Raw genomic sequence first — 144179 nt, 5'->3', positions numbered from 1 at the left:
CGACAGCGAGTACAGAAGTGCATTCTGCTATCCTAATACCAAGCCAAGATTGCAAAGGCTCATGGGTGTCAGAAAGATAGATACCCACGCAAAAGACCCCATTTAAAAAACTACACCCTTAATATATTCACTGAGGGTGGGTCATGAGTATTTTGACCCCACAGTTTTCTTTCAAGAATTAATGCAATTTAGAGGAGAAAAATACAATTTCATATTTTTGCAAATATGCCATATTAAAGACAGACTTTTTTTCTATAGTGCACATAAAAATGAGAATTTACACCGCAAATGTTTGTCCTGTGTTTAGAAACATACTTGTTGTGGCCCTTATCTTATATCTATATGCACAATAGGGGCCAAACCGAAAGGAGCAGCCGGTGGCTTTTAGAACAGACATTTTGCTTGAAGGTGTTTCAGGCCTCGTAGCACACTTGCAGAGCCCTTGAGCGGCCAAAACAATGGAGAACTCCCACAAATGACTCGATTTTGAATACTTTATGATCGCCATTATCCATCGGATTATGGCGTTCATGTGATTGGGAACTCCTCATTGCGACCCTCAGTCACTGCTCCAGGCCTCGGCTACCTTTAGTAGCAAGTTGCAAGGAGAGTTTAAATTTCCCGGAACCTCCTCAGCTTCTGCTCTTACATCCGGCATTTTGCCGACGGACCCATGTGCCGAAGTTGGAGAAAGCTCCCATCAGGGAACATTGCCGTACGCCTTAGGTAAGTAATTTTACCACCCTTCACGGATCGGATCCATGATGATAGGTGAAGGGTAAATTTTAACATTTTCTTACTTTTACATAATTGCCGTTATCAATTGGATAGCGGTAAACACGTGACCAGGGACCGCAAATTGTAGTCCGCTGTGAAATCTCCAGGCTCTCGGCTATGTTTGGTAGCAGTAAGCAGGCAGATTTTAAATTATTCTGGCAATCTGCAGCTTTTGCACACGCATCCGCCATTTTAGCGATGGGCGAGTGTGCAGAAACTGGGGTAAGTTCCAGGGATAAATCCGGGGCCTTAGGGCCATAATTTCCTCTTCCGTCATGAATATGATTCATGAGGGGTGAGGAGAATTAATCTTTTTTCTTCTTTTTTTACACTTTTTTTTTACGTGATCACTGTTATATGGATAACAGAGATTATGTGACCAGGAACCGCATACAGCGGTCCCCGGTGATATCTCTCTATTCCTGGCTACAAATGCTAGCTGGGAGCAGAGGGATTGTAAATCTCCTGGGGCGCAAGCCCTTCTGAGCACGCGCCCGATAACGTCTGGCGTGCATGCGCAGAGAACAACGTCAAGTCCTGGAAGACCAGAACATCACAGGACAACGCAGAAGTATGGTGGTTAGTATTTTCACCTCTCCTCATGGATCCAATTTAACTTTATTTAACTTTTTTGTGATCGCTGTCATCCATTGGATAGCGGCAATCACGGGCCTGGGGACCAGTCAGCACAGTCCCCGGTGACATCTCCTGCCTCCCGGCTACTGAAGGAGATTTCAAATCCCCCGCGTCAATCTAGTCTTCTGTGTATGTGTCGCCATTTTTCCTCTGAGACTGTTACCGGAACACTCTCGTCCGTGGTCGCATTTATCGGTAGATTTTATCACCGATCTACTGAAATCTCAGAAGTTCACCACTATCTTAGTGGTTGTCGACCGGTTCTCAAAGATGGCACATTTTTTTGGAAATTAAAGAAGCTACCTTCGGCAATAGATTTTGCCAAGATTTTTGTAAAAGAAATCATTTGCCTAAAAGGGGTTCCTGAAAACATTGTATCTGATTGCGGGGTTCAGCTTGTTGCGCAGTTTTGGCGAGCCTTCTGCAGGAACCTAGGAATGTTGCTTTCCTTCTCATCAGCATTCCACCTGCAAACTAATGGTCAGATTGAGCGGAAGAACCAAGATTTAGTGCAATATTTACGGTTGTTTGTTAGCGAAAAGGCTCATCAGTGGGCAGAGTTCCTGCCGTTGGCAGAGTTTGCGCTAATCAACCGCACTTGTTCTTCCACTGGGGTATCTCCATTCTTTTGCGTATATGGGCAGCATCCTGGCTTCCTTACAGCGATTCCTACTCTATCTGTCTGTCCTGCAGCTGACGTCACTACAGATACGCTGCAGGGAGTATGGAAAGAGGTACAGAATAACTTGGAAGCAACAGGGGCTCGTATGCAGTTGCGTAGTGGGAGGAGTCTGTCAGTATCTGAACCTTACAGGGTGGGACAGAAGGTATACCTTTCTTCTAAAAATCGCAAATTAAAGGTTCCGACCTTGAAGCTGGTGCCATGTTACATGGGGCCCTTTGTCATCACACGTGTAGTGAATCCTCTCGCCTATGAATTGGGTTTGCCAGCTACATAGAGGGTTCACAGGGTTTTCCATGAGTCTTTATTGAAACCTTTTGTCTCTTTGGTGGAGAGCAGGGACCGCCACCCAGTTGCCTGCCTGGGCTTAACCAGGAGTGGAGGCAAGTAGGCAGGGACAGGGGTTGCGGGTAAGTTCTAGGGCAACCCAGGCTGGCGTATCATCAGGTAGGATACCGTAACAGTGACCATGTATTAGTGTCATACTTCATAGAATGGTGTGTGGCAAAAAATCAACACTTTTAGGAGCAGAAGTTAAGGTACCTCCTACGGACTACCCCTGATGGAGGCCGCATGCACACAGGACGATTATTGCCCAAATTGTCTGTTTCCAGCAATAATTCATGCGATAATCGTCTAAATAAAGGTACCTTTTGGGACTTAAATATAAATTGATGTACTTGTTATAGTAATGAGAGATGTGTTAGTAACATATGGGAGAGTTTAATTATCCAGATATAATATGGGAAGATGAAACCTGCAGCTGTCACAAGGCCGATAAGTTCTTGAGAACAATTAAAGATAACTACCTTACCCAACTTGTAAGGAAGCCAGCTAGAGGGAGGGCAATCCTGGACTTAATCATTAACTAACAAACTGGGCAGTATCACATGGGGTGCATGTTGAGGGGCACTTGGGAAATAGTGACCACAATATAAATCATTTCCAGTTGTCATTCAATAGGAAGCCTTATCAGGGAGTGACAAAATAACAGATTTTTAGTAAAGCAAAATTTGATCAGCTTAGAACTACTATCGGTAACATTAATTTGGACAACGTCCTCAAAAATAACAGTACAGGCAACAAATAGGAGAAGTTTAAAAACATCCTAATGACCTCATGTAAGCAGTTCATACCCTTTAAAAATAAAATAACTACAAGCAGAAGGAAACCAATGTGACTCGACATGACTGTAAGGGGGGCAATAAGTGATAAGAAGAAAGTGTTTAAATTATTAAAACAAGAAGGCAGCGAAGAAGCGCTAAAAACATACAGGGGAAAAAAACAAATTATGTAAGGAAAAGATCAAAACTGCCAAGGAGGAGGCAAAGAGACTGACTGCCAAAGAGAGCAAAAATAACCCTAAACTGTTTTTCAATTATATAAACGGTAAAAGGATTTGCACTGAAAGCAGTGGCCTGCTAACAAATAATGCCAGAGAAATTATAGAAGACGATAGGGGAAAGGAGAAAGGGGAAAGGGGAAAGAGGGAAGGGAGGCAAATCTATTAAATAATATTTTTTTTCAAGTGTATTAACGAAGGAAAAAGAAAGGTCACGCAAGATGCAGGGGGGTAAAATGAACCTCCCGCTAAAAATCACCTGCAGGATGGAGTGAAGTGCTGGTAAAAAAAGGTTAAAATCGACAAATCGCCGGGTCCAGATGGAATACACCCGAGGGTTCTAAGGGAGTGACGTGATTGACGACTATTTTTTTTATATTTAGTGACTCTATTGAAACTGGGGTTGTATCACTGGATTGGCATATTGCCAGTGTGGTTTCAATACACAAAAATGGGTCAAGAAGAGAGCCTGGTAACTACAGGCCTGTAAGTCTCATTTCAATAATTGGAAAAATATTCAAGGGGTTTCAGAGTCATGCCATTCTGGAATACCTCAAGGAAAGCAACAATTTGATCAGCTTTTACAATTAAGTAAGTTCTAGGCTGGACATGGGAGAGTCTATTGATCTTGTGTAACATCAAACTGGGACATGAAACACAGGGATATGAACAAAGGGCAAACGGACAAGAACAAATATCTCCTTATCCATGTACATGTATATTCCGTAACATCAAACTGAGACATGAACACATAGTAGAGTCTTACCGGTATGTGGACTGAAGAACTGCAAACTGGACTTGGGAACAGTGGACATAACTGAACAGACATAAAACAGTGACTGGCAAACACTCAAAACACTCACCAGCACATCTGCACGAATAAACAGATGCAATTGCTGTAATAAATTCATGAATTGGCCAAGTCACTTAAGCTGCAGGCCCACTTCAAGGGTCCTTGTTGTCTTGAGGTCTCTACTCTAACGGGACAACTAACCCAGGATACCTGCCTGCAAGCAGAGCGATCGCCCCGATAGGGATGGTCCCGCACTGGAACCCAAGGACCTAACTAGCCCTAGATGGTAAATGATCCACAGCAAGACAGTTAACACCATATGCAGAGAGAGCCAAACAAACACGCAGGAGCATGACACTGTTGACACTGAAGATAGTGAACACTGCACAGGCACCTCATGTCCAGCCAGCTGTGCTTTCATTTTTTGTTGTAGATAGTTATTAATTGGCACATGTTTAGTTAGTGACTCACAAGACAACGAGGACCCTTGAGTTTGATTGCGAGCTTAACCTAATTTGACAAACTTGGAAGGATTGTAAGCTTGATGGCTATTATGGAGCAAAGCACCATGGGATCTGAGTGTTTAATGGTAAGTATACTATATATACCCTCAGCAATGATGGTTAGGTATCTCACTTTGTGCTTGAGTTCATTTTAGGGTCAGATAAGATCATCCTTAGAAGATTCCTGATTATCTGCCCCAGTAACAGCTGACCTATAAGAGTATCCGATTGTCTAGCACCGAAATGGAGGGAAGAAGTGGACCAGAATTGGTGGACTAGTGACTAGGACTGTTTGGCTGGCTGTAAAACAGTAGGAAGGAGCTGTTCTATATGTCAATAAGAACCCTGGAGATCAGCAGTTAAAAAAACAAGTTAAAGCTCCTGCTCCTGTCATGGTTCCTGTCCCAACTTCAGATATCCTGTGAAGATTGAAGACCTTCTGCAGCGGCTGATCATCAGAGTGGAAGAAGTGGGTGGTGTGGAATGGCTTTGCAGATGTTTGGATTTCCCTGCGCTTCAGCTTCAGCACCTGTCAATCAACCAGCATATGACATCAATCAAGCTTGCGTATCAGAGAAGGATTTGTCTGGTAGAAGATCTTTAGCAAAGTGAATGCAGAGAGAGCTACTTTTTCACTTTCATGGGATTGGAGGTGACTGAGACATGTCAGTAGGAACAGTGCCCAACAGATTACAACACCTTTACCAAGTCCTGTGCTGCTGCTGGTGCACAGGTGAAGCGCTACAAGATGATAAGATCTCCAGAAACCAGCGGTTACCCTTGATTATTGGCACCTGTGCTTCTAAGAATTTCTCTGGTGTACCAGTTGAGGTACATTTGTAAATTTTAAATGAGTCAGTGTTAACCTTTGCTAGTCTTCTTCAAGAAAAGGCTAGCTTGGGGGTTGACGGTGATAAAATTTCTGAGGTAACTCTGAGCGCTGCTTGGGAGTCTGTGGTGGAGCAGTCTGTGGTTGAGAAGGCTGCTGGCATTGAACAAATTTGTTTTAACTTACTTGTGAAATTTCACCATTGGATTTTCTTCTTGCCATTAACATTAAAGAAAGGATTTGGTGAGGTGAATTTATTGATATCACTTTTACCTCCATTTATAGAATCTAATAAAAAGAATGATGATGACTGTAGAAAACCAAGTTCTTTTAATATTTTGGTTACAGGCTTCCTGCATTGTCTGAGTTATCCTCCACTTCTATGTCAGTTTTGTTTCAGCATACTGACATAGTTTTGGCAGCTTACCGCAATTTTGGTGGGATTGTCTGATTTACATTGGTTGCACCCAATCAGTGATGGCCTTAACCTTGTCTGAGTCCATCCGGATGGCCGGCTGAGTCCATCCGGATGGCCGGCTTGACAAAGGCCATAGTGATCTTGGCCGAAACGTCGCTGTAGAATGCCAGTCTTTTAACAATAAAGATTGGGAGGTTATTTTAACCCGACTCTGTATGCTTTCTGGATGAAGGATCCCATTTACTTGCTGCCTCTCCTGGTGGATGGCCGGTGGAGAAATGACATATCCTAGAAAGGCAATTTCCTGTACACCAAATTGGCATTTCTCCAACTTAGCATACAGTTGATGGGCTCGAAGACAAGACAGCACAGTCCTTAAATGTCTGACATGGCTCTCCCAATCAGGAGAGAATACCAGAATGTCATTCAAATAAACTACCATAAACATGCCCAGAATGTCATGGAAAATGGTATTCATAAAACCTTGAAAAATAGCTGGCACGTTACATAACCCGAATGCAATGACTAGACATTCAAAATGCCCCAACGGAGTATTAAACGCTGTCTTCCATTCATCCCACTCTCTGATACGGATAAAATTATAGGCTCCCCGGACGTCTAATTTGGAGAACCAACAGGCCCCTGCAACCTGGTTGAGGAGATCAGGGATCAGAGGCAAGGAGTACTGGTTTTCAATAATTATCCTGTTTAAGGCTCTATAATCAACACAGGGCCGGGGCCCACCATCCTTCTTTAGTAAAAAAAATAACCCTGCCCCTGCAGGCGATTCAGAAGGACGTATATGTCCCTTGGCGAAGCTTTCAGTGATATACTCTTTCATAGCCTCGTGTTCAGGGACAGTTACGTTATATATTCCCCCTTTAGGTTTCTTGCACCCGGGAATAAGATCGATCTTACAATCCCATTCTCAGTGTGGGGGTAATGTCTCAGAAAGTTGGAGTTGACATCAGAAACATCCTCAATATACGGAGGTAACCCCTTTACTATACACTCTGTGGAGCGCACCTAGACGGAGACCAAATGCTCACCACAACCTTGCCCCCACTGTACTTTTTCTGAGGTGGACCAATCAAACTGGGAGTTGTGCTGCCGGAGCCAGGGTAACCCAAGGACCAAATCCACGGAAAGGCTCCCCATCACCAGGAATGAGCACACATCAGAATGTAGCGCCCCTACAGAAAAAACTAGTGCAGGGGTGCTCTTACTGATTAACCCCGCTGATAAGGGGGTGGAATCGATATCCGAGACCCGGATGGGAGGGTTCACTGGTAACAGGCAGGCAGACATAGACTTAACAAACTCAAAATTAACAAAGTTCGGTGGCCCCTTAATCTATGTAAGCCAGACCATTGAGGATATGCGTGTTATATGTAACAGAGAACAGCACTAACAATTTAGAACATTCCGGAAGTACTTGTTCTAAGGTCTCGGGTTCCGGGTGCGAAACAACAGATCTTTAATTGACTCTGACAACCCAGTCAGAAACAAATCTTTCAGGCGCGGTCATTCCATCTAGACCCCACACTGCCATAACTGAGAGCAGAACTCTTCCGCAGGATGACTACCCTGCCGAAGATCTAACAACTTGCCTCCCCCCGGCGGCGCGCTCTGACCAGAGGGCCGCGCGGCTGACTAGTAGACAGGTGTGCCAGCACACGATGTGGGGTGCACTGCCGGCCGCCGTGACCACCCACCAGAGTGGGGGAACCCCGGACAGAGATGCTAGCCTGGACCCCTGCACCCCTAGTGGTAACCCCATTTCTAACATACATATAACTAAATGTTTCGTCAAAAATTGTCGATTTATCCCAATATTAAATGAGGTGTAAAATATGGTTGAATCTGAGGCTACTTCAGTGTAACCAGCCAAATGGGCACAATTTTTGGGCACCCCAGTACCCAGCATGCAAAAATGTGTGTGCTTTGCATTTAATTAGGATCTATGTAAATGGTCTCAGAATTGTAAGTACCAACATGAGTGTTTTTATTGTGCTGGGTCTCATCCATCTATTCTATTCTATTTTATTAGAGATCAGTACAAAATTCCTTGTATCCAGGAAATAGCAAATTTCCTGCAAAAAATTAGGCCCAGCTCATTAAAGAAGGCTTTCTCAATGGCTTCTTGGTGCCTGAGTTCAAGGGACTCGGCTCTAAATGGGTTAATAATTTTATTTCAGTTAATTCTTATCCTAATATAGTTCTAAAGAAAATTGCAAAGGAAATTGAGGAAGGCTGAGTTGCAGGTTCTTTTGATACCCCTTCTTTGTCAATTTTAGGTTAGTTACCCCTTTAGGGGTGATACCAAAGAAGGCGCTTAATGTTTTTCAAACGATTCATCATTTATCCTACCCATAGCAATTTTCTCTGAATGACAAGATTGACCCTGAATTGACATGAATAAAATATGCAACATTTGACTCTGCACTGGTTCTATTATGGCACTTCGGTCAAGATGCCTTATTAACCAGGGTTTTTCTCTGTTATGTTTTTACTTTGAGACTTTTGCTTCCTTCTTGGAGTGGGTAGTTAGAAGAGACTTTCCAAAAGGGGCTTGAGGATGAGGGGGAGGCAATGCACTACTAGGTTGACCCCTTTTTTGTTGGTCCTCCTGTTGAAGCAAATTGTAAAGAAGTTTTAAAAGGTTTTTGTTCAACAATGGAATTTTTTGGTTTCCCTCCGGCTCATGAGAAAACAGTGTTTGGGTATTATAATTGATAATTGTACTATGGAGTTTGGTTTATCTCAAGAAAAATAAAAAAAATCTGTAGATATTGATCAGCTGCAGTCTATACAAAAAGAAGGTGATGTTAAAAGAATTACAGGCTTTTTAGGGCCACTTGGTGTTTGCTTCCCATATGATCTTGATTGGTAGAATTTTTTTCAAAAGACTTTTTGGAGCCACAAACTGTCTTATCTTTCCCACTGCACATGTTAGACTGTACCCAATTCAAAGGATGATCTGCTCATATGGATGCAGCAGCTTTTGCTAGAGTTTAATGGTAGTTCCACGTGGTAAGCAGATTTTGTTTTAGCATCCGAATTCAAATTATTTACGGATCATGGGTTGGCTGAGCCATGGTGTAATCTCTGGGTTAGAGCTGGTTTGACTAAGAATAAAGTTTTACTTGAAATATTCCCAGTCATGGTTGCCCTATTTCTGTGGGGTGAGCAACTAAAAAATTAGTGGATCTGATTTTACACGCCTTACATAGGAGTCATGTTTGCTGTTAACTGCTTGTAGCCAAAATCTGAGTAGTGATAAGACGGTTTCAGCATTTGGTGCTAATGTGCTTACACCATAATACATGGATTAGTGCAAAGTATGTACACTATATGGACAAACGTATTTGGACACTGCATGATTATCAGAAAAAGTGCTTTATTATTTTATTTAGTAAGGTGTCGGCCCTCCTTTAACTTGTATTACAGCGGCAACACGTCGAGGCATACTTTCCACAAGTTCTCTGTAAGTCTGGCTCACCATTCCTCATGCAAGGCTGTGAGAAGAAATTGTGAAGATGGGCGTGGGGGGCAGTGTCGTATCCGTCGCTCCAGTTTGTTCCACAACTGCTCGATCGGATGAATGATTAGTTTTTTACAAAACGAGCAGTTTTTTATTTTACCCATGCCCGTCCCAGCATACCGTTCGGTAAACTCAGTATTTGCATATTTGCTGATTTTTTGCAGTGTCCAAATACTTTTGTCCATATAGTATACATGGTTAGGTTATGATAATTCAATTGCTATTGGATTGTCACATTTCCAGATGCAGAATTTTTGTCAAGCAGCTCCGGAAGCACATTTAAGGGGATTGCAGTACCCCGAGGATCTGAGGGAGGTAATTTAGGCTTGATTTCAAAATTATTTGCTCAGTCTATGGCACCTAAAGCCCTGCAAGGCTATAAAGCAGCATGGGAGTATTGGTCAGTTTTCTTGCACTAGTTTAGGGGTTGACTGTTTTTCAAAAGATATTGACCTGTCTTTATCCTTCTTGTGTGGCTTACTACAAGAAGGGAAATCTTATAATTATGTGTTGCGAATATTAACAAGAATTTCATTGTTTCAGAGATGCTATAATATTAAATCCATTAATTCAATCTTTCAAATCAAACAATTGATGAAAGGTGATAAGAATAAAGCATGTAAGCTGGATAATAGGTTAGTTATATCAATCATGTTTCAACAAAAATTATTGGTAGTATTACCAAAAGTTTGCAAAACATGAAAGATGCCACAATTCAGGTGTGCTTTCGCTATGGTGTTTTTTGGTGCTTTAAAGATCAGTGAATTAGTGGCTCAGTCTAAGTGCGTAGAACCCCCTTAAATGGGGTCAGGCATCACTATAGAGAACGGTTTTGTGATTATCTGGTTGCATCGGTCTAAAACAGATAGGATTGGTCGGGGTTCTTCAATAAAAATTAATAGTCTGAAAGGTTTTAAATTTTGGATAGTTAGACTTATATCTTTCTTACATTGCCTTAAGGAATAAAAATTTGGGTTCCTTTTTAGCGAAGGGGATAGATTGTGTGCAAATCCAAGGTTTACAGAATGTTAGAATAATGTCCCATTCTTTCCGTATAGTTGGCAGCAACTGAGGCCTTATCATTGGGCTTTAAGGATATCCAGCTACAAAAACTGGGTAGATGGGCATCGGCTTGTTTTAAATGATATGTTAGACCAAAATGGTTGTCAACTGAATTCTTTCTCTTTTTAAGTGGAATGAGAAGAATAGTTTGGATTGTTGGACACTCTCTTTTTCTGGGCTCAATCAACCTTACTTTAGAGGAGTCCAAATTTTGTATTTATTGGGAGGGTTGCTGTGGGCTAAGTTGGTTAAAATTAATAGAGGAACTTAATAACAAGAATTAAATATGGCCTTCTCCGGATATCTTAACATTACATGTAGGAGGAAATGATATGGGAAAAGTAAATACACTGTAGTTATTATGGAAAGTCAAAAAAGATGTATTGGACATTAGATCTATATTTCCTATGGTAATATGTTTTTCTGAGATAATTCCCAAATTTCTCTGGTCACTTCATGATTTTAGTTTTATTAATAAAAAAACGTAAAAGAGTGAACAGAGTGTTGCAAAAATTCCTCCCCCTTTGCAGAAGATTTAGTTTTAGCCACACTGTGTTGGAAGCTTTCATAGAAAGTTTGTTCAGATATGATTGAATGCACACTATTATTTTAAGGCATTCAGGGTAAAAACATGGCTTTACGGTGTCTGCAAGCAATGCAATAGCCGCCATTAACCATGTTTTTGTTTTACAAAGGTTGGCCCAATACCTCCCTCGGTGTTTCACAGAATTTTTAGGTTTACTTAAGGCTTTTAGATTTTTTTTTTTTTCAAACAAGGCCTACTATGTACACATCCACCTGATTACCCTGTAAGATGAACAAAGTATTGCAACACAACTTGAGGATTCACAATTTATTGTACATTCATGTCATGTAGAGATAATAAAAAACTTAGAAAACTCTGCTAATATAAAAACAAATTAACTGACAAAAAACACTGGTCATAAAAATAACATTTTTCTGGGGAGGGAGGATCAAAGGTCTCAGGGCGTTGGCCTCGGCTAATCCTGCTGGGGCCAGGCAGATGGCCGACTTGGAGGCTGGGTGGCCATAATATGCCTTATTGCTCTGAAATTGGCCATGGGTGTGTTGTGGGGAAACCTGCGACCCATACCCAGTTTGATAGGGCCTATACATTGTGAGGTGTTGGTACAGCCCTCAAGATGCATGTTGGTGCGGGGATAAAAGGGCATAATGATGCCGGGCTAAAGATGAACACTGGTGCAGGGCTGAAGGCGCATGTTGGTGCACTCCTAAAGGCACAGGCTAGTGCGCTCCCGAAAGTGGAGGTTTGTGTGCTTCTGAAGGTACAGGCTGGTAGGCATCTGGAGCCGAGTGCCACCTGGTTCTAGTGAGCCTCCAGTGGTCAAGTAATAAAAAAACACAAGTCAGTTTTGTATGGAGGCAAGGCTGCCTCAAACAAACATGTGATAGCGATCTTCATAGGCTGCACCTTCTGCCTTGGAAGCAACCTGAAGTCTTGGGCAAAACTACGACATTACAGATTTTTCCAATCCTTGAACCTCCTGTTTGCAGGGAGCTAAGAACATTCAGATCTACCAGCCAACCAGTAAACTGATTGGGCAAATGAATGTGCTCTGTGAGTGCTGCCTGTTGATTGGTGCACCCCGAAGTGGACGGCTGCCCCAGATCGACAGGGAACTGTGGTGCCTGTTGGACGGCTTTCTGTAGAGATGGCCCACCAGCCAGTGACGACTCCCCTTCATCCTCTTCCTTTTCTTGTAACTTATCAGATGACCTCATATTTGCAAGGGCAAGACAGAATTAAAACAATGGTCTGCAAACATGGTGAATATTAAGTGGATAGTCTTTCTACAATGTTAAATGTGCCAGGACATTTACCGCATTTTTTCAGTGGTAATTTATAGGACACATAATGGTCCAGAATGTGCCAGACTAGTGACAGTAGCTGCACCTAATGTTCATCCAGTTTTAGCCACAAAAGGCACTGCAAATCAGAGGGCCATTGAAGTTAATGTTTACAGCCATCTTTTGAGAAAATGGCGCATTTGCAAGGAAAACACATTTTGCTACATACTGTTTTGCACTGGCAGGACAGTGTACTAAGGAATAACTTTCCACCAAACCACCCACAAAACTTGGAAAATATACTTATAGGGGCATGTCAACCTCCCTTTGTAGAAAGCTGAGTATTCGTGTATGTGTGTATGGCTTTTTGGAGCCACTTCGCCCTTGGGAGCCATACTCCCGCCGATATTGGTTCCTGGCTGACAGCCAGCTTGTCTTCACGTCTAATACTGTTTTGTGGTGGTTAACATAAAAAAATAGAAAATTAAAAAGGACTGCAGGCAAGATGAACCATGAAAGCAATGCTATGAAATACCTGCTTCTTTGGATTACAATGTACCAAAATAAACAGCATTTAGGTGCAAAGTACATATAAACTGGATACAGGTGCTCGTTACTGTGAAAAATGCATAGAAACACTCCAAGTTAGTTACCACAGAGTCCAGCGCCAAAGTGTCCACATGCAAGGCCAGAATAGGCATATAGCACAATGTTTGCCTGCCACATGTGCTTGCTGGGGGGCAGAACTTGCTACAGATGATTCAGAGACATTTCATGGCAACAGAAATATAACAAACAATCCTCACATAACTGCTTGCTGCAGGGTTGTGGCAATATCCTCCCTCTCTGTAAACACCCCCTGAGCCACCTCCTGCCAGTGAGACTCCTTCACCTGCAGCTCCTTGTGGTCACTTCAGGAAGTGTCCCACAATGCCGAAGAGCTTCTACCATAGAAATAAAGAGCTTCATCTCTGCTCCGAAAGTTATAAATGTGGACCTCTTCAGAATATGGAATAAATGTCTGCCGTGGCAGTGAGGCAATTAGCTGCCAATTTTATAGTGTCTAGCCAGGTGGGTACAGGTGGGTGTTTAATTACGCCATTTGACTTGCAAATTCGTGCATTTCACGCAGGCAATCTTGAATATCCAAATATTACCAAAGGTGGCCTTTGCTGCGTGACATGTAGAAATAAAGAGCAGGACCCATCTTTTCTCACACGTATAAAAAATATGCGTGAGAAAGATAGGATAGCTCCTATCTTTTCAAACTTAGAAATTGAGCACGAGAAACACACTCGTGAGAAAGAACATTAAAAACACCAAAATTGGGAAAATTAAAATAAAATTGTCATTTTTCACATTTTCAATTGCAATATCTCAAATATGTGCAAACATACTGTACAAATTTCTGATAAGATAAACATTTTCATCGGTTTACTTTATTCTGAATGCATATTAGAAAAACTTTACCGTATATACCGGCGTATAAGACGACTTTTGAACCCCGAAAAATCTGCTCTGCAGTCGGGGGTCGTCTTATGCGCTGGTAATACAAAAAAAAAAAAAGTGTAAAAAAAAAAAATTTATTACTCACCTCCCACGGCGTTCTGTCGCGCTCCGGCAGGATGTCGCTCGCTCCGGCAGGCTGTCGCTCGCTCCTCGTCCCCGGCGCAGCATAGCTTTCTGAATGCGGGGCTTGAAATCCCCGCTTCCAGAAAGCTAATACACACGCCGGCAGCCATGACAGCATTGAATGGCTGTGATTGGCTAAAGCACACGTGGCTTCAGCCAATCACACTATTCAATGACATCATTGAATGGCTGTGATTGGCTGAAGGCGCACGTGTTAGCAATCACACCCATTCAATGATGTCATTGAATAGTGTGATTGGCTGAAGCCACGTGTGCTTTAGCCAATCACAGCCATTCAATGATGTCATGGCTGCCGGCGTGTGTATTAGCTTTCTGGAAGCGGGGATTTCAAGCCCCGCATTCAGAAAGCTATGCTGCGCCGGGGCCGAGGAGCGAGCGACAGCCTGCCGGAGCGAGCGACATCCTGCCGGAGCGCGACAGAACGCCGTGGGAGGTGAGTAATGAATTTATTTTTTTTTCTCCACTGTATACCGGCGTATAAGGTGACAGTTGGGGGGTCGTCTTATACGCCCCGTCGCCTTATACGCCGGTATATACGGTAGTTTTTTTTAACCATTTAGGAGACGTACAAATTTAACATTGATCAACATTTTGTGGAACACTTTGTTTTCCTACACCAAGCCAAGATTGCAAAGGCTCATAGGTATCAGAATGATAGATACCCCCACAAATGACCCAATTTTAAAAGCTACACCCCTTAATATATTCACTGAGGGGGGTCAGGAGTATTTTGACCCCACAGCTTTTTTCGGGAGTTAATGCTATTTAGAGGAGAAAAAATACCAGTAAGTAATCCGTATCTTTCCAGGTCATCATCCCGACGGCCCCATTACAATGGAGTAATACCAAATTATAGGCGACTTTTAGGGATGGACTACTGCCTGGAGGACTTTATTGTCCATATCCCAGGTCTTTGTCCGACTGGACGTTAACCCTGTAGTGTTTGATAAAGGTGTGTAGACTAGACCAGGTGACTGCTTTGCAGATTTGCTCGGCAGATGCCTGGCCCTTCTCTGCACATGAGAAGGAGAGGGAGCATGTGGAGTGGGCTCTGATTCTCCCCGGGGGATCGAGACCCCTAGCTTTGTACTCCTCCTGGATGGCAGTCTTGATCCACCTCGCAATAGTGCTTTTAGATGCCGTCTTTCCTTTGCCCAGCCCCTGAAACTGGACAAAGAGGTTGTTAGAGTGGGTATCCTCTAAATACGTTAGAACGTCCCTTCTGACATCTAAGCTGTGAAACTCTCGTTCTCTGTCATTACGGGGGTTTTGGCAAAAGAGGGCAGAGTAATTGTCTGCTGTCTATGAAATTTGGACACCACCTTCGGTAAACGTCTGGGTCTAAATTAAACGTAATTCTGTCGTCCTGTACTAGCATATGTGGTTCGACAAAGCATAAGGCTTATAGTTCTCCTACTCTCCGGGCAGAAGTTATGGCGACTAAAAGAGCAACTTTCAGCGTAAGTAGTCTTAGGGGGAGTTGGGAGAGGGGTTCAAAAGGTGGTTGGCAGAAACTATTTAGGACTAGATTTAGGTCCCAAGTAGGGAAGCTTTCCCTAATAAAGGGCCAAAGCCTGTCTGCCCCTTTAAGAAACCTACGAACCCAGTGGTGGTCTGCCAAGGGGTAATCTAGGTATGATCCTAATTCCGCTGCCTGAACCCTAAGAGTTCTTGGGCTAAGGCCTTTCTCTAGGCCCGCCAGCAGGAATTCCAGGATTGTGGGTATATTGATCTCTGGAATTCTGCTCGGATCTAGTTTACAGAATTCTGAGAACTTTCTCCATATCCTGTCGTAGATGGCTGTAGTTACGGGCTTACGACTTTTGGTCAAGGTAGTAATTACTTTGTGGGAAAGTCCCTTCCCTCGAAGTATCATGCCTTCAGCATCCAGGCCGCTAGTTTCAATCTTTCGACCCCCGAGTATGTTAGAGGGCCCTGGAGAAGGAGATCTTCCACGGCCTGTAGTCGAGTCCTAGCTTTGAGATAGGGCATCTACTCCGCACGGGTTGTGTCTTGGGTTTAGCGAATAGAAGTCCCGGCATTTTGTATTTCCCCTCGTGGCAAACAGATCTATCTGTGGTTCTCCCCACTGGCATGTTAGTTGGTCGAAGACTCGCTGGTTCAGACCCCATTCTCCCGGAAGGACACTCTGTTTGCTCAGGAAGTCGGCAATGACGTTTGTGGACCCGTTTAGATGAATAGCTGAAAGGGACAGCATGGTGGATTCCACCCAGTGAAGTATCTTTGCCGTCAGTTGTTGGAGGGGTTGGTGTCGTGTTCTACCCTGGTGACGAACAAATGACAGGGCTGTCATATTATCAGTTAAGATTTTTACATGCCTTCCTCTTAAGTGGGGTTCTGCCACACGAAGGGTCTCCCATATTGCTCTTAGTTCTCTATAATTGGACGAGCGTGTTGCTACTTGGGAATCCCAAGTTCCCTGTAGGGTTAAAGGGGTTGTCCCGCGCCGAAACGGCTTTTTTTTTTTTTCAATAGGCGCGAGACAAACACAAAGGATGGGTTAAAAGGAAAAAAAAAGTTTAGTACTTACCCGAATCCCCGCTCTGCGGCGACTTCTTACTTACCTTACCAAGATGGCTGCCGGGATCTTCACCCACGATGCACCGCGGGTCTTCTCCTATGGTGCACCGTGGGCTCTGTGCGGTCCATTGCCGATTCCAGCCTCCTGATTGGCTGGAATCGGCACACGTGACGGGGCGGAGCTACGCGATGACGCGTAGAAGGGGGCAGAGCCAGAACGCCGCTCGTGCCGAGACCCAAGAGAAGGGAGAAGACCCTTCTGCGCAAGCGCGTCTAATCGGGAGATTAGACGCTGAAATTAGATGGCACCATGGAGACGGGGACGCCAGCAACGGAGCAGGTAAGTGAATAACTTCTGTATGGCTCATATTTATTGCACGATGTATATTACAAAGTGCGTTAATATGGCCATACAGAAGTGCTTACCCCCACTTGCTTTCTCGGGACAACCCCTTTAAGTCGGCTACTTGCGCTCCCCATCCTGTTTTGCTAGCATCTGTGGTGACAGATATGGCGGGTTCCCGTGACCAGGAGGTACCCTTACTCAGGTTCCTCTGCAGGGTCCACCAGCGTAGGGATTCTTTAACTTGGACAGACAGGCTCAGCTTTTTGTCTAGGGAGGTCTACCATTTGTCTCACCTGGCAAGGACGAACCTTTGTAGTTGTCGGGTATGGGCTTGTGCCCATGGAATTAATTGTATGCAGGCTGTCAGAAGGCCCAGCACTTTCATTGATTCTCTGATGGACACCGTAGTAGCCCGGCACAGGGAGGTTACGACTTGAATAATGTCTTCCCTTCTGGATAGTGGAAGCCGAGATTCCTGGATGTGGGAGTCTAGTAGTATGCCCAAGTATACCTTCTGTGTACCTGGGGTAAAATCGGATTTTTGTTTGTTTATTATCCACCCTAAATCAATCAGGGTAGATAAGACTATGGACAGGTCTGCGCGTATGGCTTCTGTTGTTCTTGACACCAACAAAAAGTCATCCAAATATGGAAAAATAAGAATCTGGGTTCGCCTGAAATAAGCTACCATCTCTATCACTATCTTTGTGAAGACTCGAGGGGCAGTCGAGATCCCGAAGGGTAGAGCCGTAAACTGATAGTGATAGATTGCGTCACCGTCCCGCAGGGCGAACCTCAGGTATTTGTGGTGAACTGCGGCTATTGGGACATGATAGTATGCGTCTTTGAGATCTATAGTGCACATGACGCTATCGGGAACTATTAGTGATATGATAGACCTCACAGTTTTCATCTTAAATTTCTTGTAGTAAATGAATTTATTTAAGGCTTTGAGATTGAAGGTGGTTCTGATAGAGCCGTTTGTTTTTTTTTAATCAAAAAAAGGGGGTAATAAAATCCCTCACCCCTCTCGTGATCGGGAACCTGCATAATGACCCCTAGGTCCTTAAGCTCTTGGATGCCCTTTAGCAGGTTTCCCTGTTCTTGCGGGGACCCGGGGGAAGTTAGGAGGAATCTCCTAGGAGGTAGAGAGTGAAATTCAATTTGGTACCCGGCTTCAATTATCTGAAGTACCCAGGGGTTAGATGTTATCCCCTGCCACTGGCTCAGGTAACGTGCTAGTCTACCCCCTGTTGGATCAGAAGTGGGTTGAGCTTCCTTACCCCGACCTGCCTTGGGGTACGACCATCTTCCCGTCTTCCCTTTTTCTTTGATTTCAGGAGGTGGCTGCCGGGTCCTCCTTGGAAAAGATGGTTTCCTGTAGGGCTTTCTGTCTGGAAGGGTATTTTGTCCAAGACGGGCCCGAACATGTATTCCCCTTGGAACGGAAAGGCGCAGAGTTTGTTCTTGGATGATACATCTGCTGCCCGTGTTTTTAGCCATAACGCCCTTCTTGCGGTGTTACTGAGGACTCCGGTTTTTGCGCCGTATCTAACGGTCTCTGCCGATGCGTCAGCTAAAAAGGCGGTGGCCATTTTTAGAAGGGGGAGACAGCTGGCTAACTCTTCCCTAGGAGCCCGGTCTTTGATAGATGTTTCCAGCCTGTTCAGCCATAAGACCATGGACTTGGCTACGGATGTTGCTGCCACATTAGCTTCGATGTGTAAAGGACGTCGCTTCCCAGGCCTTCCTCATCAGACCGTCGATTTTCTTATCCATTGGGTCCAAGAGTTGCGATGCGACCTCAAAAGGTAAAAGGGTTTTTTTGGCCACCATTGCAATCTGTATATCAACCTTTGTGGCCTCTCTATACAGGCGGATGTCTTTGGGAGCAAAGGCGAGACCGATAGCCTCTTCTCAGGTTCCTGCCACTCGTCTGCAATAACTTGTTGCAGGGTCTGATTAACTGGAAACATGGTCTTCCGTCTTGACCGGAGGCCCCCAAATATCTCATCCTGGACTGTCCTAGGCGGGTGATCCTCTTCAATTTGCATGGTTTCCCTCACCGCTTTGATGAGGTGCCCAATGTCGTCCGAGGAAAAATAATATTTTTTCTCATCCTCAACCAAAGATGGCGGATCTTCTAGTTCTCCCTCAGACAGGAGTTCCAGATATTCACCAGAAATTGAGCTCGCCGACTCCGCTTGTCTTGGCCTTTTAGGGGCCCGTGAAGGACCAGGTTGAGGATGAGAGAGGGATGCCATAGAGGCCTGCAATTCCTCCTTAATCATACAGCAGATGTCGGTTTTAAATGCTGCTCTTTCCTCCGCTAGTATCTTCCCCGTGTACTCCTCACATAGGGGTTATTTGTAGTTTTCCTCAAGCCTCTTACTACAGAGGACACATTTTTTGGATTTTTTTCTGGGGTCCGCTTTAGCCTTCGGACCTTCTTTATCCATCTAACCCATACAAAAAAATGGGGGAGAGGGTGGAAAAAAAGGGAACATCCAATTCGGCATAAATGACAAATTTGCATGTTCCATTTTTTGGCATATAGTCTACTCACGGTTTATAGGGTCTCTGTTTCTCCCTCTCGTGCTGAGCTGTTGCGTGTAGACATGCTTTTGGCACTTTTGGCAGTCAGCAGGATAACTTCTGTTGAGTACTTTTCAAATTTGTGTCGGCAGCCACGCCCCCTACGTCGAACGCGTGACATCACCGTATGCGCCCCGAGGAACCCGGAAGCCCAGGGCCTGAAGATGCAGACCCGCACAGGAAGACCAGCGCTGCTGCGGCAGCTTACGGCTCCCAGGCGGCGCAGGTCGGGGATGCAGGGACTGCTAGGGTGTGCGGTCCCGACCCCTACCCTCCAGGAGATCTTCGCACAGCGTGCCAATGAGTACTCTGCTGTTCTCCCTGGAGCTTGCTTCATCTGGCCACCGTAGGGACAGGAAGACACTGAAGCATGGTGGAAAGGGAGGTGCTTTTAAGGACTCTTCCTGTCCCTACCGAGGTCAGAGGGCAACCTCCATTGTAATGGGGCTGTCGGGATGACGACCTGGAAAATGAGAATTTACACCCCAAAATGGATACCTCTGTTTGTCCTGTATTCAGAAACATACTCATTGTGGCACTAATCTTATGTCCATATGCACAACAGGGCCCAAAATGAAAGGAGCAGCCGGTGGCTTTCAGAACAGACATTTTGTAGCACACTTGTAGAACTCTTGAGTGGCCAAAACCATGGCGAACCCCCCCAAAAATCTTATAAAAAAAAGAGACACCATTTTGAGAACTAGACCCCTTAATGAATTTATCTTGGGTTGTGCTGCGTATTTTGGCCCTACAGTTTTTGAATGAATCTAAGCACAGAAGAATTAAAAAATTACGATTTACATTTTTTTGGCAATTGTGTCATTTTAAAAACTGTTTTTTTTGTACAGCACACATACGAATGAAGACTTGCACCCCAAAATGGATACCCGTTTGTCCTGTCTTCTGAAAAATACCCTATTGTGGCCCTAAAATACATACGGGACACAAGGCTAGGCCTATAATGGAGGGCACACCCGGTGGATTTCAGGGCGCAACTGAATAAATTCCAGGCCCCATTGCACACTTGTGCCGAAAAAAAATGGACTCCCTAAAAATTCCCCCCCGCCCTTTTTGGCAATCCTTAAATCTTAGATAAAAGTACTAATGTAAACTGTGTGGTATGTCTGAAAAAAGGGGTAATTATGGAAGTCTAGTTGGGATAGGCACATGGGACAATAAAACCGGGTATCCCTCCTCCTTTCATGCTTTTTTGGGGGGTATTTCTTGACCTCTGTGACAGGGATAGGGTGTAAAAAGTGGCACTCTGTGAGGCTTCGTAAACTTGCTGAGGTGTAGCGGTCTCACGCAGAAGGCACTCAACAAGGTGCTCCTGGAACTGCAGGAAGGCAAGCGTTTCCAGGGGCTTCTTGTGTAGTGTCCCAGAAAAACATCCTGGTCCCCTCCATAATTGCCATACATGTTTTATCTCATGTGGATGCACTGTGCAAAACTGTCCTGTCAATTTTCTGTATGTGTGTTGTACAGCTGCGGCGTCTGAAGGGTTAACTCCCTTAAAATCATTGCCTGTCAGCTCTGCCGCTGAATGTATCTTTCCTACTGTATTATGTGGTACAAGTGAGGTGATAAAAGTGAGTGTCTGAGAGCGGGAGTGATTGTTGATGATCATCCATCTCAACATGCTGTTGGAGGACCCACAGTGATGCAGGGAAGCACCTTCAGCTTCTCTGCATTTAAAATGGAGAAGCTCCCTATAGAGGAGCAGAGGATCTTCCCTCTTCCCCGATCAGCTGGAGAAACCATAAGGGCACATTTATGGTTTCCTTGTGTCTAATATGGAGGAGACATATTAACAGCCTTACCATATGTGAAACGCATGAGAGAACGAGTGAGTCACTAAAAATCCCCCAGAGTGAGAGCATCCCCCAAGTAATTCTGTATGAAGCGACCCACTATAACAGGTACGCATTCACACCACAAGCATTAATTTTTACTGTGTGGCCGTCTGCCATTAGGATCACCACACAGAGGTACGCGATTGTGACACCCACGCGGAGAATGTGCGGGGTGCATTTAGGCTAAGCCTTTTTCTTAGTAATTTTCATGCCAGAGAGTATGTGGAGTGATTCCTGTCTTTTAACTCCTCCGGAGTATACTTAAAGGGGTTGTCCCGTGAAAGCAAGTGGGGTTCAGCACTTCTGTATGGTCATATTAATGCACTTTGTAATGCACATTGTGCATTAATTATGAGCCATACAGAAGTTATTCACTTACCTGTTCCGTTGCTAGCGTCCTCGTCTCCATGGAGCCGTCTAATTTCAGCGTCTAATCGCCCGATTAGACGCGCTTGCGCAGTCTGGTCTTCTCCCTTCTGAATGGGGCCGCTCGCGCCGGAGAGCTGCTCCTCGTAGCTCCGCCCCGTCACGTGTGCCGATTCCAGCCAATCAGGAGGCTGGAATCGGCAATGGAACGCACAGAGCCCACGGTGCACCATGGGAGAAGACCTGCGGTCCACCGTGGGTGAAGATCCCGGCGGCCATCTTCGCAAGGTAAGTAAGAAGTCACCGGAGCGCGGGGATTCGGGTAAGTACTATCCGGTTTGTTTTTTAAACCCCTGCATCGGGTTTGTCTCGCGCCGAACGGGGGGGGCTATTGAAAAAAAAAACCCGTTTCGGCGCGGGACAACCCCTTTAATGTCCAGGACCGGTGACATATGGATAAAATAGGCTATAGGGCCGTATTGTAACTGTGTATCTTGCCTCCCAACCTCTGAGCTTTTGCCTGTAAATGCTGCCATGAATGATACCTGTAACTAACTGTTTATTCACGTTTTGTAAAGTTTACAGGGTCTCAACCGTTCCTGTGGACCCGAGGTGCGACACACAAGTCTCTGTGCTTATTACTCCGCCGTATAGAATAACGGTGTGGAAATGGTGGCGTCACAACGTTATATATATATATATATATATATATATGTACCCACTTCCACAAACATTCCCTCTTGTGTTACAATTCGACTACATTGTGACAAGGACTAGGCCTCCGGCCATACACAAGTTGCAGTGTTCATTTTCTCCATGACATTACAACCTTTGGCGTCCCACATATTTATACCATATCCACTGCATCATCCCCCTCTCCCTGTCCATTGAACTTATTATATATGACATATTACAGATAGCGATCTGAATAATGCTGGGCTCACACGGCTGTATGTGGAATCTGCTTGCAGAGGCCCGCAGCGGATCCCAGGTATTAGCCAGCCGTGGCCCTGCATACTGCCGCGTAATGTATTGCATATAACTGCGTAACCACACAGACGGTCATGTGCAGTACACCATTTTTTGTTTGCATTTCCTGTGCTGTCAATAGCGATGATACGGGTACCCGCAGCCCGTACAGAATGCAGTTGTCAATGGGCTGTGGGTATATAGAACACAATGGGCTCTATGTTGCAGATATCAACGGTATAATAGAACATGTTGCGTTCTGTTTTCTGCTAGTGGATTACGTAATTCCGATGCGCTTATGTGAGCAAAATTGTGTAATTCAATGTGTTTGATTGTTCCGCGTATTACTGCAGACCAAACGCATGCGGAATCCGCAATTTCTATCTGGTCATGTGAGACCGGCCTAAGGTAGATTGCTACCTTTTTATCATGTGGACTCCCCGACTCCTGCGGATGTGTCTGGCATTTTGCTGGCGGGCGCATGCGCAGAAGCCAGGGAAGGTCCATAAAGGAGCATTGCATAAGGATTAAAATGCGGAGACCTCTGGTAAGAAGTTTCATCTCCTATCAGTGATCACGGTGATCATGTGACAGGGAACTGCATACATCTCCCTGCACTTGGCTATCTCTGACAGCTGGGTACAGGGAGATTTTAAATTTGCCGGGCTCTCTGGCCTTCTCCGCATGCATAATCTGGCCTTATGCGCATCCACATCATGGAGGACGGGGGCAAGTATTTTCAGCTCCCCTCATGGGTCCGATCCATGAGGGCAGCTGAAACTTTAACTTTATTTCACTTTTTTTTCACTTTTTTGTGATAATGGATAACGGCGATCACAGGCCCAGAGACTGGTCACCACAGTCCCATGTGACAAACGGCTACTAAAGGTGCTTCCCAGGGCTCCCAGTCTTCTGTGCATGCGGTTGACATAAAGATGCCTGGTGCACATGCGCAGAAGATCAGCTACAGTCCTGGAGGACCAGACATCGGGACACGGGACATCGCGGAGGATGGGGTGAATATGCTCAGCTACCCTCATGGATCTGATCCATAAAACTCTTTTACACTTTAATGTGATTGGCAATATCCATTAGATAGCGCCGATCACATGACCAGGGGAGGGCTTCAAGCGGCCCCTCCATGACAGCTCCAGGTTGTCGGCTACCCCCGGGAATCAACAGCATGGACCATGTGGCTTTAATCCCGAGAGGAAGCATGTTTTTACGTCCCTAGGGATTAAAACCCACTCAGGGTGACTACCCACTACAGTTTTTTTTCACTGCGAAATTCGCAGCATTTTTCCTTCTGCAGGTGTCAATGGGACTTGTAATGTTAAAATCGCGATCGCGCAAAATCGCGATTTCACGGTAAATTGCGATTTTGCGCGGTCGCGATTTTAACATTACAAGTCCCATAGACCCCTGCAGAAAAAAAACTGCTGCGAGTTTTGCAGTAAAAAAAAACTGTAGTGGGTAGTCACCCTCAGGCAGGACGTAAAAAGGCAATGGGGTGGTCACTAAGGGGTTAAGCCCTAAGGCTGGTTTCACGCTAGTGTATTTGTACGCAAAATTTGATTTCAATGGGTTCATTTATAAGTGCGTATTTTGCGTATATAGTTCCGTTACGCAAAAAAATATGCAGCATATGTGCAGGGAAATAGAACATATGGAACTAATTATATTAATTGGCCATTTCAATGACTAGGACCACGGTTGTTTGTTTTTTTTTGTGCAAAAAAATACACTATGAAAATGCAGACGCGCGTACAAAAGTGCAACACTCAATGTGCAAATATGCGGCACAATTGCATGCATAAATGCACATATGCACATGTGAATCCGGCATAAAGGCTCCTTCAGATGCGCGTTAGCACAAAAACGTATGCGGTAGTGCAATGTTTATGCACTGTAGAAGTCTTTTTTATGCGCATATCTGCTCAAATACTGTGCATATTTGCACAGGCATCACTACTTCACGTGGGTGGGGAAGGGTTAATTTAAATGGCTATTAAGCCAAATGAGGTATCGGTGTTTGCGGGTCTTCACAGTGTCTTTCGCATACTCACGCGTACACATGTGCACATTTGCGAACCCCTATAGACTCCTATGCATATTTTTGGTGTGCAAAAAATGTGAGAGAACACATTGAACTCAATGGGTTCTATTTTCTGCATTTTGTGCTTGCGAAGACTCTCGTGTGAATAAGCCCTAAGGCCGCTTTCACATGGGCACCAAAATCATGTGATAAATCATGAGAAAGCCCATGCTTTCCTTCACATTAGCAATGTTTTTTCTGATGCTATCTTGCGAAGTAAAAAATCGCGGCGTGCTCCATATTGCGGTTTCCGTGCGATGTGACTTTAACATTCAGAAATAAGCCCTAGCTGCACTCAAAAAAAGGAATGCTTACCTAACAGGCTCAGATTGGGTCCTCCCGCTGCTCTCTGGAGCTCAGCCAGACATCCTGCAGTCCTTGTTCGCCCACAGAAGATCACTTCCTGGTTGCTGGATTCGGAAGCAATGGCTCTGATTGGTTCATCCAGCATTGCATTGATTGGCTGATCAGTGCTCGATGAACCAATCAAAGCCATCGCTTCCTGAAGGTGGGATTTACAAATCCAGCAACCAGGAAGTGGTTTTCTGTGGGCGAACGAGGACTGCAGGACGTCCAGCAGAGCTCCGGAGCGCAGCGGGAGGACCCGGCCTGAGCCTGCTAGGTAAGTATTCCTTTTTTTAATGGAATTCAGCAAGGGCTTAGTTTTGCAGTAGGGGTCAACCTTCTTGTGATAAATTCGCACGCGTTTATCGCACGATTTTATCGCGGACAGCAATGATGTGGTGCATAATTTTTTACAAAAAAATGCATTGCTGACACCGCAAAATTCGGGGACAAAGCTTCGATATCGCTGCTTTCACACGGGCTATAAAGGTTACCGACGATGTGACAGCGCTACAAAACACATTTATGAAATCCATGATTTTCAATGGTTACCTTCCCATCTGCGATGTTTTCACTGATGCAATGTTGTGAGCTAAAAAAATCGTAGCGTGCTCTATCTATCTGTGATGTGCGATTTTTAAATTTTTTTATTTATTTCGTATTTTTCCCTGTGGAGGCTCCTTGTTTATCGCATCGCACAAACTTGTGATTTTTGTGCAGTGTGATTTTAACATTAGAAACTCCTATAGACTTTCACAGTAAAACATCATGCAATTGTGTTGTGTGATTTTATCGCAGGCAGCAGTGATGTGAGATTATTCTCAAGTGAAAGCATCGCTGGCGATACAAAATCGCCAGAAAAAAGCTGCAATATCACCACGATTTTGTAGCGGCGATATCGTGTCGCTCGTGTTAAAGAGACCTAAGGCTGACTTCACATGAACTTATCTATGCAGTGTATTATGCAGTAATCAGAACGAATTGATTTCAGTGGGTTCATTCACAGCTGCGTATTTTTTACGCGACCTTTGTTCATGTGAAATAAAATACGGTATGTCCTATCTTGGTGCGTAATATTCACTGTAATTGCCCACTGAAACCAATGGTGAGTGTAAATATGCAGGAAACCTGCGCATTTGCTGCATATTTAGGCTGAAAACACACTGCGTATGCACAACTGCGGTCGGCAGTTTGGAGCTTAGTTGCGTTTGAGCGAGGAAGATTTCTTCTTCTCGACGGCAGTTCAAACTCCACGCCAGACTTTGAGAAAAGAGGCGGGAATATATCGGCTTCCACACACGATGTATTCACTATGTCGGGGGGGGGGGGGGGGGCAGGTCTTACAAGAAATCCCCGCAGTGAAAGTGAAACCACTAAACTCCTATTGAGATCAGTGGTTTCATGTTGTCCTGTTATACGGCCATGATTATCACTGCTGAAATTCACGCTCATGGGTTCAAGCCCTTAAGCATAAAATCAATAGGATTTTGTGCGTTTTTTTGAATGCACGCAAAAATGCTGCATATTTCCACTTGTGAAAAAAATGCCAATAGGCAGAAACATGCCCGGTATCAGTATACTTCAACCCGTGAATATGCGGCAGCTAAGGCGGTTGCACGAGTGCAAAAATGTTCGCCTCCGCACAACGCATTTGCTCCGTGGCTGAGCATATTTGTGCAGGCACCACACGTTCACATGGGTGTAGAAATCACCTCCGCCCTCATTTAAAAGACTAAGCTATCGAGGTTCAGTGGTATGTGCAGTGTTTTGCGCATACCCACGAGTACATATATGCACATTTCCGCACCATTCCTGTGGGGACCTTTGTTGCACAAATGCGCACAAAAATAGAGCATGTTGCGTTTTGTTTCGTGCGCAAAAAAAACTGTGAGAATGAACCCATTCCAATCAGGAACACGCACAAATACGCCTGTGTGCGGCTGCCCTTCTTCACACATTGAAATATGTCCGTGTTAATAAGAGCTCCGTCACATGAGCGTATTTACGTATGCCAAATTTGCACATGCACTACGCAGAGAATAGATCCTATTGATTTCAATGGGTTCATTCTCATTTCTTGATTTTGCACAGGCATTTCTCGTGCACGCAAAAGAATAGGATATGCTCTGCGAGAAATGCGCAAATACGCAATTCTGTTAAAAAAGAGCACACTGGGAATTCATTAAGCTAAATAGACATTTAAAACAGGGCGTGTTCGTCTGGCGTGCGCAAATGAACATGCCCTGCGTGCGCAAAAAGTAAATTATAATGCATGCAAATCAACCTTGTTCATAGTGCAAATACATTGCGCTGAAGCGTGAGCATCTGCACATACGCTCATGTGATGGAGCCCTAACTGTCAGTATACTCCTAGGAGTGATACTGGTGATCCATGACTCCCATGATGTGCAGCACAGTGACTCTCCCGGGGACAAGCGGCGCCTCCCAGACACATCACGCCGCGTCTCCCTCTGTGCACATGCCAAGTGCTCTGTCTTCCCGTGGAACCTGGAATGCATGGGAAGTTTATTTGTGAAATGTATCAATATCTCTCCGAGCACCTACAGATGACACATCTCCCAGCCTTGTACAAATCCCAGGCAGTCTCTCATGTAGAAGCAGCAAGAGGAGGAGGAGACAGGAGAGGAGGAGCAACGGCTGCATCTTATTTATTTATTTCTCTCTGTCTCGCTCCCTTCTCTCTAAATGCTTAAGGTGAAGAGTGCAGAGCAAGCCGATCCCAACACATGGTGTAATCCTGCTCTGTCCCAGGAGGCGAAAGACCCGGAGAGCAAGGGAGCAAGACAGAGAAGAGAGGAACGTCTTTCCTACCAGCACTGGCAAGCAGGTGTGAACCCCCCCTTTCACACCCATCCTGCTACTATTCCTCTTCTACCAGTCAGGGATCCCCTGCAACCCCCCTGCATTTTCTGTGGACTCTTATCTCAAGAATTGGGGAGATATACTCCATTAATTCCTCACTGGCTATCTCTACAATGACAATGTGTCTTTCAGCGCCTTTTTCCAAAACCGCAGCATGTCCCCACGTGTGGCTCCGGATTGTAGTAGGGGGGCACAAGTCAGCCTTTTGAGAGGGGGGCTGTGCATTACTAGCTGACTAGTGCAAGTAATACTCAATATTACAAAGGTATCATCTGGAACCACCCCGGAATCAAGAATTGTGGCGAGGAGGGGAGCGGAGCAATGATATTCTTATTAAAGGGTGACTTGTAAATTAAAAAGGGGAGACTTTTCCCCCTCTAGCCAGCCTCCACCCATCAAATTTTGGGGTTGGAAGAATTGATCGCTTTGAATTTTAATAGGATTTTCCTTTTTTTCTCTCTTCATCTATAGAACATCTGTTGCTGCAAAAGACACCTCTTTGGACAGATTTCAAACACACCTCCCTGTCTTTTAAATGCACAGAAATCTCGTTATAGATCATATCTGGAATTTACATTTTTGGCAAAATTGCTGTGCTGTATTTAACCCCGAATCCCCACACTTGGGAACGATCTGCTCATGATAGAAGAAATCACATTAATGCACAATAGAGCAGAATGTTGTAACCTGCTGACATCTAAAATATGCATTTTTCTCAAGTTCACCTTAATTTGTATAGCTGTGTATCAGAGAAATCCTGTTAGCGGTTTGCTACCTGCTCCTGTAGACTGCCATTCTACTGAAATTAGTTTTCTGCAATTATTACAATTTGGTGGGCATTTGGAAGACAATATCTGTTCTGACTTTCAAGTTCTTACTGATGTCTGAGCCCTTGTTGAAAACACTTGACTGAATTTTTGTGCAACTATTCTTTGTTAGATCATTTTTATGACTTCAATTCTGAGATCTCATTCTCCTATAAATCATAAATCTATCATTCCAAATAATTCCAATTTCTGCCATTGATTGGAAACATTCTTAAGAGAATAGCCCTTTCTTTTATATGAGCATTTCTTTTGGTTTTTGCCTGGTTAAGGCTGATTTTCAAATCTACATGCAGATTTCATTTTTAATTATTCAGTGCTTGTCTGCAGGTGATCTAAGAAACCCTTTCCCATAGTGATATAGTTCCCCCTAAACTTACATATTTTTGGCTTAATAATTAATGTCCCTTTGTCCTCAAGACTTTTTGCTGGATGACAATTTTCAAATGCGGATTTAAGTACTAATTTTGTTGCAGACAGAAGGGTATTTTTGACAGCCAGTGATGGAGAAATTGGAAGCTGAATCAGATGTGGAGCCTCAGGGTCGCCCTCGATCTTGCACCTGGCCACCGCTTCCCGAATCCTCCTCGGATTTGCCCTTGCCTCCCCCTGGTCTGGACCCAGGGCAGATGCGAAAAGCCAAGAGTTCACGCAGGAATGCCTGGGGTAACTTGTCTTATGCTGACCTCATCACCAAGGCCATAGAAAGCTCACCAGAGAGACGTCTGACCCTTTCTCAAATCTATGACTGGATGGTGCGATTTGTACCTTACTTTAAAGATAAGGGCGACAGCAACAGCTCTGCAGGTTGGAAGGTGAGAATTTTCCATTGGGTTTGTAAGGGTGGTGGGCAATGCTTGGATATATTAAAGGGGTTTTCTGGGACTTTTGATCTTTTTTCTATTGATGACCTGTCCTCATTAGAAAAACTGAATTAAATGGAAGCTGCATCTGCAATAGCATCTCGGGCTGCTGTGCAATGGTCAGAGCAATGTGCTTCCTGCACTTTCCATAGCGACAGCATTGCCGGTAATCAGCTGATTGACAGCGATCTGAGTGGTAGACCCTGGCCGATCATCTACTGATGACCTATCCTGAGGACAGGTCATCAAAAGAAAAGAATCAAAAACGTTCTGAGCAACCCCGTTAATAATTATAGGTATTAATTCATAGTTTGATCCAGTATGAATATAGATAAGGTTAATGTACTTGACTGAATTATGTCAGGTCCTGTTGTGTGAAGAATATGAAAAGGGCAACAAGTACTAGGCTTGAGTGCCAAGGATGACTATAGGGTTGAGCTGTTCTTAATGTTACTATTGAACCTGTGAGTATATGGAGAAAAATATATTTGTCAACAGATAAGGGGGTAAAGGTACACATTTTGAAGCTATGTGGTGTGGCTATCAGCCATATAAGCAAGATATTTGATGGATGAGTTTTTGCATTCTTTATACATTATGTTCTATATTTACTATATATTAAAGTGTGGATTGACATGGATGTATGAGTAATTTAAGGTCGGTAACTATCTAGGTAAGTGAGTAGTCCTGAACCACCTATGAAAGGCATATTCTAATTTAATACCCCAAAGGGCCAGGTGATTGACCTTTCAATTTATGGAAGTTATAGGATGCTGATATGTAGCTGAGAATGCAATACAATGAATTAAAATATATTGGCACTGCCAGTAGCCTAATATAGAGTCAAGTGTATACAGTCTCCATCATGTGGTGAAATACTTTCTTTTCTGCTAGGATATCTTCTGGTACAAGGATTGTAGATCTTTTGGAAATTCATCAAGTGATATCACAATAGAGTCACTCTTTATTGAGTAGAATGAGAGGAGATATGTATTCTGGTTGGACTAAACGCCATATGACATAAATTAGAAAGCTTTGGCCACTGACTGACACCCCTACTTTAGGGTGACATGGGGCAACTATTAGGTATAAAACTTTTTTCTCTGTTGCTATCGCAGGAAACAAAGGAACATACAAGAGCATTGATGCTTTTACTCTAGAATCATTTGGTCTACAACCATGGAAGACAATTGTGGTCAAGGTGACCACAGGTGACCTAGGAATGCTGTGGTACCTTTGAGGTGTGCAACACCATGGATATTGACATACTGTTACCAACCTTTTGAAATGGTACTACTACACTTTGAGTGGCCTCCCTATCAGGCAGATTATGGTACTGCGCAATTACTGCCAGTTGAGTTGAAGAGCAGTAGATGAATGTTTTTAGAGGACTGTCAAATTTTCTTAATCCTAATATTTCTTGAAAACATATCAAAACGGTTGAAAATAAGAGTTATGACCCTATGTTTACGTATTTCCCATGGGGAAGCATACATAGAATGAACGTCTTTCACTTACACTGTACTGAAAGCAGTTGTAGTCTATTAGTAGTATCCAGCAGTTGAAGCTCCCAATTGGCCTCCCAGCACAGTGTTCATGGAATCACTAAAGATTACAGCTCCATATAAGAGTGAGTAATGCAGGAAATTATCAGATTAGTTGCTCTTTTCTGAAACCATAGACTTTTTTTCCCAAATAACTTATTTTTAATGCAATTAGCAGAGGATATGGCTTCTAAATGTAATTCACATTTGAATATGGAAAGTAGTAGATTAGAGCATCATAGATTACAGTACATAAGATCAAAACCTAGAATCACTGGGCTTAGATGGAATCAAATGTTTATGAATATTTGACTCAAATATGGATACTGAGAAACTTTCTGTTCGACAGTTAAAGTGATCTTCTTGTCCTGGAAAAAAATGGCCATTGCTGCCCATGTGAGCATAACTGGCCAGTCAGAGCAGCATGTGGTGTCTTACACACTGTGTATTAGCATGCATCAGTAGTCTATCAGGCAGTCTGAGAAGTGATGCGGCCATCTCTGTCCAACAACTTACAATGCACTTGAGATTTGATGGAGTAGGAAACCTCAAAAGTCCACATTGTTTTTTTGTGAGACATTCCTAATTTTGGCATTAGGAAACTGTGCCATTTTCGAGAATGCAAATGATGAACGAAATTATCCCTCGGTAGGTCACAAAAAACAAATTCCAAGTGCTCACTGCTCCTGTGACTACAGCCCTCAGCCCTGTCCACAGCCATGCTCCCCAAACTAATTGTCAAACTGATGCTTCGTTTAGCTACAGCTGCCCCTCAAGCATCATCTTCTGAATTTGGGTCTATGAAGACCTGTCAGTGTCCACTCTGTATTTGCAGACTGTTGTGGGAGGCAGCAGACACATGGCAGGTTGGGGCAGTTTGTGCATAGTGCAGTTAACATCTATCATGTACTACCAGTGGCCCATACTGTTTCCAGGAAGCAGCAGACACAGAGGATGGGGATAGTCAGGCAGAATCAGGGTTGCTGTGTATCTTGGGGGCTTGTTACTTGTATCTGTTGCCTCCCCCTCTTGTCTCTTTCTCCAGCACTCAGTTGCTAGTTGTTCCTGGAGCAGCACACAATATACTTGCCCTGGCTACTAGGAATGTCACATATACTGGAGAGTCTTGAAAGAGGGACTTGGAAGTGGGGAATCCTGGGAGACGTAGTTTCACTACTTCCACTCAATGTAGCCACTGCAAACATTCAAAACACAGGAAAGAGGAAATAAAAAGAAACAAGTACACAGGAGGCATTTGTAAGGCATATTAAGGTGCATACTGGTTTTAATTTTGTATTTTTTACAAGATGGATAACTCCTTTAAGATATCTTGAACATAAGCAACCAAATATACTATATTACGATGACCCAATAAACCATTGGCAGCTGGCACCATCATTAATTGTATATTTCTGTATTTTACACTTTGTGGAGTTCTTGACTTCACAGATCTTTGCTACATCCCTGGTGTTTTACCGACATCATCCTGAGCATTCCCTTGTGTATGGCAGGTTCTTGGATTTACATGCTGGACTATTCCTGGATTTATATTTATATCCCAAGTCCACAGTTGTATTATTCATATCTTTAGGGTATTTTACACTCATGAATGCTGATTATTAATCCCTATTATTGTTTCATTGCTTTTATTTTATGTTTATTGATAATAAATAGTGCTGTGCGTCCAAAGGAAGCTTGACTCACCGCAAGTTTTGTTATTACTCCAATGTTGCGGGGTCATGATATATGTATATAATATCGCTCCACACATTTTGCTACATGTAATCAAATTTATTCAGAAATGAAAGCAGATTTTTAAGGTTCACCACATGAAAGAAGACTGGCATTTGAGAGAGGTGGTGGTGGACATGGGCATTTATTATAAAGTAATAATTGAATAGTTCTTCCTATGCACTGAATGTCAAACACACGTTTCAATTGTGAAAGTTTGGGTCATCACTTTTAGAAAAGATATGTAATGCACTAATGTAATGCCAGTATGCCAGGTAGCAAACTACAACTACAGTAGTTTGACTGAAGTGCCCACCGACTTGTATATTCACATTGTAGACTTCATCATAACCACTTGTATTAGGGTGTTGAAGGAGATGACTTATTTATTCATGGTGATTGTCTTTTATCTCCGTAGGGTGACAGAGTGCACAGGAGTTTGTCACTCCTAAGTAGATCAGTCTTGTAAGGATTTAGTGTTGCTTAATATTCTTTAACCAGCTTATTAGAGGCAGATCCTAGGCAGAGAGAATTAGTGACAATCATTCCTTTAAATGACAGATGGATATATAGAAATACCGATCATCCCGAAGTGCCTACATGATAAAGATACCCTAATTATACAAAAAGTGAAAAGTGCAGTAGTAAATGTTCAGTGGACATAATGTATTACCAAGATGAAAAAGCGGTATTCAGCTCCAGGTCACTATAGTATAGATTTTAACTATACTCCTTGTTAAAAAAACTATGCAAAATTTGGCATGCAATTACATCTCAGCAGGTATGCAGGTTGTGTGATTAGATGAACAGTCTTGCCACCTACTGCCCTAAAATTGCCTCCACTCTTGGCCTATAAAAAGGTTACTTGTGTGTAGTAGACCTGTTTGTCCATTTGTGTAGAGCTTGTTGACCACTAGATGCCTCTACGTGTAATCAAAGAGATTTCACTCAATTAACAGAGTTTTAGAGGAGGCACATTTTGGAATTCAAGAAGCTGGATGGGACAATGACAGCTCAGCGATATGTACAGGACATCCTACAACCAAATGTGTTCCTCTCATGGTGGCTTCCGAGAGCATTTCCCAGCAGCTCAGCCGCAGACCGCTGAGGTGTCACAGGAATGCCTCCACAGCATTGCCATACCTCCATTTCCTGATTTATTGCTAATAGATCATGTATGGGACCATCTGGGATGCCAACTTTGACAGCCCGCGAGTTTGCCCAATCTAGAGGCTCAGTTATAACAAATGTGGACTGGTATGCAACAATATATCATATGGATGTTTATGATTCCATGCCGCCATCTCACATCCTATAAGTTCAAGCTAGAGGCGGTACAACAGGGTACTAGAGCCTCCCTTCAAGGGTTCAGTTTTCCATAATAAATGATCTTTTGCTCCGATATTATAATCACTTCCTTATATCAATGTTACAGTCACACATTAAAAATTTCATTCCATTTCGACAACTCCTTCTAGGTGCTTGATTTTTTAGACAATGAGTGTATTTATAGAAGACAATGTAATGGTATGAATAGACAGTCATATAACCTGCACCTCAAGAACATTTCTAGAATCCACCATATTTTATTGTGGAAATGACAAAAACTCTTAGTGTTGTCAGGGTCCATTCTTGTTTTGCTTACTGTAACTCACTACTAATTGGCCTTTCCTTCAATAAAAACTCCCGTCTCCAATCTATCTGGAATTCAGCAGCCAAGCTCGTCTTTGTGTTCACTGGCTACACCACTACCTTTACAGTGTGCCAATCATTGCACTGGTTGCCAATCCAATATAGAATACATTTTAACCCCTTGCAATCCAATTTTGGATTCAGGGTTTCCTAGGGGGTTTTCTCTTTCTGCCATTATGCAATGGCGCCATCTGTTGGCTAGAGCCAGTACTGCGGTATGGGACATGCTGAAGAGGCCCCTGGCAACAGAGCGGCCAGTAATATAAAGTAGGAATACCCTGCCGGACATCTTCCGACATCGAAGATGTACAGACATCAATCAGAAAGTCTTAAGACGTCAGATAGTGGATTGGAAAGGGTTAAACATATCACTGTTGTCCATAAAGCTCTTCACAGTGCTGCACCTCCTCATATCTCCTCCCTCATCTCTGTCTTCCACCCTACACCTGCTCTCCATTCCACTAGTGATCTTAGACTGCACTCTGCAGATATTTTGCTCGCACTCTCGGTCCTGTAAATAATCTAAGATTGAAATCCTCCATAATGCAAAGTTCTCACTCCCGTCTCCAAAACTTTTCTTGTGCTGCACCAGTTCTCTGGAATGTGCTACCCTAGACAATCAGGTTTATTACCAATATCCATAGTTTTAAGTGTTCCCTAAAAGCACGTCTTTACAGAGGCCTGTGACATTTCTTAATCTAACTCTACTTCATTTACCCCTGTTGTATATTATTCCTCAGAACCTGACCCCTCTAACAGTGACCCCCACAGTTTGTGCAGTCAAAGGTATTTCAATAAACTACTTCAAATCTGTATATACACAGATACCAGAAATTGACTTGGTCATGCAGCTTATGTATGCTACCCTGTTTAGTAAAAGATAGCTGGAGTATTGTACAAAACAAGTGTTTTTACCTCATGTCACCCCTATTTCCTCATAGATTGTATGTTCTTGCGAGTGGTGCCCTCACCCCCATGTTTATTAGTTTACTGTTGTATGGAATGTCTAACTTTGCATGTACATGTACCCTCTGATTTGTAAAGTGGGAAGAATATGTTGGCTCTATATAAGTAAAGATTGTTATTAGAGATGAGCGAACGTACTCGTCCGAGCTTGATACTCGTTCGAGTATTAGCGTGTTCGAGATGCTCGTTACTCGAGACGAGTACCACGCGATGTTCGAGTTACTTTCACTTTCATCTCTGAGACGTTAGCGCGCTTTTCTGGCCAATAGAAAGACAGGGAAGGCATTACAACTTCCCCCTGCGATGTTCAAGCCTTATACCACCCCCCTGCAGTGAGTGGCTGGCGAGATCAGGTGTCACCCGAGTATAAAAATCGGCCCCTCCCGCGGCTCGCCACACATGCATTCTGACATAGTTCAGGGAAAGTGCTGTCTTGCTGGAGTTGCTATAGGGAGAGTATTAGGAGTATTTTTAGGCTTCAAAAACCCCAACGGTCCTTCTTAGGGCCACATCTAACCATGTGCAGTAGTGTGGAGGCTGCTTTTTGCAGTGTTGCACATTTTTTTTTTTTTCGTATATCGGCCGTGCAGAGCATTGCGTCCTGCAGTAATTTTACATTGTCCAGGGCCAGTAGTGGTGAGGCAGGGACGGAAGACATATTTAGTGTATATAGGCAGTGGGCCTTTCCAAAAACATTTGGGAAAAAAAATCTATTTGGGCTGCCTGTGACTGTCCTCAGTGTACTGGGTCTCTGCTGGGGGTAGTTGTCCTAATTCATACGCAGCCAGCTAAGTGTTACAGCAGGCTTGCGCAAAATTCTTTCCTGGCTCTGCTGTGCGTTCCGTAAGCGAAGTCAGCCTCCAACCACAGGCCAATAAGCGGCACATTTAATTACAGCGTTCTGTTTCTGCACTACTGGTAATACACCATGCTGAGGGGTAGGGGTAGGCCTAGAGGACGTGGACGCGGCCGAGGACGCAGAGGCCCAAGTCTGGGTGTGGGCACAGGCCGAGCTCCTGATCCAGATGTATCGCAGCCGACTGCTGCGGGATTAGGAGAGAGGCACGTTTCTGGCGTCCCCACATTCATCTCACAATTAATGGGTCCACGCGGTAGACCTTTATTAGAAAATGAGCAGTGTGAGCAGGTCCTGTCATGGATGGCAGAAAGTGCATCCAGCAATCTATCGACCACCCAGAGTTCTGCGCCGTCCACTGCTGCAACTCTGAATCCTCTGGCTGCTGCTCCTCCTTCCTCCCAGCCTCCTCACTTCATTACACTGACACATTCTGAGGAGCAGGCAGACTCCCAGGAACAGTTCTCGGGCCCCTGCCTAGAATGGGCAGAAATGGTTCCGAATCCTCTCCCACTGGAGGAGTTTGTCGTGACCGATGCCCAACCTTTGGAAAGTTCCCGGGGTCCGGGGGATGAGGCTGGGGACTTCCGCAAACTGTCTCAAGAACTTTCTGTGGGTGAGCAGGACGATGACGATGAGACACAGTTGTCTTGCAGTCAGGTAGTAGTGAGGGCAGTAAGTGCGAGGGAGGAGCGCACAGAGGATTCTGAGGAAGAGCAGCAGGACGATGAGGTGACTGACCCCACCTGGTTTGCAACGCCTACTCAGGACAGGTCTTCAGAGGGGGAGGCAGGGGCAGCAGCAGGGCAGGTTGCAAGAGGCAGTGCGGTGTCCAGGGGTAGAGGCAGGGCCAGACCGAATAATCCACCAACTGTTTCCCAAAGCGCCCCCTCGCGCCATGCCACCCTGCAGAGGCCGAGGTGCTCAAAGGTCTGGCAGTTTTTCACTGAGAGTGCAGACGACCGACGAACAGTGGTGTGCAACCTGTGTCGCGCCAAGATCAGCCGGGGAGCCACCACCACCAGCCTCACCACCACCAGCATGCGCAGACATATGATGGCCAAGCACCCCACAAGGTGGGACGAAGGCCGTTCACCACCTCCGGTTTGCACCGCTGCCTCTCCCCCTGTGCCCCAACCTGCCACTGAGATCCAACCCCCCTCTCAGGACACAGGCACTACCGTCTCCTGGCCTGCACCCACACCCTCACCTCCGCTGTCCTCGGCCCCATCCACCAATGTCTGTCAGCGCACCGTCCAGCCGTCGCTAGCGCAAGTGTTGGAGCGCAAGCGCAAGTACGCCGCCACGCACCCGCACGCTCAAGCGTTAAACGTGCACAAAGCCATATTTATCAGCCTGGAGATGCTGCCGTATAGGGTTGTGGAAACGGAGGCTTTCAAAGGTATGATGGCGGTGGCAGCCCCGCGCTACTCAGTTCCCAGTCGCCACTACTTTTCCCGATGTGCCGTCCCAGCCCTGCACGACCACGTCTCCCGCAACATTGTACGCGCCCTCACCAGCACGGTTACTGCCAAGGTCCACTTAACAACGGACACGTGGACAAGCAGAGGCGGGCAGGGCCACTATATCTCCCTGACGGCACATTGGGTGAATTTAGTGGAGGCTGGGACAGAGTCAGAGCCTGGGACCGCTCACGTCCTACCCACCCCCAGAATTGCGGGCCCCAGCTCGGTGGTGGTATCTGTGGCGGTGTATGCTTCCTCCACTAAACCACCCTCCTCCTCCTCCTCTGCAACCTCTGTCTCGCAATCAAGATGTGTCAGCAGCAGCACGTCGGCAGCAGTCAGTGTCGCGCGGCGTGGCAGCACAGCGGTGGGCAAGCGTCAGCAGGCCGTGCTGAAACTACTCAGCTTAGGAGATAAGAGGCACACGGCCCACGAACTGCTGCAGGGTCTGACAGAGCAGACCGACCGCTGGCTTGCGCCGCTGAGCCTCCAACCAGGCATGGTCGTGTGTGACAACGGCCGTAACCTGGTGGCGGCTCTGCAGCTCGGCAGCCTCACGCACGTGCCATGCCTGGCCCACGTCTTTAATTTGGTGGTTCAGCGCTTTCTGAAAAGCTACCCACGCTTGTCAGACCTGCTCGGAAAGGTGCGCCGGCTCTGCACACATTTCCGCAAGTCCCACACGGACGCTGCCACCCTGCGCACCCTGCAACATCGGTTTAATCTGCCAGTGCACCGACTGCTGTGCGACGTGCCCACACGGTGGAACTCTACGCTCCACATGTTGGCCAGGCTCCATGAGCAGCGTAGAGCTATAGTGGAATACCAACTCCAACATGGGCGGCGCAGTGGGAGTCAGCCTCCTCAATTCTTTACGGAAGAGTGGGCCTGGTTGGCAGACATCTGCCAGGTCCTTGGAAACTTTGAGGAGTCTACCCAGATGGTGAGCGGGGATGCTGCAATCATTAGCGTCACCATTCCTCTGCTATGCCTCTTGAGAAGTTCCCTGCAAAGCATAAAGGCAGACGCTTTGCACTCGGAAACAGAGCCGGGGGAAGACAGTATGTCGCTGGATAGTCAGAGCACCCTCCTGTCTATATCTCAGCGCATTGAGGAGGAGGAGGAGCATGAGGAGGATGAGGAGGAGGGGGAAGAGACAGCTTGGCCCACTGCTGAGGGTACCCATGCTGCTTGCCTGTCATCCTTTCAGTGTGTATGGCCTGAGGAGGAGGAGGAGGAGGAGGAGGAGGATCCTGAAAGTGATCTTCCTAGTGAGGACAGCCATGTGTTGCATACAGGTACCCTGGCACACATGGCGGACTTCATGTTAGGATGCCTTTCTCGTGAACCTCGCGTTACACGCATTCTGGCCACTACGGATTACTGGGTGTACACACTGCTCGACCCACGGTATAAGGAGAACCTTTCCACTCTGATACCCGAAGAGGAAAGGGGTTCGAGAGTGATGCTATACCACAGGACCCTGGCGGACAAGCTGATGGTAAAATTCCCATCCGACAGCGCTAGTGGCTGAAGGCGCAGTTCCGAGGGCCAGGGAGCAGGGGAGGCGCGGAGATCAGGCAGCATGTACAGAACAGGCAGGGGAACACTCTCTAAGGCCTTTGACAGCTTTCTGGCTCCCCAGCAAGACTGTGTCACCGCTCCCCAGTCAAGGCTGAGTCGGCGGGAGCACTGTAAAAGGATGGTGAGGGAGTACGTAGCCGATCGCATGACCGTCCTCCGTGACGCCTCTGCCCCCTACAACTACTGGGTATCGAAGCTGGATACGTGGCCTGAACTCGCGCTGTATGCCCTGGCGGTGCTTGCTTGTCCTGCGGCTAGCGTCTTGTCAGAGAGGGTGTTTAGTGCGGCTGTGGGAATCATCACAGATAAGCGTACCCGCCTGTCAACCGACAGTGCCGACAGGCTTACACTCATCAAGATGAACAAAGCCTGGATTTCCCCAGACTTCTCTTCTCCACCAGCAGACAGCAGCGATACCTAAGCAATACGTAGGCTGCACCCGCGGATGGAAGCATTGTTCTCTATCACCATCAAAAACGGGGACATTTTTGCTTCATCAATCTGTGTATAATATTCATCCTCCTCCTCCTGCTCCTCCTCCTGAAACCTCACGTAATCACGCCGAACGGGCAATTTTTTTTAGGCCCACAAGGCTCAGTCATATAATTTTTGTAAACAATTTTTATACGTTTCAATGCTCATTAAAGCGTTGAAACTTGCACCTGAACCAATTTTTATTTTAACTGGGCTGCCTCCAGGCCTAGTTACAAATTAAGCCACATTAACCAAAGTGATTAATGGGTTTCACCTGCCCTCTTGGTTGGGCATGGGCAATTTTTCTGAGGTACATTAGTACTGTTGGTACACCAATTTTTTGGGTCCCTCGCCTACAGTGTAATCCAATTAATTTTTGGCCCACCTGCATTAAAGCTGACGTTACCTCAGCTGTGCTGGGCACTGCAATGGGATATATTTATGTACCGCCGGTGGGTTCCAGGGAGCCACCAATGCTGTGGGTGCACACAGAATTCCCATTGCGGAGTTGTACCTGCCTGTGACTATTTATAAAAAACCGCGGTCTGACTGGGGCATGCAGACACCTTGACAGAATGAATAGTGTGTGGCACATAGGTTCCTCATTGCTATGCCCACGTGTGCAGCTCCTGATGGCGGTGGCACAGGATTATATTTCTCATTGCTTCTGTACAGCATTGTGGGCTATCGCCCCGCCCCTTTTAAAGAGGGTCGCTGCCTAGCCGTGCCAACCCTCTGCAGTGTGTGCCTGCGGTTCCTCCTCATGGCAGACGCACTTAGAAATAGACATGAGGGTGGTGTGGCATGAGGGCAGCTGAAGGCTGCGCAGGGACACTTTGGTGTGCGCTGTGGACACTGTGTCGTGCGGGGGGGGGGGGGGGGGGATTGGTAGCATGTAACCCTGGAGAAGTGGCAGCGGAGTGTCATGCAGGCAGTGATTGTGCTTTGTTGGAGGTAGTGTGGTGCTTAGCTAAGGTATGCATTGCTAATGAGGGCTTTTCAGAAGTAAAAGTTGTTGGGAGGGGGGGAGGGGCCCACACTTGCCGCTATTGTGGCTTAATAGTGGGACCTGGGAACCTGAGATGCAGCCCAACATGTAGCCCCTCGCCTGCCCTATCCGTTGCTGTGTCGTTCCCATCACTTTCTTGAATTGCCCAGATTTTTACAAATGGAAACCTTAGCGAGCATCGGCGATATACAAAAATGCTCGAGTCGCCCATTGACTTCAATGGGGTTCGTTACTCGAAACGAACCCTCGAGCATCTCGATAATTTCGTCCCGAGTAACGAGCACCCAAGCATTTTGGTGCTCGCTCATCTCTAATTATTATTATTAGGTATATTTGCCTCCCTGGGATTAAGAAGAGTAGAGTGACAACTTCTGTGAGACATGTAACCTTAGTTATATTAGTTATCACCCAGCTTTTCAAAAAGATGGATGTGACAGCCTAAGCAGTAGTATAAGTAAACATCTAATGGAGTAGAATGGTTATCAACTTGAAAGAAGAGCATTTAGATTTTTTGAGGAATCTCCAGTGCACAGTTGGAATACCTGAGATCAACCACGTCAGATGCCATGAGTACTGTGGAGCTAATGATACCTTAACATGGCTATCCGGACTATAGACCTCCCCTAGCTATAACATTTCAGACATTTTCAAGAAAAAGAGGATAGTTGTGTACAATAAATATAGAAACTGTTGGGTTTACACAACATGGATAAAATTGCACTTTATAGTTGTGATGCATTTTGGGTTCATTATTAAAGGCGTTGACCGGTTACTGAACCTTCATTCAATAGAACCACCTTAATTAAAAACAAAAAAAAAATTAATGTAAACCTACCCCTCTCTGCAACCTCTGGGATACAGCACTGCAGCCTGCTGTGGTCCTGATGATATCTCAGGAAATCAGGTGACCACTGCAACCTCCCATTAGCTCACATCCTAAGCGCCATAATGCCAAGAGTTCAAAAACATGACACTGTAGCCTGTCATTGGTTTTAATCGTCATTTGATTTCCTGTAAGATCATCAGTCACAACGAACCCCGGGCCTGCAGCGGGCTGCAGTGCTGGATCTTGGCAGCCACAGAGGGGTAAGTACATCTCTGTTTATTATTTTTACACAGGGGGTCAGACAACTGCTTTTATATAAACATCCACTGTCAGCCAAGCAAAGTATGCATGTTTATGGAAGAGACAGACAAGATAGTTATTGGCAAAAGTTACTTTTATGACAAGATTAAAACCTAAGTCGTGTATTTAGACAAAATCTTGCTTTTACTTAAAGAGGTTATCCTTCTTCTAGCCAACAGAGCTGGCAGCAAAACAGCTAGAAGTGGGAGAACCCCTATAAAGGGTTCTATATCACAGTTACCAGGGATAGGAGATCACTTGCTTCAGGATCAGTTCATTTTGGGATGTGGTTAGCTCTACTATACTGTATGTGTTGCCCTAACCTCCTAGTAGATTTCCTACTGCTTAGTAGCAGAATATGTTTTATGACATTGATGTGCACTCCATTTGCAGACTTTAAAGAGAACCTGTCACCTCCCAACAGCATCAGAAACTAAGATGTGGTGCTGTTAGGGACGTGACTGAGAGCCGGGTGATGTATTTCCTATACTTACAAGCTCCCATGTCTCAGCACTGTCACCCTCTGAAGATTGCACGGTGCTAGAAAATCTGACTCTTTTCAGATTGCTGTGCATGCGCTTTCCAATAGGCTTCTATGGGTGAGCGCATGCACAGCAATCTGAAAAAGAGTCAGATTTTCATGTGGCACGTGGACTTCAGCAAGTGATAGCACGGGATCAGGAGAGTGGATGAGCTGAGTATAAAAACTACATCACCCGACTCCCCATCACCTCCCCTAATAACATCATAACTTAGTTTATTGGGCTATTGAGAGGTAACAGGTTCCCTTTAACCTGATTTAACAAGTGTTTATCATACTGGCTGTAGCTGAATGGAATTGCTATTTATGCAGTTCATTAATAGAATCTCACAAGTAAATATTTTAGTTTAAGGGATATTTTGGCTTTACTTGTGGTTCCCCCACTTAGTTCTCCATTGGTATCCAATGGTTATGATCTGTAGGCTCCACTGTTTTACTGGTCAGCCATGCTCAGTGCTTTCAGATTCTGTAATGATGATAGAGTTTGTATAGCTGTGAATGCGCATTTGTCAGTAACTGGCAACAGAGCATTGTGGGAGATGTAGTTTTTGTACTCCCGGACGTCCATTTTGAATAACAATGTGGTACCCTAAAGCTGGCTGGACGCAGTGGTAGCACAGGTCAGCAAAAAAAGGTTCTGGAGTTCAGTTTGATGATTTAAAAGGAAGTGTGAAATAATGGCAGTAAGTGGAAATGTTAGGGAAATTTTGAAAATTTTACCCTGGAATACCCATTTGAAGGGTTTCTACACAAATATATGCACTTGATGAACTTTATAAGCAGTATTATTTCACAATTTTATTTAGCCTCTGCAAGCACTTGCAAGTATAAAGAGGGTCATGCTCTCACATTGTCATCTCTTTACTTATCATCCTAGTGGAAGCTTATGGGGCTTAAAATATGACATAAACAGGGCAGAAGTAGTGTAGAAGCTATTTCAGAGCAGACTGATATATAGTTTTATGGGGAAACATTCAGTATAACTTGTATTTTATTACTTTATATCTCTGCACATTCTGTGCTGAACAGTCCAATGGGCGGTCCTATCAGTAATAGAGATGAGCGAACACCAAAATGTTCGGGTGTTCGTTATTCGTAACGAACTTCCCGTGATGCTCGAGGGTTCGTTTCGAACAACGAACCCCATTGAAGTCAATGGGCGACCGGAACATTTTTGTATTTCGCCGATGCTCGCTAAGGTTTTCATGTGTGAAAATCTGGGCAATTCAGGAAAGTGATGGGAATGACACAGTGACGGATAGGGCAGGCGAGGGGCTACATGGTGGGCTGCATCTCAAGTTCACAGGTCCCACTATTAAGCCACAATAGCGGCAAGAGTGCCCCCCCCCCCCCCACTGTCAGCATAAAGATCGTCCTCCTCTGGCACAGCTGTAACAGCTGTAGCAGAGAAGAACGATGTTTGCCCATTGAATTCAATGGAACCGGCAATACAGCCGACTCCACTGAATGCAATGGGCTGCCGGCGATCGCAGGATGAATGGTCGGAAAGGGGTTAAATATATAACCCCTTTCCTGCAATTCATCCAGAAATGTGTTACACTAAAAATATATACCGGCGTATAAGGCGACAGGGCGTATAAGACGACCCCCCAACTGTCACCTTATACGCCGGTAATACAGTGGAGCAAAGAATAAAAAGCATTACTTACGTTTTTAGATGATCTGCGGCGCTCCTGCAGGCTGTCACTCCCTCCTGGTCCACGGCAGACAAGCTTTCTCCACGAAAGACTTTAAATCCCTGCCTCCAGAAGCACATGTGCCTTCAGCCAATCACAGCCAATGACAATGATGTCATTGAATGGCTGTGATTGGCTGTGTTTCTGGAGGCGGGGATTTCAAGCCTTGAAATCCCCGCCTCCAGAAACACAGCCAATCACAGCCATTCAATGACATCATTGTCATTGGCTGTGATTGGCTGAAGGCACATGTGCTTCTGGAGGCAGGGATTTAAAGTCTTTCGTGGAGAAAGCTTGTCTGCCGTGGACCAGGAGGGAGTGACAGCCTGCAGGAGCGCCGCAGATCATCTAAAAACGTAAGTAATGCTTTTTATTCTTTGCTCCACTGTATTACCGGCGTATAAGGTGACAGTTGGGGGGTCGTCTTATACGCCCTGTCGCCTTATACGCCGGTATATATTTTTAGTGTAACACATTTCTGGATGAATTGCAGGAAAGGGGTTATATATTTAACCCCTTTCCGACCATTCATCCTGCGATCGCCGGCAGCCCATTGCATTCAGTGGAGTCGGCTGTATTGCCGGTTCCATTGAATTCAATGGGCAAACATCGTTCTTCTCTGCTACAGCTGTTACAGCTGTGCCAGAGAAGAAGGATTTGTCTTCTATATGTTCTCAATGGGGTCAGCGCTGCTGCCGCTGGCCCCATTGAGCGCATATAGAATGCATCCATAGCGAGCAGCGGGAGGGGCAGATTTCAATACTCGGGTGACACCTTATCTCCCCAGCCACTCACAGCAGGGGGGTGGTATAGGGCTTAAACGTTGCAGGGGGAAGTTGTAATGCCTTCCCTGTCTTTATATTGGCCAAAAAAAAGCGCTAACGTCTCAGGGAAGAAAGTTTAATTTACCAGAACACCGCATGGTGTTCGTTACGAATAACGAACATCCCGAACACCCTAATATTCGCACGAATAGCAAGCTCGGACGAACGCGTTCGCTCATCTCTAATCAGTAACTGACAGCTATCTGTGTATGACTGTACATAGATGGAAGGCTGCAAATCACTGATAGGACCGCCCATTGGACTGTTCAGCTGAGAATGAGCAGAGATGAAAATGACTAAAATACAAGTTATACTGAAGGTTTCCCCATAAAACTATATATCAGTCCGCTCAGCTCCTCCTGCTCTATTACATGATGCCTGCAGCATGGACAGCATGTTCCAGCTGACAGATTCCTTTTAAAAGTATTTCTACACCAAACACACTTCTGCTCCCAAGACAACTTCTTGATCTGTTATTAAAGAAGCACTCCATTTTTTTTTATTTTGGGGAAATCCATCACAGTATCACTGACCTGCTGTGAAGAAGAGGTCAGTGTAAGGTAGTAACAGGCACACTGATTACCGTAATATGTCTGTTGTGCAGTAGTTTGTCTGAAACTGCCTGTTCTTATGCACAGTAACAGGAGATAAGTGTAAGTGAGTGGCCAGAGGGCAGGGTGAGCATGGCTAGTCTTGCGAATGGGAGGAATAGCCACAGCTCTTGAATATCTAGGAAGATTTCTCAGTGTGTGTGCTGCTACTGATAAAATGTAAGTTTCTGACAGCTTCATAGATACATGAGACAGACATATCACTGTAATCAGCGTGCCTGTCACTACCTTATTCTACCCTCAGAGACAGCAGCATAACGAAGAGTGCGTTTACTCCAGGATGACAGGCTATACTAATGTGACTTTTTCACAGGAATTATTGACATACCGCAACCTTATCTCCTGGCCTCCTTTTCCTCAGATGGTCTTGTAACCTCATTTCTGACCAGCTCAGATATACTTAGGGTTATGGATTCATTTTCTAGTCAGATTCTCAGTTTGTGGGATCCTGTTATGTGATCCCTGCCACAGAAACTGCTTAGAGTGGGATACATGCACTCCTGTCACAGTTACTAATGATGATCACACCGCTCCTGTCACACAGTTAAAATAGAGGAGTTCAAAGCGCATCTTCCTGACTGTATACTTATGGTATGTAGCTTGTGATTTCTAATCTAAGGGAGGTGTGCAAATGCACATGCAATGCACACACAGATGTGCTTTACGCTATGCAATTCCATAAAAAAGAACACACCTGAGAGTTTTTAGGCTAAATAGCCATTTAAATCAGGGTGTGTTCGTCTGCAAAAATACAGTGAAATGCACCGATATGCATGAGAAAAAGCCTAATTTATAGCGCAAATAGCTTGTGCTAAGGTGCGCTCAAAAAACATACACCAGTGTGAAGGAGCCCTTAAGGGGCGTAAAGCTGCAGAACTGACTGCACCAGATATACTTGGCTAGGGGGTTCTGCCATTGAAAAGGGATTTCGGATCGCCAGTGGGGACAGAAGTGATGGAGTCAATCCTTCTGCTCCAGTCTCCACTTCTGGTCACAGACAAGCTTCCTGTGGAGAGCAGCCTATGACAGGAGTTCTGTACCGCAATTGGTGGAGCAGCAAACTGACTATTGCTCTGCCAATCAATGAGGCTCATACGACTTGTTCTGGCTAACAGTGTGGTTCGATCTGCTGGGTCACTCTGTAATTCATTAAACACATTGGCGGGCCGCTTCAGTGACCTATGTGTAATGAACATAGTGGCTGGCCCAATATGTACTCACAGAGGTGGTTGGTCTATCGGGAAAATTCCTGGTTCAATACATTACCAATCCACTCATGTCTGGGACTAAAGTATTGAAAACCTATTCATGCTAGGACATCAAAATCAGATAAATAGGGGTCTGACACCTGGCACCTCCACCACTCGGCTGCTTGAAGAGGCTGCTATATTCAGGTGAGTGGTGCTGCCTCTTCCCTGCATGCCAGTATAAGGAGGTTTTAATAGGCCTTGCAATATGATGGATGTTTTGCACTGTTACAACTTGATGTATGTCTTGGTACATGAAGCAAAATCTAAGAATATATCCACTATGTATTTTGATGTCCTACAAAATTTACCTGGATTCCCGGGGTCTCAAGTTGATCTCAGTATTTCAGTATATGTGCTCTTTAAGAAGGCCTTGAACTCCTGTGTTGCAAACCATAGTCTTGGTATATCTATGTCAATTATAGACATTCTGAATTATAAGAAAATGTTTTTTATGCAACTGTTCCTTTATGTCTGGAACCGCCATGGTTGTGGAGTGGTGAGATCGTGCATTGGCAGTACAGAGGTAGTAGTGCTAGAAACTAGGGTGGACTCATCTTTAGCAAAGCACCACAGAGGAACGTTAGTGTGTCCAGTGATGCTGTATATAACAGTGATCGAGTACCCTGCATAATCCGCTTACGCTGCTCAGCACCTGGTGATCACATATACGGAGAGGAGTTACCGTTGTTCTGCTGAAGTTTTTTGTTGATAAATTCCATTGAGCAAACAAGTATGTGGTCGGTCTGGGGATATATTCTGATCTGCTTCATGGTGCCAAGAACGGCCTTTCTTCAATTGTTTCCCGATGGTGCTGCAAAAGGAAAATTTGGCAAGCCCCGTAGTCTCACCCTCGGTACGTCTACAGAAGGACTTGCCCGGGGGTTACCTTTTACCAGGTAGAGAGGAGTACATTTTGTAACACAGTAGCATAGTTTATATGGCTGGAAAAAGGCATCAATCCAATTCAGCTTATTATCCTGCAATATTGATCCCCAGGAAGGCTAAATCCCTTGTGAGGCAGGTCGTGTAGCAGTGGTGCCTGGTATTGCATCTCCGTCCTACTCACTTTAATGGGACTGAGATAAATGTGACAGATGAAGATGACGTCACAGACCAGAAAAGAGACTCCAGGTCTTGCCTGCATGCAGTGGCCTCTTTAAAGAGCTTATTGGTGGAAGTGCTAGGAGTTGTCTCCTACTAATGTGATCTATCAATACTTTGGTCTTGGAACCCCCTTTTAAGGTTAGAAGGTGCTATAAAGCAAAGATTAAAAATCGGTGCAATTCAATTTAGCTGCTATGATAGTTCCTATACATTGCACACATATAGGGGCAGGTTATCTGCTTCTCGATCTCTCTGTAGCACAGCCTCATAAATAAGAGAATCAAGGAGGATATTACACAGCAGAATTGAGCAGTGTAGATGTGATTCCAGTAGATGTGAGACAGTAAGGACTTGTTAAGGTTGTGCTTCTGGGACCTGTGGTTCTACAGGTTTTCTTGCGCACACCTTCACAGGTAGGGGTTAACTGAGATGACTGGGTGTGGTATTCTCCATCAGCCGATCCCCTCGTCTGCGGAAGATAAATACCAGCAAACTCTTGTGAGAGCTGGTGTTAGCATGCTTTGTCTGAAGTGGCTCTCTCCTTTCCTAAAGATGGTTTGGACACCTGCTGTCTCTTCCCTCCTTGCATTCTGGGGTGCGTGCGTTGAGTAGTGTGTGGTATGGTGACTGCACAGGTGCACACATCTGCAGGTTTCTCCCTACCCCTGGGCAGGTGCAGCCCCCAGATATCTGAGGTCTTGTGTGTGTGTCAAATGTGTGATGCCTGACACTGTTCCCTATGTCAGCATGGTGGCTGACTCTCTATTCCCCTGGTATGAGGACACTTGGAATGGCTATGGTTTACCATCTGTATGCATGTGAGCTCTGTATGGGGTTCTTGTTATATGTTGTATGCACAACCATGTGTGTTGGTGTGAACAGTGACGTGTGGGGAATGTCTGTGCGGTCCTGTTCTATGTTGTATGCATTATTCTGTATCGACGTATGTTATGTCTGTACAAGTGGCTAGACATGTGCTTTATGTATAGTTCTGTTCTATGTGGTTTGTGTTCCTCTGTTTGTTGGTGTGAACAGCGACATATGTTATGCCTGTGCAAGTGGCCAGACGTATTTTATGTGCTGTCCTGTTCTGTTCATTGTGTGTGAACGGTGTCATGTCCCGTGTTTAGTGCTTCTCTCCAGGTTCCAAAGCAGGAATAGCCAGGTCCCATATGAAGACAGTGGGGCCGAACTTATCAGAATGATTGCCCTGCTTTTTGGCAAGAGTTTCCCCATTGCAAATGCTGATTAGTAAGGGACAGGGGTCCTTCCCTCATTGCCTGAAAGGGTGCAATAGGTCCTTGCAATACTATGTGTGTGTTTGCAGGTTTTAAATAGACACACTTTCTTCCGTTCTGAGGAGTCGCACTTTAGTGCATGGAGCGGACATAAAAGGACTATTAGCTGCAACCATCTCTGCGTGAGTTTTCTGGTTCTATCTCCCTCCTTCAACTCCCTCCTCTTCCACCATAGACTTCTATGGGCAGCATGAGAGCAAAAAGCAAAGACCTTCCTCCACCACACACATTCCCTGTTATCCTTATTGCTTTTTTTTTTGTTACTGGAGACAGATGTCACATAACAACAAGTAGTTGATAGCAAGTGAGAAGGAAGTGAGAACTCCCTCACCTTAGGACTCAGATATATGCAATTTTGGTCTGAAAAGACGTTTTTGGCACGTATGAGTATTATGTCTGTACTGCATCCATGTGTCATTCATTTTTCATGTGTGAAAAAAAAAACCAAGAAGGTCCAAGAGATGGTAGGTTTGCCACAACCCACAGAAAAACCCTGCAGTGAATACGGCTGCTAGTGCACATTCACTGCATTTATTTTCTACACACCCATAGACTTTAATGGATATTGGTCTGTGAATATGGACAAAAACAGAACATGCTCTTTTTTTGCAACATTGGTCCGTGTATTTAATTCAATTGGTCCATGTGCTGTCTGCATTCAGTCATTAAAAAATACAGACTGAGGACTTATTTACACGAGCGTATATCGGCTGGCTGCCATCCGAGCAGTTCCTCCCTTCCCTCCCACTCACCGGCTCTCTGTCTCTCTCCTTCCCTCCGAGTGGTTTGCATGGGAGCAGAGCTAAGCTAAGCCAGCAATGGCAGTAGGTTTGACAGAGTGGAGCTTAGCTCCTCCCCAATCCTGGCCCCTCCCATTGCAAACGCTGGACTGGAGGAGAGAGGCAGAGAGTCAGTAAGTGGGGAACTGCTTCGATGGAAGCTTATATCGGGCGTGAAAACCCAACCCAACCGATATACGCTCATGTAAAAAAGCCATGAGGGCTTAAATAGATGGCCGTATTCTTGTCCCGTTCTGTGGCTGCAAAAAGGGAAGAAACTAAACCATTGATTTGAATGGTTTTCTTTTCCCTAGCCAGATTCTTGCGCGCTAATACTACACACGAGCAAAGATAGGATTTTCTCGCATGCAGTTTTTCTACAGGACCAATCTTCCCACTTTTTTTCCAAACGCGCGTACAATAGCGAGGAGTTTGAATGATTAGAAAGGAAAGCAATTTTACATGGTCCATGCGCTAATATGCTCCGTAGCGGCGAGTGTATTAGCACATGGACCTGCCTGGTTTAAGCCCCAAGGGCTCAAACAGACAGGTGTATATCACAATATACTCGATACTGCAATTTTGTGCAGGGAATGAGTGTATTTTGTGCAGGCATCACTTGTTCACACAGAGGAATCACTCTGCCCTGATTTAAATAGCCAATTAGCCTAACGTGATGCATCGTTTAGCACATACCCGCTCGTGCAGATGTGCATATTTGACCACTTCCCATAGACCTCTATGGGGCACAAGATGGAGCAGGTCCAATTTTTTTGCGCCTGCAACAAGAAGTGAGAATGAACCCTTGAAGTCTATGGGTTCTATTCGCCATGTCTTGCGCAACAAAATAGTGGATTTGGATTTTTTTTCCAAAAAAGCGAACGTTGAAATTAACTTGTTAAAAACAATGGGTTCTCTCTGTTCAATGCGGGCTTATGTGTGCGCATTGCGCAGAGAGTAGAACCCATTGTTTTCAATGGGTGCATTCTCACTTTTCTTTTATGTGCACAAAAAAACCACGACATGCTCTAGGAGTATGTGGGGTGCGTAAATGTGCAAATATGTACACACAGGAACCTCATTTGGCTTAATAGACATTTAAATGAGGGCAGGTGTGAGACCTCCATTAAGATCTCCCCCATTGGTTTCAAGGGAGTGCCATTTTAACAATCTGTGGGTGCATGATGTGTCTGTAATTCAGTAACGCCATATTAAGGTCATGAAGCTAGTTTAGATTTTGGTAATAATTACTAGCTGTTGGTTACAGATATTTCTTCGCATCACATATTATGCTGAAATCTAAACAAAAAATGAAAACAAAGAATGGTATCTCAGCCGATTAAGGCCCCCTGCACATGGGAGGTAATTCCACAGCGGGATTTCCCCACAGAATTTCTTCCTGTGCCCGGTTGCATTAGATAATGCATCCCTAGGCAGACGGCCGTGATTTGTCCACGTGAAAACACATGCGGAAAAAATATTGTTCTATTTCTGTGCGGGTCTCGCAGAGGCCTGCACAGAAATGTCAGTGGTGACGGACCGGCTGCTCTCTGCGCATGCGCTGGCTGGGCAGCAGCCGGCACACAGCACAGAATAGAGACACCTGGAGCGGGTGAGCCGCAGGGCTTTACAGGGGCACTGATCCGCATCCCGCAGCGGGATCCGCCCCGGCCGTCTGCAGGCGGCCTAACAGGCCTCAGAGAATGGCAGCATCTTGGGATTCTTAGGAAGATTGGACAGAATGCTCACAGAACTACACTCCAGAGCAAACATCCAAGGAGATATATGGAGAATTCAGCATCAAATAGTTCAAATGCAAAAACGTAATATTTCTTCTTACCCTTAGCTGAGAATATGAAATTGGGACAATGCAATTCATCTTTTAGGGCTTCTACCTACTATGGTAGCGTGTTTTTTTTTTTTTTAACGCTGCAATATCGCTGTGCTTTTTCAATGGGACTTTCTAATGTTAAAATCGCATCACACAAAAATCGCAAGTTTGTGCTTTTGTGAATTTTGTGCAATGCGATTTTAACATTTGAAAGTCCCATTGAAAAAAACGCAGTGATATCGCAGCGTTAATAAAACTCTAGTTGGTAGAAGGCCTTAACTTGAAGAAATGAAGATTATCTGTATATCTTCCTGGATTGTGCTGAAATACTGTATAGACATTGGGAGACAGCGTAGAAGATAGGCACCTGGGATTTTTTTTCCATATCAGACGAACTGATTTCTTTTTTATGGGTAAGTCTCATCAACCTAAACACATATTTTGCTTTTATACTTTTCAACTTGTTTTACTATATAGAAAATAAACAGGAAAGCAACTAAGAAAAAAACCCTTTACAGTAAAAATATTATAGACTGTCCATGATATAGGTATGTACAGTAGATGAGCATTATTATACATCGTGGTAAAAAAGATGGGATCCCACAATGCCGCTTAAAAGATTGCACACATGCTTCGAACATAATTGGCAAGGATTTGCGTTATATGCACATCTGTCCAAATGTATTATTACTGGGTTTTTCTCTGCGTGACTCTGACTAATTGAATTCTTCCTGTTTTTGGTGACTGTAAACCTTCCCTATGAGAAGACAAATTGGCTTCCCTCCCATTCTCCTCGGCTTACTTCTCCTCTTTCCCTTGCTTTATTTTTTCATTCTCAGTTCTCGCCTTGTCAGTAAGGGTAGTAACTGGGTTTGGTTTTTTGGCTCTGGATTTGTTTAATCCAGATCCGGCTTCTCTGGTTTCACCTGTTCAGTGGGTGAATCAGACATCTTTCTCTGTGATTTGAGACTACTGTGGGGCCCACAGGTAACCAATTACTACACTTCTCTGAAACTCGATCCTGACTTATAAATTGACTAGGTTCTTTGCTTCTGACATTCTGACCAGAGAATCCTCATATATAGTAAAACTTCATTTATAGAGGTTCTTCTTGGTGATGAGGTTCGTGTATTGCCAAAAAGCCATGGTACACATTTTGGCAAGTATTATACAGGGCATCCCAGTTTATGTTGTAACAGTGCAAATAGTGAGGTAGGCTTCACCTCGTTGCTAATGCCTAATGCTATATATGGAAAACAGAATAAAAACGAATTTAAATTGGACCTGTCCGCAGTTCCTAGCATGTATATTCATCATACCAACCTGATAGTGAAGTTTAGTTCTTTCCAAATCTGCTTGTATAAGTAAAGGCAGCAGTGCATCTTGGAAAATTGCATTTAAAAAGCTGCAGTGCCGCATGCGATGCACCCGTCCAGTGGGTGGCCCGGACCGTGCCTTCTCCTGCTGAGTTCTTTTCTAAACTCCACCTCTCTGTCAGCGCAAAGTTGATGACGCCTGCTGCATCATCAACAGGATGGACGAGCTCTTGCCAAATTGCGGCTGGCGCATGCCCAGATCAGGGAAGGCAGGATCTCCTCAGGACTAGTTTAATCTTGCACATACGTCAGTCCACGATCTCTTGGCGCATGCACAAGATTTTAGACCAGTGAAGATTCAGCCCTGGCATGCGCCAGTCCGGCCCAGTGTCTAAGAGGCCGAGAGTGGCAGAATTCGGTGAAGAACAGGCTGCAAATAGAGATGGTCCGGACCGCACACTGGACTGCTCTGCATCATTTACATACCACATGGGAGAACTTTAAACACAAACACAAATAATGCTTTTATTACCAGAGCAAGCAAAAGGACTCTGTAGAACCGAGCACTGGTCTTGGATTACATTATAAATTTCTGCTGACAGGTTCCCTTTACATTGCATCTGAGGGAGTTTGGTAAAAGAAGAGATGTGTTCCTCAGCTAGTTAGAGGCATCTGAATAGGACAGAGGTGAAGCCCAGAGTATCTGTGAGAGAAGACCTCTGTACTGCCAGGATGGGATAGACATCTGTGGATGCTATTGTGTTGAGCCACGACATTAGGCTGATTTAGTGAGGGACGCAGTTTATATCTGGTTAGTGGTCAGACGATCAGGATTTATTTTTGTGTGTATCAGTTATGTACAAAGTGAAGTGCTGTGAAACGTTCCTGTGCTGCAATAAAACTGGCAGGCGTCAGACATGTAGGCCCCTTGTTCACGGGCGTTGTGAAGTCCCTCGGCAGAGATTGCCGCCCGGGAGCAGGAGCCGGCACAGGAATCTCCGCCGATTAGCCTATCTGACAGATAGGCTGACCGTGGAGAATCGCGGCAATTTGCAGCATGCTGCGAATTGCCATTCGCGAGCAGAGAATCGCAATGATTCTCCACTGGTGGACACGGGGCCGGCACTTTCTATAGCAATGCTATGGAAATCTTCAGGCAGCGGGATTCGCCGTCGATTTACCACCAGTGAAATCACGTCTGTGGACAGTGGGCCGTAAAGAAGTTCCACTTGTCAAGTGAAATTATTGAGTGTTGCCAACCATCTTTGGTAAAGAAGTTTTCAATCCTGCATAGTGAATAATTATCTATCTATCTATCTCATATCTATCTATCTCACATCTATCTATGTCATATCTATCTATCTCATATCTATCTATCTATCTATCTATCTATCTATCTATCTCATATCTATCTCATATCTATCTGTCTATCTATCTATCTATCTATCTCATATCTATCTATCTATCTATCTCATATCTATCTATCTATCTTACAACACCTGAATTTTTCCAACACAGTTCAAGTCGTCAGTTCAAATTTCTGAACAATATCTGAATGCAATTGTAGAAAGAATACCTTATGTGTGTAAACCTGTTATATCAGCTAAAGGTGGCTACTTTCAAGAGTCAAAAATCTAGATTTAATTTGGTGAAACAAAGTTAATCTATTCCTTTTATTCATCTTAACTTGTTTATTTGTTCTATACTTTCATTTCAGCGTACATTTCAGAGATTAAAATGTGTAAATATTAATAAAAACTAGAAAAAATAGAAAAACTGTGGTGTTCTAAAACTTTTAGCCTCCATACACGGTGTATGTGGTAAACGCCAACATGCTGTCCTATCTTAAAACTCATATGTCTAGGGAAGTGCAGCCACATGGCTGAAGAGCTGTTATCGACTTTGAAGGCCCAGGTTGACATGTTGCTGACCCTGCACAATTAGAAGCCAGGCAAGGTCGTGTGTGATGATTGGGCTAACCTGCCTGGCCCATGCGATTAAACTGGTAGTGCAGCGTTTGCTAAAAAATTACCTTGATTTACATCCAAGGCTAGGAAATTGTGCTCACACTTTCAATGTTCACACCCAACTACCTCTTGTTTGGCAATTCTATGTTGCATATGTTGCAGAGGCTAAGCCAGCAGCAGAAAGCGATCACGGAATACCAGTTAGTGTATGATGATTGCAGGCACTATACAGAGTTTGTAACAGATGCTAGAGGGCCTTGGGGACAATAATGTGCTGTGATAGGAGAAGGAAGAAGGGACATCCATCTCCCAACTGTTTTACCAGTCCACCATTACTCAACACCACAGGGAGGGGGGTTTGGGGCAAGAAAGGGGGACGTCACCCATTAGCGAAGTATAGAGAAGGAAGAGTAATGGGAAGAAGAGGAGGGGTATAATATAGACCCGAAGGCAGGGAACAGGGTTACACATAGTTCTTTCCATCCATCACTAACCCCAGCTATTCTTTGTGAATAGTGCGGCCAGATGGAGGACACTGTTAGGCCTGACCCAAGGTATAGGGCCATCACCCTTAGGCACTCTGAGGTATATGAGTGCTTTTATGCTGCAGTGCTTGCAGAAGGACCATCGCATAGCCCACATCACAACATCAGATCATTACTGGGCCACCTCCTTGATCTCCACTATAAGGGTAAAATGACAAATTTCATTCCAGCAGTGGTGATCTACCTCAAAATGAAGTAGTATCAGGACAGATTTTTAAGGTAGAGAACCTGGAGTTGAAAAAGACACATGCCACCTATAGGATTAAGAAAAAAATATATGTATTATTCTGGATCACTTGGCCTAGATGCAGAATATGTATGAGGCCCTACAACTATGCCAACTATGTCTCACATTGGTGCTTGGTCCCCCGCTCCAGTCTCTGATGACAGCTGCAGTCTTGCCTGGTTTATAGGACATCACAGGAGCTGCAGCCAGGAATGTCCATCGCAGCATGTCCTGTTTTGGTGTGTATTCACAGACCAAAATTACCTATTAAATCTATGGGTGTATAAAAAACCATGCAGGGAACATGCATTAGAATCTATATTCACTTCATTTTTTTGTATGCACCCTATTTTCTGTGAGTTGTGACAAAACTGGCATCACTTGGACTTTCTAGCATTTGTTTACGTGCGTGAAAACTGCAGTGAACACATGCAATATGCGAAATAAGAAACCGCACATATGTATCAAAAATACACACCACACATGTTTTAATGGGGCATTCTCCGTGGCCCAAAATTGCCTGTGTGAATAAGGCCTTGAGGCCCATTTACACGGAATGATGATCGCTCAAAATTCGCTCAAATGAAAGTTTGAGTGACAGTTTTGAGCAATCATAGCTAATTAGCTACTTAATAGTTAATGCAGGCGGAGCGGGATACCATGGTGATAGTTCCGAGAACAAAGCAGCTGTTTTGTATATGTAAACAGCTGCATTGTTCTCAGAGCTTTCAGCTGGTGTCCTGTTGAGAACTGCCAGTGGGATACCAGCTGAAAGAATACTATCAGCATCGCCCACAGAGAAAATCACCATGCAGCTTGCTAGAAATCACCGATAAACGAATAGTGCATGAACAGTGCACGATAGCCAGGCATTTAGACGAAACAATTATCGCTCAAAAGATGGCTTTTGAGTGAATTTTGAGCGACAATCGTTGTGTCTAACCGGGCCCTCAGGCTCAATTCACATTTGCTGCAGTAATTCTGCCCCCCTCCCCCCGCTACCTTTCGCCCCCGCTCCAGTGTTCTATTTACATTGACTGCAGCGATGGCATGGGTTGTTCACCCATGTGACTACTGCAGCCAATGAGTGGCCAGCACGGACATGATCAGTGATGTCCCATAAACCCAGTGATGTCCCAGCCTCAGAGCTTCTACATTACAAGCCCACGTGACACGTTTACAGGACGTTACCAGGCTTGCTGATCGCGTGACGTCACCTATCAGATGCTGATGCAGCATGAGTATATTACTTTTATATGATTTTAGGCATGGGGAGATTTGCTGCGGTGCAGACTTTTATGAATTCTCTGGAAATGAACAAAAAGGAACTTGAAAAGAAAACTGGATGACAGGAAAGTTAAGAGCAATAGTTACAAATGAGGAGGTTAGAAAAATGCTGCTGAACTGTAATTGGTCTGTTTACTATGAATGACATGTACAGTAAATCTGCCTAACTTACCTTGCAGATAGATATTGCACTCAATTTTCATTATTTTGACCTTCAAATTTGAATTGCCGGCAATGTCAAACTGTGATGGGATCTGTGAGCTGAGGAGTTAATTCTACATGCTTATGAACATCAATCTTTGACATTTTTGTACTGTTTTTTCTAAATATGCAGATATTCTACAGCTCACCAGATTGAATACAAGTGGATTTTTTTTTGGTATATGGCATATTTGCTGAAATGTATTCACTGGTTGGCTAGCTGCCTGCTCCTCCCCCATATACACCTCAAGGGTATAACCTACATACATATTCGATTTATTATTAATGGGGGAGAGGTTTGTCATCTTTTAAACTATTATATAGTACAGAAAATCAAACAAGTTCAATCAGGTATTTTTTGGCATCTGCCAAAGCCAATTTGCTTCTCTTATAAGCAGTGGGCTACAATGTATTATTCTGCAGTCTCCTACTGCCCAACATTCTGGTTTACATAGCCCTTTCCTAATGGGTGCATGCAACCAGACACACAGTCTGCAAGTACTATCCATGAAGATGCCTCAATGGAACTGGTCATTCTGAAGAGCTCAGTGACAGCAGTATCATAGAATGCCACATTTCAAAGGTTAATTCGTTAAATTTCTTTACTGCCCTGGTCAGTTACCATGTAGCCCACTTACCTACCTAAACCTTATTGTAGACCAAGTATACCCCTTTATGGCAACAGTGTTCCCTAACAGCAAGAGAATGCAGCCTGCCACACTACAAAAGTTGGTGAGGAATGGTTTCACAAACATGACAAAGTGTTTAAGATGTTGACTGGGCCTTCAAATTCCCCAAATTTCAATGTGATCAAGCATCTGTGGGGTGTCCCACCCTACAATTTACAGGATTTAAAGGGTCTGCTACTAGTGACTTTGTGCATAATATGACAGGACACCTTCAAAGGTCTTGTGGAGTCCACGTCTCAACAGGTTCCAAATTTTGCCCAAAATTCTGGTTTGTGTGTAAGCATGACCCTTTCTAATACTTGTTTAAGTTTTGTAAATTGCTAGGTGGGGCCTTGGTGGATTGGACTTGTTTTTCCAGCATATCCCACACATGATTTTATGCATGTATTAGGAAAGGGCAATGAGTATATGCAGACCAGAATTTGGGGCAGTAGAGGATTGCAGAATAATACAGGCTGGCTCCTGAAGCCCACTGCCCATAAGTCTTTGTTTCTACCTCAGATTGAACTCTTTCTGTAGGGTAATGACATAAGAAATCACGGCCAAATTTCCTGTGGGAATTTGAGTCCCTAAGGAGGGAGGCAGCATGAATGCTTGTCTCCCCAAGGGCATAGATGCTGTAACATTGCATCATTAACAACGGAGGGGTGTGCCCACGGAAACAGGTCTCTCGACAGTAGATCTGATTAACCCTGTATATCAAATAGAAGTTGTCACCTGCCCTCTGTAACTCTTTCAATGCTGGAAAGTTTGCAGATTCATTCCCCTAATGAGGATATGCAGGAAAGAGTATATTTTTTTCAGTCTGAGAGAGCTTATGCCATTGATAATGTTGGTGTAGATATTAATTACCTAACAAGAACCAAATGTCAGATCCACAAAATAATCTCTTTTCTGATGCCCTACCAGTTCAGAGTGACAGAAACAGTTTATGTCCTCCAAAGTGGCTAATCAAAACTTTTTTCTTCTAATAAAGGCTTTACTTTTTTGTTCTTTGCAGTAACTCTTATAGTTTTCATAAGAAACCTTTTAAACCTTTGAAAAACTGTTTAAACAGCATGTTTAGTTTTATAGAGCCAGATGTTTTAATGACAACTAAGATATTGCTTAGCGGTGAAAAATTGCTGTAACACTCACAAAATGATCCCATTCCTTTATTATTATTTACTGTGTCCTGGTGTAGACACAAATATTGCCAATTATGGTAGCTTGTATTGTATGCTCTACTGATACTACAGCCATTAGAAAGCAAACACAGCTGCTTCACTATGGCATACCGGTAACTTGTATAAGGTGCTTGTGATCAGCTAACCTATGATGTCTGAAGAGGCCAATCACAATGGCAGTGGGTACAGGCAAAATGTAGGTTTCAGTGTATGTTTTCTGGGTTTCTATCTTATACTATATGACTACAACTATAACAACTTATCACACAGAAGAAACATGGTAGAAAGTCATTAAGTTGAATGAAGCATGGTGTAAATGCTGTAAAAAATTGCTGGTCAGATATAGGTATCGTCAATACATTTACATCACCTTGTGAAGATGTGATATACACAACTTTATGGTTCGTATAAACTAGTGTTGAGGGTATCATGCTTCTAAAATATAAGCTCCTGACATCCATTGAAGTCCAGTAAAACTCCAAAACAAGTAGAGGGGGATTTATTAAGACTGGCATTTCATACGCACTTGTCAGGCCTCACATGGAATACTGCGCACAGTTCTGTAAAGATATTACACTGGAGGGGGTTCAAAGAAGGGCAACTAAACTAATAAACGGAATGAAGGGACTGGAATACCCAGAGAGGCTATCAAATTAGGATTATTTAGCCTGGAAAAAAGACGGCTAAGAGGCGATCAAATAGCTATGTATAAATACATGAGGGGACAATACAAGGATCTCTCCCAGGATCTGTTTATAGCCAGGACTGCGAAGGTAACGAGAGGGCATCCGCTACGTCTAGAGGAAAGCAGGTTTCATCGCCAACACAGAAAAGGGTTCTTTACTGTAAGAGCAGTGAGACTGTGGAACTCTCTGCCTGAGGAGGTGGTGATGGCAAAATCCATAGAGGAGTTTAAAAGGGGACTTGTTGTCTTTCTATAGCGGAAGGATATTATAGGATATAAATCTTAGGTTAATTGTTATATAGCAGGTATACAGCAGGTAGGAACTATTAGGGGTTGATCCAGGGAACAGTCTGATTGCCATTAGGGAGTCGGGAAGGAATTTTTCCCCCAAATGGCTAATTGGCTCCTGCCTCTTGGGGTTTTTTGCCTTCCTCTGGATAAACAACATAGGAGGATAAACAGGCTGGACTAGATGGACATTGTCTTCATTCGGCCTTACATACTATGTTACTATGTTATGCAATCTGAAGTGTGTGGAAATAAAGTGAGTCAAATTTATTAAGAGATGCATGCCTCTTAAATTTGGGTCAAGAAGGCTATGGTCTCTCCTCAGAGAGGTGAATTATAAGGCCATCCCTGCTTCTCTGAAAAATAGAAGATCGAACAATGCCTCTACAGTGCCATCTATTGGAAAACAGCACTTAGTTTGCGGAAATACTGCTTTCCAATAGGTGGCGCTGCCCTTCCTGACCCACATCAAAGGCCTCTCACCCAAGCCAGCAACCTACTCAAACTGATGGGGGGGGGGGCAATCTTTTCCTTTTAGGCCTCATGTCCACGGGGAAAATCAGGCCCGCTACGGATTCTCCATAGAGAATCCGTAGCGGGTCCCTCCTGACCCGCGGACATGAGGCATAAAAATAAGAATAAACTTACCTCTCGCCCGCTCCGAATCTTCCCTTCGCCGCGGCGTCAACTTCTCTGCGTCGCGGACGGATCTTCTTTCTTCGGCCCAGCGGATGTGCAGGATGACATCGGTGATGTGCCCCGCGCATGTGCCGGCCCGAAGAAAAAAGATCCGGCCGCGACGGAGAGAAGATGGAGCCGCGGCGAAGGGAAGAACCGGAGCGGGTGAGTAAATCCCGATTTTTGTCTCTCGCGGATCCAGACGGCTTCCATAGGCTTCAATAGAAGCCCGCGGGAGCCGTTCCCGCGGGAGGCCTGCACGAAAATGGAGCATGGTCCAGATTTTTGCATGCTCCATTTTTTTTAAAATCACTTTTATTGACCATCCGCGGGTATTTATCTACCCGCGGGTGGTCAATGTATTCCTATGGGATGCGGATCCGCGGACAGGAGAAGAGTTAAAATCCGCTGCGGATTTTAATTCTTCTTTTGCCCGTGGACATGAGGCCTTAGAGAAGACTTTGGTTTTGGCTTATATTCCCAATCATTATTGCAAGGCTTGTTAAATCATCTGAGTTTGACCTGCAGGAATGCTGCTTTCAAATAGGTGGCGCTGCAGAGCCATTTTTCCATCTATTTACATTTGGTGCATCTGTGGCTGCCCATGCACCAAAAATGGATAGCTGGCATAGATTTGCTGTAAAATTTATGCCAATTTCTGGCCTAAATTATTGTAAATCCAGCAGGCTGTGGGAGACCCCATTCCATCTATGCAACTCTGCCCCTTTTTTTTTTTTTTTTTTTAGAAAAATTGATAAGAGCAGTGTTAAATCAAAAAAGTTGCAAATTTATAAGCAAAATGCATAATAAATTCTCTCCGCAGTTTTTGAGAGCACTTCATCACATGACCCTAGCTTTTAACTGCACATATCAAACTTCTCAGTAGCTTCCCAATAAAATTAAAATAGTGCACAAGTACCAATTTTTTTCTGCATACGTGCACATTTTATGAAATGGAACACATTGATACATGTGACTAAGGCTGGTTTCACACAGCCGTAAGCACATTTACGCTGTGTATTTGCGCAATGGGTATTGCAAATTTGCACGTTCATGTGCGTGCTTCACTGTAGTTTTTGCTCCCGTAAATTGTGCGCATTTGCGTGTGCCAAAGAGCACGCAACGATGCTGCCATTCCTTGAAATTGGCAGTTAGTGTAATTATTTCAATACGTGCTCTTTCCCCGCGCAAATGCGCAAAATAGGACACGCAGAGCTTTTTTTTCCGCAAACAAAATATGCGCGCAAACTATGCTTATATGAAAGAACCCAAGGAAATCAATTGGTTCTATTCCATCCGTATTTGGGCATTCAAATTTTTTGTGCTGCGCAAATACGTTTGTGTGAATCCGGCCTGAGTGTCTTTTTCTTTAAGAGTATTGCGGAAAGTCTATATGGAGCAATTATTGTAAATTTCATTTTGTGGGACCTTATGGTATTCACTTTCTGGTTCTACCTAAAACCTGGAAATACAATCAGTAACCGAAGAGTGGGGTGGGGGAAACTTGAAATGATAAAGACAAGGGTCACACAGATGCAGGTAAGCTGGTGTTACTGTAATTGGTCCCTGTGTGTGAATGCTGTAACATACAGGCATCGTTGCATACTGCATATGCAACACATGGGTGTATTACATTCATCGCAGCTCCCCGTTGAATTTCTTTGTGCTACGTCTTCCTTAGCTCATATCATCCCTTATGCTATATTATTCTTTAAACTATCAGCCCATTATACGGAAGAGCTATATAATAAGGCTATGGAGGATGTGTGTGAATACCGAAGGTGCAAGCTATGCATTCTGTTTTGTATTTTGCTCTCTCATGCTTTAGGCCTTAAGTGCCTTTTACATGGGGCGATTATTGTGTAAAAAATTGTTACATCAAGCAATCTCTGTCTATTATGAACTTATGCTACAATTTCACAACTAGCGGAAATTTGCTTGTTTGACGTTTATCAAATTTTGATAATGCCCTAAAAATGATCATTTGTCAGTGTGAAATCCCCGCATGCAAAGAGGCATCTGCTGGGTGTTGGCAGAGGGGCAAGGAGGAAAGAGAAGAGATCTCAAAAGCGATGGAAATTTAAAGGAACATACAGTTATGTTAAAATATTAAAGCTTGATACATTATCAATTTTTATTAATTAATCTGTACATACTGAAGGTTAACTGGGCACGAATATTCGCCTGAACATTCATTTTCCCCATCATTGGCTTATGTGAACATATACACGATCAGCTGCCAGACAAGTGAATGTTTCTTCATCAGCTGATCGTGTCTTTTGTGCAGGCATAAAAATGCTCGCTCGCCGGTAGCACATCCCATACAAGCAGGATTAAAGTAATGATCGTTGATCCCTATACTAGCGGTAATCTGCCTATGTATACATTATTAAAGGGAATCTGTCAGCTGGAACATGCTGTCCACGCTGCAGGCATCATGGTATAGAGCAGCAGGACTGTACATTCACAGATAGCTGTCAATCACTGATAGCTCCACCCATTTGACTGTTCAGCTCAGAAAGTGCAGAGATATAAAGTAATAAAATACAAGTTATACTGAATCTTTTGTTATAAAACTATATATCAGTCCTCTCAGCTCCTCCTGCTCTTTAGTATGATGTTGTCATTTTGGACAGCATGGTTGAGCTGAGAGATTCCTTATTACCACAGAAAGATTATCTGGCAGTGTAAAATTGCCTTTAGACTCTTGGATGCTTTTTTCATGCTTTTCTCATTGTTTTTTGTTTAAACTCTTGGTGGGTCATATGATTTAATTATTGTTTTTATCCTTTTTGCTGCTTTCTCTCCTTTGCAATATACTACTGTCTATACGTTTTATTTTGTTCCCTAGGTTCTGTCACTTTTGCTCTAATTTTCTTTCTCTCATTCTACACTCTGTGTGTTTCCTGCTTTGCGTCCCTATATGACCCTGTACTTCCTCTATATATGCAGTAAAACTACAGGGATTTCATCCCCTCCACATGCCTTGCATCAGGAAGTCAGGTCTTATCCTCAGATGAACCCCATAAAGCCCCACTCCCACTCACTCCAAAGCAATAGCGTAACTGGCTGTTTGCTAGATAAAGTATAGGAGGTTTTGTATGGAGGAATTTATTGGACAGCAGAGCTGAGATGTGTGTGCAGCGCATGTGGAGAGTAATGGGAAATATTACAAGGCAGATAAGAGCAGAATTCAAGAACTGTTGCGTTTGTCCTAAAATCTACTGCAAGGAAAGTGTTACTGGAGTAAAATATATAGAGAGATTACTTATAAGCAGGAACAGGATCAGGGAATGTGCCAGCTGGAGTTTTAGGGACCACTTAGAACACAGGATGGCATGGAGTGGATTTAGGAGTTAAAGTAAAGGCTATGCACACACCATCCCATGCTGTATACACCAATTGTTTTACAGTACTGATGAATTAAAAAATGTACAATAGGTTTTAATGTAAAATGTCCTGTTTTGTTTTCACAGCTCCAGTGCAGACTATGTATCTCCATAGTAACAGATGGAAGATACATTCTGTGTAATGTGACAGTTTTGTAGTCTCATTCTTTCTTCCACTTGTCTGTAGATTTGGTAGGCTAGCCAGAAGTAGAGGACAAATAGAAGAGAATATGACTGCAGGATGACACTACATAGGCTTATTCATCATTGCATTCTGAGTATGCTTAGAGCATAGAAAACAGATACCAGACTGGAAAGAAGCAGAATACAGTCAGCCTGGAGTGGGAGGGATAGAGCTGACAGCAGTCTCTCCTAAGTTCTACAGTCCTGGTTTCTATGTTTTGCACGCTTCGATCTTGCTAGGAATGCAATTTTGAATATGCCCAGATTTGTTGTCTGTTACCATGGAGGCACATAGTTTGCATAGGAGCTGTAGAAGCAAAAAGCTAAAAAATCTGCAGCTAAAATTTGATATGCATAGAGAGAATAAAAACTATTTTTTTTAGAAAGTTGTACATAGTTTTAAAGGGGTTGTGCCAAATTATAAAGTTATCCCTATCTACAGGATAGGGGATAACTTTATGACTGCTGGGAGTCTGACTGTTGGGATCTCCACTGATCCAGAGAATAGGAGTTCAGTTGGTCCCCATGTGAATGGTGAATAGAGTAGTGGCATGCCTGTGCAACCTCCGACTCATTCACATTGGGAACAGCTGGACCCCCATTCTTGGAGTCGTTGGAGGTTCCAGCAGTCAGACCCCCACTGATCATAAAGTTATCTCCTATTCAGTTGATAGGGGATAACTTTATAACTTGGCACAACCACTTTATACCATACTCTATATTGCTCCCGGATTATCTGAGGTTCATTGTTACTTTAGTGATGGCAGCGAGGCCCAGCATTCCTCTCTACTGCCTGCACAGTAGCACAATGCGGGTATGCAACAACGTTGTACATGCTATTATAGTGTCAGGTGGGCCAAATGGCAGTCCCTGTTGCCATCACTGAACTACCAGTAATGCTTTAAAAGCAACAGGGAAGAGAAGACGGTATAATCATGAGCACAATAATGGAGGCACTGAGGCTTGCAGTTTAGAGAGGGTACTTTGGCTGTGAATGAATTGAGGGGCACTGCCTGTGTCACTGTGTTGGTGCCGGTGTGACTTGTTGATACAATGGTTGGCAGTATTATGTGTTCAAGAGCATTAGGTTAGGGGCATTTTGCTAGCATTACCTATACTTAACCCCTTAAGGAAGCGGCCTATTTTGGGCTAAAGGACGCAATGATTATGGCGGATTTTAATCTCCATTTTTAAAAAAGCCATACATTTTTTATTTTTTATCGACGCGGCTGTATAAGGGCTTGCTTTAATTTTTATTGGTGCCATTTTTGGGTACATAGACTATATTGTAAAACTTTTATAATTTTTTTTATGATCGCAAGGAGAGAAAAAAAATGCATCAATTCTGCCATAGATTTTTTAGGATTTTTTAAAAAGTGTTAATTATGCAGCATAAATTATACACTTCATTTTTTTCTGCGGGTCGGTACAATTACAACGATACCAAAATTCTTATATTTTTTTTAGTTTTTTCCCTTTTCAACAATAAAACCCTTTCTTTTTTTTTTAAATCTTCTATTTTCTAAATCACTGCATTCAAACTCCAATAACTTTTTTTATTTTCTTATAGGCAGAGCTCTGTGAGGGCTTATTTTTTCTGAGACAAGCTGTAGTTATTGGTACCTATTTGGGGTACATATGGCTTTTTTGATCACTTTTATTGCGTGTTTTGCCCCAGTTTTTTAGCATTTTTTTTGCCATTCAGGATAAAAAGCATGTTCAAGTTATTGTACGTGTTGTTATGGACACGACGATACCAAATATGTGGGATTTTAAAAAAAAAATTTTATGCTAATATGAGAAAAAGTCCCCCAAAAGGTTTTTTTTTATATATGTTTAAAGGTTTTTTTATTTTTTGTACATTTTTCTTTTCCTTTTTTTACACCATTTGTGTCGCTGTGGGGGACTTGCATCATACCACTGATGATCGTTATGATAAGGCATTGCAGGACTTCTCTCCTGCAATGCCTTATCGCTTATTACAGCGGTCACAGGCAATGGTAATACAGGGCGCCTGTTACCATGGCACCTGCCGGGCTCTCTGCGATTATATCGCAAGAGCCCGATAAAATCACAGAGGGAGCGCGCTCCCTCTGTGAACCCTTCCCATGACGCAATGTACATAGATCGCGTCAGGGAAGGGGTTAATAGTGGGGGCACATCTCTGATGCACCCCTGCTTTTGCAGCGGGAGGCTGGCTATCACTGACAGCTGTCACCCACTGCCAGATAGCGCAAGATCTCTTATGATCTTGCGCTATCCCTATAATGTAAGGGTACGACCAGTTGCGGGAAGTACCCCGACTCCAGGACGTACCCTTATGTCATATGGAGGGAAGGGGTTAAAGGGGCAAGTCATAATCTGAAAATTATCACTCTAAAGCAATTTCTAAAAAGCATCTATAATAACAGCAATTCAGTGCACAACCAAGTGAAAGAAGTGAGTAGTAATCAACAGTAACACTGCTAGTCCAAAATTTAGGAGAATATAATGCCACATTTAATATGCATAAGCACCATTATAATGATGCCACAGTAGCCCCAAGCTAGTAAAATAATAATAAAAGCAATTATAACAGAGTTAAAGAGGAGAGGTGAAATTTGAAGCAATAGTATCAATATATATATAACCTCACCAGTGATAAAGTGAAAACCGCTTAATAGAAGCCAGCAGGAACAAAATTGTGAGAGACGCTCTGGCCAGTAGCGTCTAACTCACCTGTTTGCGATAGGTTGGTGTAAAAAAACCTTATCCCTTTAACAAGGACTTTTATAGCCTATGGGTAACGGATGCCACTGTATGGTATCAATCACTGGTCTCTGTGAAATGGAAACGCAGGGAGTGGTTTGATCCCTTCAGAGGCTTCTCTATCATCTCACCCCAGTGACTACTTTATCATCTCTCCTTGGTGGCTTCTCCATCATCTTCCTGACTCCTTTCACCATCCCTCTCTGGCTCCTTTCATCCCTTCTTTCTGTGACTGCCTTTTTCATTCCCCCAGCAACTCTTTTCATTAATCCCTGGCTTCCCTGATCTTTTTCCCTGGTAGTTCCTTCATCATCCATTCCCAAGCAGGTCCTTTAATCATTTCCCCTGCAGCTCACTTCTTCATCCCTCTGGCAGTTCTCACTATTCCTTTCATCATCCCATATGGAGGCCTCTTTATCATCTATTCCCTGTGTCAGCTTCTTTCATCATCCCTCCCTTGCTCCCTTCATACATGCCCTCAGCAGGTCCTTTAATTATCACCCAGACACTCCTTTCATCATTCATCTTCTGCAGCTCCCTTCTTCATCCCCTCCTGCAGCTCCTTTATCTGTTACTGTCATCAGCCCACTATGTCTCCCTTCATCTTTTTTCCGGGTCCATTCTATTAATCATACCCTGTGCTGCTCCCTTATTCATTCCTCCCTCTTAGTGACTCCTTTCATCACCCCCTTTCCCCTTCAGTCCCTTCTACTTTCCAGCAGCAGAGTGCAGAATAGAAACACATGGTTGCCCTGGGGATGCCCCAATGACATAACTGTCCTTTTCTAGACAGTTAAATCACACCTGGTTGCCACAGGGATAGACCAATGATATAACTACCCGCCACCCCTGGGTATGACAAAACTGTTCATGAATAGTTAGGTCATTGGAATATTCCTAGGGTGGCCAAGTAGTTCTGTTCTGTAGTTTGCTGCAGAAGAGAAAGGAGAGAGGAATGGGGGAAGTGATGATGTTAGGGTGCTTAGATATTGGCTGGGCTGCGTACCACCACACTGGAGAGAAGAAGTCCTAGCACCCTGCCTGCTCTGAAGAATGGGACTGCATAGGGATGGGACTGTACTATTATGAAGTGTGACATATATTGGCAATTATATTATATCCTTCTGCCTCAGGGATACCACAGTGATGAAAATGTCCATATACGAACAGTTATGTCATTGGGAAATTCCCAAGGCAAACAGATATAACATAACTGTCCATATATGGACAGCTGCGTCATTGGGGCATCCCTGGGGCAGTCCAGTAGTTCTGCATGGTACTCTACTTCTAGAGCAAAGACTAGGGAAAGAGGCAGTGTGGGTGGGTGGAGTGTGGTGGGGGGGTTCAGATGTTGGCCAAGGATTGGAAGGAAGGACAAAAGGCAAAGAGCAGAATTCCAGGCAGTGTCCAGCACTAGTTCCTACTTTGGTGAAAAGGGAAGGTACTCTGTGGGTGATGTATCCCACTGAATACCCATACAGTAGGATATGTTGCGGCCTCCCTGTCAGAGATCTAAGTCAGAAGTCCCCCCAACCTCTATATGTACCTCTAATGGAAAGCTTAGAAGTGTTAACAGAATCTAACTGATAGAAATGGAAACTGATCCATTTGCTTTAGTTTGCATCAGTTAGACATCTTTTTTCTGTTTTTAAAAGAAATAAAATATGGATCCATTAGTAACGGATAAAAAAAAATGCTGATGTGAGCCCAGCCTAAATTGTAAGGTGGTGCCTCCATGAATTGGACTTGTTTTTCTAGAACATTCCACAAGTCCTTGGTCAGATTGAAATGTGGGGCGTTTGGGGGAGTTAACACCTTGTCCTCTTTGTCAAGTTGCTCAAACTATTTCTGAACACTTTTTCAGTGTGACAGGGTGCATTCAGCACAACAGGTCATTTTCTTGCAGTGCTTCATGGTCCAGTTTTGATACCCCCATGGCCATTGTAGGTGATTTCTGATGTATACAGGTTTCAGAATAGGCATGCTGACCAGTCTGTGGCTATACAGCCCCATACACAACAAATTATGATGCACTGTGTATTCTAACACCTTTTTATCGTAAGAAGCATTACCTTTTTCAACAATTTGTGTTATAGTAGCTCTTCTGTAGGATTGGACCAGACATGCTAGCCTTGTCTCTCCATATGCATTAGTGAACCTCAGGCACCCATGGCCCTCCCACTAACGGACCACATACCAGGAACTCCTCACAAATCCTGCAATTTTGAAGATGCTCTGATGCAGTTTTCTAGCTATCACAATTTGGACCTTGTCAAGGTCTCTTGCATCCTTACACGTGTACATCTTTCCTTTTTCCAACACATCAACTTAAAGAACTAACTGTACACTTGCTTCTTTATAAATCTCACCCATTGACAAGTACCACTGTCACTATGTGTCACCTGTCGGTGATTTTAATGTTTATCGGTTTATTTGTGCACATTGTCCTCCCTGACACAAGCTTCTTTCTCTATGTAGTAAGCTTTAATCACAGCAAGAGCAGTTATGCGGTAAGTAGAAGAGGCACAAGGTGTCCTCTGGGGCAGTTAAAATGAGAGGTGGGAGGAGTTATGTAGCAGATAGATGGAAGTATAGAGAGAACATTAAAAAGGTAAGGTGCATTAAGAGGGAAACCTTGAGTCAAAGGAAAGTCCCTTCTCCTTATCTCTGTCTCCCTCCTGTCTGCTCGGTATTGATTCTCTCTCCCTCCAGTGGCTCCAAGAACTTGAGGTCACCCGAGGAGAGCAGACGCTCCCTGCACATATTTGTCTTTACTGCCGACATTATTTTTACGGCCACACCATAAAAGGACTAAGAAGTTAAGAGTAAAGGGGATCATACAGATGAACACACTGTTCTGTATAGTGATGGTGCACATTGATGAACAGATAAAACAGTACATTTCACAATTATGGAATCTAGAATAGTTGATAAACATACAGCCCACATTCACAGTGATGCAGACTCATAATAAACACTAGAAAATGATAAGTAGGCTTTTGCCTCACAGGCACCTTCCAAATATAGCTCCTATCTGAGTCTGATCACTGTGCAAGAATACAATATGTTGTCATAATAAGCCTGGCTGTACCTTCCTGAATTATGAGGGATTCACCATTAGAATTCAAGGAAACTTTCCATTAAAGAACTAATCTTTTTAAAACTAAAAAGTCTCTTGGCTGCTAAATTACACTAGCTTTAGTGGCTGGGGTCCCAGAGATGCTTTCGATAGGGGGTTATTGCTCACTCCATATCTCTCAGAGACTTAACTTGTGACCACTGGTGACAGGAGGTTATCAATGATCACTACTACCTGTCACTGCTTTCTAAAGGGAATATAAAATGACAAGGTGTTGAAGGTCAACCTTGATGTCAATGTGAAGTCTGTATGAAGGGGTGAAGCGTGAGGTAAAAGGGACATGCGTCCCTCTATATCACCTCTGAGTTCACTGCACTAGTGGAGGCATAGCTGAGAGTCAATGCTCTTAATGCAGTGTCTGAGGAGCGGGCCCACAGCTGAGGAGACAGTGGGGTAGATTAGGCCTTGTCACGGGGCTCTACCATCTCCTCCCCTGGGGGTAGCATGGGACCTGACCAAGTTACTGCTGGAGGGGTTTCACAGGGAAAACCCAATCCGTGTTTACCTTGAAGTCCTTTGTCACTCGTGACGCCACCGTTCCATAGTCTGCGGTGAATGCAGAAATTGGAAATAAATAGTCCACACACACAGGGGTAACTTTCTGAGCAAAACCAGGAACGGTCGGTAGAGCTTGTTTACTTGAATAAATTGTTTACAGTCCACAAAACTTTACATCAGCCAGCAGGACACCAGTGTAGACAGAATAGTGGTGCGACAGGGAGGATTCAGCGGATGGCAGACAAATCCACAGTCCCAGTTATCTGTAGGGTTCTGCTCCCAGCAACTCTCTTGTACTCTCACTCCAGCTCTCTACCGCTACACACTCACGTTTAAAGTCACACTCAGCGCTGCCTAGTGGTTCCTCTCACTCTCTCTCAGTTCTCCATTTTAGCACCCAGGAGGCCTGGGTGATTTGCTCCCAGGGCAGATATTAGGCCATCGCTCAGCCTCTTCCATCTTGGGGATCCTTGTAGGACGAGGCACAATTTCTCCTACTCAGGAGAAGGCTCACTCTTCCCAAGACTCCAACTTAGACTGACTTAGCTCTACTTAGCTTATCTTTCTCTTCCTCGCTGTCTCTCTCTTGCATACACCTTGCAAATCACATATATATATATATAACATAGTCACATGACATACAACAAGATACATTTTTCAGACATAACCCAGATGTAAATCCATTCAGTGCTGCAGAGGTGCAATACACATCAAATACACACACATAGACACTGACAATACAATTGCACAAGACAAGCACATTCATACTTAGAGAGGCCCTGTTAACTCTGGGCCACTACATTAACACCCTGCAAGCTAGCATACATACGAACAGTCTTAAGGTGCCTTTGTCAGGGAAAAGATGCCCAACAGGTTGTTCTAATGATAATCTTCTACACAAGAGCAATTATCACTATTGCATGGAGGCAGAGCAGGCCGGGGATCATTCTGGTCCGCCCGCCTCCATTAACAATAAACAGGCAGTCATTCATTACTGAATGACTGTCTATTTACATGAGCAGATTCATCATTCAGTTTGCAGCATGCACAAACTGAACAACAAACGAGAAGCGAACGACTTCTAGCTTGACATTCAGTGGATAATCGTTCAGATTCTCACTGAATGGCGGGAATCAGAGCAATTATCGACCCATGTAAAAGCACCTTTTGATAGTTGATAATGTTTAAGCAAGGTACTATAAACACAACAGGAGGACATGGTTGTTAAAAGGGTTTCCTGGGAGTAAATGATTGAAGACCTATCCTGAGGATAGGTCATCAGTTAGTTGATTGGCGATGGTCCACCGCTTGGGATCCCCACTGATCAGCTGATTGAAGAGACCCAAAGTCAAACCAGTATGTGGCACAACAGATCTACATCTGCTGATACTGATAGTATATTCATTCACTAGTGCATAATCTGCCCTTTTATAAATCTGTATTCAAGGGAGTCTATATGTGAACATCTAAAACTGAGTGGTATAATAAGCAGGCCTCATTCACACAACCATATCCATTTAATATGATGCACAATGTGTGACCATTTTGTTGTGTATATTGTTCTGTTTTGGGTTTTCCTGTTTTCCCTTGGAAGGGTTTACCTGGAAGTAAACTTTTGATGACATATTCTCAGGATCCCCAGCGATCAGGCAATTGAAAAGGCGACAGTGCTTAAGTGAGTGATACAGCCTCTTCCTAGGCATGTGACGTCATATCCATCAGTCACATGGCCTGAAAGCAGCTCAGTTCCATTTAAGTGAATTAGACTGAGATGCAATACCAGGCATAGCCACTATACAATGTATGGCACTGTGCCTGGTATGGATTGAAGTGACAACGGCACTCATTCAAGCACCGCTATAATTTTCATTCAGCTGCTTGACAGGGATCTCGAGCGGCAGCCCCCCATCAATTAACTATTGATAACCTATCCTCAGGTTTGCTCCCAAAAGACCCTTTAAAAGTGACTGCTATCCATATTTCGTGTGATCACCATTGCTGTGTTTGATCTAGCTTGCCTGTTCTCGCTTGACCTGACTATTCATGTACAGCTCCTGGCCCGACCTTCTGACACTGTTTTCCGATACTGCAGGTGCATTACATAGACTGAATGGCATGACCAAATATTCATAATCACAATTGTAAATATTAAATGCACTCTATCATTCATCTCCTTCTCAAAATTGGACTAGCCCCACATAAATCCAACTTCATGGAGATTTTGTATCTTGTATCCTGTTGAAGATTTCCAAAATCAATGGTAGAGGATACTTATTCTCCACAGTGGCAGCGCTTAGACCACAATAGTCTATATAGGAATGTAGGGATCCAACTTTTTTCTTAAGAAAGAGGATTGTGTTTTAGAGGTTGGGAAAATATAGGCACCAGTCAAGGTCTCCTGTCTTGCATGAACTCTCCCTGTCGCTAGTGGTATTGGATATCAATTCTTGCACATAGCGCAACAAGATTATCGAGGATAATAGGTAATTCTCAGCCTTCAAGTTCTTATTTTATTGTGCCAGAAAGAGCCTCCACCATGCTCCCACAGTGATGTTGCCCAGACCAAGCCTCTCCATTCAGTAGCAAAATCATGAAGACTACCATAGTGAGATTGATAGAAAACTAGGCCATCAATAATTCAGAGTGGATTAAACATTAAATGATGAATGCACGTCACATCTTGGAGTTCCCCCCATATCAAGGTGGCAAAAGTAGGCGAGGACCTGGAATAGGAGCTGACACCACTGAGCTGAACAAGAAGGTGGTTTGAGCAGTACGATGAGTGGATGACTGACTAAGGGCTTGTGCACAGCCCTGGGTAGCAATTTTAAAAGCAGCTTCAGTGGTGCCTTGAAATACAGGTTGAGCCATCTGAGAGTAATCCATTGCCTCCAACCTGGTAAAAAGTTGGTGGGAGCCCTGAAGGATGTGCTCTTGAAACGTGTGCTGATGCACGGTCGGATCCTTTTTAGCAACTTAAGCACCAGCAGGATCCATGGCCTAAGCTTACTGTCAGCATCAGAAAATGTGGACCCACTGTGCCACACTGGTCTGACTTTAGGTCAAATCCAGAAGTGACACCCTTTCACCCCATCAGTCGGAATCTGGTTTTCACTGCGAGGTTCCCAGGCTATAACACTGGAAATGGTTCCAGTTATGGGCAGCTTACCCTACAATAAACCAAGGTGTGATACTTGAACATGTAAATAGAAGTGTAGTCAGGAAAATATGCATTAAGACAGGCAGCATAACTTTAGAATGATGGACAGCCCAGAGGTCAGGGCACACAGAACAGGTTTAGCACAGTACAAACAGGCCAGGAGTTGGCGCAGGCAGCGGACAGGAAAATGGTCAATACAACAAGCTGAGGTCAGGAGAGGAGAATGCAGAAAACTCAGAAACCAGAAAATCGGTACAAACAAATTAACACTTTCAGCTGGATCATAAAGACAACAATCTAAGGGACCTTTCTTAAGGGAAAGTTGCCTGATATAATCAAAGGCACTCCACGACTGGCAGGAGATAGGCCCTTTAAGATTGCGGGTATGTGCGTGCCCTTCAGAAAGCAGAGAGGGACAGACAGGAGTCCTAGGCCGGACATCTGTGATATAGATGCATCCTCCTCTCACCATGCAGGTAGCTGGAGGAGCCAATAACACCTGTGAGGGCACCGATGAAACACCCACTCACACTACCTCCTGATAATGAGGGGAGTGGATGCTTGGTGTACACTCCCACACATAGTGGATACAGGGTGACAGACCATTCTGATATATGTAGTTCACCATGCAGACCAGCAACCTATTAATGACGCCATGATAATTCGGCGGGTTGCCCTTCATATCCATCAGTGAACCACATTGGTACTGCCACCCTGGGCTCCCCCTGGAGTCTTAATGCCACACTGCATGTGAATGATAGATAATAAATGCAAGGTATTGGTTGGATGTTGGCCAAGATACATGAGCCCACTAACCACTTCACGGTTCCTTGCGTTGTAGTGGGTCCCTACACTAATATAAATGCATCACAGAAGGGGAAATCAAGAATTAAAAACAATCACAGAAAATAACCGTTACTTACTGACTGAGGAGTGCATATAGATGCATTTGTGAGAGGAGGATGCATCTATATGCACTCCTCAGTCAGTAAGTAATGGCGTCATTAGTAGGTTGCTGGCCTGCATGGTGAACTACATATATCAGAATGGTCTGTCACCCTGTATCCACTATGTGTGGGAGTGTACACCAGGCATCCACCCCCCTCATTATCAGGAGGTAGTGTGAGTGGCTGTTTTATCGGTGTCCTGCACAGGTGTTATTGGCTCCTCCATTTGGTAGTCAGCTACTTGCATGGTGAGAGGAGGATGCATCTATATGCACTCCTCAGTCAGTAAGTAACGGCCATTTTCTGTGATTGTATCTCATTAATACTATTTTTTGTGCAGAAATGATGAAAATGATTGATTTGTTTGCCTCTGTTTCTTGGGGGCTTGCTGCAACAACTATAGCATACCATATGTATACATTTCTTATAAAAGTCAACTGAAAAGATGTTTCCGAGTACAGAACACATACAACTGCCTGTAGCCTGGACTTTGTAGTGGCAGAGTCAAGCTGCTAAGTTTTTGTAAGTTAAATTAAAACTAGAGGAAAGGACCGCCAGTCCCTAATAATTATTTTCATAATTGCAGCTGATATTGATAACGTAGATTAGTGATGTAAGGTACACTATAAGAGTATTTACCTGAAATCTCCTTTGCAGAAATCTGAAAGACATACTCTAAATTTCATCTTGATGTTATCCACCAGATTGTTGGATAGGATGCAGAAAGGAACATTCTGGATACTTTTATCCACTGTACTAATCTTTTTTTTATTAATGGCGCTCTTAATGTTTTGCACCAAAAATCCGGGCACCAGAATGCAGCCTGTGATTGTTTCCTGATAACTACACCACTTTTTAAAGCAAGTGACCAACAGTCTCTGTGAATAAGTGGCCAAAACATCATTTGCCACAAATCCTTTCATACTCTTCTATTGATTGAGCAGCAAATGTCTTTCATTTCTGTATTCGAACGAATTATTCCTGTTCCGCTTTGGCACTATGTTCACATATGGATGATTAACGCCAGGTGAATACTCCCTGTGTACATTGCCACGACTAAGCTAAGTGAATCAGCACAACAGAACTTTCCAATTATTACAATGTACAGCTTAGACTGGATTCACACACAGCAGGAAAAATTCCACTACAAGAACAGCCTGTTAATCTGCTGTGAAATCTATAACAAATGCGCTATGTGTGAACCCAGCCGAATCTGACTATACATTGATGAATATTTTAGCCCGTGGCAACAAAGAATTCGGTTGTGTGTGGAAAACGTGGGTAGTAAGGTAGGATGGATGTCAGTGTGGGTATGAGACTGTCGATCTCTGATCTGATCATAGGCACCATCACATAGTGTGCAGTATGGCCAACTTTATAACAAGCTATAGAGTCACCCAACAGAACATCCTTTTGGTTAGACTAGCTTAAAGGGGTTGTCCCGCGCCGAAACGTTTTGTTTTTTTTATTCAATAGGCCCCCCGTTCGGCGCAAGACAAACCCAATGCATGTGTTTAAAAAAAAAAACCGTTCAGTACTTACCCGAATCCCCGCGCTACGGCGACTTCTTCCTTACCTTACTAAGATGGCCGCCAGGATCTTCCCCCACGATGCACCGCGGGTCTTCTCCCATGGTGCACCGTGGGCTGTGTGCGGTCCATTGCCGATTCCAGCCTCCTGATTGGCTGGAATCGGCACACGTGACGGGGCGGAGCTACGAGGACCAGCTCTCCGGCACGAGCGGCCCCATTCACCAGGGAGAAGAGCGGACTGCGCAAGAGCGTCTAATCGGGCGATTAAACGCTGAAATTAGACGGCACCATGGAGACGAGGACGCTAGCAACAGAGCAGGTAAGTGAATAACTTCTGTATGGCTCATAATTAATGCACGATGCACATTACAAAGTGCATTAATATGGCCATACAGAAGTGTATAACCCCACTTGCTTTCGCGGGACAACCCCTTTAAGCAGACAATGGTTTTGTCTTGGTGTTTCCCGCAAGCTTCTGAATATTAGTATTTGACCCTAATAGTAAGGCCTCGTTCACACGGGCGACATGGCATCGCAGTGATATCGCACCGCTGGTCCATGCGATATCACTGCAGTTTCTCACGGTGATACCGCAACTTTGTAGTGCTACAAGGCCACGTGACTTTGTAGCACCACATGCAAGGTTTTTCAGAAGTATGGGGTGGGGGCTTGAAATATACGCCCCCCCCCCTTACCTTTCCTCCCTCAAAAATAAGCAGTAGCTGAAGAAATTTTTTTTTAATGTTCAGGGTTGCGGTGCAGCGTCTTCTCGGTCCCCGGCACTCCACTTCTTCTTCATCTCTTCTGGCCGGGGATTGAAAAATCCCCCCCTCCTGGAAGCGCTGGCTGTGATTGGCTGACACTTAGCCAATTACAGCCAGCACTCGATGAATGGCTGTGATTGGTTCATCGAGCGCTGGCTGTGATTAGTTAAGCGTCAGCCAATCTCAGCCAGCGCTTCCAGGAAGCTGGGATATTTCAATTCCCAGCCAGAAGAGAGGAAAAGAAACAGTGCCAGGACCTGGGGAGAAGCTACTGCGGCATCGGATAGCCCTTCTTAGTTGATGTATGTGTATTTTTTGTATTTTTTCCTGCAGCTAGGGCTTACGTTATGGCTTTGACAGTAGGATTTCCTACTGTTAAAGTTGCATTGCACCGCACGAAAATCGCGTTTTCATGCAATGCAACAGAGTGGAAGGCTCTATAGGTAAACATAGCTTACAAACCCTCGCGAGTCCCATGCATATCGCGGGACCTGCAATGTTTTTGCATGCTACAAAACATCGCACGTGTGAAATAACCCATAGGAAAGCATGGGCTTCACATACATGCGATTTGTAGCATTGTAGCAACACGAAAAAATCGTGCGACTTTGTCGCCCGTGTGAACGTGGTGTAAACTGTATGCTGTTGCATTTATGCTTTTGTAATTTTCTTCTTTGCCTTGTAGGGGTTTCTACAGACAAATGCATACGCATGAACAAGGGTTGTCCACAGGGTCACACCCTTCACATTGCTTATTTTAACCTGCCACAAACTTTTATGACAGCTTTCTGCATGTTACGAAGAAAGACAGGGCAGGTCCTATATTTTCTCACACACAGGAATTGCACGCGAGAAACACGCTCGTTGGAGCGAACCTATTGAAATCAATGGGTTTGCTTTGTCATATTTTGTGGGCACGTGTTTTACGCATGCACAAATGTGCGCAAACACGTTCATCTGATTAAGTCCTTAACTGTCTGAAAATAAAGAAAATAGACTGCAAACTATGCAATGTTTAATAATATTACTGTCCATTACAGTAGGGCTGGACTCACACGGGCAGATTTCAATTGTGGAATCCACGATCGAAGCAAAACGCGGACTCTGTGTTTATGACCTCCATTGAAGTCAATGGTGGCCGTGAAACCTACAACCCATACGTAGTTAACATTGTGTTTGGGCTGCAGGTACCCACGTCATCACTAAGTGACAGCTTGGGATATACAAAACTTCAAAACAAAAAAAAAAACTGTACTGTGCATGACCAACAGCAAGCCACCGCGCTCATCCAAAATGCAAGAAAAGAAGGTACACAGGGTTGCTGGCTGGACTCCCTGCCGAAATCTGCTGCAGGTCTCCCGCATGCGGAATCTGATCTGCCCGCGTGAGCCCTGCCTAAGCGTTTTGGTACGTAGTATTAGTGAACAAGCATGTATTTATACTGTACAGTGCTTTTTATAGAGAGTATTTCTGGTTCCTAAATATCATTCAGTCATGCACTGTTAGGTCCAGTGCCCGGAGTAATGTGTTGACAGTTTTATTTAAGTCACTCTGAAAAATACCAATTACCCCCTTTTTTTCCAATTTTGATTCATAAGTCTTAAAGTATTGCGCAACTCTGATTGTCAGTTGCCCATACAGGTTAGACGAGCGCTAAAAGAACCTTCTGATTTCAATGGGATTGGCCGACCATCTAATGTGTATGGGGGTATTGTGATTCTCACCTAATGGCGGATTTTGGGGTAAAGAAGGGTTGAGCACATTGAATTTTAACGTGTCTCACCCTTTTGTCTTCAAGGGAGATAAGCCCCTGTCTCATGTGTATAACAATGGCTTACTCTTTTCTTCCTGTCAAGCATGAATATGTGTTGGGGGGTCAGAAAAACAGATGTCAGTCAGACAAACATTCAGCCAAAAGCTATTAAAGGTGTATGACCACCTTTAAAAATTGGAGTATCTTTAAAAAGCGAAGTACTTAATTAAGAGGTTTATATAGTGTTTTAGGTTCAGTGAAGTAGTTCTGAATGTTATATCCAGAATATATATAATTGAACATGGTTACTATACACACTTATGAAAGAGGCCTGAGGGTGGACACCCAGTGCGAGAAAAAAAACGGGATCACGCTAGGATATCGCCAGTCTTTTCAATGGGGCCAGCGGCAGCAGCGCTAGCCCCATTGAAAAGATATGGCGAATACCGCGGACCTCTGCCACAGCGGGGACCGCCGGGATGAAGGAATCCTCTGCCACAGCTGTCACAGCTGTGACAGCTGTGGCAGAAGTGCAGCATGCTATCTCATTGCTTTAAATGGGATCGGCGCTGCTGCTGGTTCCATTGAAAGCTGTGGTTTGTGGCGAACCCTGCAGTATGATTTTCGGGGAAGGGCTTGAAATATAAGCCCTTCCCTGAAGATCATCAATAAGTGGTAAAATTTTTTTTTTTTTAAATTACTCACCTCTCCGCCGCTCAGACGCGTCCTTCGGCTGGCTCCCTGACACTGCTGTCCAGCACTTTCAGCAGGCGGGGATTTAAAAATGAATAGCACTATCTTAGCTATAAATGAATGAATAGCTAAGCACTATCTGCAATTGGCTGAGCGCTCAGCCAATAGCTAAGCACTAGCTGCTATTGGCAGCGCTCAGCCAATCCGCATAGCCCTTTCAGGAGGCAGGAATTTTTAAATCCTCTCCTGCTGAAATTGCTGGACAGCAGTGTCGGGGAGCCAGCCGGAAGACGCGGCGGAGAGGTGAGTAATTTTTTTTTACATTTTTTTACCACTTATTGATGATTTTTATATATTTTATATTTCAAGCGCTTCCCCGAAAATCATACTGCAGGGTTTGCCACAAACCACTGCTTTCAATGGGACCGGCAGCAGCGCAGATCCCATTGAAAGCAATGGGATAGCATGCTTCACTTCTGCCACAGCTGTCACAGCTGTGACAGCTGTGGCAGAGGATTCCTTACCGCGGGGATGAAGGAAACTTCTGCCGCAGCTGTCACAGCTGTTACAGCTGTGGCAGAAGTCCACGGTATTCTCCATATCTTTTCAATGGGGCTAGCGCTGCTGCCGCTGGCCCCGTTGAAAAGACTAACGATATCCCGGTCTTATTTTGGCGTCTTTCTTGCGCTGCGAGACGAGCGTTTTCCCATGCTCTCGCAGCGCAAGAAAGAAAATATCGCCAGTGGGTATCAGCCCTAATAATGCAAACTGGGTCACCAGTAGTGATGTGCTTGGCCCTAAATTGTGCTTCTTCAGGAAGAAAACATTTGCACAGAATGATCATGAGATCTATGATTGTTTCCCCATAAAATCTGTAGCCATTGTTTTTTATTCACCTATCTAGGTGTTTATATCTGCAATGTTGTATCTTGTAAATAACACTCTTTGATTTATATAAGGAACTTGAATTTTTTGAGTTTCTTTTAGTTTCCAATATGAGCATATGTCAAACGTAATGTTCAGATACGGTATTTAGGTAAGTCGCAATCCCAAGAGTAGTGTTTCTTATTGACCATAGAGCTTACACAGAATGGATCAACTTTGCTTGCTGTTATTCTTGACTGGTTTTCAGATGTGGCTTTCTAAATAATTAATGCCACTAAGACTTGTAGAAATATTATTTTACCGGTCACAGCACTAACTTCTAATATATTACACTGTAATAAACAGTAATGCTGCTTTCACACCTGCCTTAGGGCTCAGTTCTATCTGCTCCGTTTTTGAAGAAGAGAACCTGAAATAAAACGGAAAAATGGACCAGCCTTTTTCCCCATTAATTTCAATGGGATTTCAAAAACTGGAAAAGCTTCCATTTGCTTCCATTCTGTCAGGTTTCCATTTTTGGATGGAAAAATAATGCTGCAGATTGCACTATTCTTCCATCCAGAAAAACCGCAAACTTAACGGAACAGAAGCAAACTGAATCTTTTCCATTTGCTTTCCATTTTTTTGAAACCCTGTTGAAATTAATGGGGTTTTTCTGTTTTCTTTCACTTTCTCTCCTGCAAAAACGGAGCAGAGAGACAGAAGCCCTGAACTGACCCTAATACAGGTGTGAAAGCAGCCTTACTTGGATTTCCTGCTCAGGTTTTTATGTTTTAATGTTCTTAAACACCTGCCTGTCACCTCTAAACACTTTTGAATATCCATGCTTTCACAGTAATAAAATACTTATAAAAAAAATGAAAAAAGCACTACATAGAAAATATACTGACTTTGAGGTTCTCTGCATGTTCCATGCAGTGGTTGTAGGGGACCATGTCACCAATCTCAAATGATGTTTGGTGATGTCTTCTGAGAAGGTACAGTAGTAAAAGCAGATGTTCACCCACCTGCTACCGTGTTTCCCCAAAAATAAAACACTGTCTCTATATTATTTTTTGCTCCAAAAAAAGGCACAATGTTTTATTTTCAGCGAGTGTCTTTTAATACTTACCTAGCAGCCAACGTTCGAGTCCCTCGCGCTGGTCTCCATCGCTCCTGCAGGCTTCAGTGTCCTCCAGCACGCCAACAGGGCAGTTCTTCCTGGTAACGGGGCTGGAATACCCTGTTAAGAAAATTGTAGATCAATGTATCAGTTAATTGTTCTTTTATTGCATTGTAGACTAAAAGGATATAGCATGATGCTAGTATAAGTAGTGAAGGGGTTAAACGAAAGCTTTCTATAGCATGGTACTGGGACAGACAGGAGATAAGACAGTCTCCCAGACCCCCGCCCCCTTGCATTCCTTTACACTGAATTCATAACAATTTCATTGTATGTTATAGTAACACCTTAAAAGGTGTAACTTATGTTAATCATTTTAGTACCGTAGTACACTATCATGTATTATTATTAATCTTGGAGGTATATACTTTTCCTGTGATGTAATTTATGGTATATAAACTGCATACACCTTAGAATAAATTAGAAATCATCTGATAACTCACAGGCTGGTGTGATATGTATTTTTCCTGGGTCCAGACTTCTATACGAAATCTGGGAGGGTCTTCTCTTTGATTAACACATAAATTCTCCTTACATACCCCGCCTCCCGCAAGCTAATGCTCTGATTGGTTAATTGAGCGCCACGTCAGTCAATGAAAGCCGGAGCTCGATTAACCACTCACAGCCATTCATTGAATGATATCATCGAGCACCAGTTTTCATTAGCTGACACTGTGCTCAATTAACAAAATCAGAGCATTAGCTTGCTGGAAATTGGGTATTCAAGCCCCACTACCAGGAAGAACTGCTATGTCGGCATGCCAGAGGACATGGCAGCCTGCAGCCCAGCGCGAGAACCCGAACGCTGGCTGCTAGTTGAGTATTGTTTTATTTTAACATGTAGTGTAGTTAGGGCCTATTTTCGGGGGAGGGCTTATGTTTCAAGCATGCACACAAGGCGCCTGGCTCAGACACCCTCAACAGGCTTCTAGTAAAAATGATCATCTGACAATACATGTGGCACCATAGTTACAGGCCTCTGTGTATGTCGGAACCATTTCCAGGCGCTTGGCTGAAGAACATTTGGTCTCATGGTGGCCATTAAGTGTACTGCCTTTGACATCCACCAGCTGTTGCTTTTGTCTGCAATGATGTCATGAATGTAGAAACTGGTCTGCTATGGAATCTGGGTTTAGTTTGGGGACCTAGAGATAAGCGCCTCAATCTTTCCTTTACTAAAGCAGCACACTGCCCCCTCTGCTGGTGTGGAGGTCTGGAGGGACCATTGCATATGACAGTCGGTCACCTCTAGTGGGGGTACAAGGGACATTGACAGCTAAATGATATGTTCAGGACATCCTGCAGCCACATGTGTTCCTCTCACGGCGGCTTCCAAGAGGTATTTTCTAGCAGGATAATGCTCAGCCGCACACATAAGGGGATCACAGGAATGTCCCCACAGCATTGTCACACTTCCGTGCCTGCCCAGTCACCAGATTTATCAGCAATAAAACATTTATGGGACCGTCTGAGTTTCCAAGTTTGATCTAGAAGCTCAGTTACACCAAATGTAGACCGATATACCACAAGACACCATATGGAACCTGAATGCCTCCATGCCTGCTAGTATCACATCTTGCACCAAGCTAGAAGCGCCCCAACAGGGTACTAGAGACTCCCTTCAAGGGTTCAGTCTTCCGCAATAAATTCTCCTTTTGCTCTGGTACTGCAGCTGTATAATACTTGCATTCAGGCTTTGTGCTCGTGGATGGTTGGGGTGGTATTTTTTGTACACTCCCATAGTTGGGGAATGGACTGTCACAGTGAGCACTAGTAGCTGGCACCTCCATTTCCTGTGGAGGGCAGGTCACATGCGCTGATCCACCTTCATCTTCCTCTTCAGAGGAATAAGGCCTCCTTCCCACGAACGGATTTCCGCCGCGTAATTCGCGGCGAAAATCCGCTGCGTTGCACGCAGCTATTAGGTTCTATTGAACCTAATAGCTCCATGCTCACGATGCGTAATTCCACCGCGGAATTACGCACCGCGATTTCTCCCGTCCTCACCCGCAGCATGCTCTATTTTCTGCGGGTGAGGACGGGCTGTACGCACTGACGGCTTCCATTGCAGTCAATGGAAGCCGTCCATTCACGCTATCTCCCGCTGTAACCAGCGGGAGATAGCGTGAAAAAACGCTTTCCCGCCCACCGCCGAGCGTCATATGACGCCAAATGACGCGGTCCGGCCGCGTCACGTGACACGGCTGGTGACGCGAGAGCGGTGGGCGGTGACGAGCGGTGACGAGCGGTGACGAGCGGTGACGCGGCGGTGGTGGGCGGGGAAGCGATTTCACGCTATCTCCCGCAGGTAAGTATAGGGGCTCTGGGGGGCGCCGTGACGGGCTTCACAGCGGAATATTACGCTGCGGAGCCCGTCACGCTCGTGGGAAGGAGGCCTAAATGATTTGGATATCAGTGCAATCAATTTCTTTATCTTCTCCCTTTTATTGTTTGAACATCTATAACACCGAATGATCAACAGCTTCTCAGACTGATCCATGTGGACTGCTTTGGAGTGTCTGGGGAATTTTGCATGGGGTCAAGTAGAGGGAGGATGCATATGAGTGACTGATGCAGACTGACTACCGTGTGTTTATGACTGGGAAGAAGAGAGGGTGGTGTTACTTGAGGTGTGCTGTGTCATCTACCCTATAGCCTGTTCTGTGTGCTGTGGATGTAATGCACAGGCAGAACCACTTCTTCCATTTCTTAGGAATGGCGTGCCTCACCTCCTGTAAAACAGGGAGCTTTTGATTTACTGGGAGATGCTTGAAGTGCCAAATTGGCCTATCCTCTACCACCACCACCACTCTACCAACATGTCCCCTACCCTTTGCGATGTTCATGCTTCCTTTTTATTTATTTATTTATCTTTTACCTATTTTTTTTTTGTTTACTTTTTAGTGGAGGTTTATGTAACCTATCAGCTGAACTTTGTAGTTTGTAAAAAACCACTGCTACCTGCGTGAGGCCGACAAATAATTTGTAGTGGCCAAACTGGCAACTTTGATGGCCATCGGAAGCTGCTGACACACATTGTGTAAATTTGCTATTTCCCTGCTTGAGTTTCTTTTTGTTTTATATTAACAAAGAAAATACCACCAACCTAATAAGTTGCAATCTCTCAATATGTGAGAACAGAAGGCCACACAGTGCAGCTTGTATATTTGTGCACTGTCCCTGTTTGGCGCAGTGTAATTGCCTTCCCCAAACCCCACTGATTGCTGCATACGGTCTGCAAATAATTTGTTGGGTCCAGGCTGGTGACTTTAAATGACGCCTGAGCCCACAAACAGAGATCTGCAATATTTTCCCCGCTAAAGCATAATTTGTCTGTCTGCTTTGCTGCTATATATGTTGACAGTAGCAGAAATATACTCTCTCCCAATATACAGACCACATTTCGTATAGAAATTTTAATGTGATTCAGCTTCTTTCTCTGCTGCCTTCAAAAGAGATTCCATTTAGTGAAAATCAGGGTTTTTTTATTGCCCCGGACGATAAAAATAAGCAACACTTTACAAAGACCAATATTATTCTGATACCTGTGAATGAATGCTGTGATGAATTGCTTTTAATTTGAGATTATGCAAATTCGTCAAATGCACTACTTGAGGGGTATCTCTACTAAAGGCCATTCAGTACCGTATTTTCCGACGAATAAGACTTTTTAACCCAGGAAAATCTTCTCCACAGTCAGGGGTCATCTTACACGCCGGAAATATGCTGTAGAAGAAAAAATACTCACCTCCCGCAGCGCTGCTGCAGGTGCTCGCTTCCTCCTCCACGCCGACAGAGCATTGCTTTCTAGATGCGGGGCTTGAATGCCCCGTCTCCAGAAAGCTAAAGCTCTGATTGGCTAACTCAGCGCAGCGTCAGCCAATGAAAGCCGGCGCTGGGTTAATAATCACAGACATTCAATGACACCATTGAATGGCTGTGATTAGTTAACAAAATGACATCATTGAATGGTTGTGATTGGTTAACGCAATGACATCATTGAATGGCTGTAATTGGTTAATGCAGCGCTGGCTTTCATTGGCTGACGCCGCTCTGTGTTAGCCAATCAGAGCATTAGCTTTCTGGAGGCGGGGCATTCAAGCCCTGCGTCCAGAAAGCAATGCTCTGTCGGTGTGGAGGAGGGAGCCACAGCCTGCAGCAGCGCCGCAGGAGGTAGGTATTGATTTTTTTTTTCTACAACGTAGTCCCGGCGTATAAGTCGACAGTTGGGGGTCGTCTCATACGCCGGAAGTTACAGTATATAATCTGCATATTAAAACATGCCCACTATACTGTGTGCCCCTAATGTTTTAAATGATTCTCTGGTCAAAAACAGATACTCTATGTCACTCTGAAGGTAGTTTTAGAGGAGCCATTTCCATTTTTACCCAGGAATTATTTTATTTCTCTGCCTCGTAATATTTATGGAAATGTGTTTGCAATAATTCATCTGACTGTGCTTTGGCTAAAAAGAAAAGGGATTTTACAATAGCGAGGCATTACAGTTTTAGAGAATCTCCAGATTTTATGGCATTGTGCACTCTTTTAGCATCCTATTCTCATGTATATCTTTTATAATGTAAATCAGCGTATTTAGGCAATACATTGTTTCTTCAATTTCCTGAATTTATAATGCCTAATGAAGGACAAACAAGCAGTACTTGGGGATCCTAAAATTAATGAGAGTGAAATCCCTACATAATTATAGTCAGTGCTTTGATCTTAATGGTTTGATTCAGTTGTGCAATTTATTCAACCTTGACTATCACCAGTAGCAGATTTACATCTCAGGAGCCTCAAGGCAAAAAATGCCTAGTGCTTTAGCACCCTCTTATTAATAAGTACCTACTAAAAACAATGCTACACATACAAAAATATGTACATTGAATCTGAAATGAAATTATATTAATGACCAAGAATCATATAAGCACAACTCAAAAATGGCAAGCTCAAGACCCACGTCCGCGGGGCAGGAGGGACCCGCTGCAGCTTCTACATGTAGAATCCGTGGCGGGCCCGATTTTCCCCGTGGACATGATGCCTCAATAGAAGCCCGCGGGAGCCGACCCCGCGGGAGACCCGCACGAAAATGGAGCATGGTCCAGATTTTTTCATGCTCCATTTTTTTTAAAATCCCTTTTATTGACGATCCGCGGGTATTTATGTACCCGCGGGTGGTCAATGCATCCCTATGGGGTGCGGATCCGCGCGCGGGAGATCCGCTGCGGATTTTAAATCTCATTTTGCCCGTGGACATGAGCCCTGAAGCCTATGGAAGCCGTCCGGATCCGCGGGAGACAAAAATCAGAGTTTACTCACACGCTCCGGTTCTTCTCTTCTCCGCGGCGCCATCTTCTCTCAGTCGCGGCCGGATCATTTTGCTTCGGGCCGGCGCATGCGCGGGGCACGTCACCGACGTCATCCTGCACATCCGCCGAGCCGAAGAAAGAAGATCCGGCCGCGACGCACAGAAGATGACGCCGCAGCGAAGAGAAGAAACGGAGCGGATGGGAGGTGAGTTTATTCTTATTTATTGTTATTTTCAGCGCTCATGTCCGCGGGGCAGGAGGGACCCGCTGCAGATTCTCCATGGAGAATCTGCAGCGGATCTGATTTTCCCCGTGGACATGAGGCCTAAAAGTCAGTTTGAAAACCCCCGTTTTGCTACACTTTTCAGCCATACATGTTTCATATACTTCAATGGAGACTGGGCCACACACAAACGCGGCCACCTATGCGGATCGGGTAACATTTTTATGTAGCTTTTGCAGAATGAAGTTTACTAGTGGGCCCTGGGCACCCCAGTTTGACACTCGTTTTTTTGCTAGAATTCTGGCATTTAAAATTCCCAAAATTTTGCACAATTCAAAATTGCACAAAAATGTACCACTTTTCAGCACTTTCTGCTGAAAGTTTGAGTTGGAATCTGCAGTACTTTGATCCTGTGTCCACCAGCCACAGCTTGGACACTTTTTACATTTTTTTAATTCAAAGCACCTATGTGATTTTCATATATGGAAGAACAACTGCTATGATCACATGTCGCTCTGTTCAGATTTCCATGCAAAATAAAAAAAAAAAATTTCTGTCTTGTCATATAACAGACAAACAAAATATTAGCATGTTCCAAAAATAAAGGCTGGTCAAATGATGAACACGATGAGCACCTGACAGAACCAAATGATTAAGAGGGGGGACCCAAAAGAAACAGGAAACTTCTTCTGGTGGTGTTACGTTTGCTGGCTGCACAAAGCACCAACACCTCAGCACAGATGCAAGAAGGTGTACTAATAAAACTGCAAACACTCACAAAATCAATTTCACCACTTCAGGCAAAGATGGAATGACACCAGTCCCCTACTAATCAGGAAAAGTGGGGTACCCCTGCTTAAAAGCGGAGTGATCATCCCAATAAGGACGGTCCTACCATCTTTATCTGGGACCTGCCTATCCCTGATTAGGAACCTGGAGAGTTGCACAAAACACAGGACACGACACTGTTCACAAACACACAGAACACGACTGTTCATACCTCATGTCTGGCCACCTGCACTGACATTCAGAACATGTCGCTGTTCACAACAACACACCCAGTAATGCATACCACACAGAACAGTAACCCCACCCAGAACTCACATGCATACAGATAGCAAACCATAGCTAATCTAAGTGTCCTCACACCAATGGGAAAGAGATTCAGCCACCATGCTGATATAAACGGAACCGTGTCAGGAATCACTCATCAGACCATACATGACATCAGACATCTGGAGGCTGCACCTGTCAAAGGGGAAAGGAGAGGGGATCCGCGTAAGATGCAGACAGGGACTACAGGGGTCCAGACCGTCCTTAGGGAAGGAGAGAGAGAGACACTACAGACCAGCGTAACACCCAGTTCTGAGTGGGATAACCAACAAATGAGTAAAGACAGTAAATATGACCAGCATCCTCTAATTAGAGGAGCTAGTATTTATGTGCAGCAGACCAGAGGGGATTGGCTGGCTAGAGAACACTACACCCAGCCAGCTTAATTAACCCTCACCTGTGAAGGTGTGCTCATGGAAACCTATTGAACCATAAGTCCCAGCCACACAACCTAACAGGTAGGTGGGGCATTACTACTACAGGCTTCTGTTGCTAAGTGAGTGTTTTGGACCCCTTCTTAGGCGGTATGCCAGCCAACGTTGTTGAGGAAGGTTACATTCGACTTCAGTAATTTTTTTTTACAACAAGTTCAGTTTTTTTGCCTATTTTGTGATGGCTGCTCCTTGCGAACACTGTGCAGCTGTGAAATTTTTTTCCTTTAGCACTCCTAAAAGCACTAATAAAAAAAGTTCAGCAGAGTGAGATCAGGTGCATATGGAGGGTAAGGCAAGGGTGTCATGCTGTTTTTTTTGTCAAAAATTGCCTCAAAAATCTTACCTACTTTTAGCACTATAATCTAAGCTTTAGGGCTAAAAAGTAGATGACCCGTTGAGTGTTATACTTATCTCCCCCATTGTTCCCCTGGTGTCAGCGCTGGAAACTGCTGCTGCAGTGTATTGAGTTGCGCTGCTAAGTAGTCTGCACATTATAAAATTAAAATCAGCACTGAGCAGTGGCTTCCAGCGCTAACACCAGGGGATACGATGTGGAAGGTAAGTATAACACATCCCCGGGCTCAGCGCTTCACCTACTTTTAGCCCATAAGCCTAGCGCATAGTACTAAAAGCAGGTAACAGAGTCTCTTTAACACTCAGCATGGTGTGGGCAAACAGGTGACTGGTTCTTCCATCATGACAACGCACCTGCACACACAGCTTGCTTTGTTCATATGAATCAGCCATCACAAAATAAGCAAAAAACTGAGCAACTTGTTGAAAAAAGAATCACTGGAGCTGATCGCAGCTTTCCCTGTCAGAACAGTTCCACAGGCATACGTCTAGCAACAGAAGCCTGTACTAATAATGTCCCATTATAAGTTCTTGTACAGCTCCCAATTCCAAAGAAGTTGTGACATTGTGTAAAATGTGAATAAATGTAAAGAAAAAAAAGAATGCAATGATTTAGAAATCTCATATAACCATATTTTACTCACAGTAGAACATAGAAAAAGTTAAAAGTGAGACATTTTTCCATTTCATTTAAGAAAAGTAACTAATGTAGATATTGATGGCAGCAACAAACCTTAAAAAAAGTTGGGGGAGGTCCAAGTTTACCAATGTGCAGCATCCCCTCTTCTTTTTACACCAGTCTGTAAATATCTGGTAAGTGAGAAGACCAATTGCTGCAGTTTTAGGAGAGGAATGCGGTCCCATTCTTGTCAGATGAAGGATTCTAGCTGCTCAACAGCCCTAGGTCTTGTTTGCCAGAGATTATGTTTCATAACACAATGTCTTCTAGTGGTGAAAGTTCTGGACTGCAGACAGGCCAGTTCAGCACCCAGACTCTTCTGTGTAGCCATGCTGCTGTGATGGATGTAGTATGTGGTTTAGCATTGTCTTACGGAAATATACAAGGCCTTCCCTGAAAGACACGTAGGGATGGGAGCATGTTATTCTAAAAGCTCTATATACTACTCAGCATTGATAGTGCCTTTCAACATGTGTACGAGGCCCATGGTATAGGCAGGGGCGTACCTAAAGCCTAAGGGGCCCGGGTGCAAAAGTTCAGCTGGGCCCCCTCCATCTGTACCCGTACCTATACCTAAACCGTGCTAATTTACAAACATGATCTAGCCCCTTGGTGTAAGCCTTCTCATTATGACTCCTTTCCTTGACTGCAAAAAACCTGTTGGTAATGTCTTAGGCTGCTTTCACACGGCCGCACAAATTGCGTGAGATTTGTGCGTTGCAAGATGTACAAATCGCACATGAATATGAACCCCATTGTTTTGAATACAATCATACACAGGAGCAATGTTTTTTTTGTTTTTCTCTGCATCGCACGAGAATATGATGATGTGATGCGAGCTGGTTTTAACACAACAACCGCTCACATCCGCGGGGACGACACACGTTGGTGAGTGTGATAGGGGGCAGAGTTTCACGGCCTGATATCAGACTCACTCGTGTGAAATTAGCCTAAGGCCGGCTGCACACGGCTGGATTTGCATTGCGGAATATGGAGCGGGCGTCCGCCTACGGATTCCGCAGCATGTACTGCCCATAGCATGTTATGGAAAAGCCTTTTTTTCTCTACACGAGCGGAAAGAAATTGCGGTTTTCCACTCCCGGAAGAAAAAGCATGGCATGCTGTATTTTAATGCATGTATATACCCAGGTTATACCAGCTATACATATATAATTATATACAGGAGAGGTATAACCTATACCAGCTGTACATATATAATTATATACAGTATATACCCAGGTTATACCAGCTATACATATATAATTATATACAGGAGAGGTATAACCTATACCAGCCGTACATATATTTATATACAGGAGAGGTATAACCTATACCAGCTGCACATATATAATTATATACAGGAGATACACAGGTTACACCAGCATGGTACATATAGCTATATACAGGAAGTGTATCCCCCTGTATATAGTGGTATGTCCCATGCTGGTGTAACCTGTGTATCTCCTGTATATAATTATATATATATATATATACAGGAGAGGTATATGTTATAGCAGCTGCACATATATAATTATATACAGTAGATACACAGGTTACACCAGCATGGTCCATATCACTATATACAGGATGTGTATCCCCCTGTATATAGTGGCATGTCCCATGCTGGTGTAACCTGTGTATTCCCTGTATATAATTATATATATACAGCTGGTATAACTTATACCAGCTATACATATATAATTATAATTCCTTCTCTACTCACCTCTGCAGCAGTCTCTGGGCAGCCAGTAATGGAAAGTCCCCCGTCTTTTGATCACATGACCAGAGCCTGGTCATGTGATCTGCAGCCACAGGTCCTCTGCCAGGTCCTGTGCATACAGTGCTCTGGAGGTGAGTAGAGCCGCAGTAGCCCCTCCCCCTGGTAATCGCTGGCCGGCAGAGACTGATAGACTGCAGCTGTGACCACTCACAGCTGCAGTCTATCAGTTGGAGGGCCGCGCCGTGGGAGTCTGCAGCCTGTAATTAGCTGCCGGCTCCACGTGTAACAGCCCTCCCCTCTGCTCTTGCCGACCTGCGGCGCTGCCTCCCGTCTCTCTTCTCTCTCCTCAGCCATCATGCGGCCGACAGCGCCGATCCCCCGGGCCCCCTCAGCTCAAGGGCCGGGTATATGCACTGAATGTGCATGTGGGTATGGCGGAGGGCGGCCACGGGGCCCCCTGAGCACAGGGGCCGGGTCGCCATGGCGACCCCAGCACTCCCTGACGCTACGCCTGTGGGTATAGGCACTAATGCAACAACTTACTATCAGAGATGCAGGTTTTTGAACTGTGTGCTCACAACAAGCTGGGATGTCCCTCTCCTCTTGAGTTCTCAAAACACTCTGTCCGTAGTTTCCAAAAAGAATTTCAAATTTTGATTAATCTGACCAAAAAACAGTTTTCCATTGTGCCTCAGTCAATTTTAAATGAGCTTTAGCCCACAAAAGATGCCAACGTTTCTAGATTGCATGATACAACTTTAACTGGCATTTGTGGATTGTACTTTGAACTGTGTTCAGACAATGATTTTTGGCAGTGTTCCTGAGTCCATGCAGAGATTTATATTACAGAATCATGCCTGTTTTTAATGCAGTGCTGCCTGAGGGCTTGTAGATCTCAAGCATCCAATATTCACTGTTGGCCTTGTTTCTTGTACACATGAATTTCTCCACATTGGCTGAATCTTTTGAAAATATTTTCAGATCACAATTGATGAGTGAGATTGGTCGGTAATTCCACGACAGAGGATCCCTACCCAGCTTTGGTATTAGGACTACGAGTACTCCGACATAGCTACCTGGCACGGGCTCCCCAGAGAATTCAGGGGTCCCTGGATATTATAGAGCTTAGAATAGAACAAACAAAATCCTTCCAGGATCTCTTGCAGAGAGTGGGCTTGCCCCCCTCCTGCGGTATTTATGGAATGTACATGTGGATGGGTTATCGTAGGATGAAGTGCCCTGGCCAACCACCTACCACTCTTATTACCATACTCGTAATAACTGGCTTTCATTTTGTCCCGACAAAGAGTCTTTTGATCCAGACACATTGGCTGAATCTTTTGATGATATTCTGTACTGCAGATGGTGGGATATTCAAAGTCTTTTCCTCTGGACCAATAAGAGTGGTGGTGGTGGTGGAGGGGGGGGGGGGGGGCGGTTGAAACAGGCTGAACTAGATGGACATTGTCTTCATTCAGCCTGACATACTATGTTACTACGTTCACAATTTTACGTTGAAGAACATTTTTCAAAAAATTGTTCTACAATTTTTAGATGCAGTTTTCACAGATTAGTGAACCTCTGACCATCTTTAGTTCTGAGAGACTCTGCCTCTCTAACATGCTGTTTTTATGCGCAGTTTTCTACCACTTACATTTCCAGCCTTTTGTTACCCGTGTCCCAACTTCAGTGAGATGTGTTTCTGCCATTAATTTCTAAATGAATTTTCTTTTTTTAAATGAAATGGAAAAATGTCTTTAACTTTTTGATATGTGACCTATGTTCTACTGTGAATAAAATATGGTTATATGAGATTCCCAAATTATTGCATTCTTTTTTCTTTACATTTCATACAGCGTCCCAACTTTTTGGGCAATGGGGATGAGTTCCATTGTGCTTCCTTCATTGTGTCCATCATGTTATCAGAAAAAATAACAAAACGTGCTATTTTCCCAGTAATTTTGACTGAACCCCTGGATGGAACCCTTTAATGGAAGTCTGAACAGAGCCTTAATGTTATGCCTGGAATTCTAGAATGTTATAGGGCAAGCACACTCTGTTGTGCTTCCCTTATGCTTACCAACCACTTCTAAGTAGAATTACTACGCTATATTGTGCCTGCCTTTGTGTTGGTATATTATAGTAGTAGATATAGTACTCATTTATATTATTGTACAAGGAAGCATGTCTTCTCCACCTGTTGGCTACTAGAGGAATATTCTATCCTTTTGTCCATGCAGACTTATAGCCTGTGGGAAGGTTAAGATATACTTGGAAAAGACCTTTCCATTAACTAATGAGGAATGCTGAGGGCTGAATTCCAAACTGCAACCACTATATATGTATATTGCTGTAAATGCTTTGAATTTATTATTTGCATGATTATGATGTTTTGAAATGACAGAAAGGGTTAATATTAGATTTAATCTTCTATGGGAAATATGAGCCTCAGACTGAAAAGATAAAAGTGAAGTAGTTTCTCTTATTAAATTAAAATTGCTAGTAAATAATGTATTTGGGAATGAGATAAATGGACCAGTTTATTATGCTGCTAACTAGCTTTTCATTAATGTCATTAGTATACGGGTTATCTATTACAAGTGTTACTTATACATCCCTTTTTAGAAGCAATATGAGGTGATCCACAGTATCAGTATATATCACAGAAGCACTCTCTCTCTCTCTCTCTCTCGCTCTCTCTCTGTCCCCACAAACACCCAGTCACGTTTCTATGGTAACACTCCTGTCGCCGGCCGTCATGGCAACCGTCTGGGGCTCCCGTAACCACGGCGACGTGTGTGCTCACCCTCCCATCCCCACACACACTCTTAGAGGGAATTCCCTGCCTTTCCACTTGATTTAAAGGAGCAGTAGATTTAGATTGATTCCCTGGCATTATTATTTGGTGCTTTTGTTACTATGAATCACGGCAGCTCTCTGAGTTGTTCCTTCACGTTTTGCTCGATTTTCTTTTTTTAGAAGTAGAAGATTGTTGTCTCTGTTTTTTGCATTTATCTGTGATGCTTTTCTGGTCGTTCTTTAATTCTTTACCTCCTCTTTCTTTGCCCGTTATTTCATGCCATTCATATTTGTAGCATGTGTCTCTGCCCTGTAGGTCTTTCTTCCCCTCTTGGAGGCCTCTTATATAATGAGCCAGTCCTCTGAATCTCTGCATCACTTTAGATTTCATATGTATGATTTGCTATTATTGTGCTTTATTATTAGTACTCTATAAACTCGGCATTGTGTTGTCTTTACACGTTTATCCATGTACAGCACATTCTTCATTAGTCTCTGCCTAATTTCCACGACTTGTCTAGGTCTCTCCACTGAGAAACTTCCCCCTTGTGCCGCGTCTCCCCTAGTCCACGGCTAAATGCTGCACTCTGCCAGTGTGGTGTGACTGACTGCCCCCAGCAGTGCCCGCTCTCCGCGGCTGATAGATCTGGCGGTGCCAGACAATACAATTTCTTCTGTTACTCAGCAGAAACATATTATCTACCTAAGGGGCTGTTCACATCACACTTTTAATGTTCGCTGAGTGTATATATTAAACACACATGAAGAACAGTATACAGATATAAATGCCATTTTAAGCATACTTGCACTTTTTTATCTTACACGTTAAACATTTAGCCATGTTTTCATACATTTGTGTACATTTTTTTACATTAAAAACGTATACGGTTTTCACTGTAAAGTCTTTCTTTTGAGTTTTGTAGTTGAACAATTTTTATTTATTTTTTGCTTAGGCATTTGGGAACAAGGTACATAGATGTTAAATGTATAGAAATGTACAGCTTTACATTTCATTACGTTTCCTATTGTCTGTAATGTAATGTATCTGTTCCACAAAGAAGCATACAGAAATGTAAGGCAGGTCAAAGCATACACTTTTGGACTGCATTTGAGCAGTCATATCTATTTGTCTATCTCTCTCTCTATTCTATCTATCTATCTATCTATCTATCTATCTACCTCATATCTATCTATCTCATATCTATCTATATCTATCCATCTATCTCACATCTTTCTATCTATCTAGTAATCTCTCTATCTATCTATATCTATATATCTCATTTCAATCTATCTATTTATCTATCTCATATCTATCTATATAATTATTATCTATTATATAATTATCATTTATCAACAATGTATTATTTATCAACAATGTTTATACATCTATCTTTATCTATCTGTCTTTTTCTACTGGATGTGACTACTTTTCTGACTTGAAGTGTATAGACTTGTGTCATCATGTATGTATTTACAGGAGATTTATTTTCATTTTGTCATTTACATTATTGAAGTGGTTGATCAGTGTCATAAAGCCTTCAGCATTTGGCCGTTTCTGTGTGCTTGTGTGGTCTACTGCTTCGAAACTATTGTTGATTGTAGATAATTGCAGTTTATAATAATAGCACTCCCAGTTGACCAGAACAGCTTTAGCTGGACAGAGATTTGACAGACTGATTTGTTGGAAAGGTGGCATTCTATGACAGTGCCAAGCTGAAAGTCACTGAGCTCTTCAGTACTGCCCTCTGAAGACCCTGTAGCTGCATGCTTCATGTTATGCGCCCATGAGAGAATAGTTATAGATGAAATGGTCGAGATCACTACTCAGGGATGTTCACATACAGTACTTTTGGTCTTATACTGTATATGTAGCTTTGCTTCTGTCCACAAGAATACCTTTTTTCTGTAGGAAAGATATACAGATGTATAATATTAACAAATAACTTTGTACATGAGATGCTGTAATAAGCCATCATTTCAAATCATGTATTTTATGGGCTTCGAAAGCAGATGTAACCTACAGTAGACATGTGTTTGGAATTTACATATGATCTGTCAGGTTATCCTCCGATGGAAGGTGGGGCATCTAGATATTTTATTACATTTTTGATTATCAGTGATGTAAAACATAGGTTTCACCAAGGGGTGATAATGCACACCCATAAAAATGATCCACCCAAAAAATAAATATGTTCTAAAATATAACTTTTATTGATGCAAAGTGAATAAAAATTATTAAAGTTAAAATGGCGAGGACACAATCATGAAGACTACCAAACTAATGGTAAGAATTAGAGATGAGCGAACGTACTCGGTTCGGGTGTTTTTGAACTCGAGCACCGCTTTTTCCGAGTAACTGACTACTTGGACGAAAAGATTCGGGGGGCGCCGGGAGGCGGGGGGCGGCGTGGTGGAGCGGGGGGTAGCAGTGGGGAACAGAGGGGAGCTCTCTCTCTCCCCCCCCCCACTCTCCTCTGCAACCCCCCACGCACCCCTGGCGCCCCCCGAATCTTTTCGTCCGAGTAGTCAGTTACTCGGAAAAAGCGGTGCTCGAGTGCAAAAACACCTGAACCGAGTACGTTCGCTCATCTCTAGTAAGAATATAAATAATCACCAACAATGTAGCACACACCGCAATGTTTGTTCTGTTCAAAAAAAAGAATCCTAATGGAATATAAGCAAACTGAAAGCTTTCCATTTACATTCTGTTTTTGTGAAAACCTATTGAAATCAATGGGGGAAAAAAAAGAAGATTTTTTTTTTTATAATTTTTTTTGGCATTGTTGTATTCAAAGACCAATATCTTTTTTATTTTTTCATGGACTGAGCTGTGGAAGGGCTTGTTTTTGTGTTGCAAGCTGTATTTTGCCATTTTGTAGTATACATACATTTTTTGATCACTTATGTTTCTAGGGAGATGAAATGAACAAAAAAAGCGTGTTGGCGCCTTTTTTTTTTCCATGGTTTTTGCCATGCGGATTAAAAAGTGTGTTCAATTTGTATTCATCCTCCATATGTTGTAAATATGCAGCATTTCACAGGAACCCTTTCCCCTTCCATGATGTACATATACATCATGGGCAGAAAGAAGTTAAACCTCTCACCGAATATTGTGGAGGTCCCTTTGAGCCACCAAAAAACTCTGATCTGTCGAGACATGGACTCAACCAAGATACAGATCCTTTAAGCTCTGTAAATTGCGAGGTGGGGCCTCTATGGATGGGATCTGTTTTTTTCAGCATGTTTCACAAATGTTTGATCAGATTGTAATCTGGGGAATTTCAAGGTCAAGTCAACATCATGAATTCTTTGCCACAAACCATTACTGGACAGTTCATGAGCGAATCCAAGTCCAATGTGTCCTGACACCTTTCTATCATAGCCAGCGTAATCGTTTTCAGCAATTTTTGTGGGATCTGACCAGATGTGCTGTCCTTTGCTCGCCATGATACTTTGGGTCACTTGTGGTAGGTACTAATCACTATATGCTTGGAACATCCCACAAGACCTGCCACTTTTGAGATGCTTTGACCCTGCCTTATAGCAATCACAATTTAGCCCGTGTCAAAGTCACTCAGATTTTTAGGGCTCATATAGGCATATGAGAGTGATACAAAAGATTTTTGACCACCACTCACATTGGACAGCACAATGACATGTCTGTGTGCTGCCTGATCCACGCAGACAGTGAACATTGCATGTCTGATTCTAGTCTGTGATATTTTTCCTGCTTCCAACTTACAAGCTCGAACAACTGACTGTGCATTTCCAGCCTAATTCATCAAACCCCTTGACAGATGCCATTGCAAACAGGTAATCAATGTTATTCACTCCGTCTGTGGTTTAATGTTATGGCAAATCAGTGTATGTGTCTAAACAATGTAAAGAAAAGTGCTTGATGGTTGTTCAATTGAGGAAACCCAATTGGGCATTCTCACTTAATAGAAAAGGGTCCCTCATTCAAATCTTTCATAAGTTAGTTAGAACAGACAGTGTCTACAAAGAGTATTTCTCCCTCTGGAGAACTCATCATGACCATTCATTTAACAGACAACCCATTGACTACATTTGGCATCAATCAATACTTCTTTAACTATGGTGGTGCTGCCAGAAATCGAACACTTAATGCCAGATTCCCTATAGATTTCATTTAATGTCTAGGGAATTTCAGTAGTCAGTTGACCTTTTCAAGGGACTCTTAAACAAAAAATACTTTGTCCAGGCTTTCTCTATTACCTTTCAGAATTGTTGGAACAGATTTTAAAAACTATGTTCAAACATGGGACATTGCATTAACAAGAGCTCAGTCACACTATACGCTGCAGTCTGTAATCTAACACTGCTACCATTTCGGAGTCAGGTGGGAAAGCTGTCCATTGTTCATAACAGTCACATAATGATGCTTTTATGCAGTTTGGAGTTAAAATGGATCCTAGCACAAAACAATGGGATCTGTTAAGATGTAAGTGTACTGGTTTAAATGTGGCCTATATTTCCTCCTACATTCAAAGTTTCTTCAAACTTAATAGGCTTGTCTCATGAGAGGCAACCTCTGTCAGATCACAGGCACTGTGGTAATCAGCTGATCAATGCTTGAACTAGATGTCCCTTTACAATCTATAGTATCTTGTGCGATACCTCATATTGCTCCCAGTCTGGTGCATAAATAACAATACCATACAGTGAATAATTATAAGCACCACATAGATATATTGCATAAATAAGAGTACCAAACAATGGCTAAATAACACTGTCACACAGTTGCCTAAATAGCAATGCACAGCAAATATAACGGGGGGGGGGGAGATCTCTCTCCTCCCTGCTCATTCCCGCAACTCACCGCTCTCCCCAGCCGGCACCCGAATCTTTAGAGGCAAGCGGGCAGGTCTTTGCATAAGGCACTACTCGCTCGAGTAGTTTGCCTTAGCGAGTACGCTCGCTCACCTCTGACAGTGACCAAATCACAGCTCTGTACATAAAGTACTCCAAGCACTATGTGGTGTCTAAATAATACCGCTATTAGAGATGAGCGAGTATACTCGCTAAGGCACTACTCGCTCGAGTAATGTGCCTTAGCCGAGTATCTCCCCGCTCGTCCCTGAAGATTCGGGGGCCGCCGCGGCTGACAGGTGAGTTGCGGCGGGGAGCAGGGGAGAGCAGGGGGGAGAGAGGGAGAGAGAGATCCCCCCCTCCGTTCCTCCCCGCTCTCCCTCGCCGCTCCCCGCCCCCTGCAGGACCCCGAATCTTTAGGGACGAGCGGGGAGATACTCGGCTAAGGCACATTACACGAGCGAGTAGTGCCTTAGCGAGTATACTCGCTCATCTCTAACTGCTATACAATTGATATTGTGCTGATCCCAAGCTTTAGGTGCCAGGCCATCTATGGTGCTCATTCAGCAGGGGTGGCTGCTGTGACTCGTGTGACTGTAGAGGTCGCATCTGTTGTGCATTTTCAGTAGTACAAGACATATTATGAATATAGCAAAGTGAATATGAAATTGGTTTCTGCTCAGAAGAGCTACAATTGTAAAGAAAGAACAACTTTTAGGTGTATTCGCAGGACACACAACATTCGCACTGAAATAGACCCCATTGTTTTCAATGAGTCTATTTACATGTGCGATTGTTCTCTTGCAGCATCGCTGTGAGATAGAACATACTGCGATTGCTCTATTTTTCTGTGAATCTGCAGTAATCACATCCATTGTTTCCAATGCATGGGGCAAAAAATCCTATCGCAGTCGCATCTCACTTGCATGTTCATGGAAGGTTCATGCGAATGCAAAGCAATTTTTAATTTTTCTTATTAAAAATACATGTGATTTTCTCACAAATCACAATGCACTCACAGTGAACATTACAATATTTCAAGCACAATAATGGCCCAAGTATCCCAGACCAATTTTGCGCTCATTTGTGTGATAGGTGGCACTGCAGAGGTATTAATCTTCTTTATTTGCATAAATTACCCAGAGGAGAGTGCATGGCCTTATATGTCTCCTCACTCACCTTTCAGGTGTCTTTTTACACCCCTTCTGGGTGCTCTCCTTGGGGAGACAATGCCATTCTCTGACCCACTCACCCCCTAGGTGTCTCCACACACTTTTTGAGTGCTCTCCTTAAGGAGTGACGACACCCGTCAAGCCAGAAACCTACTGGCCTCTCACCAGTCAAGCCAGAAACCTACTGCACACTAATGAGGGGCAAATTCTGTGAAACAGCTGTCTGTGTATGGTTTTCTGGCTTGGTTTCCTGTTCCCAATCATTGTTTCACAAACTTGTTAAAAAGTCATAGATTGACTTAAAGGAATGCTGGGTCCACAGCATGGGAAATCAATTCTTCCTGCAAACTTACAGTTTCCGCCAGTGGAGGAAAAATCGCAGCATGCTCCATTTTTTTGCAGATTTCCGCATGGACGACTTCCGTTGAAGTCAATGGAAGCTGTCCAATGCACAACCCTTCCACAATCACATTGCAGAAAGGTTGTGAATTCTGCGTCATCACTAGGCAATGACGCAGGAAAATCAGTAGTTAAAAAAATTATAAAATTTGTACTGTGCATGTCCAACGGCGAGCCATACGGATCATCCACAGTACAGAAGAAAATGAAAGAAAGCAAGTATGCGCGGACGCTACTGATGGCAGAGCTGGATTCTGCTGCAGGATTCTGCTGCAGGATTCTGCATGCGGAATCCGGCTCTGCAGTGTAAAGGACGCCTAAAAAAGACCCACTGCATAATCTTCATGGTGTTTATAGCAGGTTACATTTAATCTCCAATATATTGCTGCTCTGTATACAAAGGGGAAATGTATTGCTTTTTTATGCATTGCAATGTTATACATTGTTATTATTTCCCTTTATAATATGGATTGTCATTGTCAATTCCATTGAAATGAATTGTCAGTTTGCACTCACTTCAGTAGTAAATGCATCATGTTTGATACTATAGTGTAGCTATAATTTAACTAGCCGACTCAATCAGCACCAGGGTCAGCACTCAGCAGGTTGTCTGCAAGTAGCATGCACTACAGGTCAGTGAGGAAGTCAGAAACTGATCGGAGATTTAACCTAATGATTGAGGGAGCTATATCTGTATCAAAGAGTAACACATAGAAGCAAGAAGTAACGCTTACATTTGTATTTCATAAGAGACATAATGGTCAGGCAGAGAATAAAGTTGCCCATATAAGTTGTTATCTCAATGATCTTTCTGCAGACAGCAAAATTCTGTGACTCCATAAACATGATGAATCTACTCAGCCAAACTGATGTTTTTTTTTGTTTTTTTTTGGAGGAAGGGAGATAATTGGGGGAAAGCAACAGGACCAGACAGACTGAAATATAGCTTGTGCCTCCATTGTGTCTCCTGATGGAAGATGCCAAAGGGCAGTCTGACGATCCCCATAGACATATTCTCCCATTGCTTTCAATACTAGGATGTGGTTTTCCATAGAAGCTACTTTAGGAAGTTGAAGTAAAAATGTGTGCATTAATGGACAACTTTTGCTGTAGTCTTGAGGTGCAGTAGTATTACAGCTAATGGCAAGGTCAGCCATAAGTGTTAGATGATTTAGTTCCATTGTCTTTGTGATCATGATGAATGCATGTCACATTATAGGACCATGAACATCTGAGACACTGATGTGTGCAGTTTTGTCAGGTGTTAAGAAAAACATTTAGTGGTGATATTTTTGTCCATAGACTTAAATGGATATACTATTGGAAAAGCTAATAGTTTTGATACAGTGCTATACTGGAAAATGGTGTTAGAATATTGCATTATTCAGCATTTGTTTCAAAACAGTGACTTTGTAGGATTAAGTACATCATAAAAAATCTTAAAAACCATAGAATATAGACGACACATTTATTTTATTCACGTATATTAAGTAAGCTGTTTACCTTCTAATGTGTCTTCTTGAAGAAGAATGACGATCTCAGGAGATTGGCTGGGAGGAGGTCTTGCTGCTACGCCCTTGGCCCCAGCAAGCCACAGCTTGCTCTCATAGGTCCAGTTTTATTCTTCCGTCTGTCACCACTACTCTCTAGGGGGTTTGGTTCACTAAGCATGTACAGTACTCTATATTTGAATTAGTGTGTTTCATTTATATAATCTTACATCTCAACCAATGCAAAATCCCATGCCACATGAAATGTTTGATCATGGCTTTATATTCGATTAGACATTTCCAATACAAATGTTGCTGGAGTACAAAATCTATTCCGTGACCACCATGTTACAATGTTTCAGAAACTACCATAAAATAAAATTTTTTACATCTCAGAAACATTGTGTGATCTAGTGTCTAATAATGCCTGTACAGTATAAAGCAAGGCTACTCAACCTGCAACCTGAGGGCTGCAGGCAGTGTTCCATGTTGAATATTTTTATTTGTAACATTTATGCACTACGCCTCTGAGTTCTGACCATGTATCACGTCGCATAACTGCCAAAAGAAGCTGCAGTATATAGGTACACGTAGGGTTTTGTGCATCAGAGAGTTTATCGCAGTGACAGAGTAAGTCACAGGAGTTAGTGCTTTGTAGGGCATTGGGCTCAGATCCATTATCCCAAAGGGCTTTTGTCGCATCGCTTGTTGAAGTTATGACTGTCCCAGCTAGAGTGATCCAGAGAGCAGATCCAGACTGCTAAAAGGTGTCAAAGCGATGCAGCAGGTCTAGTATTCTTACTGCATGCTTAGTAGTTCACAAGCATTGATTGTTTCAGCAGCTAGAGGACAATGTTATCTTTCCAGCATTCACAGAATCCCCACTGTCAGGTACCCATAAGGCTGTGACTGGGCATTCACTCTGATGCCTGATTCCTGAAGTTCCCATGTATAACCTGATGGAGGGTGCGCTCCCTTGGGAACCTACAACACAGTGCTTGGCTGATGCAGTAGACAAAGCCTACCCCATGGTCCTTGACTCTGTTCAGTGTTCCTGTTCACAGGGGAACAATATGTCTCAGATGAGAATACCTCTTCAAAGGGGTTATTTGACTTTAGATTATATTTTTGGAAAAAAAAACATCATTATTTCAATTTGGACCCTTTAGCAACCCAAATACCTTTTTAACCGCTTTCCCTGTCTGACATCACCAATATACTGATGCCACTATCATGCGCCCAGTCCATTTGCAGCAGTAAGTTCTGGTTACATCACATCAAAATGCTGGCTTGTCAGTTAGGGATAAGGCTGTCCATCACACTTCTGAGACATCTGGTGCCCCAATGCACATGATGTCAATAATTACAAGCCATTCCTACCTTGGACCGGAAGTTGAGGCACCTCGGAACAGCACATCAGTGGAACTGAGTAAATAAGAGAGAGGCCACATCATGTTACTGGAAGACAGATCAGGGGAATTCTGCAATTAAATATAAGTAAATTACAATTTGCTCGGTAGAGGCAAGTGAGGGCCAATAGAGCAATCATGTTTTACTACTGGACAACCCCTTTAAGTTTTATTGTGGTGCTTTTGGAATGGTGCAATCCAACACTGTGGCCCTCAGATCAAATAAGTTTCTGTACCTCTGATATACAGCAAACATTTGCCAGCTTGCCTGTAATGCAAAGCTAAATATATATATATATATATATATATATATACTGTGGAGAAACTGGCAGCTAGTTGTGCACATCCTTCTCCAGTCTGACTCAGTGCAGATACTTTTCCTACATGATTGGTTGATTGTACTGTACTTTTTAACCCATTAAGGAGCAGACAACGTAAATATACAGCGCTTAGTCCTGGTCTTTACTCCCTGCGTATAGTAATTATACGATGCGGGATTAAAGCTCCTGCAATTTAGCAGGAGCAGGATGTGTTCTCAGCTGGCAGACACAGCAGAGGATCCAAAGGAGAAGATAGAAGCGCTTCTGCCTTCCCCTTTACAAGCTACATGGTGCTCAGTGAGAGCTATGCAGACAATGCAGGAAGTAGCACTGCTGCTTCCTGCACGAGACCCGGCGATCACATGATTGTCAATGATCCCCTGAATGTCAGAGCCACAGGGTCTTAGCAGACTCCAGACCTGCTCTGACAGGGACTACTGTCACACTAGGGGGATGTTTTGCTATGGATGCTCCAGCTACAGTGGAAAAAATACAGTGTGAATGTCCCCCAGAAGTGTTATAAGACGTCATGGGGACAGAAATGTAAAAAAATGTTACAAAATGAAAATACATGTAAAAGAAAAGAAAACGATCCACCACCAATACCAACCTAAACTGTCACCATATGTGCCCTGTAAATTATCAAATTATATATCAAAATGTCTAAAACAAATGCCAACCCTATTCCTGTACTTTGTTAATATAAATATATTAATTTTAAAACTGAAGAGCTATAAATGGAAAATGCTTTGCGTACACAATACCCCTAATAAAATAAAAAAATCTGTAAAAAAGGTATTAAAAATAGCCTTATGTGATGAAAAAAACGCAGCAAAAATCATATTGGCATGCCAGGAAAAAAGTCATAAAACCACCACATGGGTAAAATTGCTAAAAAAGTGGTTAGACCTTTAGGACCTAAACACTCAGTTTTTTAACAGGTTAAAAGCAGTTTGTCATAGGACAAGCTAGTTCCCTCTACTCACAATAATCACAATTTCTTGGCATTGGTAGACCCCCTATCCTTTTTTGCATGGATGAGAGCAAACCTGACAAGATTATAGTACATTAACGATTTCAGTAAATAAGGAATCCTTTGATCTCAGTGAATGGTTTCTTGATGTACACATGTCCATGGGTATAGGTATTTCTTCTGGATTTACTATATACTACCTTCTCAAACCCTGTAAATAGATTCTAACTCATTCTGTATAGCGGAGAGATGAATGTTTGAGAGACTGCTTTGCTTTGAACTGTTCATTGATACAATTTCCCCCGTCTTCTGATAACAATTATTTTACACCCGTTACTCATTGAGTGTGGCCACCCGGTCTAAGTCTAACGACAAGATCTGTAAAACTTACATCTCGGGTTGGATGTTATTTATCCTTCAGCCTCACTAAGATTTTTTTCCTGCTATAAATGACAGTAGAACATGATTTAGCCCTACTGTTAATGCATGAAATATTACAGTACTTTCATGATAAGACTAAATTTATAAGTGAAAAGGTTTTCCGTCAATAAAACAGATGGCAGGAGCGACATCAATCATTGGATGACAATGAAATGCCACCTTTGACATGTAGAAACTAAAATAATCACGGGCATGTTGTAATTCTACAATTACAATTCTTACAATGATAGACATATATAATGAAGCTTCCAATATCAGAATACATCCATGATATTTAGTTCCCCATCTCATAAAAACTGTCTTTTTTTCTCTTTTCTAGTTTTTTTTACTGATGTGAAACCCAAACCATTCGTCTTTCTCTCTTCTCTTCTGGATATGTTTCTATGGTTACATTGATTCATAGAGTTAAAATTTGGCCATTTTTGCACCTCATTTCAGCCACAAATTGTGATAGTAAATTAGGGTGTTGATATTTGATCAGTCTTGTGTGGTAGTCAGCAGATATAGATCTTCTGCCACAAGATACACAGTTCTTCAAACTTCAGCCTTCTAATTATAGTGATAGTTGGTTCAGAAATGACATGCTAATTTATGTATTATACTTATTTGCTGGAGAACTAGCACCGACTCCCACATGAACTAGAGGAAAAGAAAGATTAGTCTGATCAAATATGTTCATATCAAGGAACACATAGTTATACTGACAATAGCAAGATATCTTGATATAAATAAAGTGAAGTCCATGTATGACTTGATGATTATTTCAAGGACATGTTATAATTTTTTATATATATCTTTATCAAGTACTTTGCTTTTCTCTTATGCTTTTCTTTTTTATATGCCATGACTTTTGGGCACAGAAAATGGCGTGCTCAGCCAGTGCATGCACAGACAGCGTGGGGTGAGGCTGTGACATTCAGTGACCCAAACAGACCAAACACGCAACACTGTGCTTTAGAAGGGAGGAGGAGGCAGAGTGGGAGAGAGAAAATTCTCATCTTCACTGTGTAGGAATACTTGACATTAAATGTTCATTATCAGCTGTTGACTGCTCATCATCAATATACAAGGCTGCGTCTAGTACATAGCAATTATTTTAAGTCCTACAAGTTCTTTGTATTACCGTGGCTGTGTTTGTGGATGGCACTCCTTATGAGAAGACCTCAAGTCCTGCTAGGTCTACTGTCACCTTGGGTTTTTGAACTATACTTTCATGGGCTTGACTTTGCATAAAGCATATGTTCCTTCATATGGGAAATGATCTGTCTTAAATCCTGGTAAAATAGCAGTGCAAAATTTGGATTATTTATAATTGAATATTGAATGTTCCTCAATAACAATCTCATGCAATATTTAAATTATATTTAGATGGTTAAACAAAGAGCATGTAAGGTTTAGATTTACCAGGACTTGGAAGAAGACTGCTTGCATTGCAAGATGCCCTTGACTTTCGAAAACGATTCTGTAGCGCTTAGCTGTAGGACACCAATGTACCACATCTGAAGATCAATGGGCATGTTAACCTGTGAAAATATAGTGCTATACAGTTTGTTGAAAACCACCCAAGTATTGGCAGAGGAGTAAACATGCATCAAACCATGCTACTTATTTCCACTGTTTAGAAGGACTGTCTTTGTGCTCATTATATTTCTGCAGATTTGCCTTGGTTACAAGTGTCCTTGAAATTGCAGGCCTGTGTAACTCACAACATACATTTAGTTTGGACATGATCACAGAGGTTTAGGTGTCTTGCAGTGAAAAGAACATAAGTCACACAGAAACCTTTAGAAATCTGTCCTTTCCTCAGTACTTTCCATTTTTAGCTTTTGCCTTTGTTGCAGTAGTCCCTTCATTGTGAGGTTGGATGTCGTTAATATGTGGTATGAAAGTATGGAGGTCATTTGCGCATTGTGTATCTAGAAGAGCCTTCATATTTCATGAAACACTTAAACTCCCCTTTTTCATTCTGGCTCATTTTAGTCACTGTTCTTTAATGTTCTTGCTGACAAGCCAATCATATTTCTTTGAATGAAGAATTAATTTGAGCCCTTAAACGTTTGAAATAGTTTCCGTGGGCAAGTGGACAACATCTTTAGAAATAGACCTGCATCAAACATAACTTTTTATTTGTGTAAAGTTTAAGATAAGTAATAATAATAATCTTTAATTGTATAGCGCCAACTTATTCCGCAGTGAGAATACAAAACTAATCTTAAAGGAGGCTTTTTAAATTAGTTGTCTGCCTTTGATGAAAATGTTTTTGTTTTAAAGGTCCAACCTAACATAAATTGATCACAGGATGTTCCACTGCTGCCGCTCCTAAGTTGATGGAATATATGGAAAAGCCAGAAAAATGTACAGTGAAACCATTTTGAAATGACCACCCAAATTATATTGAAAAGTGGCCATCTAAGGGGATGGTCTTTTGGAGGGTTGATCTTCTTAGTGCATAGTGTATGGTGGAACTGAAAATCTGTTACAGGTAATATGGTCTGGATAAGGGGGTGGTCTTCCTAAAGAAGCAGTCTTTTGGAGAAGTTTCGCTGCATTCAATTCCCCTGCAGCACTGCCATCACAGGGAACATTAAACACTAAATCTTGCCTATTGAAATCAATGGTCTGTCTGTGTAATGCAGACATGCTTGGGCCTCTTGAGTGACATTCTTGAACAGGGTAACCCCTCTCTATTTCCTAGGATGTTAGAAAGTTGCCTTTATTGCCTAAATGCTATTACATGCTGTTCCTATTCTGGGATGCACACTAGAAACATAACTGTAGGTTGTGCTCCACATATACTACAGCATATGAAGTAAATACTAAGTATGAACAAAGTGTTTACTGAAGATATGGAGGTAGAGTGGATCAACTACTGATCCTATAAGCTCTCCATTTACTAAACAATGACCCTAAAATCACACACCTTATCCTGCAAATAAGGGAGATGGAATAAATCCTCCACAGTGCCACCTATTGAAAGGCAGCATTCCTTCGAGTCAAAGTAGACTTTTTATACAAGCCTTTTTACAATGACCGGGAATTACAAGCAAAGCCAGACTCCATGTACATACAGCAACTATAAGCTAAGTATGGAGACTCAAATGGCCATGCACGCTCCTCTGGGTAATATGCAAATAAGGGAGATGGAATAAATCCAGAGGAGCGTGCATGGCCATTTGAGTCTTCTTACTTAGTTTATAGTTGCTCTCTCTAAGGAGAAAAGATAGCCTTTTTGACCCCCGTCCCAGGCCTCTCACTAGCAAAGCCAGACTCCTACTGTACACTGATGAAGGGCAAAAACCCTGTATGTACATGGAGTCTGGCTTTGCTTGTAATTCCTGGTCATTGTAAAAAGGCTTGTATAAAAAGTCTGACTTTGGCTTTAAGGAATGCTGCCTTTCAATAGGTGGCACTGTGGAGGATTTATTCCATCTCCCTTATTTGCATATTACCCAGAGGAGCGTGCATGGCCATTTGAGTCTCCATACTTAGTTTATAGTTGCTCTCCCTAAGGAGAAAAGATAGCCTTTTTAACACCTTATCCTGTCGCAGGTCATATTTTTCATGAAAAAGAAACAAGATCACAAAATTGTGACAAAAATTGTGACTTGGGCTGTATAGTGTTCCATCCAGTGACAACTTCTGCACTAGAAACAATGTTTGTAGATTAGAATAACTCCATAATATGGAGCAATAGAACATGCCAAAGTTCAGTGTTCTACATAAAATTTGAAGCACACAGAGGAATAGTATGGTTCCATAATAAACCACGTGCTCTGCATTATAGATCTGTGACCATGAATATGCAGAGTAACAGGGTAAAACAAACTGATCATGTGTCATCTACATGGTCATCCACAAGTAATCCTTTGTGTCATCCATGAGTCAGCTGACATCTTGTGCTGACACCACACTGTTAAGGACCATGAATATGCAGAGTAACAGGGTAAAACAAACTGCTCATGTGCTGGTCCTAAACAGTGCGGCATCAGTGCAGATGTCAGTCGACTTCTGAATAACGCCACACACATCAATCAAAAGCAGATGGGACAGATTAAGATTAATTTAATAAACAGCGTCCATGGTCCTAGTGCACCCAGCAGACTGTTTAGTGCCAATTAGCATATGGCAAGGGATTAGGGATGAGCGAGTATACTCGCTAAAGCACTACTCGCTCGAGTAATGTGCTTTAGCCGAGTATCTCCCTGCTCGTCCCTGAAGATTCGGGAGCCGGTGCGGGGCGGGGAGCTGCGGGGGAGAGCGGAGAGGAACGGAGGGGAGATCACTCTCTCCCTCTCTCCCGCCCGCTCTCCCCTGCTCCCCGCTGCGACTCACCTGTCAGCTGTGGCGGCCCCAGAATCTTCAGGGACGAGCAGGGAGATACTCTGTTAAAGCACATTACTCGAGCGAGTAGTGCTTTAGCGAGTATACTCGCTCATCCCTACAAGGGATCTTTACAAACTATTGTTACTAAGGTATTCTTGAGTTTAGGGAACTAATAGATACACATTTGGAAATATGTTTTTAAGGAAGAAATACAAAGTCTTTAGTAGGGTGAAACCTGGTGACACACTCCCTTTTTCTGGAATCGCATCTACACTGCTCAGTACGGCTGTGTAATGTTCTCCATGCTAGTGCTGCTTCTGAAGGTGTAATAGAGAGAAGAGATCCTAGCTTACTATGCATGCAGTATATACAGTAAGAGACATTATAGCAGCCTGTCTCCTGCCACCAGCTCAGGAAAGACCCACAATTAGAGATGCAGCCTGCAGAACCTGTTGATAAATGCAGGATATAAGTCATATAGTGGTCAGAAATAGTGTTATTCTTCATGTACATACACGACAGTTTATTCTGAAACAACAGGTATGCTTTAAATATGAAATTCTTCTAAATCATTTTCCACCAGCCTTGTTAGTTTCTGGTTGATTTGTCTTTGACTTACTTGAGCAAATATTATACATATTAATAAGGTAAAATTTAAGCAGACTTTTTATTTTCATAAAGGTGATGACCGCTCTCTTTTTTTTGTGAAAAAGCGCTTTCTGCGTGACTAGCACCAGTTAATATGCTTTACTCTAAGATCATGACCAAAAGCAATAGAGTATATAAAATAAATCAACTCAAAATGGTTTAGTAACCTGAGTGATATATCAAAAGAAAGAATTGGGTAGATGAATGAGTTCATCATGAAATATTAGATAATTTTATGTGAAGAACGTGAATCAAGAAAGGAATAGATTGATCGTGAGGGCTCAGTCACACGGGCGCATCGGTAACCGTACACCGTCGCCGATGCGCCCGTAAGACTGAGCCGTTACTGCAGAAAGAAGACGGCCGTACCTGAAAACGGACGTCTCTCTGCAGCGCTGATGAAAGAACAGATGACCGGCAGTCAACCCGGTCACATGTTCTTTCCTTCGGCGCTGCAGAGAGACGTCCGTCTTCAGGTACGGCGGTCTGCTACCTGCAGTAACACGGGCGCCGATGCGCCCTTGTGACTGAGCTTTGATGCAAAACTTGGCAATGAATGATAAAAGGCTTTCCGTTAATCACTTGCACAGGTTCCAAACAGTGTGATGATGATCAGCAGGTATACATGTAAGTATTGGGTAGTGATGCAGTGACATCACCACCAGTGTAACTCCCACTACCAAAACTGTATTTAAAACACACAGAACCATAAAGTTCATTCTTAATCCCGAAAAACGTGTTCTTCATGAGCTCATAATAATAAAGAGCATAGACATATTCATGAAAAATATTTTTTGCCTCTAAACCTAAGTGGCCAATGCCACCAATTTTTCACCCAGCTATGGACTGTCAAATAGCTCTCCAGACAATAAATCACTAAGTGTTCCTCCAGACCTAGTCTTTTTTCTGCTCTCTTTTTAGTTTACAAAAATGCCACAAAAATCCCATGTGAATTTTTGATGACTCCTGTTTGTATCTTTTTACTATTTTTTGTGGACTTTTATTGGTCACACATAAGTGTTTTGTATAGCTTATAGAGAAGCCAATGTGAAAATGCCTGAAAAATGCCAGACCCATAGTGTGCTGCAATTTAGAAAAATGCCATGGATCTAAAATATGCACCAAAAGTGAGAAAATACACAAAAACAAACACAATGTCTGTATGTTTTTCATATTTGAATATTAACCTGCAACTAATGTCGGGATGTAGTGTTTCTTGTTGCAAAAGATAATTGGCGTTTTTTCAAAAAAGACAATGTTACACAAGTTTCAAAGTGATTGTCTCATATACATATTCCCTTTTCAAATGCCCTATTGGGCATATAGACATCATAGAGGAAGTTCCCTACTCAGGAACACACTCTGTGAGCTAAAATAGAAAGCTGTAATATTCCATATCTATTAAACATAAATGTATGACTGAACAAAGCTTTCCCTGGTGATCAGTGGGGATCCCAGGAGCGGAATCTGCAGCGACCAGCTGATAGCTGGTATGACTGTCTTTAGAGACGGGGATTGTTTTCCTGAGATAACCCTTGAATGTGAGAAAAAATGTTATAATAATAGAACAAGACTAGAAAGTAGTCCAGTTGGTGATTTTAGTGAATTGTAGTTTCCAGAATGAAAGCTTACAATACTAGCAATCATCAGCCGAATACAGTCACCTACAGTGATTATATTGTTTCTTTCATTTTTGTTACTGACATATTCAGCATTGCTGTATAGAAATAGGTTGATCCAGGTTAATTCTGCTGCATTTAGTCATGTTTATTCTTGTTGTTTTCTTAGGCCTTGTTCACATGAGCGTGTGTTTTGCACGTGCATAATGCACGCTTCTAAAAGAGACAATGGGTTCCTATAGAAGTGTTCATATGTGCAGAATTTGAAGCGCAAAACAGTGCAAACCTAAAAAAGATAGGACATAGGTGCGCATTTTGCAGGAGTTTCCATTGACTCCTATGGGAGCAGGAGTTCATGGTAACTCCTCCGCTGCCAATAGCTTCCCCGCTGCTTACAGCAAGGCATTTAAAAGGTGCTTCTGGCTAGAAGCACTTTTTAAATGTCCCGCTGTTAACCCCTTAGTCCCCGCGAGAATTAGAGGACTCCCCAAGGGTTTCGTTAATCCCTGCACGGAGTCCCCTCATCACTGAACACTGTGACAGCACTGTGACAGTCCTCTCATCACAATGTCCATTGATGAAAGTACTCCCTGCGGGAATGAAAGAATCCCCTGCCACAGCTGTCACAGCTGTGGCAGAGGAGTGCAATGCTATCCTATTGCTTTCAATGGGGACTGGCGCTGCTGCCAATTCAATGATTAAATAGCTGTGATTGGTCCCTGCGCTTAGCCAATCAAAGGCAGCGTTTCCAAGAGGTGGGGATTTTTAAATCCCCGGCCAAAAGAAATAATACAGAAGAGTGCTGGAGAGCCGGGGAGAAGACGCGCCAGAGCCCCGACAGCGCTGCTAGGTGATGTATAATTTTTTTTCCCAGCAGCTAAGGATGATTTTCAAGGAAGGGCTTATATTTCAAGCCCTTCCCGAAAATCTCTGCAGGGGTTGCCTTTGCTTTCAATGGGATGGCCTATAGGTGCGCAAAAAACACGCTTGTCTGAATGAGGCCTTAAAATGCTCACCAAACACTTTTCATATGAACAGTGCCCTGGAAATACAAGGGTTTCTTAAGGATTGAAAAAAGGCTCTACTACTTTTCCAGAAAGAGCAGCATGTCTGCCCATGAACCCTGTCTGGTATTTCCTCTCATCCCTATTCGATGAATGGAGCTGAACTGCAATACCAGAAACAGCCCATGGACAGGAGTGGCACTGTTTCTGCAAGCACAGATGCCTGCCTTTTTCAGTGCCATTTTTGGTAGCATTTTTCATTCTCCCGTGCATAAGTTGTTTTTTTTTTTTTAAAAAGATGGCTGTGGAAAAACATCAGAAAAAAACTCAATACCCAAAGCATTTGCCAAATACACCATGGACTGTAAAAAACACAAGCGGCAGTACAAAATACTCATTGTTTACAGGGCTTTTCATATAGTATTTTGCAAACATTTGGCTGAGTTTTTTGCCAGCAAAAAAAGAAGGTATTTTTGCAGAAAAGACTATGTGTGAAATCACCCTCGTGGTGCTTTAAAAATAAATAGATAAAAAGAATTTGAAACAATTTGATGGGCACCAGTCAGATAATTTATGGTGTACAAAACCTCTTCAGCGTTTCAGAGAACACATAGTTTATAAACCGAGTCAGGAGAAGTGTCTGCTGAGCGGCTTCCTGACAGCCTTCTCCCCGCCCTGTTCCGCAGCATTGATAGGTCTGTGTTTGCACATAGGAAGAGACATATCAGTCAAGCCCAGCTGGGTGGGAAGAAGCTCGCGTAAGCTGCCCACAAGACTCTTCTATCCATTCCTGGCAAAGTCTGTCATGTGGGTGCCTAACGCTATTTCATGCTGCCCATTGTTCTGCCAGCATGAACCCCCCCCCCCCGACAGGTTTCTTTCTAATGGATTGGTTTGATGTTTCTTGGTTACAAAATCTCACAAAAGGTCTGCAGCTAAAGAAGATGGCTGCCATCTGGTGTCTTACTGCGAGAATTCATGTTACATTTAAAATGAGAATGCTTGGTCTGGGTGAGAATGTGTGTAATTGGGTAAGTAACTGGCTCAGTGATAGAAAGCAGAAGATGGTTATTAGTGGTAATACTCTGATTGGGTTACTGTTACTAGTGGGGTACCACAAGGGTCAGTACTGGGCTTTATTCCTATTAGTCAAACCACTAATGACCACTTGTCAGTTAGTATGTGAGTGATTCTCATGCTCTGCCCCTGGTGACATCATTGCTCCGCCCCCTAGCGACTTAATCAAAGGTCCTACAACATGTATAAAACACAGAGCCTGACTGACAGAAGAACAACACAGTTAGTGCTCTTGAAAAGAGGAGGACAATAATAACACACTGAGAATAAAACTAAGCCGTTATTATCTTAGACACAACTCAGCAGTCCTGACAAAAGACACCAGCCTACCACAGCCACAGAGATTTGATGTGCTAAAGGACCTGTGGTAACATCACTGCTGTGGTAGGAGCCATTGTGCAGTTTGGTAAAAAAGATCTGGTGGGCTGAAGCACCTGTGGTGACATCACTGCTGTGGGAGGAGCCATTGTGCAGTTTGTTAAAAGAGATCTGGTGGGCTGAAGGACCTGTGGTGATGTCACTGCTGTGGGAGAAGCCATTGTGCAGTTTGGTAGAAAGTACTGTATACTGGATAAACTGACAGCAGCTACTACCAGGACCTGCGATGACGTCACCGTCCTGTGATCAACTGTGTGGGTGGAGTCAGTAATCACATAATTAGGGGTGATCACTGTAACCCGGAGTCTGGTGATGTGTGGAATAGCAGAGCTGTATGTGTGTGATGTGTGGGGTCAGGATGGATGTACAATGTAGCAGACCTGTGTATGTAATGTGCTATGTGTATGATGTGTTGGGTCAGCATGCATATAGTAGAGCTGTGTATGCAATGTGCTGTGTGTGTAATGTGTTGGGTCAGCATGCATGTAGTAGAGCTGTGTGTGTAATGTGTGGGGTCAGGATGGATGTAGTAGAGCTGTGTGCGTGATGTATGGGGATCATAATCCATGTACCATATAGCACAGCTGTGTGCGCCACCAGAAATACTGGTACTATAATTTCCTAATAATTACTACTATATTTATTAATGACCTGATAGAAGGATTGTGCAGTAAAAAAATCAGTATTTGCAGATGATACAAAACTATGTAAAATTATTAACACAAGAGAGGACAGAATGTGGTTGTAAATGGATCTGGATAAGTTTGGGACTTGAGCAGCAAAGTGGCAAAAGAGGTTTAGCATTGATAATTGTAAGGTTATACACATGGGCAGGGGAAATACATGTCACTATTACACACTAAGGGCTCGGTCAGACGAGCGTGATTTACACGCTGCTACAGTAGCATGTAAACCACACTTCTGTAGCAACCAATAGGTTGCTATGGAAGCGCTCACACTGACCCATTTTTAGAAGCACAGAATCTGCGCTTCTAAAAAAGAACGGACAGTGAGTGCCGACTTGCCTGTCAGCTCTGTGGTGCACACTGTCCAGCCTGCTTTCCATTGGCTCCTATGGGAGGTGTGGAGGCATGCTGTAGAGATAGGTACAGCCCATTCATGCGCATAATCCCTGCATGTCAGCAGCATGGTTTACACGTTACTTAGCAGCATGTAAACCACGCTCCTCTGACTGAGCCCTTAATGGGAAACCACTGGGTAACACTGACATGGAAAAGGATTTGGGTAATTTAGTTAACTATAAACCTAACTGAAGAAACCAGTGTCAGACAGCTGCTGTGAAGGCAAATAGGATCAAAGTGTGCATCAAAAGAGTTGTAGGGGCACATGGAATATTGTGTACACTTTTGGGCACTGAGCAGGTTCCAAGATGGGTAACTAATTTAATAAATAAAATGGGCGGACTACAATACCCAGAGAGGTCATCAAAATTGGGGTTATTTAGATTGGAAAAAAATACAGCTGAGTTGTGACTTAATAACTATGTATAAATACAGTCTTCGTTGAAAAAACTCAAGGATTTAGAAGAAGTTGTCATTCTGCTTAAAAACTTGGCATAGAGTTACATCTCAGGCAGATATACATGTTTAGAGTTGTGGTGTGATTAGATGAACTGTCTTGATTCCTGAGGCCCTAAATTTGGCTCCACCTTTGACCTATAAAAAGGCTCTCAGCGGTTACTCGTGTTCAGTGTATCTCTTTTTCTGACTGTGTAGAACTTGCTGACCACTATGATGTCTCTATGATGCAACCAAAGAGATTTTGCATAGTTGACGGAGTTTGAGAGGGGGCACATCATTGGAATGCAAGAAGCTGGATGGTTGTATCGACAAATTGTCTGCCACCTGAGCTTTACTGACTGGACTGTTAAGAGGTGTTGGGACCAGTGGATGAGTGAGGGCACACACACGAGGTTACTGGGCTCAGGCTCTTGAAAGACCACCACTAGAGAGGATCATCTGATCATCTGACAGTATGAGCAGCTCCAACTGTTTCATTGTCCACCATTGAGAGAGAGGTGGTGCCATCGTCAGAGGCCTCTGTGTCTGTCGGAACCATTTCCAGGCGCTTGGCTAAAGAGCTTTTTTTCTAACGTAAAAATATTGTGTAGATATAGAAGTGGTATTTGTGTATCCTGACGCCACTGGAAGCCAGCAGTGTGACAGGAGGTACGCCCCTGCCACACCTCTAGCTCCCGATAGGGCCAAGGCACAAAGGTGCTAGGCTAACGTTCAGTTGCTTTATTTGCTTTACATTATTACCTGTTAATGTCATATGTAATAATGAAAGGCAAAGATGACAAGTAACCATCAGCGTAAAGCAGTGCAGGCAGACATGGATGGTGACAAGGCAGTGTCTCACCCAAAGTCCCTGCCGGCATTTCTGCCATCCATGCCAACTGGCTGCCAGCATGACAGCTCCCTTCCTGCTGTTATGTCCATGCTTGCAGCCGGCTTTATCGGCCAGCAGATGTGCGCTGCGTGCCGGCTTGCGATTCAGAGCTCCATTGCGGCCGCAGCCTGTGAGCTCCGTGCCCGACCCCGGCTGCGAGTTCCCTGCTGGCCGGCCACCACCACCCCCGCTGACTGCTGGCTATGAAGTACGATTTGGCTGCCGTAATTATCTGTCGCCTCCGTGCTACCCTGCTGCTGCAACACTTTAGCACACAGTCGCCTTCTGCTTTGTGGCCCACTGCCGGGGAAGCTACTTGGAACTCTGCTTGCACCCACGGCGGCCGCTCACTCCCTTTCCTAGCTCCGTTGACTGCCCTTCCAGGACCTTGTGAGCAAGAAGGTGCACAGCCAATCAGCTACAGGGGGTGTCACCCCCCTGTCAATCTTGACTCCACCAGCTATTGCTGGTGGCGTCAAGATACACTAATACGTTTGGAAGTGACCTCCAGGGTCAACAGGTTCAACCCCTGTGCTCAATACCGGAATCGCTAAATCAACCTAGACAAAGTGCAGTGTGGTTTCATGGCGCCCATAACACGTACTGCCTTTGACACCTACCAACCGTTGCCTCTGTTTGCAGTTTCATGAACGACAAAACTGGAGTGCTATAGAGTGGAACCCGGTTGTCTTTAGTAGCGATTAATCCAGGTTTAATTTGGGAACTGACAACGATCAGGTTCATGTCTGGAGACCTAGGGGTAAGCTCCTCAATCCTGCCTTTGCTGTGTACTGGCACACTGCTCCCACTGCTGGTGTGATTGTCTGCGGAGACCTTCGCATATGACAGTCGGTCACCCCAAGTAGTGGTACAAGGAACAATGACAGAACAGTGATTTGTTCAGGACATCCTGCAGCCACATGTGTTCCTCTCATAGAGGGGCTTCCAAGAGGGATTTCTCAACAAGTTAATGCTCAGCTGCACTCAGCAAGGGTGTCACAGGAATGCCTCCACAACACTGTCACACTTCTGTGGCTTTCCAGTCACCAGATTTATTACCAATAGAACATGTATGGGACCATCTGTAATGCAACTTTGACCACCTATGCGTTTGCATGAATTAGAGGCTCAGTTACAGCAAATGTGAAGTGATATGCCATAGAATACCATAAGGAACCTGTATGCCTCCATGCCCATCTGTATCACATCTTGCATCCAAGCTAGAGACAGTACAATAAGGCACTAGAGCCTCCCTTCAAGTATTCAGTTTTCCACAATAAATGAACCTGCTGCTTTGATACTGTAATCACTTATTTATATCAATGTTACAATCACGCATAGAAAGTTTCATTTCATCCTGACAACTTCTTCTAAGCACTTGATTCTTTTCGACAATGAGTATATATCAGGGGTCACAGCAAGGATCTCTCCCATCATTTATTTATATCCAGGACTGTGACTGTAACAAGGGGGCATCCTCTACATCTAGAGGAAAGAAGGTTTCTACACCAACATACTGTAGAAGGGGGTTCTTTACTGTAAAAGCAGTGAGACTATAGAACTCTCTGCCTGAGGATATAGTGATGGTGAATTCAATAAAAGAGTTCAAGAGGGGCCTGGATGCCTTCCTTAAGTGTAACAATATTGCATGTTATAGTCACTAATTACTTCAGAGGGGTTGGTGATCTAGGGATTATTCTGATTGCCCGATTGGAGTTGGGGAGGAATTTTTTTCCCCTAAAGTGAGAAAAATTGGCTTTTTTGCCTTCCTCTGGATCAACATTGCAGAAAAATAGCCTGAACTGGAAGGACATGTCTTTTTTCAGTCTAAAACACTATATTACTATGTTACATAAGCATTACTTAAAGTGAAGACTGGTATGCCTTGGTGGGTTTAACACAACAATTTTTTAAGTGAAATGACTATTATTGATCACATTCTGACATTGTCGCAGTATGTAAATATGCTCCTACAACTACTATTCATCATGTAATTGCAAATAAAAGTGATCTTGCATGACAAAAAGTTTGAACAAGCCCTTGCATTGCTCTTTTAGTGAATTAAATCTTTACAGGTACTTGCAATGAAAAGGCTAATTACATAGCAAAGTTTGTGGTCCCACACAGAAGAAAATGCTTGCGCCTGAAACCTTGCCCAACTGCAGCAGCCAATGGCTGAACAACAATCTTGCTGATAATGTCGACAAGATCATGCGACTATTGGCAGCCATGGCTGGGTGAGTTTCAGCCGCAAGCAGTTTTTGCTCTGTGGGAACACAGCTTTAAGCATTCTCTTTGCATTTTTCTAATAGTCTACTGATATATAAGATTGGGGATTGATGCAGAACATTTAGTATACATCTACTGACTACTAAATTCACTGTAATATGCAGCCTCTAGCATGTCTTAGCTATGCGACAAGAGACACACTGGGCATGTGGTCATGGGGGATGGGAACTACACGGAGAAGGGAATAGTGTACTGGGTGGAAAGGAAGGAACATAAAAATGCAGCATGCAAAGTCGTGGCATTGTTATGGGATGTTATTTTGCTGGGGTCTGTGGATCTGAAGCATAAGGTGCTAGATTTCAGATAAATTACTTTCTTTAACCTTAAAGTGTACATAAAAGGTGATTCCTGCATTTGGACAAGTTCTGTGATTGACAGTTGCACATTTGCACTATTGGCTGGTATTGGAAAAAGATGAACTGCAGTACAACAAAGTGAAGGGGACCTCCTGGTGCATAAATAGGCTTATTGTGATGGCATATAGATACAGCGTAACAGATAGAAAGAAAAAACTTAAATGAGGTTTAAAAAAGTAATGGTTAAAAACGAGCAAAAAAACCCAATAAACACAATGAAAAAAGTCACATAACATTAAGGCTGGATTCACACAGGGCGGATTTGCCGCAGCAGATCCGCCCGCGGCCGCTAATCTCGGGATTAGCCAGCCATGTGGATGAGATTTCTCAGAAATCTCGTCCACACGGGACGGTTAATCTGCTGCGGTAAATCCGGTCGAAACCACGGCTGCGGCCGCCGCAGCCGCGGTTTCAAAAGATGCAGCATGTCTATTTACTTTTTTTTTTTGTTTATTTACATCGCGGTCGCGCTCTTCTCTATGGGAGAGCCGGCCGCAACGGAAAAGCATGTGGCCGAGCCGCTTCAAAGCCGCCGCGGCTTGCACCGCGGCGGTTCTCCCGGCGGAAATCTCACGGTTTTTGCTGCAGCCAAACCGCGAGATTTCCGATGGGAATCCGCCCTGTGTGAACCCAGCCTAAATCATTGGTATATTTGATACAAATATCCATAACAAGTTGTTCAATAAACACATTATCAACATTGGGCTGAAATATCCATATGTCTCTTTTAGGCCTTACTAACATACTGTGTTATACTACTTATGCTGATATGTCCATGGTGTGAAATAAAGAAAGATCAATCTCCTCAAAATGCTTGAAAAAAATCTCAATTCTCATAAGAAAAGCGACAATGCATAGTCATACAGCAATGAGGATATAAAAATCATAACGCTATGAATGTTAGATTATAGAAGGGCAAAAAAACAAAAAAATGTTTTTTTAGTATTTCAGCTCAGAACCATGAACCTGAAAGGATGTACGCCTCACTACCAGGGCCAAACCATGAACAGGGGCCTAAAGCGGTATTCTGGAGACTCAGCAACATTTTTAAAATAACCTTTCCACTTATTACCACTATTTCGATAGTACGTAGAAATGGCAGCATCCAAGTTGTCAATATAAAAACGTCTTTTATTTCCCCATGACATAAAACAGACAGCAACGTTTCAACCTTAATGGTCTTCTTTATCAAGCTGCCATTTCTACGTACTATCGGATCCTATGTCTGGAAAGTGTTCAGTTTCCTGAATGGCTGTTGCATCATACAAGTCCTGCCACAAGCTTGGAATGAAGTGATGCTGCTGGTAACTCATCTTCTTTGATTGTATTGCCACTATTCCAAATGTTTATCTTCAAATTGAACTCCAGAACCTTTTTTTTTTGCCAACCTGCGTAACGGCTGCTTTCTAGCCAGCTTAAGATTTTCACATTGTTACTTAAAAAGTCCACTGGGGAATGCAAAAACTACATGTCCCACAATGCCTCATTGCCTCTTACTGACGAGTGCGGATTCACAAGTGTACAAACTGTGTAGTCATTACAGAATCTGAAGGCACTGAGCATGCCTGACCAGTAAGGGGAGCACAGGTCATTGCATTATGAAGCATATAACTCTCACTTTGATTCGCCGGAATTCCCCTTTCACAATAAAAAACAATAAAACTACAGTGTACAGACGTTGCTACTATTGCTGACAGTATTCTTTTCACGGTTAGAGCATGAAGCCATGTTTACATGCTGGATATCTCTACTGGATCCATTAGAAAATGCTTGACTGAATACTGAATGTATTACCATAAAGGACAGATAACTAAAGCTTTTATCAGTCAGCCTTATTAGCTATTATTCTATGGCTTAAGTCCCTCCCCTTTTTAACTTCAACAGTTGAAGAAGATAAGTAATAATATTCTTGCTCAAAGTTTACTGCAACAAACCGCACTACACTTTCCGAACAATTCTCAATAGACATCAGATTTTATTTTGGCACTGTGCTCATACACAGAAGTGTCACTTCGAGTTTTGTAGGTTATAAAAGCTTTACTTAAAAGCCTTTTGCACTATATACTGCAACGACTGTGTATTTAATTACATTGATAGTAGCAAAATAATACCAATAATGGGGTGCAATAAGGTGTATGAGGAGAGCTTTTAGGGAATAAGATTAGCTAAAGAGCAAAAGTATCTGAAACCAAGAAGCTGATATGAGAGAAAAAAACCTCTTACAATCTCCCAGGAAATGGGAGTGTGTGACTGTAGGCGTATCTTAAAGGGAACCTGTCACCATGTTCATACTGGCCAAACCATGTGCGGCATGAACCTGGAACAAATATGCACAGTGCCCCCATATAACTGATATTCTGAAACACTACGGCATTTCAGACTAAACACACATTGAAGTTTGCCTGTTTGACTTGTGAATGGAGCTGTCGAGTCATAAAGGCTGCACCATGCATACCAAAAGTGGCAGAGGAGCTATAAGCCAACATGCTGTGGGCAGGAAGAGCCCAAAGCGGGCAGCATTTTTGACTCAGAAGTCAAACAGGTAAGCTTCAAAGTGTGTTTATTCTGAAATGCTGCAGTGTTTCAGAAGAACACTTACATGAGGACACTGTGCATATCTGTCTTGGGTTCATGTTACCCGTGGTTCGGGCAGCATGAACCTGGTGAAAGATAGCCTTAACTGATATAGTTCTGGCTGCCTGCAGTTATCACAAGGGATAGCTTAAAGTATATACATTTATTTTTCAGTCTAATTGGCGTTATGAGCAAGCTGTACATACATACAGTAGATAGATAGACCAGGGAATGTATGATCAGGTTGGAGAATACCTTACCAGTAATGTTGGGGATAATCAATGGGATCATTGCTAGCTTCAATGCACCTTGTAACTTCAGATGGATAATTATTAACATTACCTATTAAGACCCATGCACATATTCACATGTTATGGATCATTTTGAACTTTGATATTGAACCATATTGATTGTTCACTAAAACTGTTCTAGGTTGTCTAGACCACTATTTATAAATCTGACATCGTCATCTTAAAGCTGTGTTCCCATCTCTGGAATATCCACAGTATGGGTCCATCACCTCTCTGTATGCAGTGACTGGGTGTAGTCAGGAGGATAGAAATAGCCAAGTACCCTGCCTTATGATTTTACCAGAACTAGAGTGGTCAATGGTAATTACATAAACAGCATAGCACAATGAGGTATGTTCTTTCCATAACTCGGCAGCAGTGGAACCCCTTCTCATCACTCTGCCCCTTTGGATGTCACTGCTGCTTGTCAGTTCCTCTTGAGAACAGAAGACTGATACTTTGAATTCTATAGACATCTATGCATCCATCTTCAGTAGTCAAGTGCTGCTAATAAGTAACAATGACATCCAAAGGCACATAGAGCTTCCATGAGCACTGCAGCTCCTTCATTTCAGTGATCATCTGGGGTCTCAGCAGCAGGACTCCCGCTGATCAAAACTTTTAACATATTGCTTGGCATGTCAAAAGTTTTCTAAAAAGTGCAGTTAGTCTTTAAGTTCTTTATTGTTTTAACATTTTTTGCCATTTTTTTTCAAAGCCTTGAAATACTTGTATCTGGTAAATAATATTGTCAATTTTCAGATCATGAAATTCAAATTTATAGATATTAAATGGCATTTAGTCATAAGATGCATGCTATGCCTTTGCACAGTGTTCCAGTCAAAGTTCCTGATAATGTAACAAAAAAGCTCATTAGCAAGTGATTATCTCCGGATCACCACCTCCAATTGCCACAAATTGTTGTTCCAAAGATGATAAAAGGCATACCTTGTTAAAGTGTACCTCTGCTTCTAAAGATCATTTACAGATGAAATCAACCTACGTTCTGCATACAGTGGGTCATGAAGACACAAGTCTATCAAGTTCAAGCTGTTCAAGAGTTTTCAGGAACAAATACAGATGCCTACTTCACTGCTGATCTGTAAAACGCCATAATGTGTAGAGGCCAGTCCAAGAAACACTTAGTTGACATCGCATTTGAGGCAAATGTTTGGCATATAGGCTGATGTCCATATATTTTCGTTAGATTTACGTGCAGAAATAGTGCAGTTTTGGCACACATTCAGACAGTATATACAGTTCAGTTCCATTTTCCACACAGCTCTACGCAAAAGGCATGTACAGTAATATACATCCTTCTATTATCATAGGGCTTCGACGTCTGGAACCCCCTCCGATCTTGAGAATTAAAGATCCATAGTGCTGATTTTATGCTGCGCCCCCTTCAAAGTTTTCACTGCACACTGTGCCTGTTATTCATCTAAAAGCATATTTAGTAGGATCACTTTGTAAAGAGTCCAATTAATCATTTGGCTCTGGCAATTAGTATTGTAAAGAACAGTTTTAGCAATGCTGATCGACTGAAAGCAGCTGACGATCAGACAGCAATTCATAATACTTCTAAATGTCTTCATGCATACATGCACATTTCCTCCTGCATTTTTAAACCCTTGTCCATGTCTACTTGTTATACCAGCGTGATTGTTTATTACTTATGTATGCTCAACATGTCATATAAAATAATACTGTGCTTCGTATAAATGTTTTTTCTCAAGGAGGAATATATCGCAATTTACAAAACTTGTTTCCCAGATATTGTGGTGTGAGCATATCACGCTTACTATTATTTCCAATACTGATGCCATAAGTTAACTTTACCAATGTTGCACAAATACATGTGACCATATTAAGCATATACATAAGTCATGATTCAAAGAGCAGACAAAGGGTGACTACTACCCACTAACGTTTTTTTTCTGCTGCGAATTCACTGCGGTTGTTTTCCAGATGTCAATAGGACTTTCTAATGTTAAATTCGCAACGCAGCAAAAATGCAAGTTGCCGTTTTTGCTGTATTGCAAATTTAACATTAGAAAGTCCCATTGGCATCTGGAAAAAAAAACGCAGCGAATTCGCAGCGGAGGAAAAAAAAAACACTAGTGGGTAGTCACCCTAAGGTTGCCACTGCGACTTTCAACTCTATTAAACTTACATAACTATTTTTATGCTGGCTATTTAATTAAATTCTTTGGTTACAATATCATATTTAAAATAGAGGAAAAGTTGTATTTTTGTATATAGCAACTTGCAGTTTTACAAAGATTTATGGTCAAATAATCTCAAAGAATGTCTTTACCTCAATTTAAAGATGAAAGAGCAGTGGTTGTTAGGCATAGTATCCTATGGGACCAGATTGTGATATATGACTAGGCTGTTCAGGTTTAAAGGGTTTTTCAGCAGGTACATTTTTAAAGGAAAAAGCACACTGGCCACTTAGAAAATAATGAACCAAAATTCTAAACTATTGCGCACCTCCTAGTGCTTTGATCCCCGTCACTCTAATGTCCACTCACTTCTGGGTTGAGCAGTCACATGCCCATCTATGCGCTTAACTGCTGTGGCCAATCACAGATCTTAGCATGATCATTTTTGATTTTTTCACACCACTGAGACTGGTGATTGGTTGCAGCTGTAATGCACTTACACAGGCATGTGAGTGCTCAACCCAGAAGTGAATAGAGACTGGGGGGACCAGAGTGGCGGGAGCATGCAACAGGTGAGTATATTGTACCTTTACTATTTTCTACATGGCCTCTGTGCTTTTCTAGAAAAAAAATATATATCCATGAAAAAGCTGACAGGAGAGAAGGGCAAACAAATCTTGGCCGTATTCAAGTTGCATCAATCCTCCAGACTGAGATATAAATCCGATTTTTCTAAAATAAACATTTACGTGAAGAACCTCTTCAATGTAAAATGACTTTAACTGAAACAATGTATTTCATAGTCTTAATTATTGTTATAAGAAACTTCTATAACTGGAAGTAAGATACTTTTCTCTTCAATACACTAGCTTGAAGCTGACTTAGTGTACACAATTATTTTGCTCCACAAAATTGCTGCATGCTATTAATAAATCTGGTGCATTTTAGGACTCAACAATGTCATGTTTGCCTTGTTACGGTGCGTTTACACAGGCCAGAATGAGCCCACAGGACTGCTCTATTTTGGCGGGTTTTCGTGCTTTTTAACTCCCCTTATCACCCATCACAATAATAGGGTTCATTAAAAAGCTCTGTGAATGCTGTGGCATGTGTTTGAAAATGGCGGTAAAAATTGTGGTGTTTTACCTTCGCCGTGTGTGAGAGTGCCCTAAAGCAGAAAGAGGCAGTCTCCACTTTTTTAGCATATTTTAAGCATACCCTATTTTGTATATTATTACTGCCCCAATGTTTTAACGATTAGTAGAATGTCTTAATGAAATATTATCACAGACATCTAGTTAGTTACTGGCTGCTCCAAACACTTCTGGTATGTTAGTTTTCATAATTTTTTTGAATATCTGATGTTAAAATTAGATAAGACTGGATCTTGTAGGTTATAAATTTTAAGTTTTTACACTTACAGTTCCTCTAAACTTTTTTTTTCTTTTTACTTCTAGAATTCCATCAGACATAATCTCTCCCTACATACACGCTTTATCCGTGTTCAAAATGAAGGAACAGGAAAGAGTTCTTGGTGGATGTTGAACCCAGAAGGTGGAAAGACAGGGAAGACTCCACGGAGGAGAGCGGCCTCTATGGACAGTACAAGTGGAAAGTTCTTAAGGATAAAGGGCAAAACAGGGAAGAAAAAGCAGCAGCAAGTGCAGGCTGCACCAGAGCCAACAGTGGAAGGCAGCCCTTCTTCTCAACAAGCAAAGTGGTCTGAAAGTCCATCTTCTCACACCAGTGATGACTTCGATGTTTGGGCTGAATTTCACAACAGAGCTAATCCTGTGGCAGGGAGTATGAGTGGAAGGCTCTCACCCATTTTGGGAAATGATGAGCCAGATGATCTAGACGATGATGAGGTGACACCCTCTTCCCCTCTCATGTATCCCAGTCCATCTAGTGCCCTGTCTCCTAATGCCCGCTGTTCAGTTGAAATGCCACGGCTTGCGGAACTCAGTGGCAATATAGGTATGGGTGAGGCGCTCTCAGATCATTTACTAGATGAGCTCCAGGATGGTTATAGTGTGAACTCTGCTGCTGCCCTACGCCAACGCAGTCCTGGATTCTCATTCACATCCAAGTGCCCAACTTTAAGCAACAGCTCTAATGCTTTTTGCGGCACTGTTTATAGTCAGCCAGCTATGGGAATGATGAGGAGGTTACCCATGCAGACAATCCAAGAGAACAAGCAAGCTGCTTTCTCTCCAGGCAGTACATACCGAAATTCATCCCTCCAGGATCTCCTCACTGCCATGTCCTATGGACATAAAGAAGGAGTTGTGCAGAGTGATCCAGGTTTATCCACTATGCTGGGGCCACAGCGTAACCATAGGCAGAACACAGGCATGCTAAACAATTGTGACTCAGGACCAGTGCCCTACTCTGCCAGTTTGGTAAAAAGCCACAACCTGTATCATCCACCAACTCTCAACCATCACTGCTCTGTAAACAACAGTGCCTTAGCTAGCTCAAGTGGACTGATAAATTCTGAATCCTGTGGCTTGTCATCTATTCCACATCACTCTTATTTCAGTAGTCAAGGTGGACATGGAAGCCTGCTGGAAGGGCCATACCAAGGGGCATATCACCACCATCACCACCACCATCATCATCATCCCCAAGTGTACAATCAGGACAGATTCCCAACAGACTTAGACTTAGATATGTTTAATGGTACTTTAGAATGTGATGTGGAATCGATTATTCTCAATGACTTCATGGATAATGACGAGATGGACTTTAACTTTGACTCAGCTCTGCCACCACAAGGAGGGTTCAATATGGCTGCCACAGCACAGTCAGCAAATCAAAGCTGGGTACAAGGTTAAGTTGCAATGAAAGCCAATTTGTAATGATAGGTTAGAGGCATTTCCTTCAAGGCAATCAGACAGATATTTATCTGACATAAGTAAATGTTTGGTTGATATATTATATTGTTTTAATTGGGTCTTTCTCCTATTGGATGGTAAATTAATAAAGTTTAGTAAATTAGTCAAGTTTGTTCCCACTAAAAGGGCCATTCTAACAGGTGATAAGTTGTGAAGTGTTTTTTTCCCGAAGAAAGGAATCTCAGTTCCTGTGCACTATGTTAAGCGTATTCATAACAGTGTATTTATTTTGTAATGTCAAAATAGCAGAGTTTAGATTCTGATATATCACTTTGTATAAGACACATCAATAAATAACATTGGGTTGTATATCTCATTACATATCAAATGAGATCTGGGTCCCTTTAAGGTGTGTAAGCCAGTCTGAACACTAGACTACATCTTCTGTATGGTCCTAATTTTACATGCTCCTTGATATTCTTTATACTCAAGTTTCAATATGGAGGTAACAAAACCCAGAAAGATTATCTGCCAGCATATGAACTATGACAATTCTCTTGTGAAATGTGCTTTATCTATGTGTATAGCTAATGTCTGGTCACACAATGAATTTACATAATTGTCTTAGTCATTAAAGATGGGGAAAGTTTGCACATGTATGGAAAAGTAGTACAGATAGACATATGCCAAAGAGCGCTACATAGAGCCAATGGCTGGTGAAAAACAGTTTGGATTACTTTATCATATGATGTCTATTCAGATTTATCACTTATATAAGAATTTTCCTTCCATGAATTATTGCCGTGTCAACGGTTTTTGACAGAAAATCTTTACGTGTATGTCTGGGCTTAGGTCTGAACGATGCCACATCACTTGCTAAAACACAAGCTTAAAAATGATCATACATGATCTGGAGAATTCTCAGTACCAGACCTCAAGGAATCCCCAACAGGTCAGGTTTGAGGATTTCACAGGTTTTAAAGCAAAAATTAGGTTCATTAGATCAGTAATTGCTATAGCTGTTCCCTTCATAGGAACTCCTCAAAACATGACCTGATTTGGTTCCTTGAGGACTGAATGCAAAGAATTTCTGAGGAAGAGGATTAGCAGGGACATAACAAGTTTTGTACAACTCTTACACTTCCAAAACTAGCTTTGCTTTTAGTTTTAAAAATCTGCTATTAGCGGGTTGATAACGTTTCTAAAAGTTGAACTATTCTCCTCTTTTAATGTTAATTAAAAAAATGTATATCTATTAGAGCTGAATTTGTCTTTCAAGGGTATGTTCACGTGGTATTTTTTCTTAAATAGTAGAAATATATGTTTTCTGCAAATTTTTGTGGAAAAAAAACACAAAATGAATGCTGTGAAAAATGCTACGGAAATACATGAAAAATACCCTCAAAAGGCAAACTCAAGTTATTTGACATAACAAAGTAAAACAAATGATAGATATAAAACCATAGCAGCCTTGTCTTAGCTTTCACTGGTTGGTCTGTTTCACATTATATTTATACATGAAATTATCACCATAATTAGGCAAGTTTCAGATGGCTATAATGTGGCCACATATTACGTCCACAATGTCTAGACCTCCCATGATTCTATTGCACCAGGCTTTGATCACCATAGGATCAATTGTGATTTTAGTTCCTCTCTGTAGAACAGAATACAGTCTGGGTATTGCAGCTATGATAATGTGATTGCATTACAGTCTTCTGAAACCGAACTAACAAAATATCCCTTCTTTCTGTAAAATAATTACAACTGTTGAGAGCAGAGATGATGGCATGATGAATGCAAGACATTAAGATACACTGCACTTTTTAGTAGTATTCAATGACTAGCTTTATATGAATTGCTATTTATTAACAGCCTTCTCTTCACTTATACTAAAACCAGGCAATTACTGAAATTGGCACTTTTGTTCTTCTATACAGCACAAACAAGTTAGATGGGAGCACCCACATTCAGAATGGTAGAAAAAGGGCATTTTCATTGAATGAAGTTACACATAGTTTTCTGTCATGGTGCTGCAGCCAATGTAATGGTTATGGATATTTGAAATACTTTAATTCAATATAGAACTACAACTATACAGACTAGGGAACGTGTGAAATCTAGAAGAAATAGAAACAGCCGTGTTGCTCATAGTTGGAAGTTGGGTCATAGAAGGTCATTTCCCATGCCATGTTGGAAAAGGAAATAAATAAGAGTAACTGGTGGATATGTGTGCATTCTCCATTGTTTGCCCAGGATTACACAAATCTCTGCTATCATTGGGATAATTATAGATTATTGATGAATTGTACCAAAAGTAAACCCCCAAGAAATTGTAAAGGACAAAAAGGTCATTTTAATTCATGACATGTTTTGTATGCTCTTGACAGCACTGCAGGTGAGAAGTGCTCTATTGGGTAACTTTACAAAAGTCCCCAGCTGCAACATACTACAGTATGCATAAATAGTGGAAGATGCTATACTTGCTGACAGTATATGAACAATAAAATGGCTCAGAAATCTGCAAAAAAGTGGTGGAAGAAATTTTTGTTTATACTTTTGAGAAAGGTGGTGTGGATAATGGATCATACCTCATGCATCATATGTGTAAATGGTATTAAGGCGTTTTGCACTTAAAGAGGTTGTCTAGGACTTTAACTATTGATGATTTATTCTCAGGATAGGTCATCAATATTTGATTTGTGAGGGTCCAATGTCTTGCTATCATTTAGTAAGGTGTTGGACCCCTATCAGTAATCCTCAGTTATCCCAAATGGCAAATTCTATGTAAAACACTATTCCTGATAAAAAATGGGAGGGCACTAAGACCCAGAGACAAGAAAGCCAAACAGAGCAAAGCTGAATTATAAAGAAGACCAAGCAGATACAAACAGGGAAGGAGCAGACAAAACCACAAGGCTTACAAAGCAAGGACTGAACTAGACATAAACCATAAGAACAAGACTACACTGGAGAACAGGCTTGACTAGAATATGGTGCCAGAAGTAAACAAGGAATACTGGATTTAAACCCACTTAGTTGCTGCTTTAACCAGCACCACACTGCAGAAGCCAAGAATAGGGATAGAGAAGTTATTGGGGAACTCCACTTCAAATTAAGCTTAACTGCACAATGTGGTCATCTGACCCACTTTATTGATCAATTGTGCAATAGTTGCATATCAATGGCCCTGACAATAAATGTAGTAGACAGGAAATAACAATATAGCAGGATGATTCCTGTTAATTATAACAATTTAATGCTGATTTTTACACGCTTCAAATATTACATAAAAAGCCTGTGGACACTACATAGCATACATGCTGATACCCCTTTATTGGTTGCAGATGTATACTGTCAATTGTCTGGAAAAACGTAAGTGAACTGAGTTTAAATATTCTTTTAAACTGAGGTCTCATATGCTGCTGCAGTGAGTTTTTCTTAGAACAGAACTTTGTCTTTCTGCACACTATGTTTTGGGAAGGAGGATAAATACTACAATGCAACTGCTGATGTTTGACTTGGTTTTACACAACCATAATTTGGCTACATTTTAGCATCTGTAGGACGCCACATAAAGGATCCTTACAAATATTTGTGCAAGAAGAATGAGTGATTTTGCCTTTCACACACACACCTGCACTTTTTGGGAAATACTACTGTTTTCATTTGTTCATTTCTATATGAGGCAAATTGTTGCTATGTAAATGAAATCCCATATAGGACATGCACTTTAAAATTCTGTCCCTACAAGACAGCATTAACTGATCAATACACACATAATATAAATATATATATGAATGAAATATAAGCTAGTACCGATTTTCTACAGGATCAGAGCTGACAATCTAACAACCCGTATCTCTTGAAATTCTTTGCTACCTGTGAGGAGTGAAGGGTTGACCATTGTACCTTAATTCGTAATTCCAGACTTCCCACAACAAATACAGAATGAATCCATTATTTATTCAGATCTAGTTAAAGATATACACTGTTGATATGTACATATATGATAGTGATATTTTTAATGTTATTCTCCTGGACACTAAGGCCTCTTTGATTTGGCAGAATTCTGGTTAGTATTTTGCATTAGTATTTGTAAGATAACGGACACTTTCAATCTAGTATATTACAAGTGCATATTTGCCAAGCCCGACAGCAGGTCTACAGACTTGAACCCACAGCATCATAGATCTCTATGACATTGTGAGTTTGGGTTAGTAGACCTGATGTCAACTAAAACACTCATCAAAAATAATAAATAAATAAAATCTTGGTATTTGTATGGCGCCAACTTATTCTGCAGCGCTTTCAGGTTATTATTACTTATTACCCCCCACCAAGCTGGGTTCTCATTTTACTGACCTCAGAAGGATGGAAGCCTTGAGCCGGCTACCTGAATCATGCAGGGATTGAACTTGCAACCTTCAGGTCGTAGGCGAGAGCTTACACTCTGTGCATGTTATGGACCAACTCCTGGTTTTAGCTTATAAATACTGATGCAAAATTGTGACTAGAATACTCCCAGGTGAACATGGAATTATAAAGGAATTCAACACAAGTTTAAGAGCGGTTTCAGACGAGAGTATGCACAAATCCGCTTGCTTTAGTGCAAAGTATTTGCGCAGTGAACAAGGTCTATTTCCTTGCATGTCTGTACATAGAACTGTACTTTTTTGGGCACGCAGAGCCAGTTCACATGTGTGCCTGAGGTTTCGCCTAATGAGGTCTTGATGTATTTTCTTTTTCATGGAATTGCGCAGCGTATTGTGCATATTTTTGCATTTTACTTCCCTTAGACTTCTATGGAGCCCTTAGTGCACAAATATGCAACAGCAAGTCTTATTTTTTGTGTGCAAGAAATGCGTGCACAAAAAAGGAAATGAGAATGAACCCATTAAAATCAATGGGTTTCATTTCTGTTTTGTGTATGCAATTTTTTCGTGCTCAAAACACATGCAAATACATCTGTCTGAAGGAGCCCTAATGTTGGATTCACATGGTGCAATTTTGGATGGGTCTTTGTGTGATCCAAAACAAGCATTGTTTATGGAAAAAAACAACTCCAACTTTTTAATTTCTCGTCTGTAGGACATGGTCCTGATTGTGGCTTAAAAAATGCATTGAAAATGGTGCCAAACTGCCGGTTCAAATAGGTGCAACTTAGAAAATGGGACCTTATGAATTAGAATTCTGACTTTGTAATAAGGGTGGATTCACACGCTGCAAAAATACACCAGAAAATCTACAACAGTAATTCAACACCAAAAATAGCAAGTGGAATTCCTATGGTTGATTTTGTAGAGCGTTAGCTGTAGAGTTATGTTGGGGATTCCAGAGCAGAATTTCACACAGCATTGGAGTTTTTGATGAAGTTCTGCATCCAAAGTCCACAACATGTGGAAAACATTGTGGAGTATTCCGGCAGATTTAAACTGTTTCCACCTTAAATAGTGTAAATTTCCACAACAGATTTTTCTGCTGTGAATATTCTACCACGTGTGAATCTACCCCTGTGGGTCAAACTAATATACAAACAGGTCCATAGAAGTTGATATAAGGAATTTGAATGAAGCCTTGTATTTATCCCACAAATAGCTGATTGGAAAAACCTAATATTAATATAATATATGCAAGCAAACCCCAATGTTAAATAGATTAACATCACAACACATCAGCAAACCATTCATAAGGAAACAGAGAGAGTTGAACTAGAAGTGAACGGGTTAGTTATTGTAATTGTGATTGATTTGCCCCATTCTGGTCAATTACTGTAGGTGTTCTTCCTTGAATGGATATAGTCAAACTTGGTATGTGTACTGTTCTCATGCTTTCTGTGTGTATACTTAATGAGACTGCATTGCCATGGCCTTTTCCCCTCTGTTCCCAATGTATGCTATGACACAGTTTTGGTATATCCTCGAGCCTTGGAAGCCAAACCACCTGATTTAGCCAACTGTGCTGGATTCCTATAGTAGGCAAAAACAATAAAATGTATACAAAGGTTACATTACTTCCAGTCATACTTCTTAAAAACTTGTCCTGTCCAATGGAACAAATGTATTTAAAACTGGGTTAACACAAATGTGATTCTAATTCTGAATATTGTGGCTGTTTACAAGTTCCTTTTTTATGTTTCTGTTTTCTTTTTATTTCATATATAAAATTTAATATATACAAAACCATGTACATACAGAAAATATATTAGGAATAATTTTATTTTATTTGTAACTTGATGTTTTTTTTTTTATAAACAGAACATTTTGAGTTCAGAATTTAAGGACTGTTAATTTTTATGACTTCTGTAATAATAAAGAATTTGTCATTATGGCAATGGTGCATTTATGTACCATGCAGCACAGTGTAGGCTTCTAAATCTGTCTGAAGGGCATAAGCTTGAAAGGCCATGTTTACCAATGCCTTCCTCTAAAAACAAAAGTGGCGGAAGGTGGGTCATAAATTAGTGTCTATTAGGAAAGGGGGGAACCTACAAGGCTAACTCCGAAAGTGCCTTACTGCACCTGGAAATGCCATGTAGTATCTCACAGTTCCAATAATGTCTTCTGTAAATGAACGCATTCCTTATATGACTATACTGAATATCTAGACTCTGATCATGAACATCTGCAGCACTGCATAATGGTTATGAGTATCCGGATATCAGTTTACCTTGCAATGTACCGATGCTCAGTATCACTATACATTGCTTCACCCTGCCCATCTGGATCCCCCCTTGTCCTCCTCACTGCAGTGTAAAGCGATTGTAACGTTTTTGGGTGTGTTGTTGTAGTGTGTGAATCTTCAGATGTAACATAAACCTGTGTATACTGACTGTACAGAATATTTTCAGGAATAAAATTGTTTTAAATATTGTATGCCTTAATTGAGGTGAATTTGCATGTTTAAATTTATGTGAATTGCGGATTTATCAAACTATCAGTGCTTTCTATACATTCACAGAATACACTCTGAATATCTCAGACATAGTTTACTGAAACTTGTTAGATTGCCTAAGCTGGTCAAGCTGCAGACAGCAGGGTATGGTGACAGATATGCAGATTTCAGATATGCAGATATGAAGCTTGTCACTTATACCGATTGGTTAGTGGTTTTGCAGATCTTGCTTTTGAAACTCTGCAGGGCTGGAATGGAGATGAGTCCAATGAAGTTCATGCTATATATATGTATATATATATATATATATATATATATATATATATATATATATATATATATATATATATATACGCTTCCCCTGCCCTGTTTTTTCCTTTAGATGGGAGGTCCCTTCTTATGCACAGTAATATGGAAGAATCTGCCAATCAGAATCTGGAGTGAGGAAGAGGGCAAGCAGAATGAATATGAGTTTTATTAGATTGATTTCCAGTCAAGTTTGAAAAGTAAGATTTCCAAAATCATTAAACTGATTGGTATAAGTGACAGAACGCAAATTAGCATCTGTCACCATACCCTGCTATCTGCACCCTGGCCAGCTTAGTGAACCTAACAGGGTTTAAGAATGAATATTGCCACCAAGAACAAAGAACCTGCTGAAACGGCAGCATGTAAGGATGCAATAAAATGGTGATTTATTCTTCCATTTCAAGAAAGTAGCAACGTTTCGGCTTTACAACCTTCCTCAAGCTCGGGAGGATTGTGGTGCTGCTGATACAATCTGTATTTTTGACTGTACACATGACCAGGGGCTGATCACTGTATCCAGGAGTTTACTGAGCTGGTGATGTCCCAGGATCAGATCCCTATTTAGGAACATAATAATGGTCTGGCTCTTCCAAAGACTCCTGCCTCTGAGTCCTCTGAAATGCTGTCCTCTGATGGCTCTGAACAGTCATCTGTTGACTGCTGAAGTGGCACAGAAAGGAACATAGGGCAAGAATTCTCCTGTGCAGACCTCTGGTGTAGCATACAGTCCGGAACAGGCATTGTCCTAGATGCAATCCAGGGCAAATGCACTAGTCTATCCTGGGGTACGGTAGCAGGGATTGAAAAACATGGCAGCCCTCTTGGATGCTCTATCTGCTCCTCTCCAAAAGTGAAGGAAAAGTTCCTGGCATCAATAACCCTGATAAAGGGCAGCAGGTGTGCTGGTAAAAAGTCCTTCACTTCCTGGTTGTCACGGTGAATTAAGATCCATGGGGAATAACCACTTTCCACAAATCCATCCCCTGCTTGGTACCTTTGAAGACTCTGGAGCCTTTCTCTTGCCGGCGCAACATTGGAAGGAAAAGCACACTCAGGAAGAATAAGGTCCAGATTTAATGGCTCCCTTAGTCTTTCCTCAGATGGAGATGAAACGGGAGAAAGTTGGGGTACCAATCCCACTAGTTCGGGATCATCACCCGAGTAGAAGAGGGGTCTTGGCGACGGGTATCCTGTGGGAATACCCTGGATCACCTTAGCAGGCATCTCACTCACAGGGGTGCTCTCGCTGGATTCTGCAGTAACTTCAGTAGGCTCACTCTGCAGCACAAGTAGCTCCTCCCCTGGGCTCTGACCCCTCCTACTTTTCCTTCAACCACGGCTGGAACTGAGTGGTGGGAAAGTTTCACGGCTTTTATAATAAAGGAGGAAAAAGAAGACTGGGTGCCATCTTGGGTCTCCATCTTGTCTTCCACATTTTCCAGAAAAAAGTGTGAACAAGGCAACTCCACCTTGTCTAGTAACACCACATGATTTCTCCTCAGGGTATAACACATTCTGGACACATAAGAAGAAAGTTGAAAGTCCTCTTGTTTTATCTACATTTTCTCTTTCGCAGGCAACTCAGCTATAACTCTCTGGCCTTGTCTCAGAGGGTTGGAATCGGACATAAACAAACTGTTCTTTGCACTCAGGCACAGGCATAGACTTCTTTAGATGGAAAAATATCGGAGGAACTTCTCCATCTTTTTAATAAAGGGGGCAGAGGAACCATCCTGTTTGTGATGCCATAACTCCACCCTGCAGCATCAAAGGAGGGGGCCCACAGCCGAGGAGATAGCGGGGTAGATAAGGATTTCTGTCACATGGCTCTACCATCTCCTTCCCTGAGGGTAGCTCGGCACCCGACCAAGTTACTGCTGGTGGAGGTCACAGGGAAAGAGTAACTAGCAGTTACCTTAAAGTCTGTTGTCACTCGTGATGCCATTGTTCCGTCCTCTGTATTGAATCCCGAAGTTGTAATAAATAGTCCACACACGGGGATAACTTTGTGAACAAAACCGGAAACAGTCGGTAATATCCGTTTACTTAACTTCAACAAAGTTCCAACAAAACAACAGCAATTTGGCACAAGTTGCACTTCTCGAAGGTGGTGTGACAGGGAGGCTCTCTCGGGGTAATATAGACAATCACAGTCCGAGTTATCTGTGTGATCTCGCTCCCAGTGACTCTCTTTCCCTCCTACTCTCTACCGATCAACACTTACACTTCAAGTGCTTTCCTCTCTCTCCCTAGGGGCTTAGTGGTAGCACCAGCACATCCTGGTAGGGCAGGCCCAGGCCAAGCTGAAGGGTATCTCACAGCCTCTTCCATTCTTCAGAAAACGTATAGAGAAGCTCACCTGTTAAGGAACCTTTATCTCACCACTACCGCAGCAACACTCCTTGTTTCAAATCAACCCGCCCAGTCCTGGCTGCTGTCAGCAAAGCAATCCCTAGAAAAAATAAACTTGATTGACTTTTAAGGAAAATGTGTTCTGCTTTTATTTAAAGAGTGCCTTAAAATCAGGATATAAGATACAGAGAACTCTTAGAGTTCGAAACGCTTTATCTGTATCTTATATCCTGATTTTATGGCACTCTTTAAATAAAAACAGAAGACATTTTCCTTAAAAGTAAATCAAGTTTATTTTTTCTTCCATTCTTCCCCGCACAGACCGACCAGTGTCTCTGTGGTTCTCTCACTTGCAGAATTGCATACACATATGTATATCACAATCACATTGTAAGGGAAATTTTGCATACAGCACCAATCAGGGCCACCCCAATGCCCCGCTGCCGGCGGTAAAGAAGAGACTCCACACACGGAGGTCTGTTATAGTTCCTCACACGGGGACATAACTGTGCACTTTATTACAGATTACATAGGGTCTTATACCCTTTGGTCACGTCACTAGGAATGGGTAATGGTCTCATTGGCTCAAATTCACCGCATAACCATATATATGAAGTCCGCATTTCCACCTGAGGCAGTGATAGTTATATACGTAGTAAACAGTCGTTATCTTGATACGGCGCCTCTGGGAAAACAGCCAAGCACATGGCCTTCGTATCCGGTTCTGTATCATCTCTGAATTTCTGGACACATCTCTCTCAGCCTTGCAAACCTTTGGAATATCTGATGTAAGGCGACTTATTAAGTTTTTACTCATTTTAGCATTGAATAGAACTTGCATACAGGTATAAAAGCATAAAAAACATATGGCAATATATACATATACCCTCACAACATGACATACAACATGATACATTTCTCAGACATAACCCAGGCATTAACTCATTCAGTGCTGCTGAGGTGCAATACACATAGCAAATGCACACTACATAGAAGACACTGACAATACTATGGCACGACGCAAACATATAACATTATGGAGGGGCCCCGCTAACTCTGGGCCACTACACTAGAATTTCCCATTCACCTATCTAGTTGTTACATATTGTGACCTAACTGTAGGTCCTTGGGGTATATCAGTTCTGGGAGACACTCTTAGTACTTGGAAAAGGTGACTGCTATAGGGGAACTCAGTTCTGCCATTTTATGTCCAACTAGAGTCGTTACACCAAGAATATCTTGCTTTAGTCCTAAGAAATGGCCACCATCTTGCTCCTTTTTTGGCATATATGTTGCCAACTCTTGTGAGTGGCAGATCCATATCTCTATATGCAGCTTCCCATAAGGACAAGGAAATGGGTTTTCCACCAGAGTATTACGTCTTTCCACAGTTCCAGTTTGTATGAAGGTGGCCTAAATACCTATAGTTATAGGATCACACTAACACAATAACAGAGTATGTAAGACCGAAAAAAGGCATATGTGGATCCAGTTCAGACTATTACCCCCTAATGTTGATCCGGAGGAAGGCAAAAAGAAAAAAAAAAGTGAGGTAGAAGCCAATTTTTTTACCATTCAAGAAAAAAAAAATATTTCCTGACTCCAATCTGGCAATCAGAATTATCCCTGGAATAAAACATTCAAAATGGATAACCTGTTTTATATATATTTATTTCCATATCTATATAGTAAAACTTCAACAGAATTACGACCACCGGTAGTTTGATGGATGGTTGATCTACAGGTTATAATTTGATTGCCATTTATGTGTCAGAGGCTTTGATCTGAGTAAACAATCTAAAAGGTAAAAAGGAGAGCCAACTGCACCTGAACAATGTCTTACTGCTGCTAAACACACCGGTTCCTATACTTAGGTTCCTACATTATGATTATGTGAAAAACACAAAGACATTTTGCAATATATATCAATTTGTAAAATGCCTTTAACTTCTGCCAGCTCCTTTGGTCATGATGGACAAGTTGGCTGATGCAGGAAACTGCTGATAGCCAATAAAGTTTGTGTTGGTGACAGCGAGAAGCAAAAGGAAGGCCATGCCGCATGGCTGCCAGCAAGCGGAGTGCAAACATGACAAACACATTGCTTCTGTGGTAGAATACTGTGGCAAATTGGCATATCTAAAAAGAGCTCCATTACATTGATCAGAATCGGATCCCATTATTGTGCCAGATTTTACAGCGCAAGGGTTTCGTTTTGTTTCTCCCTCCATGCCTTTTCCATGATTATTTGGCCTACTCCTCACCCCCCTCTTCACAGTCTTATAGCAGCTACCTGAGCAGCCTATCTGGTATGTATGCCATTCACTTTGGTACACAGAAGCCAATATTGCAGTTTGTATGCCTAGAGTACGGCTAGTTTCACACAAGCGTTTTATCGCGGCGATTTAGCCAGAATAAAATGCTGGCCGAAAATCGTGACCATCTGAAGCATTGGTTTCCAATGCATTTGTTCAGATGGGCGATTTTCCGGTGACTAAAATTGGCCGGCCAGAAAAGATATCGCATATGGTGCGCATTCCGGCCGGAAAAGGTAGGTCTTGTGCTATCTTTTGCCAAAATATGCCGGACGTTCCCATAGACTCCTATGGGAGCCTATGAGAAGTGTCAGAGAATGGAAAGGGGGGATTTAGCACACTAGCTCTGCCAAGTTCCTACCCCCTCCCTTTGCCGGTAGCCTGCAAAGGCCAGAGAGGGAGTATTACAGAGCTAAACTCTCTCCACCCAGTCGACAGTATTCCAGGCTTTGGCGTATATATGCCACAACCTGTTGTCCGAATGGGTGAGAAAACGGGAGATGCAGCCACATCATGCAATTTCTGGCCGTGATTCGGGTGGCCGAAAATCGCAGTGACCATGTGAAAGAGCCCTACCTCTGTGCACAACATGCCTGATGACTTATGTGGTTTACTGTGTCTGTAAGGACCCCTTCACATGAGTGAAAACACATTTTTTGCAAATATCACTGTATTTTTTGAATTCACAGGGCCAGTTCACATGGGCCCCGAACAACTCCCCATCGTAAATTTAAAAGCTATTTAGCCTAATAAGTTCCAGATGTGTTCTCAGTATATTGTACGGGTACTAAGTGTGCAAATAGACTTCTATAGGACCTTTTGGTGCCCAAATGCAAGCAAAAATAGAGCATGCTGCATCTTTTTTCACATGTGTACTGAGAGTGGACCCATTGAAATCAACAGATTTTATTTTTAGCGTATTGCGTGTCCCTCATTTCTGTGCACTAAATGAGGGATTAGCGGTGGACTACATCCCCCACAAACCCCAGCGGCCTTAGTTGCTATGGATACAGCAGTATTCAGTCTGGCAGTTTGTAGCTGTCTGTGAGACAACTGCACACCTGTGTGGAGACTCCAATAAACGACACCTCACAGATGTACACATGCATAGCTGGTGGTGCATATTGACCAACAGCAGCATTGGAGCATAGTCCTCCCCCCACTATCTTCAGTCTCCTTAACGAGGTATCATGACATTTCCAGTGCTAATGCCGCCAACACCAGTCCAGCCTTCATCTAATCGTGAACCGTTGTCCAGTGTTAAATAAACCGTCACTGTCTTGCAAACATGTCACCACAGAGGGTTCAACGCCATAGTGGAGCTAATGCAGCTTACATGACACAGCGACAAGCCACAATTTCACCTCAGCCACCAGCTGGAGTTTGCAAACTTTGAGCAGCTGATATATGAAAGCAATTTCAATACCTTTCATTATATTAGTAAGTGGCATATTGCACCACCAAAAACACTGGTGCTAGTACTTTTATACATAGCAGCAGTGACGCTGTGCCATGCTCCAGCCACTGTTGCTGCACCATAGAGCAGTGAAAGGAAGATGTGTCAGCCCTCTTCATGACAACTAGCGCATCACCTGCTTGGAGGGGCCACATACATGAGTGAATTGCACATGCAGGAAGAAATCACAGCATGCTCCATTTTTCTGTGGATCCCGTGGGACAGCTTCCAATGAAGTCAATGGAAGCCGTCCGATCCGTGGCACAGCCACAGCTGTCACTGTGGACGTGCCGCGGTTCCACTGAAAAGCAAGAGATTTAAAGAAGAAAAGAAATTGCACTGTGCATGCGTCTGCGTCAGAATGCATCGGCCATGCTGAAGAAAGAAGATCTGGCTGGCACAGAGGAGACCCGCACTGGATCTGGACAGGTAAGAAAATGTATTTTCCTGTCCATGTCTGCGGGCACAGCTGGATTCCGCTGCAGGATTCAGCAGATGGAATCCGTGCGTGCAAGTGGATATGAGGCCTTAAAGACCATTTGGTAAGATAGGTAAAGTGTGCCCTGGGCAGAATGAGAGACTGGAGTTGTGAGGTGAGGCCTAACGTGAAACAAAGGAAGGAAAGAGATTTTGTGCAACATGTCAGTACGCCATAGGGACCCATTAATGGAGAGTAGCTGGGGAGGTTGTCACCACTTATGAGGAGATGCTGTAACATTGCCCTTGTATCATATAGGTCCACCTTGGAACTTGCACATACTAGAAGCTGCGTATATAATTTAACCTTTATGGACTGTTACCTGTTTGTAATGTTCTTAGTGAGTGTGCCCACTCATGGAGTATAAATCTGTAAATGTGTACAGTAAAGTTGTCTGCTAAAGATATTGAACTTTGCCTGCCATTATTCTGCGCCACTCAGTAACTAGTTGATGCTTCCCTCATTGTACATGTTTACAGATAGAATTAGAAAGTTGAAAGAGATAGTGTAAGAGATACCAGGTGAGCCCCTTCCTGACTGCATAATTTAATTATACGTTGTGTGGTTGTGAAGGGTGTGTAGCTTGGGAGTCACTTACTCCATACCCAGCACCTATCAACTGTTTTAGACAGCTGACAGCTGCTAGCAACTGCCGCAATCGGGCTAACTCCAATCGCAGCAGGTAACAATTTAGATGCTGCAGTCAAAGCTGACCGCATGTCTGTAAGGGGCTCATGCATTGTGTATTGATTTTGTGTATTTCTCTACGGAGTATTGCATACTACTTCCCATTGACTGCAGAGGTCAGGTGGGATGTCTGGAGGACTAGAGACTGGGGATAATAGAAAGGTGCACGGGCTGCAACTACAGGGGTTGGACACGACAAGAGAGAGAGAGACACAGCCTTGAGAGACGGTGCTGCAGGGAGAGTTGCAAGAGGGTAGGAGTAGGCTGAGGGAGCTGTGTCCTGGAGATTCTGTGCCTGCTAGAAAGGTATAGGGGCACAAGAAAGTAAAGAGCCTGAGATTGCGAAGTGCAGCTCCATAATGCATCAGAACTGATATTGCTAAGAGAATAATGCTGCAGGGACTACAGCAAGAGAGACTGCTAAAGAGAATCCACATCATCCTGCAGCTCTGTATATCAAGGTACCACCAACAGACATCCAAAAATGCTTTACTTACACTGCAGTAACAAACTCGTTGGAGGTACGTAAGTGAGGTGGACCCTCAGGAAAAACGTGATGCATGGATTCGGATAGTGACTTAAGCACAGGCCTGCCTGTTAAAAATACACAAGCCAACACCAGGGAAATACATATTCATCCATCAATTGTGTCACATTTGTGTCACTTTCGAACTGTGTGCAAGCAATCGCCACTGCTGGGTTGAAACATTTAGTGGAACTACCACGTGTTTTATAATTGAGGTATATTGTTGTTGTTTGCTGATTTGTAAAAGATTGCTATAATATACTGTGCATGTTAGTGTTGCATATATTCTTAGTTAGGGATGGTTAGGTTATCCAACTTTTCTGTAATCACATCCTATGTTATCTATTAACAGAAGCTTCTATTGCCAGCTTATTCTCCAAGTTTATTAGTTATAATAACTCTATATACTTTTGGTAAGCCAAGTGTCCGTATTGTACTCTGGTTCCTGTGACGCCTGCCCCTACCACAACATAAATTTGGCATAGTGAGTGGCAGGATACGATGTCGGACATGGAGATGCATAGCACAAATGTTGACATGGCAGGAGTGGCTTATCAGTAAGTGGCGGAACCCCCACAACAGTCCTACCAGTTGGCGCCACACCAAGCCAAATTTGACAGGCACAAGATTATGCTCATGGACTGGGTAGCAAGGCTAAGAAGCATTATCCACTTGTACAATGTAGCTTCAAATCTGCAGTCAGAACTGGCCTTGAATGCACTAGAAGGGGATGCAAGAAAATCTTTTCTCTTGCAACTCGAGTCTCAGCATCAGACAGCGGGCGTGATTATCAAGCAAATTGTAGACATTTATGTAGAAGCGGCGAGTGGCATAAATTTGAGTACTCGATTCTTCACAGCCAGTATACAAAAATGAGACGCATCCAGAATGAGTATCTTGGGCCAAATGGACCCAATCTTAAAAGATTAGTTTATCCTCGGGTTATGCAGTGTGCCCCTTGGCTATATTCTACATGAGTGGGTCCTAGTCGATCCTTCTCTAACTTTCCACCAATTGCTCAACAAAGCTGTTGCCCAGAGGTAAGGTGAGAAAATTATGGTCCGTATGCTGTATTGTAAATCATGGAGCACTGTGGAGCTACTGAAGGAGAGGAAATCTGGAAAAAAAGTGCTCTCATCTTTGTTAAAAGAAGAGTTAACACAAGTTAAGGCTCGAGTAGCCCCTGAGTAATAAGTCAAGATATGAAGAACCCTATTATTAATGTCAGTCACCTCCTGTTATAATAAGCTGGCTTGTATCCCTGCCTTGAATTGTGAAATGATGCAGTTGCTGTCAAGAATGTTAGTGATGTGGAAAAAGGGGACACTTTGCAGTAGTGGGGGCATACTATGAGGGAGGTATGGAGAAATCTATTTGCCAGGTGCCGGATACTGCAGGCCGAATTCAAAGGAAAGTAGTAAATTGCCTTTCGGATACCAGTTCACAAGTAACAATGATGCCTGAATCTCTCTTCAATCATCATTTCCAGGTCTTA

The 144179-nt window shown here is 43.0% G+C and overlaps 1 protein-coding gene across 1 annotated transcript; it reads left to right on the top strand.

Annotated features, from left to right (window-relative positions):
- Positions 1-27908: 27908 nt before the first annotated feature.
- FOXO6 (forkhead box O6) lies at positions 27909-130201 on the top strand. The gene is made up of 2 exons (XM_066572601.1): positions 27909-29701; positions 126291-130201. The coding sequence occupies exons 1-2, from the start codon at positions 29390-29392 to the stop codon at positions 127668-127670; spliced, it is 1692 nt and encodes a 563-aa protein (XP_066428698.1). The 5' UTR covers positions 27909-29389; the 3' UTR covers positions 127671-130201.
- Positions 130202-144179: the final 13978 nt, after the last annotated feature.

This window comes from Eleutherodactylus coqui, chromosome 1, assembly GCF_035609145.1.
Source record: "Eleutherodactylus coqui strain aEleCoq1 chromosome 1, aEleCoq1.hap1, whole genome shotgun sequence".
Lineage (NCBI taxonomy): Eukaryota > Metazoa > Chordata > Amphibia > Anura > Eleutherodactylidae > Eleutherodactylus > Eleutherodactylus coqui.
Note: the sequence above shows the minus strand (reverse complement) of the source record. Positions and strands in the feature narration are given on the sequence as shown.

Excerpts from the sequence above, each read along its gene's own strand:
- FOXO6 (XM_066572601.1), top strand. The coding sequence starts at position 29,390 with ATGGAGAAATTGGAAGCTGAATCAGATGTGGAGCCTCAGGGTCGCCCT. Across the intron at positions 29,702-126,290 it reads ACAGCTCTGCAGGTTGGAAG|AATTCCATCAGACATAATCT; the intron begins GTGAGAATTTTC and ends TTTTACTTCTAG.